Source organism: Chiloscyllium plagiosum, unplaced genomic scaffold (genome assembly GCF_037043375.1).
Source record: "Chiloscyllium plagiosum isolate Xiang-an unplaced genomic scaffold, Cpla_swu_hap1 HiC_scaffold_2, whole genome shotgun sequence".
In the NCBI taxonomy this organism is placed as follows: domain Eukaryota; kingdom Metazoa; phylum Chordata; class Chondrichthyes; order Orectolobiformes; family Hemiscylliidae; genus Chiloscyllium; species Chiloscyllium plagiosum.
In genome coordinates this window covers 129,159,089-129,303,267 of record NW_028270140.1, presented here as the reverse complement: position 1 = coordinate 129,303,267, position 144,179 = coordinate 129,159,089, and the positions used below count along the sequence as shown (strand labels likewise).

Sequence of the window (144,179 nt, the reverse complement as noted above, 5' to 3'; positions counted from 1 at the left end):
ACCAAAGTCGATCTATTGTCATCTGCAGTTTCATAAATGAACCTCACGGTACCAAATTGAAATATTTGTATTCTTGGAGATTTTCTTGCAAGTTCCTTCTCATTCAGGATAGAATCTAAAAAAATTTGTGATCTGGTTTGATTACCACCTTCAGCGCAAGGATGCAGAGTCATACAGTTAGTAGGCAGGGAAACAGACTCTTCAGTCCAACTCGTCTGCGCTGACCAGATATCCCAATCTGACCTTGTTCCATTTTCCAGCATTTGACCCATAAGTCTCTAAACCCTTCTTATTCATATATCCATCCAGATGCTTTTTAACAGTTGTAATTGTACCTCCTCCATCACTTCCTCTGGCAACTTGTACCATACAGGCACCACCATCTGTGAAAAAGTAACTCCTCCAGTCCTTTTTAAATCTTACCCCTCTCACCTTAAACCTATGCCCTCTGTTTTGCACACCCCCATCCCAAGAAAATGACCATTCACCATACCCACACCCCGGATGATTTATAAACCTCTATAAGGTCACCCCTTAGCCTCTGATGTTCCAGAGAAAAAGCCCCAGTCTATTCAGCTCTCCGTATAACGCAAACTGTCCAGTCCCAACAATATCATTGTAAATCTTTTTGGTACCCTTTCAGGTTTAATAATGTCCTTCCTTTAGAAGAGCAACCAGAATTGCACTCAGTATTCTGAAAATGGCCTCACTAATGTTCTGTTCAGCTGACCAGATATCCCAACCCAATCTAGTCCTACCTGCCAGCATCTGGCCCATGTCCCTCCAAATTCTTCCTATTCATATACTCATCCAGATACCTTTTAAGTGTTGCAATTGTACTAGCTTCCTCTGGCAGCGCATTCCATACTTGTACCACCCTCTGCGTGAAAATATTGCCCCTTAGGTATCTTTTATATCTTTTCCCTCTCACTCTAAACCTATGCCCTCTAGTTCTGGACTCCCCCATCTAAGGGAAGAGACTTTGTCTATTTATCCTATGCATGCCCCTCATGATTTTGTAAACCTGTATAAGGTCAGCCCTCAGCCTCCGACACTCCAGGGAAAACAGCCCCAATCTATTCAACCTCTCCCTATAGCTCAAATTCTTCAACCCTGGCAAAATCCTTATAAATCTTTTCTGAACTCTTTCAAGTTTCACAATATCTTCCTCTGGAAGGAAACCAGAATAGCACACAATTTTCCAAAAGTGGCCTAACTAATATCCTGTACAGCCACAACATGACCGCCCAACTCTTGTACTCAATACTTCTGGGAATACAGGGCTTTTGTTAAGTGAGAAGATTGAGTAGATTGGGCTAGTACTCATTAAAGTATAGAAGAATAAATTTAGAACCACCTTACTGAAACATGTAAGATTCTCAGAGGATTTAACAAGGTAGATGTAGGAAGGTTGTTTGAGTCTTGGACAAAAGGGGGATAATCTCAGAGTAAAGGGTTGCCCATTTAAATCAGAGTTGAAGAGGAATTTCTTCTCTCAGAAGGTAGTGAATCTGTGAAGTTCTTTACCACAGAGGGCTGTCAAGCTGGGGTCATTAAATATATTTGAAGCTGAGATAGACAGAGTTTTACTCAGTAAAGAAATTGAAGGTTATGGGGATAAGGCAGGTTTGGGAGTTGACAATTATCAGATTAGCCATGATCTCATTGAATGGTATTAAGTTTGACAGACACAATATGTTGAATAGTCTACATCTGCTGTTGTGTCTTATGGTCTTATGATAGAAAGCTAAGAGGTCTGTAGTTTCCCACTTCCCTCTTCTTAAATCATGACTTCTTATCTTCCATTGTGCAATGACTATTCCAGAATCTATACAATTTTGGAAGTTTATCATCAATGTATTCATTATCTTGACAGCGCAGGAACTGCAGCAGTTCAAGAAGGCAGTTCACCACCAACTTCTCAAAGGCAACTACGGAAGGGCAACAAATGCTGGCCCACTTCCCAGGAGTGAATAAAACGAAAATAACACGACATCTTATTGCACTCTGAGACGTGGACTAGAGTGCTTTAGTAACTTGTCAACTTTCATTCTAATGAATTTCATCGACACAACCATCTTACTAATATTAATCTGCTTCAATTCCTCATATTTATTGTTCCTTGGTTCTCTCGTTCTTGAAGATTTCTTGTGTCTTCCACAGCGAGACAGACACAAAATAGGAGTTTAGTTTCTCTGCCATTTTCTCATTTCACAAAATAAAATCTCTGACTGTCTGAGTCAAACATTAATTCTTTACATAACTATAGAAGCTGTAACGATCTTTTTGGTTTTTTTTTCTTGTTTATGTTCATATTGTATTCTCCCTTTCTTTAACAGTTTCCTGGTCTTCCTTTGCTATATTATATAATTGTCCCAACAGAATCTTTAACTTGCTTTGTTAGCCATGGTTGACCACCTTTTTTTGCATTTTTACACTTTGAAGGAACAGTAGTTATAAACTACGTATAAAATCTTTAAGACTGTCCTTTGTTCATTTACCTTTGTACCTTTTAATGTGTTTTCCCAATCTATCTCTACCACCTTGTCCTTCATATTTTCATAATTTCCTTTATTTTGTCAGGAACCACTCTAATGTAGACTCTGATTTCCTCCTCTCTCCACAAGCCTCTCTGACCTATCACCTTCACCTCCACCCCATCCACCTATTGCTACCTTCTCCCCAGCCCCACCCCCTCCCATTTATCTCTTCACCCTGGAGGCTCCCTGCCTTCAGTTCTGATGAAGGGCTTTTGCACGAAATGTCGATTTTCCTGCTCCTCTGATGCTACCTGGCTATGCTTTTCCAGCACCACTCTAATGTAGACTCTGAATGGGTGGCACGATGGCTCAGTGGTTCACACTACTGCTGCACAGCGCCAGAGACCTGGGTTCAATTCCCGCCTCAGGCAACTGTCTGTGTGGAGCTTGCACATTCTCCCCATGTGTCTGCGTGGGTTTTCTCTGGTTTCCTCCCACAGTCCAAAAATGTGCAGGTTAGGTGAATTGGCCATGCTAAATTGCCCATAGTGTTAGGTGAAGGGGTAAATGTAGGGGAATGGGTCTGGGTGGGTTACTCTTCGGAGGGTTGGTGTGGACTTTTTGGGCCGAAGGGCCTGTTTCCACACTGTAAGTAATCTAATCTAATCTGATTTCCAGCATCTGCAGTCCTCACTTTTGCCTACATGGGCATCAGTGGCTGGTCAGCATTTGTCTTGCGCATGTTACCAAATTTTTATTTATTTTTTCATTTGTGGGATGTGGGTGTCTTTGGCTGGTCAGCATTTATTACTTATCCCTAGTTGCCATTGAGGAGCTGGTGGTGAGCTGCCTTGTTGAATCGCTGCAGTCCACCTGCTGTGGGTTGACCTACAATACTCTTAAGGAGGGAATTCTAGGATTTTGCCCCAGAGGCAGTCAAGGAACAGTGATATATTTCCAAGACAGGATGGTGAATAGCTAGGAGGGGGACTTACAGGTGGTGTTCTTCCCAAATAGCTGGCTTCCACATCTAGGTGGAAGTGGATGTGAGATTGGAAGATGCTGACTAAGGATCTTCAGTGAAATTCTGCAGTGCATCTTCTAGACAATACACAGTGCTGCTACTGAGCACAGGAGGTGAGGGGAGTGAATGTTTGTGGGTATGGTACCAATCAAGCGGGCTGTTTTGTCCTGGATGGTGTCAAGCTTCTTGGTATTCTTGCAGTTGCATTCATTCAAGCAAATGGGATGTATCCCTCACCTGTGCCTTGTAGATGGTGGACAGGCTTTGAGGAGTCAGGAGATGAGTTACTTGCGCAGTTTTCCTAGCCTCTGACCTGCTGTTGTAGCCAATTGAATTTGTATGGCAGGTCCAGTTGAGTTTCTGGTAAAAGCAACCATCAGGATGTTGATTGTAGAGATTGTAGGATTCAATGATGGGAACATCATTGATTACCAAGGATGGTGGTCATTGCCTGACATATGTGTAGCATGAATGTTACTTGCCACTTCTCAGACTAAGCCTAGATATTGTTGAGGTCTTATTGCATTTGAACATGAACAACTTCAGTATTTGAGGAGTTGCAAGTAGTGCTAAAAATTGTGCAATAATCAGCAGACATCCCCACTTCTGACCTTATGATGGAGTGACAGTCATTGATGAAGCAGCTAAAGATGTTTGGGCTTAGGACACTATCCCGAGGAACTTCTGCAGAGATGTTCTGGAGCTGAGCTGACTAACCTCCGATAACCACAACCATCTTCCTATGTGCCAGGTATGACTCCAATAAGTTTGCCTCCTGATACTCATTGACTCCAGTTTTGCTAGGGTTCCTTAATGCTGCACCTGTCAAATGTGGCCTCGATGTCAAGGGCTGTCACTCTCTCACCTCACCTTTGTTTTTCTACTATTGACAAAGAGAATCAGACCACTGGAAGTTCTGATTAATTTATCTTAAATAGGGAAATATTTCCATATACTTCAAACCAAGGAAGTAAACCACCAGCTGCCTGTTATTAAACCCTGAGATGAAGTCCATCTGGACTTGTCAGACTGAAGCTCCATCAGATTACTTATGATTCGGAGATGCCGGTGTTGGACTGGGGTGTACAAAGTTAAAAATCACACAACACCAGGTTATAGTCCAACAGGTTTAATTGGAAGCACACTAGCTTTCGGAGCGACGCTCCATCATCAGGTGATTGTCACTATCTGATGAAGGAGCGTCGCTCCGAAAACTAGTGTGCTTCCAATTAAACCTGTTGGACTATAACCTGGTGTTGTGTGATTTTTAACTCAGATTACTTAGTACTGCTACTCTGGTGACTGTAATTTCACTGTGTTCCTCTCTGTGTCATAGAAACAGATTAAATTGTCACTTTCAAAATAAATCTTTCCAAAGGTTATGTGCCCAACGATAAAGAAATTTCAGATAAAGAGAGAAGACTATCGGAGTCTCTATTACAGACAGGTCGAACGGTCTCCTACTGTTTGCTCTCCTACCTCTTGAGCATGTTCCACCATTCAATTAGATCATGACTGATCTGAATCTCAATTGCATTCTCCTGCCTTTGATCCATCTTCCTTTATAACGCTACCTACAAAAAATTATCAAACTCAATCGTGAACATTTCAATTGACTCAGCCTTTTGGGTTAGAGTCTTACTGTCAGTTTTTTAAATCGAGAACCTCTTCCATTCTTCTTTGCTCTAAGTTGTTTCATGGCCAGCTGAACCTGGATATCAAAAGGAAATGAAGGAACGTTTAAAATTTCAGAAATTGGAAAAAAGTTGCAGAAGAATAAAATTCTGCTATTTGTCTGAAATATGAAATGTTGAATTGTGGTTAACTCAGTTTAAGGTAAAGTATAATGAATATAACTGAACGCAACACCTGCTAGAACCTGTCAGAATCAAAGGGCTAAATTTGACGAGAAATTGGCTAAGTGTTGGTTTTGTCAAGTTTGATGCAAGGTTTCTATCCATGTGCCCTCGAGGGTTTTCTGATGCTATCTTCCTAAACTCACCTTATTACCCATGTACCTTATTCCCCATGTATCATACTCCTCTGGCTCTGTATTCATCATATTCTCTCACTCACCACAGGTGGCAATATTGGCCATTGCTTGAACCTCCTGGATTTCTGGCATTGGTTCCATCCTTAAAGGCCAGCCGTGCACCTGGCCAAGCATTGGAAGTCCACAGCTTCCCTGCACAGTTCCTATAAATTGCACCAGATGTACCAGGAAAAGTGGCATTGATTTTGACAGCAGGCACCTGGAAGTCCTTTTGCTGCCCATGCATAACCTGAAATTTTGCTGGTCGATGAAGAACTGGAGAAGCAAGCAATGAGTTGGAATTGCCAGGTTACTGAGCTGACTGTGGTGTTAGGGACAGGTGTTGTCTCATTTCCACCTGATGGGTAGGAGAATGGGAAATTTAATGAAGGGGGGTGTTGTAAAAATGAAGATGGTGATACTTCAAAATAGGCTCCCTACCACTCACTAGGGGTCGGGTGGACAGTTTCAATGGAGAGTGCAGGAGGCATGCCAAGCATACTTGAAGATGAGGTGTTAACCTGGTGAAGCCATCAAACAGGACTATTTACATGTCAAACAGCATCAGCAGTAAGTGATGGACAGAGCTAAGTGATCACACAACCCATGGATCAGATCTAAGCTCTGCAGTCTTGCCACATCCAGTCATGAATGTTGGTGGATGATTAAACAACTCACTGGAGGAGTAGACTCCACAAATATCCCCATCCTCAAAGATGGAAGAGCTGAGCACATCAGTGCAAAATATAAGACTGAAGCTTTCACAGCAATCTTCAGCCAGACGTGCCAAGTGGATGATCCATCTTGGCCTTCCCAGTGGTTCCCAGCATTACAGATAGCAGTCTTCAGCCAATTTGATTCACTCCATATGATATCAAGAAATGATTGGAGACACTGGAATAAAGACTATGGGCCCTAACAACATTCTGGCAATAGTACTGTTATGAAGGTGTAGGCATGTACTGTACATTTAGGAGAGACTGGAAGCTGGCACAGACCTAGAGAGGCACACAGTGTGCTGAAAGAATTTAAAATGTAACATTTGACTGTGAAACCAATAATGCAGATGAGTTGCCATGATACAAAAACAAATTCAAATTCGGCCAATCTGTTTCATTTATTTCCCAGAGTACCAAAGTCCAATTGAATTTGAATTTAGTGTTATGATCACGTCAATGCAATGAAATAATCTGATGTTTTGGGACATTTTGAACAGTTAGGGGAGAACTGCCAAGAAAACCAACATATATAGACTGCTAGCAGAATAGCTCTCTGAAAGGTACCTGTTCATGTGAAAGACTTGTGAAGCAGAATACTGAAGAAAAGACAACAGAGGAAAAGCTATAGAGGAAGATACAAAGAGAAAATTCAACAGCTGGCTAGATTAGATTAGATTAGATTACTTACAGTGTGGAAACAGGCCCTTCGGCCCAACAAGTCCACACCGACCCGCCGAAGCGTATACCACCCAGACCCATACTCCTACGTTTACCCCTTCACCTAACACTACGGGCAATTTAGCATGGCCAATTCACCTAACCTGCACATTTTTGGATTGTGGGAGGAAACCGGAGCACCCGGAAGAAACCTACGCAGCCACGGGGAGAATGTGCAAACTCCACACAGAAAGTCGCCTGAGGCGGGAGTTGAACCCGGGTCTCTGGCACTGTGAGGCAGCAGTGCTAACCACTGTGCCACCGTGCCGCCGTGCCGCTGGTTTTGAAATTTGAATTTTTTTGTAAATCTTAATCAAGGTTTTTTTATCAGACCAGTTTTGTAGAGTGGGACGTAAAAGATAGGTTTTGGAGAAAGGAGTTGTAAATAGTTGTTGGTTTTAATATTCTCTGTTAGACTTAAAGAATGAAATTGTAAATGTTTACTTTAAATAGTGACCTCTGGGATAGTTCTTTGCCTCTCGAAATTTAACAGATCACAGCACGGGGTGAGCTTCTCTGTCTGTCGGGTTTAACTTAGCAGAGGAGTTTACCGTGTGTCAGAACAGGACTGAAGAGTTGTCCTCCAGAACTTGCCACTCCCCTAGGCAAGCTCTTCCAGTACAGTTACAACACTGGCACCTACCTGATAACGTGGAACATTGCCCAAGTATATCCTGTTCATAAAAAAGCAGGACAAATCCAACCCAGCAAATTACTGCCCCATCAGTCTACTCTTGATCATCAGTAAAGTGATAGAAGCTATCATCAACAGTGCTATCAAGCAGCACCTGCTCAGCAATAACCTGCTCAGTGACACCCAGTTTGGGTTCCACCAGGGCCACTCAGCTCCTGACCTCATTATGGCCATGGTTCAAATATGGAAAAGAAAGCTGAATTCCAGAGGTGGAGTAAGAGTGCACAGCTGTTGACATTAAGGCTGCACTCGACCAAGTGTGGCATCGAGGATCCCTAGTAAAACTGGAATCAATGGGAATCCGGGGGGCAAACCTTCTGGTAGTTATAGTCATACCTGACACGTAGGAAAGCGGTTGTGTTTGTTGGAGGTTAGTCATCTCAGCTCCAGGACATTTCTGCAGGAGTTCTTTATGGTAGAGTCCTAGGCCCAACCATCTCCAACTGCTTCATCAATGTCCTTCCCTCCATCATGAGGACAGAAGTGGGGTTGTTTGCCCAAGATTATGCAATGTTTAGCACCATTCGTGACTTCTCCAGATACTGAAGCAATCCATGTCCAAATGCAACAAGATCTGGCCAATATCCAGGCTTGGGCTGACAAGTGGTCAGCATTTGCACCACACAAATGCCAGGCAATGACCGTCACCAATAAGAGACAATCTAACTACTATCCCTTGACATTCATTATTGTTACCATCACTGAATCCCCCACTGTCTACATCCTAGGAGTTATCATTGAGCAGAAACTCAACTGGACACATCACTTAAACACAGTGGCTACAAGAAAAGAAGGTTGAGAGATGACTTAATTGAGGCGTGTAAGATAATCAGAATCTAGGAATACTGCGACAAGTAACACACCTCTCGACTCCCCAAAGCCTGTCCACCATCTACAAGGCACAAGTCAGGAGTGTGATGGAATACTCCCCACTTGCCTGGATGGGTGCAGCTCCAACAACACTCAAGAGGCTTGACACCATCCAGGACAAAGCAGTCTGTTTGATTGGCACCACACACACTAGCATGCATGCCCACCATCACTGTCAGTCAGTACCAGCAGTGTGTACTATCTACAAGATGCACAGCAGAAATTCACCAAAGATCCTCAGACAGCACCTTCCAAACCCACAACCACTTCCATCTATAAAGATAAGACATATATGGCAACATCACCACCTGCAAGTTCCCCTCCAAGCCACACACCATTCTGACTGGGAAATATATTGCCAATCCTTCACTGTCGCTGGGTCAAAATCCTGGAATACCCTCCCTAATGGCATTGTGGATCAACCTACAGCAGGTGAACTGCAGTGGTTCAAGAAGGCAGCTCACCACCGCCTTCTCAGGGGTAACTAGGGATGGGTAATAAATGCTGGCCAGCCAGTAACGCCCACATCCCATAAATGAAAATTAAAAACAAAAAATTAGGAAACATGATTTCATCGTATTCAGGCAAATGGTATGGGGACGGTGGTGGGTAGCAGCCTTTGTGAGAGGAGGTGGCGTTGGTAACCATGCCTCTCTGGCTGATGCTGTCAGATAGTGGCTATCACATAGGCTTTAGAGATAGCTTTGGTGGCATCTCGAGCCTGCTCAATGGGATATCATTGTGCAGACCTCGGGCAGCAGCTTGGCATGAGAAGAGACTGTGAGTCTGTAAGGGGAAGGGATGGGGTCAGATGCCATTATTAACACAGTTAAAATTGATCTCGAGATGTTCTTTGAGATTACCCACCTGAACTACTGAACAGTATTAAGGAAAACAATGTTAAACGTTAAATGTGCATTCCCTATAGTGAGGCTTCCAGTTTTATGATACCTCAAATTAGGAAATTGTGACCTTTACAACCACACTAATATACATAAAGAAAATCTTTGTACATAACACCGGGGTCATGGATGTAAGATGTTTTGAAAAAGAGGCAACCGTGACACAAGAAAGATTTTTTAACAGCAAATGTTTAGGATCTGGAGTGCTCTGGCCGAGAGTCTGGTGGAAATAGTTTGAAACAAAGCTTCAATAGCTTAGCATAGGCTATGGCAAAAAGACAGAGGTAGTTGGAGGAGGTGAGCGCTATTGCAGAGAATTGGCATAAACACAAAAGGCCGAATGGCTTCCTTTTATAATGCATCCACTTAACTGAGTCTACGTAAAGCGTAACTCTCCCTTTTGCCATCCCCAAAGTTACAGCTAAGTGAGTGAGTCAGGGAGAAGAATTCAAATCAAAATAATGACACTAGTTCAGAGTTTCAGAGAGTAGACCCCACTTCCCTTGCTTTTATTATAAATTCCATCTGTATGATTTTGAGACTGGGTGCGACAAAAGGAACATGTTTGTCTGAAATTGCAGCCTCCATCCCAAATGCATGTGCATATCTGTACATTGTGCGATCTCCTCCTGAAAGCAGCATTTTACTGATCCTGGCGGCTGCTGTACCATCATAGCCTTTTCCAGCATTGGGTGAATGTCTGCCAAACAAAAATAAACAACCCTTTTATCAAGTCACTGAAGGCCCATTCATCACTGCAGCAGGGTTAGGATTTCCACCCCGCATTGAGCAGGGTCAGGCCTGGAGCTTACCGAAAATACATTATTAGAGATATTCTTGGAAGATCCACTGGATTGGTTATTCATTGTTCGTATATAAGGCAAAACCTGTTGGGCATGATCCCTTCGCAAAGACCATTGGAAATGGAAATCCTGATCAGCACTGAGACAAGCAAATACTTAAGATGGTCATAAAATTTAGCAATCAAGAAAAGAAGCATTCAAACAAAATTGCCATAATTAATTACACATTCCTAATTGCCCAGAGGGGAGTTAAAAGTCAATTAAAAACAAAATGCTACACAAAACTCAGCATCTGTAGAGAGAGAGACACATAGTTAACATTTCCAGTCTGATATGGCTCTTCTCCAGAACTGAAAGGGGCTGGAAAATGCTGTTAAAAAACACTGCATACAGAGGGGGGAAGACGAGGAGCAGATGGTGAGGGTGCATAAAGCAAAAGATAAAGGGAGTGCTAATTGTGGTAAAGGAGAGCTAGAGATGTAAAAATGGGTTAATGGTCAGTGGTGAAAAGGGAAAATGGGTTCACTCCGCAGACAGCAAAGTCAACAAGGTGAGGGCAGGGGTGGGGTGAGGTGGGATGTGTTCTCTGAAAGACAAGAAGGAGGATATACCAGAAGCAGTCTATAGGCAATGGCATCATCAGAACAAATGCAATGGAGTCAGAGAAACAAGGAGAATGGAGTGGAATCCTTGTAGGAAGTTGGATGTGAGGAAGTTGGATGTGAGGAAGTGTAGGAAGGTAACTATGGGAGTTGGTGAGCCTATAATAGACATTGGTGGGCAGCCTATCTTGAGAAATGGCAACAGTGAAGTTGAGGAAAGGAAGAATCATAGGTGGGCCAGGAGAAGGTGAGAGAAGGATGAAAATGGAAAGCAAAACTAATAAAGTAGTCCAGAGTAGGAAGCAGCATCGATGACATCATTAAAGTATTAGAGAGACAGAGTTGTGGGGGGGTGTGGGAGGGGCCTAATCAAAATGGAACATACAAACAAACAAACAAATAATCCTTAAAGGTACAGGCATAACTAGGAGCCATTGCGTACCCATAGCCACATAATTGGCTTTGAGAAAGTGAGACAAGTTAACGAAGAAGTTGTTCAAAATGAGAATGGTATTGACTTGACAAAGGAGGTCAGTAGTGAATGGATACTGCTTAGACAGCTTTTCAAGGAAGAACTGGAAAGCCTTCAGACCAACCTGATGGGATGGACGTTTAGAGGAATTTCATATGCATTGGGAAGAGGTGATGGCTAGGGCTGGGAAACCCAAGTTGTAGAATCAATGTCTAGAACATCAAACATAGAATGTTACAGCAGAGTACAGGCCCTTCAGCCCTCGCTGTTGCACTGACCTGTGAAAATAATCTGATGCCCATCTTATCTACACCATTCCATTATTATCCATATGTATGTCCAATGCCTATTTAAATGCCTTTAACATCGGCGAGTCTACTATTGTTTCAGACAGGCCGTTCGATGCCCCTACTACTCTCTGAGTGAAGAAACTAGCCCTAATATCCATCCTAAATCTACCACCCCTCAATTTAAAGTTAAGTCCCCTCCTGTTAGCCTTCACCATCCGAAGAAAAAGGCTCTTACTGTCCACCCTATCTAGCCCTCTGATTATCTTAAATGTCTCGATTAAGTCACCTCTCAACCTTCTCTTCAACGAAAACAGCCTCAGATCCATCAGCATTTCTTCGTAAGACCTTCCTTCCGTACCAGACAACATCCTAGTAAATCCCCTCTGAACCCTTTCCAAAGTTTCCACATTCTTCCTATAATGCGGTGACCAGAACCGCATGCAATACTCCAGGTGCGGCCTTACCAGTGTCTTGTACAGCTGAAGCATGATGTTGTGGCTCTGAAATTCAATCCCCCACCAATAAACACCAACACACCATATGCATTCTTAACAACCTTATCAACCTGAATGGCAACTTTCAGGGATTTGTGCGCCAGGACACTGAGATCTCTCTGTTCATCTACACTGCCAAGACTTTTACCATTAGCTGAGTGCTCTGCATTCCTTTTACTTCTTCTGAAGTGAACTGCCTCACAATTTTCCACATTAAACTCTATTTGTCACTTCTCAGTCCAGCTCTGCATCTTATCTATGTCCCCTACAACATCTTCGAGACTATCTACAACTCTGCCTGTCTGAGTGTCATCCGCAAATTTACTAACCCATTCTTTTACGCCCACATCCAGATCATTTATAAAATGACAAACAGCAGTGGCCCCAAAACAGATCCTTGCAGCACACCCCTGGTAACTGAGCTCCAGGACGAACATTTCTCATCAACCACCACCCTCTGTCTTCTTTCAGCTAGCCAATTTCTGATCCAAGCTGTTAAATCAACTTCAAATCTGAAACTCCATACTTTCTGCAATAGCCGACTGTGTGGAACCTTATCAGACACCTTACTGAAGTCCATATTCACCACATCAACCGCTTTATCCTGATCCACCTGTTTTGTCACCTTCTTGAAGAGCTCAATAAGGTTAGTGAAGCTTGCTCTACCCTTCACAAAACCATATTGACTATCCATAATCAAATTATTCCTTTTCAGATGATTATAAATCCTATCTCTTATAACCTTTTCCAACACGTTACCCATAACCGAAGTAAAGTGAACTGGTCTGTGTTTACCAGGGCTGTCCCAACTCCCCTTCTTAAACAAGGGAACATTTGCTATCCTCTATTCTTCTGGCACTACTCTTGTCAACAATGTGACATAAAGATCGAAGCCAAAGGCTCTGCAATCTCCTCCCTGGCTTCCCAGATAATCCGAGGATAAATCCCATCTGGCCCACGGGTCTTATCTATTTTCAGATCATCCAAAGTTGCTAAAACTTCCTCTTTGTCAACCGCAATCCCATCTAATCTAGTAGCCTGTATCTCCGTATTCTCACTAACATTGCCCTTTTCCAATGTGAATACTGACAAAAACTATTCATTAAGCGCTTCCCCTATGTCCTCAGATTGGCCATAATCTTACTCTAGTTATTCTTTTATTCCTGATATACCCAAAGAAGGATCAAGGGTTTTCCTTGATCCTATCTGCCAACAACTTCTCATATCCCCTCCTGGCTCTTCTTAGCCCTCTCTTTAGATCTTTTCTGGCTAACTTATATTTCTCAAGCCTCTCCTCCCCCCCCCCCCCCCCCCCCCCCCAACTGAGCCTTCACACCTCATCCTCACACAAGCCTTCCTGTTCCTCTTGACAAGAGCTTCAACTTCTTTAGTAAACCATGGCTCCCTCTCTCAACAACTCCCTCTCTGCCTGATAGGTATATACTTATAGGTATATACTTATCAAGGACCCGCAGTAGCTGTTCCTTGAATTAGCTCCACATTTCAACTGTGTCCTTCCCCATCCTCTGCATCCTAAATCTTGCCTATTTGCAACATAATTGCCTTTCTCCCAGTTGTACCGCTTTCCCTGCAGTATATATCTATCCTTGCCCATTGCTATTGTTAGCATAGCTGAATTATGGTCACTATCGCCAAAGTGCTCACCTACCTCCAAATCTAACACCTGACCAGTTCATTCCCAGAACCAAATCCAATATGGCATATCCCCTTGTTGGTCTGTCTACATACTGTGTCAGAAAACCCTCCTGCACACATTGAACAAAAACTGACCCATCTCAACTTCTTGAACTATTGTATTCCTAGTCAATATTGGGGAAATTAAAGTGCCCCATAACGACTACCCTGTTACTCTCACTTCTATCAAGAATCATCTTTGCTATCCTTTCCTCTGCATCCTTGGAACAATTCAGAGGCCAATAGAAAACTCCTCTCCTTTCCTGTTTATAACGTCAGCCCAAATTATCTCAGTAGAAGAGTCCTCAGATGGTCTCTCAGCTGCCGCAGTACTACCCTTGATTAACAATGCCACACCCCTCCCCTTCCACTCCCCCCCCCCCCCCCCCACTTTTTACCATCATCTCTGTTCTTGCTGAAACATCTAAATCTGCAACAACTATTCCTGTCCCTCCTCTCGTCATGTCTCTGAAATGGCCACAACATTGAAATCCCAGGTACCAACCCATGCTGCAAGTTCGCCCACCTTATTCCGGATGCACCTGGCATTGAAGTACACACATTTCAAACCAATATCCTAATTGCTGGTGCCCTCTCGCGACCTGGTAAACCTATCACTGACCTCACTACCCTCAACCTCCTGTACACTGGAGCTGCAATTCAGGTTCCCACCCCCCTGCTGCATTAGCTTAAACAACCCCTGAAGAGCATTAGCAAATTCCTCCCCCCAGGATATTGGTACCCCTTTGGTTGAGGTGAAGATCATCTTCCCACCTTCCCCAGAAATAGCTCCAATTATCCAAGAATCTCAACCATGTTTTAAATTAGATTAGATTAGATTACTTACAGTGTGGAAACAGGCCTTTTGGCCCAACAAGTCCACACCAACCCGCCAAAGCGCACCCAACCAGACCCATTCCCCTACATTTACCCCTTCACCTAACACTACGAGCAATTTAGCATGGCCAATTCACCTAACCTGAACATTTTTTGGATTGTGGGAGGAAACCGGAGCACCTGGAGGAAACCCACGCAGACACGGGGAGACTGTGCAAACTCCACACAGAGAGTCGCCTGAGGCGGGAATTGAACCCGGGTCTCTGGCGCTGCGAGGCAGCAGTGCTAACCACTGTGCCACCGTGCCGCCCATGTGTTCAGCTCCGCTCTCACCCTGTTCCTCGTTTCACTAACACGTGGCCTGGGCAACAACTAGAGATAAGAATTCTATTTGTTCTAGCTCCAAGCTTTCACTCGCGCTGAATTTCTTCCTTAGATCCCCACCTTTATTCCTACCTATGTCATTGGTGCCTACGTGGACCACAACTTGGGGCTGTTCCCCTTCCCCCACAAGGATCCCGAAAACATAAGTGTCAATGTGTCAAAGAATCATGAATATAAGAGGAAAGAGACTGAACTGAAGTCCCACCTGCTCCAGACTGTAATAATATCTCTGAGAAGGCTGATTACAAAATATCTATAATGAGGTCAGGAATTGAGTGACCTTGACAGAGCCTAAACTAAGTTTCAGTGAGCAGGTTATTGAGAACTCTAAATGATATATTCTAGCATTTTACTGAAGATCAATAGTATACTGATTCGATGGTAATTGGCTGAGTTGGATTTGTTCAATGGATAAGGACTGGATCAAGACAACAAAGTTCTGAGGAAGAAATTACTGTGCTTTTATAAAGCAATTACTGAAACTCATTGTATGTGGTATTTATACTACTTTTTTTCCAATTTTGGAAGTTCGTCCAAGGAAGGTCTTTCTGCCTTTGGCAAGGAGACCCTCAGCATATGTGGATCATCCAAATACAAACGGTCTGACAATCATATGACCAAACCTCCAAGGCCAAACTCCTGTTACCCCAGTTATGGACTCTGGCACTGCACTGACGTGTAATGAGAAATAGAGAAGAAACATAATATTTTGAGGGTACCTTGGTGAAACAGATATCAGTGCACTATATATTGATGCTTACATTTCCACAAATGTCAATTGTTTTGCATTATGTCTGTTTGTTTGAGTCTCTATGTGCAACTTGCATTTACGTGGTATCCTTAAAATAGTAAACCAACCCACAACACTTTACAGGAATAAATAAAGTAATACTGAGACACATAAGGAGTCACTACCTGTAGTGACTTAAATAGCTGTGAAGTAGAGACAGGTAGAGAGGATGAGAGATTTAGGGACAGACATCCAGAACTTAGGGCATAGGCAGTTGAAATCATGGTAACCAACCATGGAATGCAGATATTGGAATTACATGACAGGCCAGAATTGGAGGAATTCAGAGATTTCAGATGGTTGAAAGGTTGAAAGTGTTAATACAGGTTGGCAAGAGCTTGACTGTGGAAGGATTAGAAAACACAGATGGCAATTTTCGAATCAGGATGTTGCTGGACCTGGTGCCAATTTGCATAGAGTTAATGATAAGTGGGACTTGGTGCAGCAGAATTTTAGTTAAGCTCAAGTCTACAAAATTCTGGAAGGTTTTGGAATAACTAGGTTTGGGAGAAATGGATGAATATTTTAGCAGCAAATGAGCTGAGGCAGGGGCAGAGAGATATGTGACAGTACAAAGGAGTAAGGTGGTCTTGGTGACAGAGTGGACATCCAGTCTGAAGATAGGTTCAAGGGCAAATAGAATAGAAAGGTCACAAATAGTTCAGCACTATCTCAGACCATGGTTATGCTGAAGGATGGAGTCAGTGGCAAGGAATGAAATTTGTGCTGTAAACCCAAAAATGACGGCTTTGGTTTTTCCAAAATTTAATTGGAGCAATTTCTAGTCATCAAATACTAATCTTCAATCCAGCAGTGTGGCATGTCAAAGACAAAGGAAAGATCGAGAGAAATGGCTGTAAAGGAGAACTGGGTGTTTTTTCAGATGTTGCTCAGGGACAGCATGTAGATAAGAATCAGGAGAGGCCAGCCAAAGGTGGGAATGGGAAGTGAGGTCATTGCACTAAAGTTTCTGCATACGACTGAAATGATTATTAAACAGATGGCCTCATACATTACAGTTTTGTCTCCTTAATTACCTCTCTGAGAAGGGAAATAGGTCCTTTCTGTTCATTGTATCTAGCGTAACACTCTTGCCTCAGAGTCAAAAGGGTGTGAGACTTGAGCATTCAGTTGAGACTGACATTTGATGTGGTACTGAGAGAGTGCTGCACTGTCAGAAGTAAGCCTTCTTTAATGAAATGTTTAAATGAAGTCCTATCCTCCTCCCAGCCAGTCATAAAGGATCCCACCAAACATTTGAAGGAGACAAGTAGACGTTTCTGCCACTAAAGTGATCATTAATATTATTGCTGCTTGTAGGATCCTGCTATCTACAAATTAGTTGTCATGTTTCTTATATTTACATTTGTGCCTAGAGGTATATAAAATTATTAGGGGTCAACTAATGTGAATAGAAATTCCATTAGCAGTGATGTCAAAAATAATGTCTTCCAGATTTAAAATAATTTGGTAGAAGGATTAGAGAAAAGTTGAAGTTAAATCTTTCTATCTGATGTATGGTGCTGGCATAGTACTCAATGCTTAAAAGGATAGTAAAGGTGGAAACAATTAGCATATTTAAAAATATGTGTTCATGAAATGCCATAAACTACAGGAATACAGGTCAAAAGCCACATAGTGGGATCAGGCTGGAAAGATGTTTTTACAAATGAAATTACAAATTAGATTAGATTAGATTATTTGCAGTGTGGAAACAGGCCCTTCTGCCCAACAAGTCCACACCGATTAGTAGCAAGAATAAGCCACTTGGCCCCTTGAATCTGCTCTACTAGTTAATCAAATCATAGCTGATCTGACCACTCTGCATTCCTACTGGATAACCTTTCAGTTATAACAGACTGAATGGGCCAAATGGTCTTCTACCATGTTGTCAATTTGCTATTTCAGTATTTCTATTATGATACCTCAAAGGCAGCACTGGGTTAAAAGGAAAGCTCCTTGAAAAGTCCCAAGGTCTTGAAACGTGCTATATAATTACAAATCTTTCTTTCCTTTCCTACTGGATATAATGGAGTGGTGGTTATGTCACTGGAGTAATAATCCAGAGACCAAGGTTAACACTCCAGGGAAATGGATTCAAATCCTACCATGGCAGCTGGTGGAATTTAAATTGAGCTAATTATAAAAGAATTGAATTAAAATCTAGTTCCAGTGTCTGTGACCATAAAATGCAGGTGCAGAATTATGCCAACTGGTCCAATGAGTGTGCTTTACCATTCAATGAGATCATAGTTGATCTGATAAACCTCGATTCCACTTTCCTGCCTTTCCTCCATATCCTTGACTTCCTTACTGATTAAAACTCTCTCCATCCTAGCCTCAAGTATACTTAATGATCCAGTCTCAACAGGCCTCTGTGGTAAAGAATTCCACAAATTCACTACTACTTGAGAGAAGAAAATCTTCCCCATCTCTGTCTTAAATTGGTTACCCCTTTCTCGGTGATTATCCTCTCTGGTCCTCACAAGGGGAAATAACCTTGCCACTCAATCAAATCCCTTAATCAAACCCTTCAATTAAGTATCCTTTCATTCTCCTAAACACTAATGAGTACAATCCCAAACTACACATACCTGGAATTAATCTAACGAATCTTCTCTGGACTGCCTCCAGTGCCAGTATATCTTTCTTTAGATCAGGAGTCCAAAACTGTTTAAGTAATCCAGGTGTAATTTAATAAGTGCCTTGTATACTTTTCACAAGACTATTCTCATTTTATACTCTATTTCCTTTTATATAAAGGCCAACAGTTCATTTGCCTTCATTTGCCACCTGAACCTGCAGAGGTTCATGAAGAAGGACTTCAAATCCTTGTAAGCTGCAGCTTTCTGCAGTCTTTCCCCATTTAAACCATATTTAGCTCATCTATTCTTGCTGCTGAATGCATAACCTCAGATTTTCCCATATATCCCATCTGTGAATCTTTTGCCCATTCACTTAACCTATCTTTATCTCACTGTAGATCCTGCATCATCTTCACCACTTGCCCTCCCATCTATTTTTGAGTCAGCTACACGCTTGTTGATAGTACAATCACTTTTGTCATTCAAATCATTAAATAGATTGTAAATAATTGTAGCCCTGGCACTGATTCCCTCTGGTGGTCTTCTAGTTACATTAGGTTGCCATCCTGAAAATGTCCCCTTGATCTCAAATCTCTGTCTTCTTTTAGTTAATCAATCCTCAGTCTGTGCTAATTTGGTACTCCCAACATCATGGGTTTTTGTCTTACTAATTAGCCTAATTATTTGATATTTTATTGATCATCTTTTGTAAATCCAAATGTATATCTGTTGCTTCCCATTCATCTACACTGCTTGTTGCCTCCTCAAACAACTGTAGTAAAGTTATCAGACATGACTTTCCCTTTTTGCTTGTTCATTCTGCTTGATCATATTATGCATCTCTAAATACCCTGCTATTATATCCTTAATGATAGGCTGTAACATCTTCCCAATGACAGATGTTGGACTAAATGAACTAAACCTGTCTTAAAGTCTCCTTTTTTTGAATAACGATTGCCAGTTTTACAAACCACTGGGACGCTACACAAGTTTAAGAGTTATTGGAATGTCACTACCAGCGGCGCCATTTTTATAGTAACTGCTTCTTCTAAAATCCTAGGACGCAATCGATTAGGTCCAGGGGTCTTAACAGTCTTTCATCCCATTAACTTACCTCGTACTTTTTTTCTCAAGTGATGGCTATTGCATTTATTTCCTACCCCCTTGTCTAATTAATATTTTTGAATGTTATTAATGCCATCTACATGAAGCTTGATGTCAAGTTACATCACTAATGTGACACTTCCTCCTCTCATTTGGTCTTATCAATTTGCTCACACCGACATTGAGAAAACGAAACTGCAGCTGTGACTCTTCTTCCTCTCTGGGCTCTCTTGAAGGGTTCAATGCCTTCCCTAAAACAAAACATTTTGGTCGGTTACAAGCCAGGAACTCCAGAGCATCATTGGGAGTGTCTGAACTCTTCAGGGATGGCTTCGAGATGCCCCTAAAAGCGTTTCTGCATTTCTTTTAGGACTCCACTGTCACGACCGAATTCCGAGTACAACATTGTTTTGGGGGTCTTTCGATGGTCACGCATCCAAACTGCATGTCCCACTCTGTGGAGCTGGCTTTGGGTGAATAGGGCCTGGATACTGACTGTTGTGGGACTATGTTTCTGGTCACTGTATTTGAATGATTTGTAAAGGTACTGTTAGGAATAACTCCGTTGTTTTGAGGTGCTTGCTCTAGGTTGAAGCGTACGGTGAGATTGCTGTTCAGTAATACATGATCTTGTTCTCTGATTTGAGACCTTGGTCCCCATGTATGTTTTTTTGTCAGGGCTGAGCTCTCACATTGATGGCAGTAAATGCACTCCCGTTCGCTGTCTCGAAAACAGATATGTGTTTTTCCTCCTACAGTATCCTCCAGTCTTAACATGGAGAGAGCCACTTCCTTACACGTTTTCTTCAACGTGCTAAAGCAAAGTGCTAAATCCTCACAACAAGTGAGTGGAAGAGTTTCAGGAACACTAGAGAACTAAAACAAAATGTCAGCAGCGTTATACTTCTTGGCTTCAGAAGTAATATGTATGGAGCAGGATTCACCGCTCATCTAATTTAACACCGTCACTCGAAAATTATATCCAGCTGGACTTTGAGAAGGTCCCACTTTCATGCCGCACCCTGATTACGTGAGAAAAATAAAAGAAAAATCATTGGGAACTTCACAGCAGCTTATTTATTCACAAATAATCATGGGCTCCCTTCGATACAATATAATGCAATCCAGCTAAAAGTCCTTCCTGTTAATATAGCTGCATGCGCAATGCTAACACAAAGTCGTCTCCAAATACTATCTTGTAATGTTGGCCGGAGTAACTAAAATCAAAAAGTGACTTTTTCTCTCGCAAAATAAAGAGCTATGAGTAAGGGTAAAACAAAGATTTGACTCAGAAACAAACAGATTTTGTTTTTACCAAAATGGGATAACGATTAAGGGGCCCCGCGTTTCTCTCCTGCTCGCTTCTGAGTTAGAAAACTGTATTCTTAAAAAAAAGGGAACACATATCTTGGTAGAATTTCTGCATTAAATATGCTTTCCATATAATTGTAAAGACGGAGTTGCTTGAGTGACATTGCGTCTTTTTCACTTGAAGATTAATTCAAACAGAACAATTTCCCATTGAAAGCTCATCGCCAAGGCCACAGCGCCCAGCTAAACCGATTTGTCTGACAAACTGATGCTAGCCACATTGTGGCAAGTCAAAAGGTCGTGGGCATCACTCTCTGCAAATAACAACTTACATTGTACAGAATTTTTCCGCAGGGGTATTTTGATTTATGTGACACTACTGTAGATCTTAATTTTAAACTTTGGGAGAAGGACTCAAAAACATTGATGAAAGGCTTTCCACTATTTCAGTATCTGGTCTCTGTCTCTCTCTCTCTCACACACACACACATTTATATCAAGTGTACAGTATTTGGAGATAATTTTTTTGCGTGTGTTTTCCTACCCGCTGCAATCTTGCGCTTTTTATATTTATATTTTAATTGTTTGATGCTTGTTTTGCTAATTCTAAACTAAACGAAACCCATTGTCTATTAAATGATCTCCAAAAGTGACTTGATAAACAGAAGGCTATAACTATTCAACTCCTCTCACTTAAAAAAGAAATCTGTCCTTAATCTGGGATGCTAGCCTGTGTTAAAAAACAATGCTCCTTTCACAGCTTAGAAAATATATGTTTACTATTGACAAAATGTGAATTCATATTTTTATTATTTAATTTTAAAAACCCCTGCGCAATGATGTGCTGTCGTGGGGAGGGGAATCTGTTAAACTAACGCCACCAGACTAAACAATTGCCAAGTAAACTTTGCTTAAAAAGCCGCTGTACAAAAAAAATAAAGCAGCTTTGTTCCCATTTAACGTAGTCGCATGTTAAAATATTTTTGTTATGATAATATTGCAAAAGCCGGGTGCAAAGTAACCTATCATATCAAAGCGCTGTCTTTAGAATATTAGCGCCGTCGTTCTCCACTTGGCGCATTTAAAGGGACCGTTTTAAAGGCGATTGTCTCTTTCTCTCTAATGACATTTACCGGATCAGAACATGCTGCTAATTCGATCATCAAGCTTTGCCCTCTTGAACAATGCCAGAGTAATTTTTCCCAAAGTTTGTTAAATTGATCAAAATTAGGCAAATGAATAGGGATCGCCAGCTCTCCCTCTTGCAGGTGACAGTGAATAATACACTTTTAGACCAGCTGCATTTTCCCTTTGATTTTTTTTTTCTTTCTTTCTCTCTCTTCCCCCCACAATGCTTAAAGATCTCCCATTATTAAAATTTAGGCCAACGAAACTATTCATTCGTTTCAATAGACATTTTCTTATAGGATAATAGGCTACAAATTGAACCCACCAAATCGAATCCAGTGGTGGGTAGTCTCGTGTGCCAAACTCTGCTGGGGCTGGTTTTGAAGCAGGCAAAGTTCGTGTGCCAGTCTCGGTCCCACACCTGCCGAGGTCTCCAATAAATAATGAGTGGAAACAAAAGCTTGCCATCTCCCATAAAATGGATGTGTCACCAAGTCGTGTGAGAACAAACGCGAGCCTTCCCTTTCCCTTGAACTCGCGGAACAGCCTATTAAAGGCTTACTTAATTACTTTAATGACTCCGGACATGCTTGAGGGCTGGGATCGCTCGCTGGAGTTTTGTAAACAGGCGAAATCGAAAGGGAGGAGGGAGGGGGTGGGACAGGGAGAAAGAGAAGGTTTTGTGTGTGTGTGCCTGTTTCCCCTTTCTTCTTTTCTTGTGCGCACTGCGTCCTGATGGATCAGGACAGACACCAGCCTTAGTTCACATTTCCCGCCGTTTTATTACTATGCAAAATTATTCGGGAAGCGATCACGTGTCTTTTGAAGAGCCACGTGGATGAACAAAGCCGGCCTGCCCCCTGCTAACCCCGGTCTATAGGACTTCACCCCAGATTCTGCCACCTCTTTAACCATCTAGTCCCCAGTGCCCCCGGCTCTCTAATCCTGGCGATGAATGCACTGGTCCCCTTAATGATCGCTTTATAAAGAGCCACTTACAGCCTTGGAAGCAGCACAGTCGCGTTTTATGTGGCTGCAGAAAGCATACCCGCTCTAAGTTTGCCTGCTAATTGCTCACTTTCCCTCTTTTGTCTGAAGATGTCCTCCAAAGCGAAAGAGCGCAAGGTAAGAGAACCGTCAGCTTTTTAAGTCTGTGCACTCTACTCTCTCCTGCATTATCTGCTGATACTGCAAATTACAATACAGCCCCGCGTTTGTCTTCTCTCCTGAAACTCCTTTACAAAATGTTTTTTTTTAATTGTTTCCAGTAAAGTGCACTGAAATCAGTGCATCTTCCAACAGGAGTGGATCGCATCCAGGGGGGGTGTGCTGAATGTCCATTCCCATTTCCCCCGCCCTCTCTCCTTCTGTCTTATTTTCTGTTGTTGTTAACATTCCTCAGGCTGCTCCAGTGTCCCACAAAGTCATTGAGAAAAGACGCAGAGATCGGATCAATCGCTGTCTGAACGAACTTGGCAAAACCATTCCAATGGCGCTAGCGAAGCAGGTACTGGCTGACACTTTCCACACGTGAGCGCTTTGTTTGAAGAATAAACTAGTGTATTATCCCAACCAGGGACGTGGTCTTCATAGCGCACTGGGGACCAGCCTTTCTCTGGCTACCTGCAGCTACTGAATTGTGAATCTTCTCTTTTCAGGGCACGGGCAAACTGGAAAAGGCCGAGATTCTGGAGATGACTGTTCAGTATTTAAGGGCCCTGCACTCAGCTGACTTCGCCAGAGGGAGGGAGAAAGGTATGGACAGAAACCACAACCACCTCCTCTTTCTTAAAAAAAAACAAACATTGGGAAGTAAATTCATTTCAAAACTTGTCACACTTTAAGTTTAGGGAATATGAAAAGTGCTAGAGCGTAAACATTGATGAAAAGCTTACGAAGCATAAAAAGTCTCACTTGCCAACGCAGTTAGCTATAAAAGATAAACGCTGAATTTTCACTTCAAAATAAAACAGAAATAATGCATACCGCGCTTACTGTTTGCCTTTTTGGACAAAAGAAAGCCACATTGAAGAAATTTGAATTTTGCGTTTTTTTTTCTTAGTGAAGCTTCAGGACGACATTTGTTCGAAGTGGCGCCCTGGGCTGGTTACGCACACATGTACCAGAATTATTGGATTTATTAGAGGTTTTAAAATAAAACGTTTTAATGGGCAGTGAACTCTCGGGTCAGTTTCATAAAGATTTCCCACTGAAAAAGTGGAACTCGTCATCCCTGCCATTATATTAATCCCCAGCTCACTCTCAGTGACGACCACTGCACATCTCCAGTTTGGGTAAATGTACCTGCAACTGAGCGTTCCACTTCATTTCTGATATTTACAAATTGTGTATAAGAAGGCGGTTTCATCGAGCAGAAAATTCGAGTGGAAATATTAACCATAAAATGTGGCCCAGAAATGAATTGACTATATTTTTGCAACCACCCACAGGAAAATTGAGTTTCTTTTTACAAGAAAAAGTAGATTTTTTAAATAGACGTACACATTCCTAAAGCCATGTCTAATAACGTCATAGAGTCATAGAGATTACAGCATGGGAACAGACCCTTCAGTCCAACCCATCCATGCTGACTAGTTCCTGAAGAAGGGCTAATGCCCGAAACGTCGATTCTCCTGTTCCCTAGATGCTGCCTGACCTGCTGCGCTTTTCCAGCAACACATTTCCATGCTGACTAGTTATCCCAACCCAATCTAGTCCCACCTGCCAGCAACAGGCCCATATCCCTTCAAACCCTTCCTATTCATATACCCATCCAAATGCCTCTTAAATGTTGCAATTGTACCAGCCTCCACCACATCTCTGGCAGCTCATTCAATACACATAACACCCTCTGCGTGAAAAAGTTGCCCCTTTGGTCTGTTTTATATCTTTCCCCTCTCACTCTAAACCTATGCCCTCTAGTTCTGGACTCCCCGACCCCAGGGAAAAGACTTTGCCTATTTATCCTATCCATGCCCCTCATAATTTTGTAAACCTCTATAAGGTCACCCCCTCAGCCTCCGACGCTCCAGGGAAAACAGCCCCAGACTGTTCAGCCTCTCCCTGTAGCTCAGATCCTCCAACCCTGGCAACATCCTTGTAAATCTTTTCTGAACACTTTCAAGTTTCACAACATCTTTCCGATAGGAAGGAGAGCAGAATTGCAAGCAATATTCCAACAGTGGGCTAACCAATGTCCTGTACAGCCACAACATGACCTCCCAACTCCTGTACTCAATACTCTGACCAATAAAGGAAAGCATATCAAACGCCTTCTTCATTATTCTATCTACCTGCGACTCCACTTTCAAGGAACTATGAACCTGCACTCCAAGGTCTCTTTGTTCAGCAACACTCCCTAGGACCTTACCATTAAGTGTATAAGTCCTGCTAAGATTTGCTTTCCCAAAATGCAGCACCTCGCATTTAGCTGAATTAAACTCCATCTGCCACTTCTCAGCCCATTGGCCCATCTGGTCCAGATCCTGTTGTAACCTGAGGTAACCCTCTTCACTGTCCTCTACACCTCCAATTTTGGTGTCATCTGCAAGCTTACTAACTGTACCTCTTATGCTCGCATCCAAATCTTTTACGTAAATGACAAAAAGTAGAGGGCCCAGCACCGATCCTTGTGGCACTCCACTGGTCACAGACCTCCAGTCTGAAAAACAACCCTCCACCACCACCCTCTGTCTACTCCCTTTGAGCCAGTTCTGTATCCAAATGGCTAGTTCTCCCTGTATTCCATGAGATCTAACCTTGCTAATCAGTCTCCCATAGGGAACCTTGTCAAACGCCTTACTGAAGTCCCATATAGATCACATCTACTGCTCTGCCCTCATCAATCTTCTTTGTTACTTCATCAAAAAACTCAATCAAGTTTGTGAGACATGATTTCCCACGCACAAAGCCATGATGACTATCCCGAATCAGTCCTTGCCTTTCCAAATCCATCTCCATCCTGTCCCTCAGGATTCCCTCCAACAACTTGCCCACCACCGAGGTCAGGCTCGCTGGTCTATAGTTCCCTGGCTTGTCCTTACCACCCTTCTTAAACAGTGATGGTGTGTTTCTCTGACTGCACTGAGGGTGTTCAAAATTGCCTGATGTTTTCAACAAATAGTAAAGAAATTAACACGCAGCGTGAACAAAATTGTTTTTTCTTTAATTTCTTTCTCAGGCGAGTTATTAACAGAGTTCGCGAATTATTTCCACGCTGGCTATCACGAGTGTATGAAGAATCTCGTTCACTATTTAACGACGGTGGAGCGCTTGGAGACCAAAGACACCACATACGCCCGAATCCTTGCCTTCCTACAGTCCAAGGCTCGCCAATGCGCCGACCCCATCTTCGGGCCCGTCTCCACTCATGAGCCAGAATACTCCTACCAGTTCCACCCCATCTCAGAGTTTACTAACTCGCGTTTAAACGAATCGTTATTGCAACAGGGGGCCGGGGTGGCAAGAACACAGCCATTGCACTGGCACAGCTCGGCACGGAGTCCCGGGCTCCCGTTTATCCCGAGCTCGCGGGCGGTGCCCATTGCAAACGCAACAGGGCAGCAACACAACTTCCTGCACTCTGTGCAAAGCCTTGATCGCCATTACATTAACTTGATAGGACATTCTCACACCAATACTTTCAGCTTGCACAACTCCCAGCACACAAACTTATAAAGGACTTTGGGAAGGCGCTGCGGATCTCTGTAAAGCTGTAAATCTCAGTTAGAACCCGTTAGACCTACTCCGTGGCAACCACGGAGCAATAAGCAACTGGGGCTAGCCCTTTAACTTCAGGGATTGGTTCTGTCGACTTGTGACACGCCATTGAAGTCAACTGGGTTTTGACAGCTACGCTGTCTCCAATTTCTTGTCATGTAACAATCCTATATCCATTCAGAATATACTGTATATTCGGTGTGTCATGTCTCTATCATTTAGAGTTTGTTGGTAAAAATGTATTTCTTGCTTCATTTGAAATTAGGATTGCGTCACCCTTTAAACAGGACCTATAACCTGAAATATATTTTTAATTCCGTTGCTTTAAATTTGAGGATGAGAAACCCTCGCCCTAAATATACACCTATATTAAAACAGGGTTCACAAAAGGCATGCCAAAACAATAACAATGTCGTTTTATTCTTCCAGTTGTCTTGTCTGATTGATTTATTTTGGCGCGGTGACTATTTTATTGTCAAAACAAGTGTCCAGAAATAACAATGATACAGCACTGTCGCCATCTGCATGATATTTTAAGGGACTTGTTGCCAATCACCAGGTCCTTGCTCTCCTCCATCTCCTGCAGCTCTCCACATGGAAGAAGCGTTGGGCTGCTGCACGAATTGAACATACGCTGATAATAGAGCGTTCTCCTCCAGCTGGAAAAAAACCGACGATCACACCGAAAGTAATTTGCTCAAGTATTCTGAATTTAAATGGTTTACACCAAAGCAAACTATGCAAACAATAGCTTCTGTGCGTATGAAGAAATGGCTAAACTCCAGTGCGTATTTAATGGGGAGGGCGCTCTGTTCACATCCTTTGATAGAAAACATGAATAGAACCAACTCCATAATAAAGGAGAACTAACAGCATCGGCTGCGGAAAGAGTTATGACGCAGAAATAAAACATCTTCCATCACATTTGGCGCACGGTAGCTCAGTGGTTAGCACTGCTGCCTCACGGTCCCAGGTTCGATTCCAGCCTCGGGCGATTGTCTGTGTGGAGCTTGCACATTCAGTCTGCCTGCGTGGGGTCCCTCCGGGTGCTTCGGTTTCCTCCCACAGTCTAAAGATGTGCAGGTCAGGTGAAGTGGCCATGCTAAATTGCCCACAGTGTTGGGTGCATTAGTCAGAGGGGATATGGGTCTGGGTGGGTTACTCTTCAGAGGGTCGGTGTGGACTGGTTGGAGCTAAGGGCCTGTTTCCACGCTGTAGGGAATCTAATCTAATTTAGGGCAACTAACCATTCATCAGTGGTACCCATACCCAAAACGCACTTCATAATTGAAATCAATATTGGCAGGGGAATGTCAGTATATTCATTCTGATCCTTACTTTGACTTGCCTGTAGCATTGTCTTCCTTGAAGTGACACTAACTGATGTTCCATCACTAACGCCTCGCCCTTTCAGTAACCAAAACAAGTGTTTCACTCTGCTGTGCCTCAAATATCTAGTTCACATCATATGGGGCGGGCGGGGGGTATCTCCTGGATATTGCACGTACTAATATCTATCTTGATAACAAATAACTTAGAGTATTTAGGTGAGAATTTCAATGTCAATTGTATCAAAGGAGGATTTCATATTCTTTGCACGTGTTCGTTGATTTTTGAGAGCTTGTTTGGACAAAGTATTGTTTAAAAAAACTTAAGCTTTCTTTGCAAATTTTGTTCAGCCACTGCGGTAAAGTTTGATTTCTTCTTGCACCGAGTTCTTATTCAACATCTGAACTGCAACTTTGAGAAGTGGCCTGAAATCCGTTTATTACTGTCTGTTCCTGAAAAGTGCATCTATCCTAACGCTTAACAATGCCGGGATTTAAACAGCCTGGCGCTGCGCTCTCACTCTCACTCAGCACTAGTGGACAGCATTGCACATGAACCAGTGATGGGGGATACGCCGAACCCCTAATCGTATTTACAATATCAGGCACAGCACAATTGGATTCATAACGTATACTGCAGTCTAACTTTGCGATATTAAGGTAGCGCTCTCGGCACTCATCTCCCGCTGGTGAATGATGCGAGCCCAGAATCCCGGTGCCAGTATGAGCTCGACCATTCATGGGAAAAGTCACGCAAAAGAGATGTTTGTTCAGTACTGTACTTAGCGATCTCGTTATCCGGAACACCACCACCTGCAATCTCCTTTCCAAGCCGCACACCATCCTAACTTGAGAAACCTGGAATTTCCTTCCCGACAGCAGAGTGTGCCTACACCAATATGGACTGGAGCAGTTCAAAAACGCAGCTCACTGGCTTACCCACATCAGTGAAGAAATGTTTACAAATCTTTAAATAGTCCCCACCAAAGATGTTTTTTAACGGTTTTATCTTGGCTTTATAAAGTTCTTTGCTTTGAAGGTGGGAAGCATTGAAGCCTTTATTAAATAAATTTGAATGTGGTTAAAATGGTCATGTTAGGGCACGACATTGCGAATTTCACAAGTGCGAGTGAGTCTAATACTCGATCGAAATATAACAACACTTCCATTCCAGTTTGCGGTCGTGAATTTAGTAAAGCCAGCTCAATGGCTAAAGCCAGATTTATGGTTTCTGATGGCTAACTTTCATTGTTTAAGCTCTGAAATCAGTTTCATCTGCAAAGCACAAAACCTGACATTTACACTAAGTACATTAGCACGAAAGTAATTTTTCAAAAAACAAGCCCCGCTAATCCATTGTGAAATCATGATTTCATATTTAACTGGGCTTAACCATTTTTAGAATGCAGCTAGTGGTTTAGTGCATTCTAAAAAGCGAAATAGCACAACAGAAATGAATGACAACAGTTCTCTTGACAAATGTTGGAATATTTTAAAATTATATGAAAAGTCAGGCTTTTGCAACGTTAATTTCTTATAGCACATCTGATAGATTAACATTTATTGAAGAAAAATAATTCAGTCTTGATTCTATACAGGAACAATAAGAATAACATTTGGTCTAACACTAGAGTATATATAAAAAAGCTTGGAGTAGAGAGACAAAGGCTAAAAAGAGAATAAAGTAAAGTCTCAGCCAAATGTGCAAACTATATATATAAAGCAAATAGAAGCCAAGGTAGTTTTACAGCATAAGAATAAGATAATGCTCCTTTTGACCTCAGACATTCTCAGGACGAAACAATGCAATGCAGGCAGAAACACCGAGATTCAATCCAATTGAGGACACCCGATGTAATTCATCTTTTATCTCCTACAAGTTGCTATGATATCATCGTCCTTCTTGAAATGAAAACTATGAGTAGCACCAATCTTCTCATTGACAAAGGTTGACAAAATCCACTAAGAAAATGTTTTGCACACACTGGCTGTCTGGGAAACAGTGGCTCTTATTAACGCAGCTGATGGTAACCTATTCTCCAACTGGACTGAATCATGGGACGTATGCTCTAAAATGAAATAATGCTGACTGCAATAAGCCTAGCAGAGTTTGTGATTTCACTGGAAGGCAATGGACAGGGTTCAACAGAGCCTGTACAGGACACGGACAATGCTCCACAAGTGGAATTGGAAGGTAAGGGATGACTGTGACTCTGACCATGAGTCTCAAACCATGGCACACAACATATCAACCTGCCTGCTAGGATCAGTTCTGAGAGGCACTTCACTTCTCTACTTGGCATCCAACGAAACCATTGAATGGACAGTCAAACTGGCCACTAAGTAAAAGCATAGTCAGTAGCTGCATTGAGGCACTGGAGGTAGTCATCTGCTTGTTCTTTGGCATCAGCGAATGTTCCCAGAGGTGGTCAGAGCCTGCAGACCATTAATATAAATGCTTGACCAGATCAATCATTGGAATGAAGCTTGTTATTATAAAGACCAATCATGTGTGAATCATAACCAGAGTTACTCATCAGATTAATGATTCTTTTTTGAGATAGTAACTAGTTAAACATTGTTAGCAACTAATCATTCATATGACTATGACATTTCATGACTAATATAGAGGGAGGTTGTGACATAGTGGTAATCTCATTGGACAAGTATTTCAGAATTTCAGGCTATGATTCTGGGGAAATGGGTTCATAATCCCACCATGGAAGATGGTGAAGTCCAAATTCAGTTATAAAATCTGGAATTAAAAACCAGTCTAATGTGACCACTGGTGATTGCAATAAATACTCATCTGGTTTGCTAAACTCCTTTGGGGAAGGAAATCTGCCATCCTTATGTCACTCCAGACCCAATACATGGTTGATTCTTAACTACACTCTGAAAGAACCTAGCAAGCTGTTCATTTCAAAGGGCAATAAATGCCTGCCCAGCCAGCAATATTCACATTCTATGAACAAATTAGAAGATGTGGAAATCAGCAGGTCAAGTTTTAAACTTGTAAATTGCATTGCACAGATATTACTGGTTCTCAGAAGTATTTGAATCAATGATATATTTGCAGTTCTAATAATTAAATGACTTAGCTTTTGGCTTAAATATAAGCATGTATTGAGCATGGGTGTGACCTCATAAAATCTCCATTACATTTTCATTGTAATATTCATTCATAAGAAATATCAAGAAAAATAGTTTATGGATTAAATGGTCTGTTTAATAATCTTTTCTTTCTAAGTTGAGCCCTTCCTATACTGAAAAGATTGATTTGTAAACATTCTTTATTCTACACTTTGTGTTTTACAGTCACAATCCAATAAGCCAGTTGACCCCAATATAGCCAAATCCATCAGAAATATGTGATTTCCTCGCACTTAAGTAAATAATGCAGAAATAAATATGTTTCACAAGTTAAGTATAAATTTAATTTGTAAGATAAGTAACTTAGGTTTGTTTGATATACTCTACGTAGAATGCTAACAATGGGCATTACAAAAGTTCCTGTTTTCTCGTAATTTATTTCCTTTCTCCTTTTATTTCTGAAGGTGGTTTCTTGTGCTGTTTCCTTTGTTACTTACTTTCAAATACCTGTAACACAGCATTTTGTACTTTACACGTAATTGACCATTCTGAATATTTGGGTCTGAGAATTGGCAACTTCAGCACAAGAGTGGCAATGGAGATAATATGTATAGGGTTACTGTTGAGGAGAAAGTGAGGACTGCAGATGCTGGAGATCAGAGTCGAGAGTGTGATGCTGGAAAAGCACAACAGGTCAGTAACATCTGCAGAGCAGGAGGATCAATGTTTTGGCATAAATCCTTCATCAGGAATTCCTGAAACTCCTGCTCCACGGATGCTGCCTGACCTGCTGTACTTTTCCAGCACCACACTCTTGACTAGGGTTACTATTGATACTGACCTGACACCAGCACCATATTAAAATAATGGGTGAACATCTGATTATTCAGCAGCAAACATTGTTTCAGTGGATATAACTGCCAGAATTCTATGTGGAAACATATGAGTAGGTGTAGGTCATTCATCCCCTCAACTCTATTCTGGCATTCTAAATCATAGTTGATCCTCCACCTCCATTCTATTTTCCTAAAAAAAAACTCCCACATCCCTTGACGTAATTACTGTCTAGAAATTCATCAGTCTTGAGCATCAGTCTAGGGTGGCATGGTGACTCAGTGGTTAGCACTGCCGCTTCACAGCACCAGGGCGACTGTCTGCGTGGGTTTCCTCAGAGAGCTCCGGTTTCCTCCCACAATCCAAAAATGTGCAGATCAGGTGAATTGGTCATGCTAAATAGCCCATAGTGTTAGGTGCATTAGTCAGAGGGAAATGGGTCTGGGTGGGTTACTCCTCAGAGGGTCGGTGTGGACTTGTTGGGATGAAGGGCCTGTTTCCACCCTATAGGGAATCTAATCTAATCTAAATATACTCAATGACCAAGGCTCCACAATCCACTGGGGTAGAAAACTTCAAGGATTCACAGCCATTTGAATGAATGAATTCCTCAACATTTCAATCCTAAATGGCTTTCCTCTTAATCTAAGTGTTCAGTACCTTCCTTAAAAATAGTTTACTCCATTTTGGTTAGTTACAAGCCAGGAAGTCCAAAACATCACTGGGAATATTCAGGGATGCTTTCGAGGCTATCCCTAAAGCATTTTCATCTTCCCCTTTGGACTCTTCTGCCATCACTGAATTCCGAGTAGAATGTTGCTGTGGGAGTCTGGTGGTCAAGAATCCAGGGGTTTAGGGATTGAATATCTTTACTTTTCTGTGGTACAATGTTAGGGAGAAAGGTACGTACCAAGGAAAAAGGAATCCCACAGAGCAACCATCAGAAACATATATATACATAAAGTCAGTATGTGCATAAGAGCTAATTGTTACAGTCCTCATCTACCCCCTTCCAAATAGCTTTCCTAAAATTATGAATGCAACGGGCACTAATAGCTCTCAGCTACTTTGTCCAAACTACAATTCTTATAAATGTTCTGCATAATACTGTTAATGAAGTATTCATCATCAAAAAATGGTCAGCCAGCAAATTTTTATTGGGCAACTGGTGTCCTTTAATCCCAAAATAATCAACTTGCTCATGGAAGAAAACTGAGAAGGTCTAAGCAATGATGGGCCATCATCATACATATTTGATTCAAGAGTGCCCTTATCCAACAATCTAGGTGCGCACTTCCCAGAAAAAGAATTAAAAATTAATTAAAAATGGATGCCTTAGCTAAACTTTTATGGATCAGTGGTGCTGGAAGAGCACAGCAATTCAGGCAGCATCCGAAAAGCTTCGAAATCGACGTTTCGGGCAAAAGCCCTTCATCAGGAATAAAGGCAGAGAGCCTGAAGCGTGGAGAGATAAGCTAGAGGAGGGTGGGGGTGGGGATAGAGTAGCATAGAGTACAATAGATCAGTGGGGGAGGAGATGAAGGTGATAGGTCAGGAAGGAGAGGGTGGAGTGGATAGGTGGAAAAGGAGCTGGGCAGGTCGGACAAGTCCGGACAAGTCAAGGGGATCATGTGGCTGGAGGTTAGAAACTAGGATGAGGTGGGGGAAGGGGAAATGAGGAAGCTGTTGAAGTCCACATTGATGCCCTGGGGTTGAAGTGTTCCGAGGCAGAAGATGAGGCGTTCTTCTTCCATGCGTCTGGTGGTGAGGGAGCGGCGGTGAAGGAGGCCCAGCACCTCCATATCCTCAGCAGAGTGGGAGGGGGAGTTGAAATGTTGAGCCACGGGGCGGTTTGGTTGATTGGTGCGGGTGTCTCGGAGATGTTCCCTAAAGTGCTCTGCTAGGAGGCGTCCAGTCTCCCCAATGTAGAGGAGACCGCATCGGGAGCAACGGATACAATAAATGATATGAGTGGATGTGCAGGTAAAACTTTGATGGATGTGGAAGGCTCCTTTAGGGCCTTGGATGGAGGTGAGGGCACAGGTTTTACAGTTCCTGCGGTGGCAGGGGAAAGTGCCAGGATGGGAGGGTGGGTCGTAGGGGGGCGTGGACCTGACCAGGTAGTCACGGAGGGAACGGTCTTTGCGGAAGGCGGAGAGGGGTGGGGAGGGAAATATATCCCTGGTGGTGGGGTCTGTTTGGAGGTGGCGGAAATGTCGGCGGATGATTTGGTTTATGCGAAGGTTGGTAGGGTGGAAGGTGAGCACCAGGGGCGTTCTGTCCTTGTTGCGGTTGGAGGGGTTGGGTCTGAGGGCGGAGGGGCGGGATGTGGATGAGATGCGTTGGAGGGCATCTTTAACCACGTGGGAAGGGAAATTGCGGTCTCTAAAGAAGGAGGCCATCTGGTGTGTTCTGTGGTGGAGCTGCTCCTCCTGGGAGCAGATACGGCGGAGGCGGAGGAATTGGGAATACGGGATGGCATTTTTGCAAATGGTAGGGTGGGAAGAGGTGTAATCCAGGTAGCTGTGGGAGTCGGTGGGTTTGTAGAAAATGTCAGTGTCAAGTCGGTCGTCACTGATGGAGATGGAGAGGTCCAGGAAGGGGAGGGAGGTGTCAGAGATGGTCCAGGTAAATTTAAGGTCAGGGTGGAATGTGTTGGTGAAGCTAAACTTTTCCCTTCTTAACTTTGCTATAAACACAAATTGTTAAATTGATAATTGATAAACACAGAATCCTTTTTGTCTGGTCTTTGTTCAGTCAGCTAACTCCAACCAGGAATCAAATATAAGACCCTTCTGAATAGTCTGGCTCAAAATCATACCTAGCAGTTTACTTACATATGTTATCAATGCCTTTATAAGATTTTGATGAGGTGTTTAGGGACTATTTATTTAACTTAAAGCAAAGTGAGATCATGAAGAGAATTACCTGGTCTGTTCTAAATTCTCTCCAACAAAATGATTACACGTAAAACAAAGGCAAAAACAGCTGAGGCTGATTGTGCACTGACTTTCGTCTCCACAATTTCAGACAGAGAGATCGAGGGAGAAGGAGATAGTGTCATAAAGTCATAGTGTTGTACAGCACAGAAACAGATGCTTTGGTCCAACTTGTCCATGCCGACCAGATATTCTAGTCCCATTTGCCAGCACATGACCCACATCCCTCTAAACCCTTCCTATTCATTTACCTATCTAGATGACTTTTAAATTTTGTAATTGGACCTGCGTCCACTACTTCCTCTGGCAGCTCATTCCATGCACGCACCACCATCTGTGGAAAACATTTGTCCATTAAGTCCCTTTTAAATCTTTCCCTTCTCATCTTAAACTTATGCCCTCTAGGTCTGGGCTCCCCTAAACTGGGAAAATGACCTTGACTACTCACACCATCCATTCCCCTCATGATTGTGTAAAACTCTATAAGGTTGAACCTCAGCATCCACCACTCCAAGGAAAATAGCTTCAATCTAATCAGCCTCTTCCTATAGGTCAAACCCTCCAAACCTGGCAACATCCTTGTAAATCCATTCTGAACCAATACAGGTTTCACAACATCCTTCCTATAGCTGGGACTCCAGAATTCCAAAAGTGGCCTAATCAAAGTCCTGTACAGCCGCAACTGATCTCCCAACTCCTGTACTCAATGCACTGACCAATAAAGGAAAGCAGACCAAACACCTTTTTCACTATCCTATCTACTTGCAAGTCCACTTTCAAGAACTATGAACCTACATTTCAAGATCTCTTTGTTCAGCAACGCTCTCCAGGACATTACCATTGAGTGTATAAGTCCTGCCCTGATTTGCCTTTTCAAAATGCTGCACCTCACATTTATCTAAATTAAACTCCATCTGCCAATTCTCAGCACATTGGCTCATCTGATCAAAATCGAATTGCACTCTGAGGTAACTTTCTTCGCTTCAACTACACATTCAATTTTGGTGGTATCTACAAACTTACTAACCATCTCTCCTATGTTCACATCCAAATCATTAATATAAATGATGAAAAGCAGTGGGCCCAGCTTTGATCCTTGTGGCACATCCTGGTCACAGGCCTCCTGAAAAGCAACCCTCCACCACCACCCTCTGTCTTCTACCTACAAGTCAGTTCATATCCAAACAGCTAGCTCTCCCTCTATTTCATGTGATCTAACCTTGTTGAACACCTTACGGAAGTCCATATAGATCAATAATGAATTAGTTCCACAGTAAACTGGAGTATGTTGCCTAAGCCACATCAAGGGGTGACTGTGACAAACTGGGATATCTCAGAAGGAAGTGACTCTATTCTCCTGTGACCTAAGGCTCTAGGTGTGTAGAGAGAAGCTAGGGAGATGGTCTGTTCTCATGACTGTGAACATGTTCCAATATGGTAAGAATTCTTTGCAGCCATTTGAAAATTACATAAAGCAACAACATAATTCTATAAGGTTCCGTAAAACTGCAATTCTACAGGATCTTATTTCAGTCTTAAGAAGTATCTTATCGGTCAATTATAACCCTGGTATTGGAATTCTCCATGATTGGGAACAGGCTTGCTGCATCTAACCTGTCTAGTCTTGTTAGAATTTCATAGATTTCATTCTCCAAAACCCGACTGAATACAATCCTAACTGCTTCAATATCTCCTCATATGTTAGTCCTGCTATCCCACCAATCAATGTGGCAATCTTTCACTTGTACTTTCTCTACAGCAAAAATATCTTCAACAGATAAGAAGACCAAACTGCACACAATATTCCAGTGCTCTGTATAATTTCAGCAAGACACTTTCATTTCTGTACATGAACCCTCTATATGTGAAGGTGAATATACAGTTTGCCTTCTTTACTGCCTGCTGCATCTGCATGCTTTCTTTCAATGACTGGTGAATACTAAGTCTTAGCGAATACTCCCTTCTCTCAACTTACAGCTAGTCAAATAATAATATGCCTTCTTCTTTTTGCGAGCAAAGTGTGTAACTGCATATTTGTCCATGTTATACTGCATCTGCCTTGCATTTGCTCACTCACTCAGCTTGTCCAAATCACAATGCAACATCTCTGCATCCTTTTCACACCTCATCCTTCCATCCAGCTTTGTGTCATTTGTAAATTTTGCAATATTCCATTTAGTTCACTCATTAAATCATTAACAGGTATTGTGAATAGTTTTGATTCCTATGGACCCTCACTAGTCACTGCCTGCCATTCAGATAAAGACCCATTTATCCGTACTCTTTGTTTCCTGCCCGCTAACCCTTTTATGTTAACATATTAATCTCTTATGCTGGACTTTGTCAAAAACCAAAAGTCCAAATAAACCACATCTGCTGGCTCCAAACCAAAGACAAAAATTGCTGGAAAAGCTTCAGCAGGTTTTTTAAAAAGTTTACTCATCTGTGGGATGTGGGCGTCACAACATCTATGGCGAAGGATCACTGGACTCAAAATATTAACTCTGATTTCTCTCCACAGATGCTGTCAGACCTGCTGAGTTTTTTCAGCAATTTCTGTATTTGTTTTTTTTTCTGATTTCCAGCATCTGCAGTTCTTTCAGTTTTGTGTTTAGTGTCACATCTACTGGCTCCTCTGATCAACTCCACCAGTTACCTTCTCAAATAATTCTGGTAGATTTGTCAAGTGCAATTCCCCTTTTGTAAATCCATGCTGACTGTGTCTGATTCTATCACTGTTTTCTAAGTGCTCTACTATTAAATCCTTGACAATGCTATCTTCCCCACTACCGATATCAGACTCACTGATCTACAATTCCTTGTTTTCTCTCTACCTCCCTTTTTAAATAGTGGGGTTACGTTAGCTACCCTACAATCTGTAGAACAATTCCAGGTGCAAAGAATCTTATGACATTTCAAGTGTGCATCCAAGAACTTTTTAAAAGTTTCCCATCTCAACTATCCTCCCAGGCAGGGCATTCTTGATTCCTAGCAGCTTTTGGGTGCAAAACTATTTCCTCAAATTCCCACTAAACAGCCTCCCTGTCAACTTTCAATTATGTTTTAAATTACTGATTTGTTACTCTTTGTTATTGAACCTTCAACTAAGGTGATGAGCTGCTTTCTATTCATCCTGTCCATGCCCTTCGCAATATTGTACACCTCAATCTGGTCCCCTCTCAGCCTTTTCTGCTCCAAAGAAAACAACACAAGCTTATTCAGTCTCCCTTCATGGCTAAACTACTCCATCTCAGGCATCATTAAGAGTGAATCTCCTTTACACCCCTTCTATTGCAATCACATTCTATAGTGTGGTGACCAGAACTGTGCACAGTACTCCAGCTGTGGGTTAAGTTACTGTAGAGCTTCATCATGACACCCTTGCTGTTACAGTCTATGCTATGACTGATAAAGGCGTGTCCCACATGCCTTCTTAACTACGCTATTAATCTGTCCTGCTGCCTTTAAGGATCTGTGGACAAGATATTCTCATTTTCTCCATTAGTACATTGTAGTAGTCACCATAGTCCCAGAGGACAAGAGTGTATTAAAGAGAGATATAAATAGACATTTGGTTGTGAGTATAACCTGAGGGTCACCATACATCAGACAAGGGGTAGGGCCTTCATTGTGACCTCAGCCAGTGTAAGAAATTAACCTTCACTGATGGTGTCCCTTTGCATCGCAAACCAGAGGTCCAATCAATTGAAGTAACTGGTTCCCCCTTCCCATCAAAAAGACCACAAGCACACAGTGATATAACATCACTGGGCTCTGTTCTTGCACTACTTCCACCACTGCTAAAACACATAACGACGGCATCAGCTTGTTCATTTTGCATGAACAAGCCCTGACGAATCAGAGTCAATGTGCCTGGTTTAATATTTAAACAAAGTTTGGTTGTTAACTAACAATGAGAATGAAATTGTGGATTTGTTTGCCTAGCTGGTATTCACGACTTCATCATCCACAACCCGAGCAATAAATCTTCTCAAGAACTCTATCAATGAAAATTAATGAGTGCATGCTCCATGGCAACATGCCTATCAAAGAGTCCAACCAATGTGCACAGCCCTAGTTTCAACAAAATATGTCCTTTTTCAGCAATACTCATTCTGTATTATCAAATAACTGGATCCTGATCACTTCCTGCACTGACCAAATTTACCTCCACACACCCAGAATGTCAATTTTGACTTACACCTTTTATTGCATATCATGTTAAAATCTAAACATATCCAACTTCTGTACTTCTGTAAATCAGCTGCACCAACTACGTAGAAAAATAGAAACATAGGAAATAGGAGCAGGAGTAGGCCATTCAGCCCTTTGCTCCTGTCTGCCATTCAATATGATCATGGCTGATCACTGAACTCAGTACTCTATTCCTGCTTTCTTTCCATACCCTTGGATCCCTTTAGCCTTAAGAGCTATATCTAACTCCTCTTTGATGCTACAATTTACTATGTTTTCCTTTCCCTACATTTCATCAAAACTGAAATAAGTTCTGATATTTTGTACTTATGATGCCTGTATTATTCTCTTCCAAACCTCTTCCTTATACAATTCAATTTTGTTCAATGTCCCCAGGATACGTCTCTTCAACACTTTCATTACTTCTTCTCACATATCTCCCAACTCCTGCCTGATGTCTATTTATCACTCCCACTTTGTGAAACCATTTCAAATATGTTGGTACAAAATAAGCATGCTATGCAGATGTGAGATGGTATGGTGTTGTGGAATTACAGAGACATATTCACAGATGGTATTTTCAAAGGATTAATGCATCATAATGTAAAAGTAGAAAATGTAATTTATTTTCCAGACTATATTCTGGAAGTACTATTGTGAAATGCAATGTCATAGTTGCCCTTTTTTTGCAAGCTTCAGTCATTTTAGTAATAGGTGGTACCTTGGTCTACTCAGTGCTAGGTCACAGAATGCATTAACCTGTTGTATCACAGGAACAATATTTAAACAGATTGATTTCATATTTTTATATTAGACTTATAGAAATGTCTTCAATGAATGGGTTAAGAAAATATAATCATTTAAGTATTGAATCATCGACTGATTCAGCACAGGACAAACTTAGCCACCTTCTACAAGGCACAAGTCAGACATGAAATAGAATACTCCCAACTTGCCTGGATGAGTGCAGCTCCAATAACACCCAAGCTTAACACAATCCAGGATAAAACAGTCTGCTTGATTGGCATACCATTCACAAATGTTTAGTCCCTCCTCCACCAATACTCATTAGCAGCATTGAATACCATCTACAAGATGCAAGGCAGAAATTCACCAATGCTCCTTGGACAGTATCTTCTAAGTCTATGACACTCACTATCAAGGGAACACCACTACCTGCAAAATCTCCTCCAAGCCACTCATCATCATGACTTGAAAATATATCTCCCTTCCTTCAGTGTCATGCAGTAAATATCCTGGAACTCCCTCCTCAGCGGTATTGTTGGACTACCTCAGCCAAATGGGTGCAGTGGGCCAAGAGGCAGCTCACCATCACCTTCTCAACAGCATCTAGAGATAGACAATAAATGCCAGCCAGAAATGCCCAAAATTCCACGAATAAAAAATGTGGGCCATTCTGCCCTTCATGTCTGCACTAGTTTTCTGTGGATAACTGTGCAAGTAACTCAGCTCGGCACATTTGCACATGCTTCCCTGTGACTCTGCAAAATGCTTTAATTACACAATTATTCAATTCCCTTTTGAAAATCATGATTGAATCTACCTCCACTACACCCTCAGGCAGTGCATGCAACTTCCTAACCACATGAGGATAAAAACACAATGCCATAATTATGAGGATTTTGTTAGAGGCAAAAGGTTTCAATTTTAGGAGACTGCATTGAGGTGACTCACATTACAATAATTGGCAAAAAGAACATTGGGATGAGAGATTAAGAGATTTGTGTTGACACAAGTAGTTCTTATGATCTGGAATGTGCTTTTTGGAAGAATAATGAAATCAAATTTTAAAAATACCTTCTAAAAATTATTTTGCTTATCATCTTCCTTCTGATGTGCTACAGGATGGGAAGGTAAGTGATATCAGTACTGTAATCACTATTGCATACATCATAGAAGGGTTTCACTTTGCCCATCTTTCTTCTGCTAACTCTTTCAAATTGCTATTCCATTCCTTTGCATTTTCCTCAAAGCCAAATAGAATATTCCTTTCTTTTATGATATTGTGAGTGTACCCACACCACGCGAACTGCAGCAGTTCAAGATGACAGTTCACTATCACCTTCGCAATGGCAACTAGGGATGAGCAATAAATGCTGGCCCATGACTGAATCAAAAGATAATGCACTGAGGAAACAAAGAATGTAAAGATTTGCATTTATAGAATATCTCCTAATCACTGGACACATTGCAACCAATGAAGTTCTTCTGTAATATTCTTAATTGTTTATGTCCAATTTGTAAATAAATTCAAAGGTCACACCTTTTTCACACGTTATTTGAGCAATTTGCTTATAGTGGAGGAGATAGCCCACTCACTGCTTTCACATGATCTTAGTGGCAAGGAGGAGCCCAGACCTCTGGACAAATTTTAAGCCACAGTGAATTGCCATTGATGGTTGTTTCTTCTACTTTTTTTCATTTTGTTACCATTTACCAAAGGTTGCTAACCATGGCTTCGGCCGTGATATCATAATGGCACAAGGTGAGAAAGCCAGGAGCCACCTCATTCAGTAGGAGGGGTGAACCTTAACTCTTGGTGCTGATTCTGCTTCACATTAGATGAGGTTTCCTCATTTGGCTCAACAAGTCCACACCTACGCTCCGAAGAGTAACCCACTCAGACCCATTTCCCTCTGACTAACGCAACTAACACTATGGGCAATTTAGCTTGGCCAATTCACCTGACCTGCACATCTTTTGGACGGTGGGAGGACGGGCAAACAGTTGCCCGAGGCGGGAACTGAACGCGGGTCTCTGGCACTGTGAGGCAGCAGTGCTAAACCACTGTGCCACTGTGCCGCCTTCTGTTACCAAGAATTTTCCAAGGCAAGTCCTTTCTCTACGTGACTGTTAAACAGTAAGAACTGGATCTTTGTTGTCTTTCTGATTCCAAGTTTTTTCCTCCACGACCAGACTATACCCCATTGCAACCAAAGACCAAAAGCCCAGTCTGACGGCAATTAATAAAGGGTTATTTTCAAAGATCGCCACTATTATCACGTAGACAGGGTTACGTCACGCCATGGTTAATGTTGCTTTAATGAAAGTTGATTCCAAACTCCCCTCTTGACGGGAGGGTACCACACAGTGTCTGCTCTCCTATCAGAAGCGCTGCAATTAATAAAAACACAACCAGGATTTTAAAAGAGGCTGGTTAATAGCCTGACCCAAAGCACCAATGTGCCAAAGTCGAGGTGGTGGTTAAATTTGTGCTTTGCCCAAAAGAATGAGCTTGCTCTACCCAGGAGGGGACAGGCCAGATTCTGACTAAACGGGTTTCTCTCCTCTCACACAAAGTACGAATTCATTTCTGCTTCCTCTCTACACTTTCTTAAAAAAAAACTAAGTTGTATAGCTCCGGTGTCCAAGAGAGCCGCACCAGAACACAGAACGTTTCTGCTGTTTTCATTCTCTCTCTCCGATCTCTCTCTATCTCTTTTATTTTGACTGGGAGGTGCTCCATTGTGAAATCTGTGAAAAGGGACATTCCCCGCTTCCTTGCGCTTTACCCTTGAGTGGGCGAGAATAAATATAATCGTCTCCATTAAATCAAAGGCTCCCTCTGTGTCCTGGAGAAACAAAAGGAAAGAGACATTGAGCTGGGTTCGGCCGCTTCAGCTCTGCGTCCCGCATGCACGCTGGCCGGGAGGATGAGCTCTCAATCCTCGGCTCCCTTCCTTAATACAGAGCTCACTTGTGCGTCCAGGCGTACACTGAGCAAACAGGTCGGCGTGTTCCAGCCACACACACACAAATATTGTTTAAAAATAAACACCCACAGACATAAACAGGCATTCTAGCAGCTATTGCAGACGACCATGCAGGTGTCAGCTGCAAACTAATGGACGGACACGTTAATCTGCTGAGCAGCTCCAGTGCACCACATAAGGAGCAGAGTTGGTGCAGACTGCAGCTATCTAGAGGTTTACGTGTCCTGCAAACAATGCTTTCAGAAAAAGACAGTCTCCTTCTTTATTTGGCTTCTCTCTTTTTTGTGCAGCCACAAAGAGCCAGTGACCTCTTTGTCATTCAGTATATGTCGGATTTACAGACAAATGTCATTCTCCCGGATTGACTCAAGGTTCCCGTTCACTTGGCTTGGGCTTGGTTTAAGGTCCGCGTTCTCTATAGAGATGCTATCAGATCGGTTCCGCGATTGAGGTGAGTGCGCGGGGAGGGGAGGGGAGGGCAGGAATCACAAGGAAACTTCCCCACTGCTTCAAAAACAATCCAATCGGGCTTCACTCCCCTTCTTGTCGCGGGCATGCAGTATGTAAGGGATGTATGATTTGCGCGCCTGTGTGTTTGAGGGGATAATGCAACAACTGACGAGGCGCTCGCCCCTTTCATTTGCAATAAACACTGAACGTTCCCTCACTTGCTGCAAAGTTCATTTAACCTTCAGCCCGAATTTCAAGCCTCCTCCCCCACGTCAAAAAAGAAAATCAACGGTTGGCTTTAAAAAGCAACCGGGTTGCTGCGGGAATCTAAACCCAGACACTGCTTGTGAGAGTTGACGAGGCAGAAGGAGGTGACTCTGCTTATGGTATTGGGCCTTGGGACGGTCCCATTTCCAAAGGTCGCCTCTCCCGTACTCAGCTGGGTTCTCTTATGATGCGAGGAGCCAAAATTTTAATCGTGGGTTCCGCTGATGGTCTTCCTTTGAACATCGCACATCGCTGAATAAACTCTTCCAAATGATTCCACAACCACCTGATGAAGGAGCGGCGCTCCGAAAGCTAGTGCTTCCAATTAAACCTGTTGGACTATAACCTGGTGTTGTGTGATTTTTAACTTTGTACACCCCAGTCCAACCCCGGCACCTCCAAATCATGACTTCCAAATGATGTATCGCTGGATATCTGTCCTATATCCTGTTGCGCAGAGAGATCAGTGTCCCTCTGAGGGCTACCTGCAACCAACTCACCCTTTTTAAAAGGCGCTACATAAATGCAAGCTATTGTTTCACTCCCTTGCTGTTTCAAGATTTCTGTTCAGCAGATTTCCCTAAAATTGGTTAAGATCGGGATGAAACGAAGAGCAAATGTACCCTCAGAGGAGACCCAACAGCCCCTTTGTTCCCCAGGTGACAACACACGATAGCGCAAACTCATGGGAAATCCTGGGAAAGATAACTTTCTCCCATTGAGGTCAGCAGCTACAGAAAAGAAAGATTGTGCGATCAAGGCGCTCTGAACGCTGTGGCTGCCATTCTGATATTAAACAAGGTCTGACTTTCACGGGCTTACTAAACTTTGCGACAAGTCCCGTGAAATGGGAATAAAAGGCAATAGAGATGTGCAGGAGCAAGGGCTATTGGACCAAACAAAACCGGCCTACACGTACCCAGAGGAAATTCAAATTTCACCCAATGAACAGATGCTCACACTTAGAATATGTAAAAGCAAAAGGAACACACTGATTTGATTACAGGTTTCAGATTCACTCCTACAGTTAACGAAAAGGTGATTGGAAACAAAATGTAGAACAGCCATCATTTGACAGTGCCATTTTTCCTGGGTGGGGAAGTATTGGGTGCAGGTGTAATGAAAAGACTGCAATATCAAGAGAATTCCTCCGGGGGAAATGAGTAAGGGGATGATTCTACGTCCAAGTCTATTTAATTATTCCTGCAAAGGCCACTTATACTGAAATGGAGACAAAACCAGTTTCTTTCCTTTCGGGTTTGGCAAAGGTTGAGAATGTTTTTGCTGCCACAAATTGGGAATTCTTGTTTACAGTAATCAGCAGTTTGCCCCAATTTCATGTAAAACTGAATATAACTGATGGAAATTAGATTTCGCATTAAAAAAACAAGTTCAATATTATCGCGCTGGATATTCAATGGTGAATGTCACAGTGTAGGGTATTGCAGCGTTAGATTGTTCGATATCATTGAGCAAGGTATCAGATTGTTGAACATTCCAGTGGGGGATATCACAATACAAGACACTGCAGTATTCAATATTAACGTACTGGAGATATAATGCTGGACGCTGCAACGCGGAATATTTGTGCTAAATTTTACACTGCTGGATATTAATGTTGGATTTTTACAGCGTTAGACATCAGTGTTGATATCACAGTACAGGGTAGTAAAGTGGTTCAAATTGTAGTGTTGGGTAATAGATTGCCCAACATGAAAGTGTGAGATGTTACAGTGTCAAAAGTTACGCTGCTGGATATCATCCGCAGATATCAACAATGCTGGAAATTGTAGTGTTGCTATGATAATGCTGGATAGCATAGTACCATATGAATTTTGGATGTTGCAGCATTGCAGATTATTCTGTTGGATATCATGTTGTGGAATATTTGTGTTCTGGATTCAATTTCTGGTTATTATTATGCCCCAGTCCTGGATATTACAAAGGCGGCTACAACGGTGTTAACTGCGTTGGATGTCAGAATACGTGATATTACAACATTGAATACTATAAGGTGAAATATTATGACATTGAATAAAGTGATATCGATATTACAGTGCTGGATATCAGAATATTGAATATTGCAGGATGTTGCAATATTCGCAGTGCTGGATATTCCACTGCGAACATTACAGCACTGCATATTACAATCTGCACCCACACTGCAGTTTCTGGTCTCACATGATTTTCCTCAGTGAGATTAATGATTGACCCCTATAGTTTGTATCTTATGGCTTTATAATTGGTAGTTTTAGAGATAATGGATGTGTAGTTTTGATCTTTCAGAATTCCCTAGACTCTAGAACAGACCCCATCGTGAGCAAAACTATTATATTCAAGAAAGGAGAAAGAAACAAAAACATTGAACTACAGGTCAGATCGTCTGACATGAGTGGCAAGCAAAGTGTTAGAACCTATTATTAGGGTTATGGTAACAGGACACTTAGAAAATCATAATACGATTTGGCAAAGTCAACATGAATTTATTTTAAAGAAAAATTGTATTTATCCTTTTTTGACTAGCAGCGTAGAAAATAGTCAATAAGCGGATATGCGTAGTTTGTTTTCAAGCAGCATTCAATAAGGTGCAATGCAAGTGGTTGTTACACAACATTAGGGTTCCCTGGGTTATTAGGGATTTAGGATCAGTAAACAAACAGAAAACAGAGTAGGACAAATGTGGCATTTTTTGGTTGTCAGGCTGTAAAGCTGGGTTATCTTAAGAATCAGTGTCTGAGCTTCAGCTATTAATGCTATACATCAATTACTTCGAGAAGGGGATCGAGTGTAAGATATCTAAGTTTGTTAGCAATACAAAGTTACATAGAAAAGTAAGCAGTTTGGAGAAAGTGGAGGCCACAAAGGTATACAGATAGGTTAAATAAGTGAGCCAGAACATTGCTTGTTGTAGATGTAATACAATGTGGAGAAGCATGAAGTTATTATTTTGTAAGGAAAAATAGAAAGGAAGAATATTTTTTAATTGGTGAGAGCCTGGGAAGTGTTGACTTTCAAAGGGATTTGTGTGCCCTTGTACATGATCAGCAAATGATGTGTTAGCTTTTGTTACAAAGGGATCAGAGTATAAAAGTCAACATTTTAACTACAATTACAAAGAAACCTTGGTAAGACTACATCTGGAGAACGGTGTACAGTTTTAGACTACTTACCTAAGTATGGATGTATTTGTCCTAGAGTGTTTTCTGGGATGAGAGGTTAACCCACATTTGAGAAGTCCCACATTTGAGAATGTAGAAGAATAAACACAATTTCATTGAAACACAAAGTTCTTATGGGTACTGATGGAATTGATATTGGATGATGTTTTATGTGGCTAGGGAATCTAAAACTAGGGGTCACATTTTCAAAAAAGGGTTAGCTGTTGAGGACTGAGACAAGAAGGAATTTCTTCACTCATGGATTGAATCTTTGATTTTTTTTGATGTTCAGAACTGTATATATTCAGTACACAGAGGAGCAAGGAATATAGGCCTATTGCAGGAAGAAATCATTGAGGCAAAAGATCAACACATTGATTATTGCAGGGGAGGCACTATTGCTAGACTATTAATGATCTAGAGACCCAGCTTTGAACTCCACCATGGCAGGTGGTGGTATCTGGATTCAATTAAAAGTTTGGAATTAAGAGTCTAATGATGACCATGAAACCATTGTTAATTTTTGAAAAAACACACCTGGTTCACTAATGTCCTTCAAGGAAGGAGGTCTGCTGCCCTTACCTGGGCTGGCCGACATGTGACTCCCGAGCAATGTGGTTGACGTTTACCTGCACTCTGGACAATTAGTGAGGGGCAATAAGTACTGGTCCAGTCAGTACACCCACATCCTTTAATGAATAAGAAACCCTGAAACGATTAGATTGGCTTCTAAAGAGGAATGCCCTACTTTTATTTCCAAAATTCTTACATTTTTACTTATCTACACAACCAAAATGCTTCTCATTAAAAAAAAACTTGGAAAATGTGGAAGGAACAGACAAAAGCCATCAGTGGAAAAAGGCACTGCAAAGATATTGTGTGTAATGCTCCCAGTCAGTGGCAATTTCAAACCTGTGCTTTGTCATTTGAAGAATCTATTGATAAGGAACTTCTCTTCAAACTAAAACTCCATGCCTTTTTTTGTGTGAGTGATCAAACGAATGAACAGAACCAAGGGTTGCTGCCCCTAAATATTGTGTGATGAAAATAACCTGGGATTATCATCAATGATACTTCTGTAATGAACATAACTTGCAGTTGCTATTGCTCTGTACTGAAAATTATTTGCACCTTAAGACTGATGTTATTGCTGTTACAGAAGTAAATGCAAACACTTATATAAATGCTACTTTATTTAAAATCTAAAATATTGCATAATCAATTAGCAAAGATATTGATATGGAATTCCTATAACAGTAACATACATCAATGGATCTTCTGACCATTTTTTGTTTCCTATATATGATTTATGAACCATCACCTTGGACCTGGAGTGGATGTATCGTTGATATAGTTTGAACCCTCTGTCCTATATTAAAATGCAAATATAAATAGTCCTAGTGATGTAAACCAATTTGCTTGTCATTAAATACTCACACTGTATCTCTAAAGATGTATTTTATGATAATCCAGATGGGAATGTTAACTTTCTTCATTCCAGAAAAATCAAAGCAATATTTTATAAAATTGCATTTGTGATTTGAGGAGATCACAACAAAGTTAATTTAGATTATCTGTTTGTATGCAAATTTTGGATCTTACTGTGTGCAAATCAGATGGGTGTTCCTAGATTCCAACTGTGATTAAATTTCTAAAGTACTTCATTAGCTGTGAGACATCTTGAGGTTGCGAAAGATGCAAGTTCTTTCTTGCCTTTTATCATCTTAGTCACTGAGATTAGTGATCTGAACATACTCTTTCCCACATCAATGTCTCACCCCAAAGCAAAATTATTACAATTGGATTACGAAAAAAATAGGCTTAGGAAATTTCAGATACTTTGAGCTATTTATCATTGTAAGGTTTTGAGCAATTATGAAGATGAAATCAGTGGCACTTCATAGACTGATAGAACATGGAGCAAAAACAGAGGCTGCTCTATGGAGGCATTCATTCAATACAGAATGAGCCAAGACTTATTGTTCTTGTCATCTCTCAGCTAAGTCTTCACATTTACTCATTGCTGTTGGAATCTTTGTTTCCTGCACAGATTTTCTCTTTTTTGTAGGTCTCCTCCAGGAACTTTTTGTAGTTGATTTTGCCTTCCAGATTTTCATCAAATTTTGACATGATGTGATATACTTCATCCTCATTCAGGAGCAGGTCACAGAGTTTGAGCACAGCACGAAACTCTGGCAGAGATAAGTAACCACTGCTGGTGTTGTCCAACTTCTTAAACGCTCTGCGTAAGGATTTCCACTCTCCTTTTAACTGTGGAGTTTAGGTGAAGATAAATATTTAAATTTCATTACTCACAAAGATGTCTATGTTGCTGTATTACAATAATAGTTTCTAACAGACATGACCACATCCCTGGTATAGGGGGTCCAATTCTCAAGAGCACTTAGCAATGGACAATTAATGCTGAGCAGGCCAACAGTGCTCACATCCCTGAGCCACCATGCCGCCCTATGTTGAAAGCTCTTCAGTGCACTCCTGACTTGTGTTTTATAGACCATGGGATGGGCTTTGGGGAGTTACTCACAACAGAATTCCTAGCTTCTCACCTTTTCCTGTAGCCACAGTATTTATATGATTGTTCCAGTTCAGTTTTTAGTCAATTATACCCCAGGCTATTGATAGAGGGAGATTCAGCAATGGTAATGCATTGAATAACAATGGGAGATGGTTAGATTCTCTCTTGCTTTTTTATATTCATTCGCAGGATGTGGGCATTGCTGACTAAGCCAGCATTTATTGCTCATCCCTTTTTGTCCTCTCGAAGGTTGGAATGAGCTGAAACCATTTATTGGAGATAATTCTTGGCTTCTGCTTGTGTGGCACAAATGTTAATGCCACTTTTCAGCTCAAGTCTGGATATTGTCCAGCTCCAGATCCATATGGACACATTACTACAGTATCTGAGGAGTCACACAGGGTGCTGAACATTGTGCAATCATCAACAAACATCCTTACTTCTGACCTTACTTTGGAATGAAGCAGCTGAAGATGCTTGAGAAACCAGAATAAGATAAATTCAAATCTCTCGAAGGGTTATCGGGCAGGAGAGGACTACAGAAGTGATGATGACATGGAAGGATCTGAAAGCAAGGATGAGACTGTAACTTTCTGTAACTTGTGTCATTACCTTTTTTCGGAGCCTGGTTGTGATGTTCTCCAGCCCTGTCCCTTGATGATCAGTAAGGTGAGTATTAGGATGCTGCAGGACTGCCAGCATGTTGCTTCCCTCCCGCCATTGTTGCCTGCGCATTGCAAATGGCTTCAAGAAGTCCAGGTAATAAACCCTGGTGGCCAAGTTAAGAAATGAATCAGCAGTTGAGAGACATTTTACATTTACAGCAAAGCTAATCTTACATTTTAAAATCCCAAATAAATTATTTTACTTCCTTTAGTTGATTTAAAAATGATGGAAGCAACAACCCAGCTGTGACTGGATAAAAATGCACTGAAAACCTGTACTATTCACTAATGGTACATCTGAACCTAAAGGTGTTTCTTTGCCTCCCATAATAGTTGTCCCTAAAGATGGGGGATTTTAGTTCAATCACTTCAGTCAGTGATTGGATTTGAAAGTACTGAAGTGAGTAAAATAAGGATTTGGAAAATTGTGTCATAATGATGCAGATACCCTGAAGTACCCTGATCTGTGTGTACCAGAAGACGATGCAACACTGTGCTGAGTTGCTCCTGTGTGCCAGTAGATTCAGGTGATCATATTAGCTACCCTGGGTTGAGTGCTAATGTGCTGTGAATGTCGAGGTCGAAGAGCCACCCTCTAGTCTTCCCTGTATTTCAGGTAAAGGACTCTCTTGCTCTGAACATTAGAAATCAGCTAGCCCCAATTACAAACAGGTCAGAAGAAGAATACTCCTGCTCTAAGTGCTGACAGCCAACCACTGTCAAAGCAAAACAGGACAAAAGGATTTCACTGGTTGCCAAACAAGGAATCCCAAAATTGACTGCAACTACCAGCACTCCAATCTCTACTCACAAAGCACCCAGAAAGACTATCCATATATCTTTTAACTTTTCTTTTGTGCTCACTGTTCATTTCTAATCTGTGAGTATGACAGTAATTGCTTGTTTTTGCATTTAGTAACTAAAACTCACTCTGTTGTTAACTCAAGAAAGCCTGGTTAAACTGCTGCCTTTTAAAACAAAAGAATCATTTGGCCAGGGACAAAGATATCCCTGGGGAGATGATCTTTTCTCAATCAAACTTGTTGGGACTAACCGAGTGAACTGAAAAAAACCCTGAAAAACCTGTTCATTCCTCCTTGCCTGGGATCTGGTTATAATAGCAGTAAGAACATCAATGGCACTGTTAGGGAGAAAGGTCTAGGATTTTAATCCAATTATAGTGAAGGATAGTTCCAAGGACATGTAGCTTGGAGGAAAACTAACTGGTAGTGGTGATCCTATGTCCTCTTAGGTGGCAGAGCTCATGGGTTTGGAAGGTGCTGTTGAAGAAGGTGAGGTGAGTTGCTGCAATGATACACACTGCTGTTCTTTTTTAATGTGATAAGTAATTTGGCATTTCTCTACTATGGAGTTCAGTTCTGGACATATGCAGTGACTACTCCTTTTCCATACTAAAGAATTAAGGACAGCCAATGGTTTAACTTGGATTTGCCTATCTCACTGTGTATTTGTTTCAGACTGATATTTTTACATAATAGTGCCATTATGCCAATCAGATACAGTTCACCACTGATTCCCATTTCAACCCAACAACAATAAGACCAGAAGATATGGGAGCAGAATTAAGACATTCAGCCCATCGAGTCTACTCCACCATGGCTAGCTTGTTTCTAAACCCCAGCTTCCTGCCTTCTCCCCATAATCCTGGATCCCCTTACTAATCAAGAAGCTATCTTCTCTGTCTTAATGACTTGGCCTCTTACTGCTGCAATTCATCACGCTCTGGCTGAAGTCTTTCTCATCTCAGTTCCAAAGGGTTGTCCCTTCACTCCGAGGCTGTGCCTCCAGCTTCTAGTCTCTCCTACTAGTGAAAACACCTACTTCATGCCCATTGCCTCCAGGCCTCTCAATATTGTCAGTTTCAATGAGATCTCCCCGCATTCTTCGAAACTCCAATGAGCACAGACCCACAGTCCTCAACCACTCCTTCATTCCCAGGATCATTCTTGTGAACCTCCTCTGGATCCCCTCCAATGCCAGCACATCCTTCCTTCCTTAGACATGGACCTAAAACTGCTCAGAATATTCCAAACACAGTCTGACCAGAGCCTTATACACCCTCAGCAGTACATCTTTGCTCTTGTACTCTAGCCCTCTTGAAATGAATGCTAACATTTCATTTGCCTTCCTAATTGCCAACCGAACCTGCATGTTAACCACAAAAGAATCCTGAACTAAGACTCCCAAGTCCTTTTGTGTTTCACATTTCCAAAACCTTTCACATTTAGAAAATAATCTATGCCTCTGACACTGGCATTCAACATGTGTCAACCTCTAAGACATCTCTGATCCATGTACAGCATGATTCTGCACTTCAATACTGTGGCAGAAACTATCGTTGTAATGCCACAGCAAGCACACTTTGTGTTCAGGGCCACAGACCACGCTGAACCTTGGGGCTGCTCACTTTGCTCTCTTGGCACTCAGTCACTCACATTGGGCTTAGCTGGATGCCCACAGAACCCCTGCCTTGTTATCATCTTGCCTCTCAGCCAAGATATCAGGCTCACAATATTGCAGCACGACTTGGCCATTTAGCTCAGTCACAAAGCCAGGAAGCTTGACATGGTTGTCAGCATTTCTCTGTCAAGTCAAAGGGGGTAGAAGAATTTTGTTAAAGGGGGTGTCCCAGCGCAATAAGTCAAGGGCAGCCTCCAGGAGTTTGGAAATGGTTAGTAAGCCTCTCAGGGCAATTAGTGTCAGGATTCTTTTCTCATAAAGAGTGAGGAGCCAATTAACAGGCAGTTCACTATACATCCTGACTCTTGGTGCACTATTGCAAGCTATTTTCCTCCTGAAGAGTGTGTGTGTGTGTGTGTGTGTGTGTGTGTGTGTGTGTGTGTGTGTGTGTGTGTGTGTGAGAAAGAGACATGCATTAAGGGAGATGAAAGTGGATGGCACAGCTGTATTGTGCGGTTGGGGTGATTAGCCAAGGTGGTTAGCACAGAGGGTATGTTAGTCGTGTCGAGAGTGGGCTCGGTGACAGCAAATGAAGCAAGGCATTAGTGAGATTGGTAGAGTTTGAGCCTTGGTGAGAGGTGAGTGCAGTCACAATGACATAGTGAGTATGAGAAGATGTGTTTCTTAAACTGGCAGAGTTGAGAAGCTTATTGACCTTCTCCCTACATTGCTGGGTGTTCCTCCAGAGACAGCTGCGACTGCATTGACCCAGGAGACAATCTTAGACCAGGGCAGCATGGTCTGGTGTCATGGACTCCACTGCCAGTCCTGGTGAGAACATTTCCCACCTCTGCACCACCCCATCCAGCAGGATCTTTGTATAAACATCTGCAAAACAGTTTATGGACCAGGCCAGACATCCTCAAAACATTTCAAGAAATTAGCCCAGACCCTAACTTTGCTAGTTGTTTTAAGCAGGTGTAAAGCAGATATTCTAGGAGAGATGCCACTGGTCAAACCACTTAGTTTTAAACAAAACTGAATTTATTTACAAGATTACCAAATGAAACACAAACAAAAGAGAACGGAATTCAAAATAACTTAACCAATCTGAAAACCCAACAGAGCAGCCTAACTTAATGATGCTGTTCCAAATACCTGCAACATTCCCCATAAACACCCCTTGGTGCAAAAGGTACAATCAAACACAGAGTCTTACAGGAGATTTTCAGAGAGAGGTTCAGCATGGTTCTGCTTCTTTCATGTAGCCGTTTCTTAGATCAGCAGCCTCAAAACACCTGACTGCTTTCAGTGAATAGCCAGACCACTAAAACCAAACCAAACCAGAGAAAAGCTGAGCTTTCCCCTTTCATTGCACAAGTTTTTTTAAAAACTTGAAAGCCTTGTGACTGAGGCAGTATCTGTTAGCTATAGTCAAACTGGCCTAAAACCCTTCAAGCCCAGACATCTTGGCCTCTGTGCTTTTATGACCTCTCTGAAAAATGATAAGGACAACATAACCTTGTTAAAGCATCATCATGACAGGGTGCCAATTTTTCCTTCTTTCCCATGTCATTGAGCCATTGAGTGTACTTAAGACAGAGATCATTAGGTTCTTGATTAGCAAAGTTACCAAGGGTTATGGGGAGAAGGCTGGAGAATGTGGTTGAGAAACATAAAGCCAAAATCAAATGGTGGAAGACATGATGGGCCAAATGGCCTACTTCTGCTCCTAAAGCTTATTGTCTATATCTTATATCATGTGCATGTGTCAGGAGCATGCCTAGCAGCTCTGCATTGACAGTGTTTATTTGGTGCACAGTGACCTTTCATAGGTGGCACCAGTTCTAGGAATACTGGTGAGGTATCCCAGCAGTACCAAGTTGCTCTGGGTACAGCAAGAGGTAAAATGGAGCTAGAATCAGACAAGAGGGTGGCATGGGGATGGAGTAGATAGTTAATGAGTCATGTTCAGTAAGGTGCATTGAAATAATTTGCTCACAGAGAGAACCACCACAAAACTCAATGAAACCGACACTTGGCCAAAAATAAAAATTCAGTCCTACGTTTCCTTTTGTCCTTCCTTTCTACACCCCAGAGCTTTCATCATGTAGACACGTATTCCTGATCATCCTGACATTTACCTCAATTAGAAGGAAGGAAGATATTAGAGGAATCAGGGATGTGGTGATTGTAACTACAGTCAAAAAAGGAAACAGTAACTACTGAGGACTCATCCTGCTCCCTGCCATAGGGAAGCTCATTCCCCTCAACTACTTCCTCCCAGGAGGTGAGGAACCCCTTTGAGACTCAATGCAATTTCCACCCATCAAGAGGCAGACTTTCACCGCATGGCAAATTGTAGGTAATGGCATAAATTACTGCACATAGACTTTGTGACCACTCAAAAGGCCTTGGCTCCGGTCTAAGGTGTATTCTCCTCAGATTTGGTCTGCCTCAGAAATGTGTGTGACCATCTTCACTGTGAATGGCACGGTGGCTCAGTGATTAGCACTGCTGCCTCACAGCATCAGGGACCCAGGTTCAAGTCCAGCCTTCAGGCGGCTGTCCATGTGGAGTTTGCACATTCACCCCATGCTGCATGGGTTTCCTTCAGATGCTCTGGTTTTGTCCAAAGATAAAACATAGTCCAAAGATGTGTGGGTTAGGTGGATTGACCATGCTAAATTGGTCCAGCTGGTGGCCAGGGATTAACAAACTAGGTGGGTTAGACATGGGAAATGCATATAGGCATAAGGTTGGGGGAGAGGTTTGGATGGGATGCTCTTTGGAGGGCAGCGTAGACTTGATGGGCCAAATGACCTACTTCCACACTGTTGGGATTCTATGCCTCTACATACTTTACAATGGCATTCAAACTGTGATTCTCACCAAAGTAACCACCACTCAGTGAAAACTGGAATTAATCTTCATGGCATCATTGCACTAAATCTCTTCTCCATTTCCCTTGCTGCAATCCTGGACCTCATCTCCAATTAATTATCCGCAAGTATGGAGGTAATTTACAGTGCAGGCGGAACCTAGTTAACCCATGGTGCCTTTAATCCAAAACCAAACACACTCCAACTTCAGCCATTGAGTTGAAGTTGTCAGATGACATGCATGTATTCTCACTCAGAGACTGAACTCCAGGACATGATTGATGGTTTCTCTAAAGTATGTCCGAAAATGTGCCATACAGAAACATCCCAGAAAACTAAAGCCCTTTTGTAAGCAGTTCCAAAATCTCCCTGCTGACTAAGGTTAACAATTTTTATCCTGGGAAATGTGGACCAATTACTATACCTTGGGAGTCCCTCTCAACTAAAGCATACATGGTTTACAAAATTTATCATTGCCTCAAATGTGCCAGCTCAGCCTTCAACCAACTGAGGAAAAGAGTATTTGAGGACCAGCATATCAAACCTAAGACTAAGGTCATGGTTTACCAGGCAGCAGGGATCCTCATGCTCCTCTATGCTGCAGCGACCTAAGCAATCTGCAGCAAGCACCTCAAAACAATAAAGAACCATCACCAGTTCCTTATAAGATCCTCAGAATCAACATATCCAGCATCAAGGTGCTAATTACTCAAAACCAGCTCTGCTGAGTCAGACATGTTATTTGTATTCCTGACACCAGACTCCTGTAGTAATTGCACTACTTGGAACTCAATTGTGATGGGAGATACCATGAAGACAACAAGGATGCTTTAGAAACATCCTTAAAGAATCCCTGAAGTAGACAAATACTCTGCTGATTCATGGGAGATCCTGGCTTTTGACCAACTCAAATGCAGAAGGCTCATTCAAGATGGCAGCATCAAAAGATATTGTTGAGAATATGCAGAGGCAAAGTCAAGGCAACAGAAGGAATGCACAAACCTCCAAAGAACCCATCCATCCAACCCTTCAAGCACACAACCCACATGTGACAGAATGTGCAGATCGCAATTGGATTTTTCAACCACCTTGGAACTCAAACTCGAGAAGGAGCATGTCATGCACGATTTCAAAGAACTTCCCAAGGAAAGGGTGTTGGCTGAAACATTTGAAGAGGTGGTTTGACATAATACCATAAGACCATAAAAACAGGAACCTGAATAGGCCATTTGGCCCCTCAAGCCTGTTCTGCCATTCAACAGGATCATGGCTACTCCTCACGTCCATTTTCCAGCCTTATCCACAATCTTGGGAATCTCACAATCTTAGACATTCAATAAAGAATCCAACATATTGGAAACATACATCGAAAGTCAGCACCTTAAAGGATTTACATATAGACCTTAAGGGGCTACTAAAACTATAAACCTAATTTGTGACAGACTTTTATTGACCTCTTGTGTGCATCCATTTTGGGTTCTGAGCTGAAAGCCAATCCCAAACAAAGAGTCACAATAATGCAGAAAAGCTGCATACAATGGCTACAGCCATTTCAGGAATGCCTATTAGATTGTGAATCAATTTTCATTATTTTTAATATAGCATTTAAGCATTTAATTGGTGAATTTCTTTATAAATACATAAAATAAGATAGTGTGGGCCATTTGGGCTTTCAAAATTCCTTCACTGATCTTTGACCTCAGTTTCCTATCTGGATCATATCCCTTGAAAGTCCAATTATCCATTTTAGCCTTTAATACACTCAATGACAAAGGATCTGCGGAACTTTGAGGTAGAGAATTCCAAAAATTCAAAACCTTCTCCTCATTATCTTGGTCCTAAATTATCAAGTTCTTATCCTGCCATCATGCCCCTAGTTGTAGATTCTACAGTCAGTGGGGAAAAAAAAACTCTTAGCATCTACCCTGTCAATGTTTTCATGTACATTTATGTTTTCATTGTTTGTGGGGACAAAGGACTGTACAGCCCCTTTCCCAAAGCATTCTTGAGCCTCCAATGTTTCAATTCAAATATTTCAAAAACATTAACTTTTTACTTTTTATGTCCTGCATTTATTGTTTTCTTCTGTTGTGCATTTAAAATTCCACTGGGTTTGCTCATTAAACATATCCTTTTCAAATAAGATCACAAGATGACTTAAAATAATTTGCATTCATCAATGGTAAGATACAGACAAGGCCACAAGGATTATAAAAAATAGCAATTCAGTAGATGCTGGAAATCCGAAACACAGCAGAGGATATTTGAAGCACTCAGCAAGTCAGCCAACATCTGTGGAAATAAAAGAAGTTAATATCTCAAGTGGTTCGTCCTTCGATAGTTGTTGTGTCTGTGACCTAAACTTCAGTCACTCCACAGATGTAAAGATGCAATGAATATTGCTCCGAAAACCTTAAACTGAAGCTTGAAGTGTGAATGATAATAAATGAAGGTAAGTAATCAGAGATGGATTAGGGAATTCTGTTCCTCCTCGCTGCGCTACAATTCCACACAAATAATGGCTGATCCAAACTTTCTTGTCTGCTCCCATATCCCTTGATTCCCTGAGAGATCAAAACTATTCCTTGGTCTCAGTCTTTGACATACTCAACAATGTAGCATCTACAATCATTGTGATAGACAATCCCAAAGAATTTGAATGGGATTGACAAACAATTGAAATTGACAGAAATTGACTTGCAAACCCAGGAACATCTTAGCTTCTCGGCAACCTCTGCCTAACTAGTGGCACATCTTCACTCACAAAGACACAAGCACGGACACATGTATTATGTCCATAAATCATCAACACATTGGTAAGATCAATTAAATAAGCATTGCCCCTTGGAATATTAGCTGTGGCTCGGTTAATAGTTGGAGCATCAAGTTGAGCTCATACAGGATGATGGTGTGACCTCTTCTGCTTACTGTGTGCAGTTCAGGTCACCCTGTTACAGAAAAGATATTAATAAACTGGATAGGGTTCAGAAAATATTTACCAGAATGTTGGCGGAAATAGAGGGCTTGAGTTATAAAAATAGGTTGGATAGGTTAGGACTTTCTTCACTTGAGCAGAGGAGGTTGAGGGGTGACCTTACAGAAGCTTATAAAATCATAAGGGGCATAGATAAGGTGATTGGCAACTATCTTTTCCCTAAGGTGGGGTGTGGAAGTGGGTTTCAAAACTAGGGGTATATTTTTAAAGTGAGGGGAGAAAGATTTAATGGCAGCAAGTTTTTTGCCCAGGGACTGGTTAATATGTGGAATGAACTGCCAGAGGAAGTGAGTGATGCAGGTACAGTTGCAACGTTTAAAGAGCATTTGGATAAGTACATGAATAGGAAATTTGGGCAAATGTAGGCAAGTGGGACTAGTTTAGTGGGAACATAGTTCACATGGACTTATTGGACCGAAGGGTCTGTTTCCATGCTATATGACTCTATGACTCTAGTATCACACTTGCCTTTGGAATAATAAGGTTCCAGTTCCCATTCCTGGGTTTGAGAACAGAAACCAAAGCTGACACTCTATGTTGAGGAAGCATTGTGCTGTGGCTTGGGTGACATTACACTAAGGCCCATACTCACCTTTTCTTAAGGAGAGATGTAAATGCATTGGAGGCAGTTCAAAGGATGTTTCCTAGGTTGATACTGAGCTAAGTAGGTTGCCTTATTAGGAAAAGTTGAACAGAACAAATTTATTTTCACTAGAGTTTAGAAGATTGAGGGATGACTTGACTGAAGTGGCTAAGATCCTGAATGGTCTTAACAAGGTGGACATGGAAATTATGTTCCCTCTTGGGGGTGAGTCCAGAATTAAAAGGCAATGTTGAAAAATAATGAGTTGCTTTTTAAAGACAGAGATGGAAATTCTTTTTGCTCAGAAGGCTGTGCAATTTTGGAACTTGCTGTCTCAGAAGGCAGTGGAGATGAGGTCTTTATATGTTTTTAACGAGAAGGTAGATGGATTTTTGTTAGGAAATGGAATCAATAGCTGTCAAGAGTAGATGAAATTATGGAATTTGGAACACAAACAGGTCAGCCATGTTCATACTGAATGATAGAGCAGAATTGAAGGATTGTACAACCTATTTATGCTCTTTACTTGTACATTTGTCTGAATCTGTACAAGATCCAATTACACTAGTTCACCTAAGGATGGGGAAGTTATCCCCAGTGTTCACCAATATTTAGTCCTCAACCTACATCTTAGAAGGAACAAATTATTTAGTTATTGTCACAGTGCTACTTGTGAGAGTTTAAAGTGCAAACGAGCTGCCATGTCTTCTACATTACAACATTTACTACACTTTATTGGCAGCAAAGCAGTTTAAAATACTACACAAATGCACAGATATGAATAAAATATGCACACTTTAATCTGGAAAGCATTCATGCAATTAAGTCCTGTCGTTGAATTCCCATCTACTATAGTTCAGCGGTGTGGTACTAACTGAACACTGAGTACTTGAAGTGGATATCACAGATGGACTTAAGGAGAAGCTAGATTAAGGAGAAAGGAGTAGAAAATTACATCAAGAGGAACAGATAAAGTAAACTGAATGCTAGGAGGTTGCTGTAGACCATCTACACATTAGGCCAAAAGGCCTGTTTTTATGCTGTTAAATTTTATGCAGTCCAATTATTTTGGACTTATTATTTTGGATTTATTTGTCTGGTCCTTTTTCACTCTTGGGAACTGGGCTGCACTGTTCGCATCACTGCCAGTCTGCAGGGCTCTTATAAGGCCAACTTTGCTTAACCTTGTCAGCTGTTTCAATGTAATGTTTAACTTTCTGGGCAATTAACAATCCATTCTCAAACCCGGGTGTCTCAGCTCTGAAATATGTTAAAGGAGATTTTAATGTGTCTCTATGCATCCCCCTCTCTCTGAGTCTCAATTCAGAGAGTGAACACAGTTGACCTTACCGGCCATCTCCATTGATTTCGAATTTCTTTGCCAGCATCTCACACTCGTATTCATTCAAATTCATACACAATTCAGTCAAGATATCTTTAAACTCTTCTTTGCTGACAAAGCCAGTGCTGTAAGGGTCAAGCTCCTGAAATTCTTTTCTAAGATCATCCCACAAGTAGTCCACCTGCAAGTTGCAAAAGTTAAATCAACAATGTCAACTCGGCTTAGCAACATTGCATTATGTACCAGTATTTATAAATCCTTGTGCAAATTTAACCTTTGGATGTTCACATGTTAGAAACAAACTGTAAGCAGCATGCGAAAGCAAGATAAGTTTTGATGTAATACAGCCCAAATTTCAAGATTTCAACATGGAGTCATAGAGTCATACAGCACAAAATCAGACCCTTCAGTGCAATCAGTCCATGCTGAACGTAAACTAGCCCCACCTGCCTGCTGTTGGCCCATATCCCTCCAAACCTTTCCTATTCATATTCTTATCTAAGTGCATTTTAAACATTGTAATTATATCTACATCCATCACTTCCTCAGGAGGTTCATTCCACATGCAAACCACCCTCTGTGTAAAATATTTGCCCCTCATGTCTTTTTCAAATCTCTCTCCTCTCACCTTAAGAATGTGCCCTCTAGTCTTGAAATACCCCATCCTAGGGAAAAGACAACTGCTTTTTACTCTCTCGATACTCCTCATTATTTCATAAACTTCTGTAAGGTCACCTCTCAACCTCCTACGCTCCATTGAAAACAATCGCAGCTTATCCAGCCTTTCTTTATAAGTCAAACCTGCGACATCCTGGTAAATCTCTTCTGAACCCTTTCCAGCTTAATAATATCCTTCCTATCACTGGGCAAACAGGATGGACACAGTATTTCAGAAGAGGCCTCACCAATGCCCTGTAACACCTCAACATGACTTCCACCTCATGAATTCAAAGGACTGAGCAATGAAGGCAAGCAATGAGTTCTATCTTTGGAACAGCAATTCTACCAGTTCACCTTTGCTCCCAGTCTTATAAGTTTCAATCAGTTAAACATCATAGCACCAACATTCAAAGTCCTTAGTGAATTATGCTGTCATATGTCATTTACAGATTAGATGTGCAGATGACAGTAAGTTAGTCATAGAGTCATAGACTCATAGCGATGTACAGCATGGAAACAGACCCTTCGGTCCAACCTGTCCATGCCGACCAGATATCCCAACCCCATTAATCCAACCTGCCAGCACCCGGCCCATATCCCTCCAAACCCTTACTATTCATACACCCATCCAAATGCCTCTTAAATGTTGCAATTGTACCAGCTTCCACCACATCCTCGGGCAGCTCATTCCTTACACGTACCACCCTCTGCGTGAAAAAGTTGCCCCTTAGGTCTGTTTTATATCTTTCCCCTCTCACCCTAAACCTATGCACTCTAGTTCTGGACTCCCCCACCCTAGGGAAAAGACTTTGTCTATTTATCCTATCCATGCCTCTCATAATTTTGTAAACCTCTATAAGGTCACCCCTCAGCCTCTGACGCTCCAGGGAAAACAGCCCCAGACTGTTCAGCCTCTCCCTATAGCTCAAATCCTCCAACCCTGGCAAGATCCTTGTAAATGTTTTCTGAACCCTTTCAAGGTTCACAACATCTTTCCGATAGGAAGGAGACCAGAATTGCACGCAATACTCCAACAGCAATAACCAATGTCCTGTACAGCCACAACATGACCTCCCAACTCCTGTACTCAATACTCTGACCAATAAAGGAAAGCATATCAAACGCCTTCTTCATTGTCCTATCTACCTGCGACTCCACTTTCAAGGAGCTATGAACCTGCACTCCAACATCTCTTTGTTCAGCAACACTCCCTAGGACCTTACCATGAAGTGTATAAGTCCTGCTAAGATTTGCTTTCCCAAAATACAACATCTCGCATTTATCTGAATTAAACTCCATCTGCCACTTCTCAGCCCATTGGCCCATCTGGTCCAGATCCTGTTGAAATCTGAGGTAACCCTCTTCGCTGTCCACTACACCTCCAATCTGCAAACTTACTAACTGTACCTCTTATGCTCACATCCAAATCATTTATGTAAATGACGAAAAGTAGAGGTAGATGCACAGGGGCTTTAAGCATCCTATTGATCTAGATTTTAAAAAGGGGAGGATGCCCATCTGAATTAAAAACAGATTCTCACTTTGGCACGAACACTGTCCACCAGGATATCAGATGCACAGTTGAGGTTTTTTGAACGCATTCGAAAGTCGCAGTCTCCTTTTCTTGGAGGGCTGATTTTGGCATTGGGAAAACAAGCAGATTTAGGAGAGTGACCAAAATGCCTCACAAACTCCAGGAAGTCCAACGTCTTATCCTGGTTGGTGATCAGCGTTTGCCAAAGCTTCCGAATCTCACCACGAGTTACTTCTGGGCAAATATCAAACCTGGTAGGGAATAGGAATGAAAATAAACTGAGGCAGGTTGACACCTTTAGAAATAAAGCAGCAATGCTATTTTAAACAATGCAGATATGTGGCCAGCAAAGATCTCTAAAATGCACTGCATGCCTTTTGAATATCACCCTAATAATATTGTGAGGAGTAATATCTCCATTTCACCAGCTCTAATCCCAATTCACATGGCACACCAAGTTACCGTTTCAGAAGTCGGTACATAGTTTCATGGTTCAATCGCCTTGAATTAATTTCATCCAACTCTTCAAATTCTCTCTCAACCTCTTGGTACTGATTACATAACAGTGTTTTAATAATCTGGAAGAGCTGTGGAAAGCAAAGAGAAAAATAAGAGAGCTAAGTCATCAGGTTAACAGCAAACTTGTAAAAGTTCCTGGGTAAATGTGGTCCAGTCCTGCATTTGTAAACAGGATACACAAAGTTTAGTTACTATATTTGGGGTTTTATTCTCAAATAATTCTTAAACCTGTCAATATTTATCACTTTAGTAGCTGTCAAGTAATAACCTAATAATAATTTGAGGCCACATAATGCATTCTAGTTACCTAATTGATATTTGAACAGGGATAGTGATCGCAGTTAATTAGTTAGCACTCAAAGCATTCATATGCTATCACTTCTAAAACAGGTGAGAAAATCTTAACGACGATTGATTTACAAATAATAGTCCAACCTTTTGAGCAGGATCTTATCTTCAGAGGTCTGGGACCATTTCCCAATCCCAATGCCATGGTGAGGTGCCATCTGCTCTTGGAACTGGCCAATGGACAGTTGACCATCCTTAATTTGAATGGGACTGCGGGAAGCAATGGAAGCATTCAGGGGAGACTGCCTGTACAACAGGAGAGGTGGGCTTGCTGCTGTAGGTGAATGACTGCAAGAACACCTCAAGGTGTCCTCTGAACATGACTGTGGATAGCTACAAGACCATCATGAAGGAGGATGGACATTTTCACTGGATGTCCAGCAGCCACCACTGCAGTCATCAGTGTAATGTCTCTGGTATAAAGAAATTTAAAGGTGGGGATGGTCTTCTAGTCCTCTGACCATCTGCCAAGGCTGCCTTCAGCCATCTACCAGGCTGTGGTCTCAATGCGCAATCTGTTTGCCCCAGCACTGTGATCAAATTGCCCTCCGTACATTGCATTTCTAATAATCAACAAGCTCCACTGCTAGACACATCTAGCGCCAATGCCATCCCAGTACTACTAAGGATGCCCAGAGGCAACATAGTGGTTTTGAGATGATCTAGCAGCATCTTTCTGAAACTGCTCCCACAACCCTGTCTCTAAAGCTGCATGGATGTGGCTGCCAAGATTCCACCTTTTAAATTCATCCCCCATATGAAATGATATTAAAAATATACCTGATCTGGAGTTCTACCATTTCTTCGGTCTTCATCCAGCTGGTTGGATAACTCATTCTCGTGAAACCCTTTAGGCCTTGATATCTTCTCATCAAAAATGCTAGAAACACCTTTCCTGTCCAAAGTGGATATATTAACTATTATTGACAACTGCAACAAAATACAACAGCAGAATCTTCCATCGTCTCTGGCTAGTGGTATTCAGGGACCTGGATTGGGAACTTCCCTAATCATAAATGTAACATGTATTACTTAGTATAGAACACAAATAGTTTTCACATGATATTAGGAAAGGTTAAAAATGAGTAGACTTCATAGATAGAACAAGGTCAGAGAGATGAAGGGACATAATCAGCTCAGTTGGGTGTACAACTAGTTTGCAATGTAGAGTTACACAGACGCTGCAGGTTCAATTCCCATACTAGCTGAGGTTGCCATGAAGGCCTTTCCTTCGCAACATCTTCCCTTACCTGAGGTGACCCTGTTGTTAAACCTGCCATCACCCATCTTTCTGTCTAATAACAGAGCAGCCATACAGTGTGATAGGATCATGGTGATTTTGCCTTCAGATAGATGAGGATACTTGGACTTATGCTGAGGGTACAAGGCTTACAGAGTGAAGCTAGAGTGTGCAGAGGGATGGGGCAAGGTGGAAGATAAGAAATACAGGAAGTAGGCACACTTAAAGGGGGACAGCAGAGAAAGTTTGGTGCATGGGTGCTGAAGTTAGAGCTGGATTAGAAGTTAAGGTGCAGAAGGAACGACAAAGTAGCAGTGGATGAGGGAGAGGTTCAGGAAGGTTTAAGGGAGATCACATCTTGGTAGACTGGGGTGGGATTAGCCATTGTACATGGTTAGCAGTCAGTTTTCCCATTCCTGTTCAAAGCAACTCCACTACTGCAACTAGCCAGAACCAGAAGGGAATGTCCTCAGACCTGGGGAGAAAGAAGGGGCAGGTGAGTTGAGGCGGATGGAGCAAGCAATAAGAGGAAGCAGAGAGGTGAACAAGGGTAGGATTAATGGGACGAGAAAGATGAGAGAATTGGAGGAAACTGTGAAGAAGGCAGCGGAGGAGCAGAAGTCAGTTAAGGAAAGAAAGGAATAGGAGCATGTAATCAGTACTGGGAATGGGATGCATGGGCTATGGAGAAGCAACGTGGAGAGAGGAGATGGAGCCTGGTATTGTCAATTTTGATTGTATGACATCCGATACATCTATTCATGCAGCTTGCCGTTCGACAGCACCAACTGGAAATTAGTTACTGTTACTCAACTAGTCGATTCTTGACTGTAAAACAAATGTTGTATTTTACCATATACAAGAAGTAATTTCAACCAGCTATGATTGCCTTCTTTTTTCTTCAAGTTGCTCACAACAGTGACTAGTTCCTTGAATTTCCAAGAAAATCTAAGAGTTGCCAACTGTACTGAACAGAAAAGTCAAGTGGAGAGAGGGAAAACAGCAGCAAGCCCAGAAAATCATATTAAATAAAAATATGGCCTCCAAAATTAAATGGACTGCAAACAACTATCACGGGCTTTTTATGAGAACATATCAGTTTGGTGAAATAGTCTATTTCCATTTTCATACTGTAATTTTGATATAGTTCTGTTTAATAGTAAAAGAACTAAGTAAGAAGAATATTGACCCTTCAGGATTTAGAAAGAACTTAAATAGTGATGAAGTGGATGGTTAAATAACAAAAGTGAACAGATTTGTTTTCTTCTTATTGGTTCATAGGAAATGAGTGTCACTCACTGGGCCGCATTTATTGCCTGTCTCTAATTACCCAGAAGGCAGTTAAGAGTTAACCACATTGGTTACCAGGTTGCTACTGATCCAGCTTTTTAATTCCATATTTTGCTGAATTCAAATGACATCATCTGCCACTGTGGGATTATTTCAACCTATTCCCTCAAGAACATCAGCCGGGCGTTCTGGATTGGTAACCGAGTGACACTATCACTATAGCATAGTCGCCCCTGAAATGATTGATTAGATAATGTGTCACTCACAAAAGAGGCAAATGTAATGATTGAACACCACCTCATGGACATCCACAAAAGTTGTCAAGGACTCTAAAGCAATAAATTGTCATAGAGGGAAATTACATAACTGAGATGTTGAATGAGCGAGCTGTAAGCATTTATGTTTTTAAATATAATTTGTTTAGCGATCTTGGACTGAATTACAGTATCAAGCTCACATTTGCTGACTACTTCTAATTTCCTTAAAAGGTGTTGCGTCTTTCATTGAATCATTGTAGCCCCATTCTTACAGCCCTCCAATGTTGGTGATGGACTTCACCCAACAATAATAAAGGAATGGTGATACATGTGAAGTCAGAATGTACATTATTTCAAGAACAGTTATGTGTGATGAAGTTCCCTCAATAATGCTGATTTTTGCCTCCTCAAAAATCATAACCCTCCAGAAACATGTGCCCACACAAAACGCTGTTACCCCTGTCCTAACTTTTCCAAGTCCTGTTAACTCACCAACCCTGCACTTACTGACCTCCAATGCCTCAATTCTCAACTTTATTTTTGAATTCCTCCACAGCTTCACCATTTCCTAACATTGTCACCTCCTTCAGCAGTGCAACCCTCCAAGGTATCAGCAATTTATTAATTCTGGACTCTTCTTGGCCTCTGATTTCAGTTACTCCATGATCAGTAGCAGTGCATTTATCTATCAAAGTCATAAGTTCTGGAACTCCCTCCTTAAACTGCTCCCACTTCTCTACTTCTCTTTCATCTTTATGACCTCCCCTTTACTTGCTTTAATATCCCCTAGTGACTTAGTATTAATTTTTGTTCAATAACAAAAGCAACAGTTTTGGGATGTTGTACTATATTAAAGGCTCTACATAAATGCAGTCGTTGCTGTCACAGGGCTATGTCATGTTACCGAAGCAAGCTAATATATCTGAGCAGAACTTTGTTCTCAACCGTAATTTCTAAAAATTTGGGGAGCCATTGGAGAATTATCAGCTCTTTCAACATTAAAATACCTTGGTGTAAGTTTGCAAGTATGTCAAGCGATCTTGTCCCACTGATCATATTTAAACAAGGTTGGGCTTGGATTGATACTAAAATTAGCATCAAGCTAAAATGATATGAAACAATCTGCTGTGAAAATTCTTGGACCATTGATGTTGGAGAGGGTGAAAGTCTGACTCTGAATTGCATTATCAGTTGGCAGCAACAGAACAATAGCAGGGACACCATTAATATGGTATACTTACCTATAAATAGCAAAAGCAATTGGTAACATGTCATCCTGCCACTCAGAGATACACAACTAATGGCCATTTCTTATTTGGTTTTAGTTTGATGAACTTATTTCATCTCAAAACAGATGTGAATTTACAGAGAAATTGTTGCATCTGTTATGGATGAGAAATGGTTAAAACAAAAACTAATTAACAGGAGCCCTAAATAAAAAGAACAGAGGATGGAGCGAATTAATTTGAAGTGCATTTCATCCTCCATTTTTCAACCTGAACCAAACTTTTGACCATCACTGAATTTCTACTCATCAAGTTCAGCCTTTCTTAATTAATTGTCATGTGATTTAATAAAAGAAGCCTTTCTCAACAACACAGCACTGTTCTACCATCATTGTCTGCCATTGAGAACCGTCCATTTAATGGGAATGGGCAGCACCTACAATACAAACAGCCCCTGATCCGTTCATCTCTCAGGTTCAGCTAAGGACAATGTTGATGCTCAGAGGAAAGTGACCTCAGTAAGCATGTGCATTAAAAGTAGTCTGGTCCATAGTAACAGGGGAATCTACTCATTAACATGGCATTGAAAGGGTCTGCACATAAAGGTTATCAGAAAGGCGAGGCATAAGGCAATGGAAGCCTGGTTGCTGATAGAGTCGCCATATCATGGTGTTTGAAAAGGACTGGCAGTTCAACACACCCAACACCTGACAAACTTGACACCAGTCAACCCTACAAGTTCTTATGAATGGAAAAAACAAAAGACTTCACTAAATGAGTTTTTCTTGCGCTTGGGTGAACGGTGTGGCTGCTTTTAGGAGGCTGTTAGCTGTTAACGTGGAGGCTTTTGTCCACAAGTAATGACAGACACTTTCCATCTATTTGAACAGGAGGACCACTCGGAGTCTCCACGAGAGACACGGTTACTGGGCGACCCGGGGTCAGGCGGAATTAACCAAGCGAAAACAATATGAAAATTAGCCTGACACTTAGCAAGTAACTGAAGACTTTATCGAAATAATTACCAATTGCAAAATTGCTTCAGAATACCAAATCACAATTGCAAGGGCACAGGGTGGTCACGATTAAATGATTCGTTCATTGTTAATTTATTAATATATGTTTTTTTCCGCGATTGGCAACTCGGTCTCCATGCAAAGATGCAGGTGTTGCGGGGGAGAAAAAGGACACATTTTCGGAGGGAAAAACTGAACTGTTGAGTCCATTTGCTTCATGCTTTGTGAATCAAGCTTAGATCCTGCTCGAGAGAGGAAAAACCGAAGTAAAAGAAATGCATGCTTTACTGTTAACCAACCACAGAAACCTGGCAAGAATACCCCGGCAAGTCGCGTTTTAGCATTGAGGGAGGACTATAAGGAGAGACTACTTGAGATGTGACAAGTTAGCAAATGAACGCTAATAGTAAAATGTGGTCAATCCGGAATAAATTGGAATAAAGTTCTGTTTGGAACAGCAGCGTAGAGCGAAGAGTTGTTGCTGTAACAACAGTCCATTTTTAAGCGCTTTGCCCTTTCTTGTTTAGAGTTGCCGAAGCTAAACAAAGCTGGTGTGGACTCTATGTTTATAGAGTTTTCTGCAGGGCTTGTTTCGAGACAAAACTACATGTGTTGTTTGTGAAATCAGGCAGCCTAACGATGTACATTGTTCACATAGAGCCATTAGCATTCATTTCAGACCATTTCTGTCTCCTACTGCAGTGTAAAGGGGATCATTTGACATGATTCACATGTGGTGTGCAAATGACCAGGGAGGGGGAAACCGATTAAGCCGGTCCAGAACCGGAGGACCCCGGTCGGTACTGAAGAAATAATAAGTGGTGGAAAATCTCAGTCTATGATTCCCTCTGAAGGATTGCTGACCCGAAACTCCCAGCCACAGTGGGGACTCCGTGTAATACACGACCCTCAGGGAGTGAGGGAAACAGTAAAACATAGACCAGTGTGGCTCAGAGAGACCAATAGCTGAAAAAACAAATGTAACAGAGTTGAAGGGAGACAGAGAGATGGAAAGCGAGTGTGTGTGTGTGTGTGTGGAAAGGGTGAGATTTTAAAAATCTTTATGCAGAGATAAGCCGGCCACCGTCCGAGTAGTGATGGGGATGTTGGAGAAGGGAATGAATGGAAAACATTGGCAGGGGAGGGGGAAGGGGCTGTGTGTATGGATGAATGTGGAAGTGTAGAATTTATGTTTCTTTTTACTCTGTTTGAGTTGATTGTTGTTTCTGTCTGTTTTTTTTTCTTGAATCGATCTAGGGGGACAGGGAAGTCAGTGTGGGCGGCTCTGAAGAAGCCTCTCTCTACAGCTGTGGCTCAGAGGATTAAGCAGATTCATCCACAAGGCAACATCACACAAGTAGCCTTTGAACAAAAGTCATGGATACTATTAATGATATGGTAATCCTTAATCGAGCTACCTCCCAGTAGTGGTTATACTGACATGGGAAGAATATCTAAGTCCTGGAAGCAGCCCGCGACAACACTGTGCTATTGTTTACGCCCAGCCTGACCAGTACTAACTTTTTTTTTCTAGCGTTTTTAACAGTCACTTTTCCCCTCTTTTAATAAAAAAATGGAAAACCAGTGCACTGAATCTAAATCAGGTTGGATTTTGTGGTCGCAGTTCCCACACACGTTTAATATCTACTTAGTGTGCAGTTCACCAGCTGTTTACTGGATACTTTTACATGTTAAAAATAAGACCACACAAAGGCAACGTTTCAGACCTCTGGGAAGATAACTTAACGGTGGAAGACGATTTGAGCATTTCTGTATCTCTCTTGTTTTATAGCAGTCATTGCCAATTGACTTTGAATTAAATCCTCTGCTCAATATGAATTAACAAGCAGACTATTTATAAGGAGGCTTGACATGGTGATTTTTTTAATCATGAAAGTTATTTCTGAAGGGTTGCATATATTTCACGAATAAAATAATGCATTTTACATTTAATAGCAATTATGTAAAGTAAACTCAATTCGATTTTAATTCATTGATGGGGATGTAGATTCTAAGTATTCAGAATCCTGACAGGAGTGAGTCTATTTGTTTTAAAGTTCTATCAAAGGCAAGGGACGTTGACATTTTATTTGGAGGAGCTGTTCTTTAACTACTGCTATCTGGCACACTTTTTTTCCTGATATACCTGTTACGTTAACAGCAGATATTGTATTCTTTACTCTGGACTAATGTGGTTACAGCAGATTTATTCAATTGGGGCCATCCACACTGAGTAAAGTGAAATAATTAGCCAAGGACTTGTGAATATAAATGTTATGCCTGAAAGAAATTTTCAAATGAATATAAACAAGCACATTCTCACTGCTTTAAAAGTCAGTGTGGAGAAACAGAAAAGAATTTGATGCACTTTGGACAGTATTGTAACACTCAAGACAAAGATTCACTGATTCTTCGCAAAAAAAGTTGAACAGATTTCAGATATGTAAAGCTGTCAAAGCAGCATTTGAGATAAACATGTTGTGTTAATTAAAAGGTTATTTTGATGCTGACTTAGAGTTTAAAATGCTTTCAGAATCTTCCCTGAAAGAGTAAAAAATAAAGCCATACCTAGAGTCAAACATGGCCATGAATTGGGGGTACCAGACATTTCCATCTTCATCAAGAGGGATTCTATCAATGAGCAGCTCAAACTCTTCATCAGTAATCTCCACACCAAACCTGCAAAAAAAAAGAAAACAGCAGTCAAAGAGCAAGTTCACTTTCAGGTCAGCACTACCCACAAAACAGTCGGCATATGGCAGCCGTTAACTTTTTGTTACAGAATCTGTCTTCAAGATCAAGAGCACCACATGAATATCAGAGGTTAATCAGGGTTTTGATGGCTCCAGATCTCAAAAAGAAAGAAATTCTACTAGGCAATCCATCCGTAAGTATAGCACATTTGATGGCTGGAGATCCATTTTATGCAGCCGAACAAATCAGATGGGTTTGTAGCTTATGAGGTTATTCATCGCAGTTAACCACTCATACTAACTTAAACAAGTGAACTATGAAAAGGCTTCCAAAAGGATTTTGTCAGCATGTTAAAACTTAGGAAAAGTAACAGAAACAGTTTGAATACATAAGACATTTACCTGTGGGGATAACTTCAACAGAGTTTTACCACAATAAAATATTCTTATTAAAGTAGAAAATTAGTTGCAGCCTTCCTATTCTACAATTGTTGAACAAGAACAGAACATCATAACCTAGACTAACAAACCTATATTAAGACAAAGCAATACAGCCAGAATATCTTATTGTTGCATTCCATGGAAAGACCAGATACAAAAACCCAGCAAATCACATTATTTTAAAATATGTTCTCAAAATTTTGATAAAACACCAGACATTTCATTATCAGACATAAATAGCTCAAATAAGCATTGTTCCTTTAATACTGAAACAAAATTACTACATAGTGACATCACTTAAGTGTATACTATGCAAACCATTAACAGCATGTTTTTACAAAAGGCCTTTTCCCTCCCAAAGTTCCAATGGAATCTTATTCCCAAAGGTACTAAGACCATTTCATTTAGTAACATAACACTGAGGAACTATAGCTCCAGCCTTGTGTGACTGCATTTTAAAAGTATCCAGCAGTACACAAAGACATCTCCTAAAAACTCAATAAGCTTGACTTTCAATTTTTCTCTAAAGTGTGTGAAAATGAATTAAACCAACTACACGGAAATTGGACTAATAGGACTGAGAGATTTGTCTTATTTTTACCCTCTTATTTAAGTATTATTCACCCTACTCATCCCAAAAGAAACAATATTAACATTTTGGAGAGAATAAAATAAGACAAGCTAACTGAAAATAAACTGTACATAGTATAGTCAAATGTTAAACTTACCCAAATTAGGTATATTGCTGTTAGTTCCCCAATTCAGCTATTTAGGCTAGACTATTATTCCATTTTGATATTTTTCTACTTCATATGGTTAACTGTGTCCTAATATTGTGATTGAAGCAAGTATTGTACTATTAATTTCATATTTTTCTAATATTCATCTAAATTTTCTAGGATTTCTGATGTCTGTCTGAATCATTAATGGAAATAATATTTACCCTCTCAATTCTTTCATTATCTTAAGTCAGTGCTTCTCAGTTCTTTTCCCACTATTTCACAATCCCTCAGTACCAAGATTGAGAGCTATTGCGGGGAGTGAGGGTACGATCTGTGGGACAGAAGACCTGTGAAACCAGGAAAGGTAAGACCTGTGCCACTAAAAGGGAGGCAGATAGAGTTCCAAGACAGCACTGATTGCCATTGCTATCTTTGAGCTCACAATCCCAAAATCTTAGCCCATGTCTCTGCTTGGGTTGCAGACAGTATTTGAGAAGCTCTATCTTACATTCTTCTATTAGCTTCTTGCTTAACTTTATCAGCTTCTCTGAAAATTAAGTTTTTCAATTTATCGTCCCAACTCATATTCCTAGTGAAATAATGTCATATATTTTCTGTGATTCCAATGCTCTTTTAGAATGGTTGAGAAATAGTATTCCACATGCCTGAGTCAATGCGATCTGTAAATTCAACACCATTTCCTTACTTTTATTCAATGGTTTAATTACAAAAACAGAATCGCATTTGGCCTTTTCATAGCTTGACTCACTGAACTTTACTTGAAAATCCATATATCCGCAGATCTGTATTTCTCCATTCTATTGTCTTTTTTCTCCATATCGATTATAATTCTATTCTCTGGTCATTTCTTCATAAAGTAAGCCTATGGATCCTTATTAAATTGCACTTACTGCATATCTGTTTACTTCTCTGGTCTCCTGTGGTCTTTGTAATAGTACATCATGTCTATAAAACTCAAAACCCACAAAGCAATGGTGTGCCACTGATTACACCTTAGTAAGGAATTGATAGGAGTTGAAACTGGTGCCTGGAAGAATACATTGAACACTCGCTTTCTCTGGGAGGGAGAACTTTACTCTGCATTTAACTTTGCTACATCTGACTTGGGAATGTGTAATGGTGACATAGGATTCCTATGGTTTCAGAATTCTTTTGGCACTCATTTGAAAAGAGGCCTCCTGTAAAGTAATAGGTTAATCACGACTGTCAAAACTTTGGCAAGGCTAATGGCAATTTCCATTATTTAAGAATACATGGTCCATCTTATGGCAGATATGGCATTTACAGATTTCAATTTCATTTCTCATCTAAATGGTGTTGAAGATGACATTCAAAAACCTGTGTAGTTGCATATATCTTCAAAAGTTAGACAAATGTGTCAGTATTTGTGGCTTAAGTGTACATAGATTAAGGAAATTAATGTGACTTTGGAACAATGTGCTATGATTGGCACACAAGAAACTCATGCTGGATCAATTTCGAAAATGGTAATGTGACAAAATATTGGCCCCTAAATCCTGCAGAAGTACAATTCTTAGCAACTGTGCAAAGATTACATGCGATGCCAGCACCAATGTAATTGGCCCCATCCACCAGTTTAAACTTTCACTCCCTCCATTGCCGGCACATACAGATGGCTGTGTGTATAATGTACAAAATACACTGCAAAAATTCACCAAGTGTCCTTCAACAGCAACATATGACTTCTACTACCTAGAAGGTCAGAAGCAGGAGGTGCATTGGAAAATGACCACGCACAAGTTCCCCTCCAAGCCACACACCACCGTGATTTAGAACCACATCGCCCTTCTTTCCTGGCAATTACTGGATCAATATTCTGGAACTCCTTTCCTAACAGCACTCTGGGTGTTTTTGAACCACATGGACTTTAGCAGTTCAGGCAGGGCTGGTGAAAGAGTATTAGAAAACTGGACAAACCTTAAGACTTACACCACCACCCTTCCCCCACAATTAACGTTCCAAAATCAACATTGTGCATTGATATGAAGAGAAATTCTGCATTTGTAATCACAGAGTTACGTTACATGAGAAAGGAGATATTTTTTATACTGAATATACATTCCCATTGTTCTACACTTTTTGCAGAATATGGCTAAACGAAATGTACATTATAATGTATAATATGATTCACATAATGTAATACCATTTGTTTCTACAAGAATTACTGAATGATTTATGCATAATTACTAATCATTAAAATAAAGGAGATTATATTATGTTATTTGATGTTATTTACTGATTCACAGTTTTGAAATAGCCATGTAAATGTGCAAACTTTTAAAACTGCTGCATAAACTAAGGAATAGAGTATGAAATTTTCAGCCAGACTTCAAAGTAAATACATGGAAATCTATATGTCTGTCAGATTATGTGCCTGCATATCAGTGGATCTGGACCACTGAAGCCGGTTTGTTTACTTATTCAGTTTCACGAATAATTCATTTGGATTTTTTTGCTGCCCATAAAACTGCCTAGTTTACCTCGTGGTTATATCACGCTGGCTCCAAGAAGGAAGCTCAAGCACTACTACCTGTCCAAAGGCAATTAGTGATTGGCCAGTGATCCTGTTAGTTCCTGCTAGTGACATTCCCACAAAAGTATCTTAAAAATACAGAACTTAATTATAGAGTCAATTGAAGAAGATTCCAGCAAGGGGACCCTGATAGGGGAATCACAAATGGTGTATTCCACCCTGCTGAAGCTCTGGATATAGGAGAAGGCTTGTTCAGGGGAGTGCCAAAGTCGCCTTCTACCCAGCAACAAGTGTTGCCCTTCATTTGTAACCTCAACCCAGAGCATATTCCTCCCCAGTCAAGGCCATTGGGAAGCTCGGTGCTCAGCTGGAACCTGCCTTAGCTAGATGCTTGGTCCACCCAGTATCCTGCACAAACTCCATCCCATTCTCCCAGTTCATCCGGCTCAGCCGTATCTCCTCGGATGGAGACATTCCACTTGCGAGCATCCCAGATGTCCACCTATTGGGAACAATGTGCTTTTCCTCTGTCATCCAGACAGCCCTCTGCTGCACCACCTCCATTCCCAGTTCCACTGCTCTACCCCCCCCCTTGTCCTCACCTACCACCCCACCAGTCTCCGTATCCAATGCATTATCTTTAAACACTTTCACCAACTCCAACTAGACCCACCATCAAGAACATCTTCCCCTCCCCACCCCTCTCTGCCTTCAACAAGGACCATTCCCTTCAACAGCGCTTGACTTGCATCACTCTCCCCGCCGAACACCCAAACCCCCAGGTACCTTCCCCTGCAACTGGAAAAGATGCAAAACCTGCTGGTACACCACCCCCTTCACCTCCATCCAGGGCCCCAAACAGTCCTTTCAGGTGAGTCAGAGATTCACCTCCCTCTCTTCCAATCCAGTTTACTGCATCAGGTGCTCCCGATGTGGTCTTCTCTACATCGAAGAGACCAAACCTAAACTTAGGGAATGGTTCACCGAGCATCGCAGCTGGGCCCGCAGGGACCAACTAGACCTCCCAGTCATTGTCCATTTCAATTCCCCTAACCACTCCCTTTCCAACATGACCATCTTTGGCCTCCTCCATTGTCACAACAAACCAAACCCCAAGTTGGAGGAACAACATCTTATCTTCCGCCTGGGCAGCCTACAGCCTGGAGGACTGAACATTGAGTTGTCCAATTTCAAAAACCTTACTTCCCATCCCTTAATTTCCTTTCCAGCCCCTCCCCGTCCCTTCCACTCCTGCCTGCGACCAACCAGATTCGTTTCTCCCGTTGACCAATCAGGTTGTACCCTCTGCTTTCCTCAACTATCCCCACTTCACCACCCTGCCCCCGCCATCCCCTTTATCTGCAGCTCCCCCTACACCCACCCCCAGTCCTGAAGAAGGGTTACACCTGAAACGTCGACTTCTCCACCTCCTGATGCTGCCGGCTTGCAGTGTTCTTCCAGCCTCTTGCCTGTCTATTTTAGCTAGATGCCGGCAGACTTTGTGGCTATTCCCCAGCATTCACTACAACAAAAAAAAAGATCGAATCATAGAATTCTTACAGTGCAGTAAGAGGCCACTCAGCCCATTGAGTCTGCACTGACCCTCTAAACAGCATCCCATGTAAATCCATCCCTTCACTCTGTCCCCACAATACCACATGGGGTTTTTACCATAGCTATCTTCCTGAGCTGCAGGACATTACTGGGTATTTTTTTAGTATGGCCAATCCATATAACCTGCACATCTTTGGACTTGCAATTTTGTAACACTATTTCAGAAATCAGACATTACCACATTTAAAAAACATTCTAATTAAACACAGAAGCAGAGGAACAGATATAAACATAGAAGATAGGAGCAGGAGTAGGCCTTTCGACCCCTCGAGCCTGCTCTGCCATTCAATATGGTCATGGCTGATCAGGGAGTTCAATACCCTAAACCTGGCCCTCCCCCTATATTCCTTAATCCCTTTTGCCACAGGAACTGGATCTACCTCATTGAAAACACAATATTTTGATCTCTTTCTGTGGTAGTGAGTTCCTTAGGACTCAATCTCTGGGTGAAAAAACTCTCAACTCAGTCCTGAGGGTTCACCTCTTATACTTAGAATATTACCATGAGGACTCTCCTTCCTGAATCTAACCTTTCCTATCGTTTAGAATCTAAGATATCCTCTAATTCTGGTTTCTTGTATAATTTCAATTTTAATTTCTGGTGGCCATACCTTCAGTTGCCTGGGTCACCAGATCCAAATCAAATAAAAAGTTACTCACTTACCTTTCCAGGCATTTTCTGGTCGAACTTTTGATGTGGGCTTTTGTACATATACGCAGTCCACCAAACTGCACAAGCAGCATCAGATGGATGCAAAATCCGGGTCATTGGAAAAACTATGTCCACTTCTTGTGGCTCATGCACAAGGACCCCTAAATCCCTCTGTGCTGCAGGTCAGGGGTCAATGGGCTTGATCGAGGGCAGTCCAGTGATGAAGCAGTGAATCAGTTTTATAGTTAGCCAGAATTACACTGGGAATGATTGTAAATATTGTAATTACAATCAATATAAAATGTGAGATGACTGCAAATTGTTCTGACACGGTGGTGAACCCGTCTGCTAACTAAACCAAACACCCAAACTTGCCTCATAACCTATTAAAGTGTGAGTGACGGAGAACTACCCAAATTTCACTATTTAAATAAAAAATATCAATTTATTCTTTAAGGTAAACATTAAACAAGAACTATTTACAACTCTAAGCCTCCTTTCTCTCAAATGTTTGTTATCTGCCTCTAACTCTATAACAATATACTGTTCCAATTAAAAACCCATATTAAAATTACATCAACTTAATTTAAAAACCACACAGCAGCTATGTCCTCTTTCTTTCAGCTGAGGATCTCCCTGGGTCGTCTTCTGTCTTTTACTGCAAAGATGTTTCATATGAAAAAGGTACCTTTGATGGAGAGTTTTTTTTAAAATGGCAGTTACTCTCTGCCTAACTTTTAAACTGCCTCCCTCTTTTATCCCTCCAACATCAGATAGTCTCATTGGTTCAATATTGGCAAAACAATAAATGCAAAATGATTGGGTTTTAGTATCCTGGGGCATAATTTAAAACTGATTAGTTAAATTCAAATTGTTGTCAAATCGCAACCAACTCAGGTATCTGCTTCACTGCCAAATGTTACATATTTTCAATTTTCCAGTACACTCAGACAGCCATCTAGTCATATACACAGGTGCTTGTAATCTCTCAATTCAGAACAACATTCACTCTCTCTTAAGGGTACAGTCCATGCCTTCAACTTCATAACAAAATTAATTAATTTCTCACATCCTGACATAGATTAATATTTCCACGTTAATAGTAGGCAACATTGTGATATTTTGGTTATCTGGGAATTGTAGTTCCAATTGAAATTGTCAGTCACAGCATTCAACAATTAGTGACATTGTTTTCAGACACAACAGCCAATGGCTCTGTACAGTCTCCTATTAAAATGTCAGCCTGAAATTAGTTCTATAGCCAGACAACAATGTGTTCTCAAATCTGTTTATGGTGGTTGGTTTTCAACCTCACAAAGGATTATAAATATCTGTACAGATAAAATGGTTTAACATGCCCCTCATAGATACCACTCACTCTGAAAAAAGATCCCAACAGACAATACAGAATTTAGTTCCCTGCCAACATCCAGTCCCTCTGCTAAATGGATTGAAGTCCTTTTTATCCTCAAAAGTGGTCACAGGAGTAGATTTTAGATTTAGACTTTATTGTCACGTGTACTCAAGTAACAAAGTAAAGGAGTACGGTGAAAAGTTTTCAATGTCACCACACACGGCGCCATGTTAGGTACAAGTACCTAGGTACAAAACTTAAGAGCAAAGTAGAAAAGAAGGAACAAAGTTAAACTTTACAAGTCGAAAAAGTATCAAGTTGAAAAAGTAAACAAATAGAGCTGAAAATTTCTTAAGGGCCTTAGTCATGCTGGGACCAAACTTCCTAGAGTAAGTTCAGCAATCTTTTACCATGAACATAAAGCCAACCTCCTTTTGTCAGCATTTTCTACCCTCATGTCAAGTCATCTAAGATTTTTTTCTTCCAACTAAAATTACTTGACCCCATGTTTTCTCACATGTACTATGCTGTCTGAAACCCTGCTTCTAAACTGAGCCACATAAACTTGAAAGAAATACACTGACCTGTTCTAAATAGCATGAGGTCCATGAAATCTTTCCACCCCCCTGCTGGAATAGTGTTAGGAATCCCACAGATGCAGCCCATCCCCTTTCATTGCAATATTGCCCATCTCCAGATAGAGTGCCTCAGTTCAAGGACAAATTCCTTGTCAGTGGCATGTACATATTATAAAAACTTTAAAAAAACAAGGACAGAATGTATACTCCTTTTCATGTAAATCAAAGCTTTATCTTTGCAGATTTTTCAATTGTGTTAAGTGGGCAATTTGTACATATTAGTCATCTGAAAGCTGGCATGTTTATTAAGAGTTTTCAGATACCTTCTGAAGCCGTACAGGTGGATCAGAAATGGATATTTTATAGGAGATGAGGTTGCAGTGAACATAATAGGCGAGATTTCAAACTATCATCAAAGGTGGATAAGCATAGGTCCAGGTGTACCCAAGAATGCTGGGCAGCTTAGAGGCAGGTTCTAAATGTGAGAGAAGAATGGGAATGTGGCTATTGGTAAATGCTTGTAGAAAGTTAGCCAATAAAATTAAAGCACATGAGATTGAGTGGAATGTATTTGTATGGATTGAAAATTGGTTAATCAAAAGAAAGCTGGGAGTTGGAATAATCACAGAATCAATCTCAGAATCACAGAATTGTTACAGCATAGAAGGAGGCTATTCAGCCCATCGTGCCTGCATTGGTTCAATTACCTAATGCTAATCTCCTGCCTCTCCCATTATCAATGCACAGTACCTCTATCCAAATAATCACCAAATACCATCTTGAATGCCTCAGTTGAACCTGCCTCTACCACATATCCAGGCAGTGCATTTCATACACTAGCTAAAGGTAAAACTACCATAGTCTCACTCTCTCATTAGAATGATTTGTCTAATCTCAGGTAAGGAGTGAGGTTGAGAAGGCAGGTCCTTCATGATAAACTCAGCACTGAGGGAATTACACCCATACTGATGGCATCATTCTATATTACAAACCAGCCATCCAGCCAACTGAGCTAACTAACCCCCTAACTACTTGCTCATCACAAGGTTATTACTGGTGGGGTATCACAAGGTCCACGCCTGTTGATAATCTTTGTATCAATCTTACAATGAATGATTTGGATGTGGGGACCAATTGCAATATTGCCAAATCTGCTGGTGACACCAAACTGGATGGGAATATAAGTTATGAAGGTGATGCAAGGAGGCTTCAAGACTGCATGTACAGACTAAGTGAGCAGGCTTGAACATGCCAGATGGAATACAATATGAATAAGTGTGAAGTTTCTCACTTTGATATGGAATAACCAAAGGGGCAGGATATTTCTTAAATGTCAGTGTGCAAAGGGATCATTATCCATGAGTAACTAGATGCATGACTGCAGGGATAACAAGCAAATAGAAAGGCAAACAGGATGCTGACATTCATTTCAAGGGAATTTGTAACAAAGGCGCAGTTGCTGCAGTTTAGAACCTTTGTGAGACCTCACCTGGAATAATGTGTATAGTTTTGGTCTCCCTACCGAAGGAAGAATATTCTTTACATTCAAAGGAATGCAATGGAGATTCACCATACTAATCCCTGGAATGATGAGATATTGAGGAAGTAGGTCTATATTCTCTTGAGTCTCAAAAGAATGAGAGATGATGTCATTGAAACTTATTAGAGCTGGCATGCTGGATATAGACAGGATGTTCTCCCTGGATGGTGACTCCAGAACCTGGGGACATAATCTCAGCAGGTCATTTAAGTCTGGGAAGAGTAGGAATTTCTTTACTCAGGGGGTGGTGAATCTCTGGAATTCCCTGCCCCATATGGCTCAATTATTGAGCAGATTCAAGGCTAAAATTGCTAGGTTTCTGGAGCCAATCAACCATTGAGGCTTATGGAAACAGTGCAAAACAAATTACACTGAGAAGACAATCAGCCATGATCTACAATAGTGGGGCCGACTCAATTGGTGGAAAAGTTTACTCTTGTTCTTAATTTCCAATTTTCTTACTCTAAGTCCAAAGAGGATAGATAGAGCATGACAGGAGCCCAGCACAAAGGGATAAACCAGAGTATTGTATGTAGTTCAGAATTCTCATTATAGGAGGGGTGTGATAGCACTGGCAAGAATGCAGAGGAGATTTACCAGGACGTTGCTTGGGCTCAAGAGTTTTAGGTATGAAAAGAGATTGGACAGACTGGGATTGTTTTCCTGAGAGCAGAGGAAATTGAGAGGGAGCATGATTGAGGTGTATAAAATTATGTGGGGCATAGATAGGGAGACGATCTTTTTCCCCTTGATGGAGGGATCAGTGATCAGGGGGCATAGAGTAAGGGGCAGAAGATTTAGAGGAGATTTGAGGAAAACCATTTTCACCCGAAGTGTGGTGGGAGTCTGGAAATCACTGCCTATAAGGATGATAGAGGGAGAAACCCTCACAATATTAAGAAGTTTTCAGATGTACACTTGCGATGCCAAGGCAGTTGAGGCTACATGTGTAGCTACAATGAGGTTACAATAGTTAGGGGATTGTTTTTGACTAGCATGGACACAATGGGTTGAAGGGCATTTTTCTGTGCTGAAGATTGCTGTGACTCTATGGCAATGGGCAAGTCTCTCTATATTTCTCTCGTCAAATCCATTGTACCCATTCAGGCACTGGTATATAGAGCATGAGAAATTCACCATCATGGATCCCAAATCTTAGCAATGAGCCTACTCTTCTATGTTACATTAATGATGTAGGTTAACTGTTCAATGTCCTGGAATACTATTTACTTTTCTTATCAAATTACAGTCTGCATCTGTTTTTACCTTCCATCATCATGTGTGACATGCTGCAACAATGCCAATCTAAAGAGACCATGTTTACTTTACCTTTCCTCCCTCCCATGTGAAATATCTGGTCATCACATAGCTGACAATCATGGCCAAGAGAGCCTTCATTTGGTGGGCAATTGATACTCAGAAAGTGTCATGAACTGGATGGTAAGCAGCACAGTGCACTGTAGATTGTCACTGTTCATCTGTTCCCCTTATAGAGTGTCTAGAATTAGGGGGGACACAGTTCAAAATGAAGCATTTCCCATTTAAATGAGGAAGAATTTCTTCTCCTGGTGGTCAGCATGAATAAAACATATCCAATGAAATTTGATGATACAATAACAGGTAGAAATATTGAAAAGAGTAAGAGGAGGCCATTTGGCCCCTTGAGACTGCTCCATTATTCAATATGACCATGGTTGATATCCAAATGAGTACCCACTTCCTCCTCATACCCTTAGATCTCTCAGTCCTAAGAACAATACCAAACTCATTTTTGAAAACATTCAATGTTTTGATCTCAACCACTTTCTGCGGCAGAGAATTCCATGGCTTGCCACACTCTGGGTGAAGAAACATCTCCTCATTTCAGTTGTAAGTTGTCTACCCCCTGTCTTTAAACTGTGATCCCTGGTTGTGGACTCCCTGTTCATTGGGAACATCAAGTTACAATGTAATTTGTGAAGAGGATACAAAGGCTTGTAGATTAATAAAGAGTGGACAAAACATTGGAAGATGAAATATAAAATGGGAAAAGGTGAGGCTTGTCTATTTTATCAAGAATAATAGAAAAGCAAAATAATATATAAATAGAGCAAGACTACAGATTGCTGCACTGATGAGGGCTGTGAGTGTCTAAGTGCATTAAATACAAAAACATTAGCTTCCAGGGACAGCAAGTAATTAAAAAGGCAAATGGAATGTTTATTGCAACATTGGGGTGGGAGGCGTGGAGTCTAACAATAGAAAAGTCTTACCATAAATGTAAAGGACATCACTGAGGTTGCATCTGAAGTCCTACGTACAGTTTTACCTTCTTAAGGGGAAATACGCCTGTACTTCAGAGAAGGTTCACCTGGCTGATTCCTGGGAAGACAGGGCTGTCTTCTGAGCAAAGGTTAAGTATTTGGGAACACACTGTTTTGAAGTTAAAGGAATGAGAAGTGACTTTAGGAAGCTTGAAAACTGAGATGCTGAGAGGCGTTTTTCCCTTATAGAGTGTCTAGAGGTAGGGGGACACAGTTCAAAAGGAATCATTTCCCATTTAAATGAGGAGGAATTTCTTCACTCGGTGGACAGTAGTCTATAGAATTTTCTTCCACAGAGAGTTGCAGAACCTAGGTCATTGAATATATTCAAAGTTGCATTAAGTAAATTTTTGATCTATAACGGAGTCAAATTTATTGGTGAGTGGAGGCAGCAAAGTTCAGTTAAAGAGGCAATCATACCAGCCATGCTCTTACTGACTGGCAGAACAGGTTTGATGGGCTGAATGGCCTACTCCTTAACCTCTCCCTGAAGATCACCTTATGAACAGTTGTAGTAATGAGAAGCTTTAACAGCAGTTGACAACAGTCTTAAAACCAAACAGGGAAAGCACATATTTAACCTGGGCACTACAAAAGTGGGCGGCACGGTGGCACAGCACCAGAAACCCGGGTTCAATTCCCGCCTCAGGCGACTGACTGTGTGGAGTTTGCACGTTCTCCCCGTGTATGCGTGGGTTTCCTCCGGGTGCTCCGGTTTCCTCCCATAGTCCAAAGATGTGCAATTGGCCATGCTAAATTGCCCGTAGTGTTAGGTAAGGGGTAAATGTAGGGGTATGGGTGGGTTGTGCTTCGGCGGGTCGGTGTGGACTTGTTGGGCCGAAGGGCCTGTTTCCACACTGTACTGTAATCTAATCTAATCTAATCTAATAATTTTAGATGTCCATTGGAAACATTGAAGGCCATTGATTGTGATCTGCTGGGAGTTAATATGCAGACATTTCATTCTGATGCATATGAACTTAGTTACATGCCACAGAGAAGCTTTTCTCATTATGTGCAGACCTGTAGCAAATATAAGAATCTGGTACAGTCAAATAATCTCCAAGCTCAAAGCTGCTTATTGTCATAGAACAGTTTCAGATTAACCTATGAAGGTGAAGGAAAAGTGATCAATCTTCTCAGTTAATAATGAAACTGGAGTTGGAATCTAATACATATGACTTTGGTGAGGTCCTTAAAGAAGTAGCAGCTTGATGCAAATATATTCAATGAAGAGCAGAGGGGTTCTGCACTGAGCCCTGGCCAACACCTACCTCTCAAACATTATCTTTCAAACAGGGGATCTGGTCACAACCTTAGTACTAAGTCTGGGACCTTGCTGTGGGCAGAAATGCTGAAACAATTCCTATATTACAACAGTTTAATTGGCTGTAATGTTTTGAATGTCTTAAGCATATGAAAGAAGCAAACTAAATTCAAAATAATTATTTATTTTTCTTATTAGTCTCTGTAGTAAGTTAGCTTAATAATATAAGGAACTTGCAGGAGCACTATGATTATAATTTTTATCTTAGCACTCCATAGTAACAGTGTTGAATTTCAATTGAACTTTTCCACTAATTAACATAGACAGGAATGGATTTAAACAAATACAGAACTCTTTAAAAGATGGATCTGGGTCCTGTTCTATTCAGATTGATTAATTCAACTTCTTATCATTTAAAATCAACAACTGAGTGCAACAATCCCTCAAATCAAGGATGATACTTATTCACAGCAAATTCCTGCATATTGTTGTCTTTTAACATAGGGACACTGCTACAACGCAGCTAACACATGGTTCTGAATGACCAGGAAACTCTCCCAGTCTTACAACATATCATAAGGTTATCAGAAGATTGCCATATCAATAGTCAACTTATCCATATTCTGACTTGCCTGCCATGGCCCTCAGGTCTTAAGGTAAATTTTGAATCCAGAGTCATAGAGTCATAATTATACAGCGCAGAAATAGTCTATTCTGACCATAGTCCCAACCTAAACTAATCCCACCTGTCTGCACTTGGCCAAATCACTCCAAAAATTTCTTATTCATGTGCTTATCGAAATGTCTTTTAAACATTGTAATGACACCCCATCCACCATTTCCTCTGGAAATTCATTCCACACACAAACCTCTCTGTAAAAACATTGTCCTTCATGTCCTTTTTAAAACACTCTCTTGTTAAAGATATGTCCCCTAGTTTTGAATTTTGTCACTCTAGGGAAGAGACCCTTGTCATTCACATTATCTATGGCTTCTGAGCTCAAAGTAGGAATGTTACCATTGCCTTCTATCAGATAATGTGATGCATTCCTGCTTCTCCTAGTTCCACACAAGAACTGTGTGCAGCTGCCAGCAATGTCCATAACAACCAAGTTGCTTTCTGTCCTATTTTGGATTCACCGATGTCTGATTTCTATCATTCCAAGAGCTAGTACCACAGCCTGTCATTTCTGTAATTTTTCATTAAGAGCAATGAGTAAATCATGCCACTGGAAATCTGCCCAATTTTTAAAAATTTGCCCCGAAACATTTGTTATGTTTAGATCTCAGGTGAGTTTGCAGACAGGATAACCTCAAATCTTCAAGCTTGGGGTGAGAAGGGATGAACTAGCTTCCCTTCTTTAGTCAACCTCTCCCTCGGTTAGTTGTGAAATGGTTAAAGACCTGAAAGAGGTGTTAGAGAGATAGTGGATGTATTGGTAGTCAAAAGTTATATATTCTGGAATGGTGCCTGCAGAATGGAAGGTTGCAAATATAATATTTCTATTTAAGACAAGAGAGAAAGAAAATGATAAACCAGAGATCTGCTTGATGTCAGTAGTAGGGAAAATACTAGAATTGTATAAAGGATGAAATGACTTGACACTTAGAAAACAATTATTTGATTGGGTAGAGTACATGAATTTATGAAATGGGCTTTGATAATGTCTCTCAAATTTAGTGTTTGAGGGATTGAGACAATATGCATGGATCAATATTGGTTAATAGAAAGAAACCAATAAGTAGGAATCAATAAATTCTCAGGGTGGCAGGCTGTGACTAGTGGGGTACCATAAAGATCAGTGGTGGGACCCTAGCTGTTTACAATTTCTTACAATGACTGGGATGTGGGGACTAAATGCAATATTTTCAAGTTTGCAAATGGCACAAAATCAGGCAGAAATATTAGCCAAGAGGAAGATGCAATGATGCTTCACAGGGATTTGGACAGGCTGAGTGAGTGAGCAAAAACACGGCGGATTGATCATAATGTAGGAGGAATAGAGTATTTTTTCAATGGTGAAACATCTGGAAAGTACTGGTGTCCAAACAGCAGCTCCTGGAGGCTGCTTTCACAGTTAGTGCGCAGGGAATTGAAATGTTTTTCAGTTCCCTCTGCCTTTCCTCGTGGTCAGTTTTGGAAGCTCTAAGTTGAGGCTTTCTCCTCAGCTGCACATTGACTGCCTTCACAGCACCTGAATTGTCAATCAGTGGATTGACCCTCTGACCAATTTAACCTGCCCACCCTCCCTAACTGGATGGGGAAACTGGAGATGACCTGCTTATTGATCACCTTCTGGAAGTCAGCGACTGTGATGGACCAGTAAATGGTTCTAATGGTGGAAAATATTCCTTAAGGTCCTTTAATTCTTGATCCTTCAAATCCTCAGCACAGTACCAATGAAATGGTATGATTGAATAGATATATATGGTTTACTTTGAAGAAATGTCAAACCAGTCAATAGATATGCTCAAAAGATGTTGACTGAAAGGTGGTTTGAAGACGCAATTTTGGACCTGTTTGTTTACCACACTGTGGACTAGTGGCAATTCAAGTGGCAATTAGATACAATATTTTTCATGCTGTGTATGTGGACTCATCACATCCACCTCCATTATAGCTGAGGGGGGTAATGGCTGATGGACCAGTTTCAGGATGGTTCAGCGAATGAGTAAGACGACCCACAGATCCTGAAAGAGAAACCCCAGTGGAGTAGGATGTCCTTATCCTCAAGGTAAAAGGAGTCAAACTCATCCTACTGTTTCTCTCTCATGGAGCAGCTGGTGCTATTCTGCCTGGCCTCATCCTCTCCTTCCATTCTTTCTGAAAATTATAATGGTGAACAAAGGGATGGCAGACCAATTAAATACATATTTTGGTTCTTTCTTCATGAAGGAGAACATATTACATCCCAAAAAGGTTGAGGACCACATGGTCTAGAGAAAAGGAAGAAGTGAAGGAAATCAGTATTTTTAGGAAAATGACTGTGTTGGGGAAATTGATAGGATTATCAGCTGAAAACTCTCCAGGCCTGATAATCTACATCCCAGAGTACTTGAGGAAGTGACCCTAGAAATAATGGATGCATTGATTGTTATTTTTCGCGGTTCTATAATCTCTGGAACAGTTTATATGGATTAGAGAGTAGCTAATGTAATCCCACTATCTAAAACAGCAGGTAGAGTGAAAACTGGGAATTAGACTAGTTAAGCTGACATTGGTAGTAGGGAAGGTGCTGGAGTCCATTATAAAGTATTGTCCTGTTTAACTGACACCAAGTTTTCTTACTTTGATATTTCATTCTTCCCTCAGAAAATAGTAGAAATAGGCAGTTCAGGCCTGCTCCGCCATTCAATACAACCATGGCTGATCATCCAACTCACGACCTTGTTTCTGCTTACTCTCCACACCCTTTGATCCCTTTAGCCCTAAGAACCTTTCTAAGTCCTCCACGAAAACACTCAATGTTTTGCCTTCGATCTTTTTTTGTGGTGGAGAATTCCACAGGCTGGGTGAAGAACTTTCTCTACTTCTTACTGTAAAGAGCCTATATTAGTCTTTAATTAATTTCTTCACGCACATATAGAAGCTTTTTACAATCAGCTTGTATGTTCCCGTAAGCTTACTCTGGCTCTTTATTTTCCTTTTCTTAATCAATCCCTCCTTCGCGGAAATCTAAACTGCAGCCAATCCCCAGGTCTGCTGCTTTTTTATGGTCAATTTAATGCTGCTTCCTTGGAAATAACAATGCCCCCAATTTTCCTTGTTAGTCTAATTTATTTTAGTGCCAAACAGAAAGGTACAATTGCTGCAGTTCCTCCATTCACTCTTTAAATGCTTACCACCATCATCGCTTTAACATACCCTAATTTATCACAGCCAATTTGCAACCATACCATTGCAGTTTCCTTTATTTAAATTCAGGACCCTAGCATCAGACTCAACAATGTCTTCGTGAAGAATTCTATCATATTATGGTCACTTTTCCCCAAGGGGCCTTGCACAACTAGACTGCCAATTATCCCTTCCTTATGGGTTGTCAGTTTGCTCATTGAGCTGGCAGGTTTGTTTTCAGACGTTTTGTCGCCATGCTAGGTAACATCATCAGTGAGCCTCCGGTGAAGTGTTAGCATTCTGTCCCACTTTCTGTTTGTGTGTCTTGGTCTCTTACGATGGGTGATATCATTTCTAATTCTTTTTCTCAGAGATTGGTAAATGGGTCCAAATCGATGGGCTTATTGATGGAGTTCCAGTTTGAATGTCAGGCCTCTAGGAATTCCCGCGCATGTCTCTGTTTAGCCTCTCCTAGAATGGATGTGTTGCCCCAGTCAAAGTGGTGTCTTTCTTCATCTGTATGTAAGGATACTAGTGATACTGGGTCATGTCTTTTTGTAGAAAGTGAGGACTGCAGATGCCGGAGATCAGAGCTGAAAATGTGTTGCTGGAAAAGTGCAGCAGGTCAGGCAGCATCCAAGGAGAAGGAGAATCGACGTTTCGGGCATGAGCCCTTCTTCAGGAATCCTGAAAAAGGGCTCATGCCCGAAACGTCAATTCTCCTGCTCCTTGGATGCTGCCTGACCTGCTGCGCTTTTCCAGCAACACATTATCAGCTCATGTCTTTTGGTGACTAGTTGATGTTCGTGTATCCTGGTGGCTAGTTTTCTGCCTATCTATCCGATGTAGTGTTTGTTACGGTCCTTGCATGGTATATTGTAAATGACATTCATTTTGCTGGTTGTTGGTCCTTTAGGTTCATCAGGAGCTGTTTCAGTGTGTTAGTAGATTTGTGAGCTACCATGATGCAAAGAGGTCGGAGTAGTCTGGTAGGCATCTCCACGATGTCTTTGATGCATAGTAGTGTGACCAGAGTCTCTGGGCATGTTGCATCTACTTGTTTGGGTTTGTTAAGAATCAGTGGACTGTGTTTATCAGTTATCTGTTCTTCTTGAATATGTTGTATAGGTATTTTTCTTCTGCTGCTTGTAGTTCCTGGGTGCTGCAGTGTGTTGTAGCCCATGTAAACAATGTCCTAATGCAGCTCTGTTTGTGGGTGTTGGGATGATTGTTGTTGTAGTTAAGTATCTGGTCTGTGTGTGTTGCTTTCCTGTAGATTCTGGTCTGCAGTTCTCCATTAACTGTTTGTTCCACTGTGACATCATGGAAGGGAAGTCTGTTGTTGTGCTCCTCCTCTTTTGTGAAAATTATGCCAGTAAGGATGTTGTTGATGATATTGTAGGTTTCCTCTAATTTGTTCCGTTTTGTGATGACAAAGGTAATGATAGGAATCATGAACATCAACTAGCCACCGAAAAACATGACCCTTTATCACTAGTATCCCTACATACAGATGAAGAAAGACACCACTTTACCTAGCATGGTGATGAAACGTCTGAACACAAACCTGCCAGCTCAGCGAGCAAATGTACAACCTGAACCTCGACCTGATCTACAAATCTTCTCAAAATCCCTTCCTCATCACACAATATCCAATCTCAGATGGATCTCTAATTGTTTCTTACCATATTAATCCAGAAAACCATCTCGTACGCATTCTATGAATCCCTCCTCAATGGCATTATATCTCTAAAGAGAAAACCACTAGGAACTGTATTATCCAATGAGAGACAACTGCCATCGGATTGCCACTCCATCCCTACTTACTTACCTAAAGGTGAAGCTCCATTTTTCAGACCAGGACTTTAGAATCTAGCCTCTTCAGAAATGGAGAATGACCTTCTTTTGGAGTCCTTGCTCTTGCTGCGGAATCTTCAGAGGAAGACAAATCACACTCACCTTTCTTCGACACCAGCTGTCCTAGTCTTTATTTACTCACACATGGAAAAGCTTTGGGTAGGGTGAGTAGGGTGGTAGAGTGGCAGGGTACCGGAGGTGTGTAGAGTGCCAGCTGGGTAAGATGGCATGGCGGTAACGAGACAGATTTCTGGAGTCATGAGGTTGGGTCAGCGGTTCAGAAGAGTTGGAGGATGAGGGGATGATGTCGGTCAGAGGATGTCTGAGGGGAAAGGCGTCAGAAGGTCAGGGCGGTCGCAGGGGTTGGAGGATCCAGGGTGGTGAAGTGGTCAGGGGTGTCAGAGGGAAAGAGCTGAGGGTTGAGGAAGGGCGTGTTGCCAGAGGTTGGGGATGGGGAAATCAGATGGTCAGTGAAGGTCAGGTAATTGGGGGAGATCAGACAATCTCAGATTGTGTTGAATTGTTAGTGGTGGGAAGCACAGGGTTAGTAAGGAGTGGGGAGGGTGAGTGGGTGAGGATAAAAGTTTGTGGTGAGTAAAGGGTGGGGTGAAAGGTCAATTGCATAGTTACCCAGGAGTTATACATGACTTTAAATTGTCTAACATTTCCTGGGGAACTATCCACATTCTCACCCCGAATTGGAAATATTCAGGCAAAGTACTGGGGAGATGGGGATTTCCCATTGAAACTGAAAATTCAGAGGCAGCTCTGTAAAGTCAGTGCTTCAGACCCTTAAGGGGGTATATGCAGTCTCTGACTATCTGGGCCTCATTTTGAGAACCACCCATTCTATGAGAAAGTACTAACCTGCCACCTAGTGGTTGCCTTGAAATAAAGAAAATCATTAGACAACTGAAAGTGTCTAATGTGAATGATGTAAACTGCACAGTATAACAGAGTAGAGCACAGAATCAGAGTTTTCCAGTGCAGGAGGAGGCCACTCAGTCCATCACTGTCTTCACCAGCTCTCTGAGCATTTTAACATTGACAATCTTTCACCTCTTCCCCATACCCTCCACATAGTTTCTCCTGAAATAATCATCCAATTTTTTCTTGAATGCCCCAGTTGAACTTTTCTCCTCCACAATTTCAGGCAGACCCCTCACTGTGTGAAAAGATTTAATTCTCATACTTCTTCTGCAAAGCACTTTAAAAGTGTGTCTTCTGGTTAAGACCACAACATGTGGGAGGAGAGGCAGGCCATTCAGCCCCATTGAGTCTGCTTTGCCATTCAATGAAGTCATGGCTGCTCTAACAATCCTCAACTCCATTTTCCTGTATAAAGGCAGGTTGATTCCACTTCATATTATGTATTTCTAAATGCTCTGCTATTATATCACTTATAATAAACTCTAACATCTTCCCAATGACAGATATTAAGCTAATTAGCATATAGCTACTTGTTTTTTATCTCCCCTTTTTAAATAAGGGTGTTACAATTGCCACTTCCAATCCTCTAGGAATTTTCCAGAATCTAAGGGTTCCTGGAAGATTACTACTGTGGCATCCATTATATCTGTAGCAGTTTTCTTTAAAATCTTAGGCTGTAATCCATCAAGGCCATAGTTTCCTTTGTATCTTTTCTCTAGTGATATTTATTGTCCCTCTTTAGCTCATTGATTAATAGCATTCCAACAATATTAAACAATGGCCTCCACCACAAAGACTGATGCAATGGATTTATTCAGTTCCTCTGCCATTCTCTGGTTCCTCATTATTACTTTTCCAGCCTCATTTTCTAAGGAGCCTGTGTTCACTTTGAACTCTCTTTTTAAAATTATATATCAAGAAGCTCTTACGTTACTTGCTAGTTTACTCACCTCATTTATTTTGGTCATCTTTTACTGGTTTTTAAAACTTTCTCAATGCTTCATCAATGACCTTTCATCGATCATAAGGTCAAGTGGGAATGTTTGCTGATGACTGCACAATGTTCAACACCAATTGCAACTCCTCAGATACTGAAGCAGTCCATGTTCAACTGTGACAAGATCTGGACAATATCAAGGTTTGGGCTGACAAGTGCCAAGTAACACTCACATCACACAAGTGCCAGGCTACGACCATCATCAATAAGAGACAATCTAAGCAATGCCCCTTGACATGCAATGGCGTTACATCACTGAATTCCATACTATTAACATCCTGAGCTCACCACATAAACACAGTGGCTATAGGAACAGGTCAGAATACTATGGCTCCTGACTCCGTAAAGCCTATCCATCATCCACAAGATACAAGTCAGGAGTGGGATGGAATATTCCTAACTGCCTGGATGAGTGCAGCCTCAACAACATTCAAGAAGCATGACACCATCCAGGGCAAATTGGTACCACGTCCACAGGCATCCACTCCTTCCACCACCAACACCAAGTAGCAGCAGAAATTCATCAAAGATCCTCAGACAGCACTGTGACCATGACCACTTCCATCTGGAAGTACAAGGGCAGCACATACATGGGAACACCACCACCTTCAAGTTTCCCTCCAAGTCACTCACCATTCTGACTTGGAAATATACCACCTTTCCTTCACTGTCGCTGGTCAAAATTCTCTCTCAAAGGGTATTGTGGGACAACCCAAAGCAGGTGGACACAGCAGTTCGAGAAAGCAGCTCACCATCACCGAAACAAGGGCCTCTAGGGATACGCAATAAATTCTGGCCAGCCAGTGATGCCCAAATCCCACAAATGAATTAAAATAAAATCTGGCTTTTTGGCAGTCTTTGCCACGTTGTATCTTTTTTTCCATCCAACTGGATGCTCCCTTTATTTTACTTGGTTCTCACTTTGTTTGCAAGTGTGAATAGTTTCTGCCTATCTACTCTGTCTAAACCCCTCGTAATTTTGAAAGCTTCTATCAAATCTCTTCCTAACTTCATTCCAAGGGAAATAGTTCCAATTTCTTCAATCTTTCCTCATCATAGAAGTTCTCATCTTTGGAACCATTCTTGGAAACAGCTTCTGAATTCTCTCCAATGTGTTCATATCCATTGTATGGTGCCCAGACTGTACATAGTACTCCAGTTGAGATCGAACCTGTGCCTTATATAAGTGGATCGTAACTTGTCCGCTCTTGCATTCTATGCCTCCATTAATGAAGCTAGATTGCTCTGTACCTGACACCTTTTATAAGAGAATAAACCCTTTATGTTATGTCACCTCTCTATGCTCTTTGTATGTAAGTGTATCACCTCACTGCATTGAACATCATCTGCCACTTACCTCCCCAGTCCACTCATGTGGCAATGTCCTTTTGAAGTTGTACACTGTCCTCCTCACAATATATAATTCTCCCAGTTTCATGTCATCCGCAAAGTTTGAAATTGTTCACTGCACACTAAGATCTTGATCATTTATAAGTATAAGAAAAAGCAAGGGTCTCAATATCGATCCCAGGGGAACTCCATCACAAAACTTCCTTGCAGCCTGAAAATACCTACTGAACATTATTCACTGCTTCTTATTCCTCGGACAATTTTATACCCATGTTGCTCCTGTCCCTTTTAATCCTCAATCTATAGCTTTTCTCACATATCTGTTGTGCATGCTGCATTGAATTTTTTTAATGGATGTAAATATAAAATGGTAATGAATCTATTAGCTCATGGAAATTAATTCCTCAAAACCATACAATACAAAATTCTCAAAGCATTTTTCTGACTCTGCTATTTACACCCCTCTAATGAACAGTATAATGTGAAATATGAAATACACACATTTAATAATATTTTGAAATGTTCCAGAGAAGTTGGAGGATTGTAACACTGCAGTTTGCATTCTGAAGGAAAGCAGATAAGGATTAGCATTAAAGATACTCATAAATGACTCCTATGACAATGAATTCATCCAGAGATTTGAACATGTAATCTAGCTGACATTCTAGTGCGGCACTGAAGGACTGCTGCACCCTTGGATGAGACACTGAAACAAGGCCCTGTCTGTTCTCTCAGGCAGATAGCCAAGATCACATGGCATTCTTTGAAGCAGTGTGGTGGTCTTATCCCTGAGGTGCTGACCAGTATTTATCACTCAACAATGACATCAAAACAGATTATTTGGTCATTATCATATCGCTGTTCGTGGGTGCTTCCAGTGTGCAAATTGGATGGTACGTTTCCTAGATTGTAACAGAGGTGACAGTTCAAATGACTTCAATGGCTGTCAGTTGCTTTGAGAGACTCCGATATTGTAAAAGATATGGTATAAATACAAGGTTTCCTCTCCTTTTTCAATTGTCACAGCTCCTTGCCTCCATATCACTGATCATTTTCTTTACAGGTAGCTGCCAGAAGACTGCAACTTTAGAGGTTTATGGGCATCGTACATGAGTAGACTTCTCCCTGTTCACATTTCAGCAGATCCATGTAAGTGTCACAGTGGGAAAAATATTACTGTCACTCACTGAAATTGTATAATTCTTTCCATCTCTTTTCAAAAATATTGAATATGCTTCAGTTTTTGTTAAACATGATCATCAAAGTGTACCTGCTCTCAATGGCAGCTCGGAATTCCTGTTGACTGATGATATTCCTTCCTAGTTTGTCAATTTTGCTGTAATTTAGAAAGAGCAAATTAAGTGAGATTGCAAAGGTATATTTTTAAATTACCTTTTGAAACTGTACAATGTTAAAACTCTTGAATGTATCAAAATAAAGCTGCATGAATGGTGCTGAGGAGGAAGTAGGGAGAGCGTGAAGTTCCCGGGAATAATGATCACCAACAATCTGTCCTGGTCCACCTACACTACGGTCAAGAAAGCACAGCCATGCCTCTACTTCCTTAGAGTGCTAAGGAGATTTGGCGTGCCCATAAAGACTGACAATTCTTTATAGATGCACCATAGAAAGCATCCCATCTGGATACATCACAGTGTGGTATGGCAACTGCTGTTCCCAAGAATGATAGAAACCACAGAGATGTGAACACAGCCCAGTCCATCACACAGGCTAGTCTCCCATCCATTGACTTCATCTACATTTCCTGCTGCATTGGGAAAGCAACCAACATACTCAAAGATACCTGCCACCCCAGTTATACTCTCTTCCACCCTCTTCTTTCAGGCAGAAGATATAAAAGTTTGTATACATGTACAAACAGATTCAAGTACAGCTTCTTCCCTGCTGTTATCAGACTTTTGAATGGACCTCTCTCTGCACCTTCTCGGCAGCTGTAACATTATATCCTGCACTCTGTTCTGTTACCCTGATGCGCTTGAATAATATGATCTGCCTGTAAAGCATGTAAGACAACACTTCTCACTGAACCTCCGTACACATGAAAACAATATATCAAATCAAAATAATTTTTCTAAAAAGAAACAGATTGCCCATAGTGTTAGGTGTATTAGTCAGGGGTAAGTGTAGGGGAATGGGTCTGGGTGGGTCGGTGTGGACTTGCTGGGCCGAAGGGCCTGTTTCCATGTTGTAGGTAATCTAATCTAGTCTGATCAGATGCTATATTGCACTGATTGATAGAAGATTTTCTGTTTGGCAATATGTAAATGAATTTGAACAGAAATTTGTACTATTTTACATTTTATAAAACTAGCACAATCTTAAATTTAACCTGTATTAAGATTTCCAAATTGTGCCCAGATGCCAACTCAATCCCAATGTATATTTCAAGTAATGAAAGGTTACACAGCTGTGTAAAGTCTGGTTCACTGGGGCATAACATTCAAGACCTTGTTGAAATATGATTCTAATGTGAGTTGTTGATGGGATGGATGCGGAAGGGATATTTCCCATTGTAGAAGAGACTAGAATGAGGGGACACAGTTTCTAAATCTAGTTTTTCCCATGAGAGAAAATGAGGAGAAATTCTCTGTCTCAGAGGGCCATGAGGTTTTGGAACTTTATTCCCCAAAGAGCCACTGTGGCAGGGTTTTGAATATTTTAAAGGTACAAGTAGGTTACTTCTTGAAGAAAACCAAAACAGCTGAATCTGGCCCCCTGTTTCCCATTCCAAGGGCAGAGAGAGGAATCAGTAATGCAAGTTAAAAATGAGGGATAAGGAAACAATTTCAGGTTAAAAGAAATGATGTGAAAGATTTTTGTTTCTAATCACAATTAGAAGTCAATAATAAAAATAAACTAAAAGAAAATAAAATTAAAATCCACATCAGTCTCAAATTAGCAAAGCTATTTGAATTTATTTCAGTAGAAACACATCATGAATTAGAGCTATAAATGGATCCAAATGTCATCTGGATACACTTTACCAACTTGGTCTCTAGCTTGGATTTTACTTTGCTGTAATTTCAATGTGGCTGAGTACTCTAGTGTAAGACAAGCAAATTTCTAAAATAATTTCCAAGTTATGGTACTTTACAGATATGAATATCAGATGAAACTTTGGGAAGGCTGCAAAATATTACTCCAACTGCTGAAGTGTGAAGCTTAGACAGCATATACTATATTAGCTGTTTTGTTAAATCCTCGGACAGGAAGGGAAATAGCATACAAACATTTTTTTAAAAAACAGCAAATAGGGTCAAAAGGGAAAAATGACAATAAATGCAAAATCAATAGTGCTTTATTTAAATGCACATATATTCAGAATAGAATAAGTGAATTACCAGCACAAATAAAGGTTAATGTGTATGAACTTATAGTATTATGGAAACATGGTTTAAAGGAGATTAAAGCTGGAATGAAATATTCAGGGTATGTAACTTTTCAAAAGGACAGGCAGGGAGGAAAAGGTGGTGGGGTGGCTTGTGGGTTTGAAGTGAAATAAGTAAGATAGCAAGGAATTATTTTAGATCAGAAGATGTAGAATCCATAGGGGAACGAGATAAGAAATAAGGGGTGTTAATAACAAATAACAGACACTGGTGAGAGTAGTCGATAGGCCCATAACAGTAACTGTATTGTTGCACAGAGAATAAATCAGGAGATGATAAGGGCATATAAATAAGCAATATATTAATCATGGTGACTTTAATATTCATGTAAACTGAGATAACCAAATTGGCAAAGATACTACAAAGAAGAATTCATAGAGTGTATTCAGGACAGTTTCCTCAAATACGATGTTGTCCCTCCAATCAGAGATCGGGTTACTTTACATTCAATAATGTGTAATGAAGCAAGCTTAATAAATGACGTCAGAATAAAAGATCCCCCACAACACAGTGATGAAAGTGTGGTGCAATTTAGCATTCACTTTGAGAATGAGAAATTTGGGTTTTAAAAAATTGTGCAAAGTTTAAATAAAGGTGATTGCAAGGGTCTGAGGGCAGAGTTAGCTGGAACAGACTAGAAAATGTGTTTGACAGAAAATACAATTGATAAACAATGGCCTACCTTTATGAAAATGGGTAATGTCTCACAACAATGACATATTCCAGGATATAGGAAGAAGGATACTCAAAACCAACCAGGGTTAACAAAGGAAGTTAATGATAATATGAAGTTGAAACAAAAAACATACTGTGGCAAAGATTTGTGATAAGCAAGAGGATTGAGAAAGTTAAAAAAGCACCAAAAGATGACAAAAATAACAAAGATGGAAAAAAGTAAACTTGATGTTAAACTAGCGAGTAATGTAAAAATAGACTCTAAGAGCTTCTTAAATATATAAAAAAGAGAGGTCTAAATGAATATTCTCCCTTAGAGAATGAGCTGGGGAAATAATAAGTAAAATTCTGCTGCTGTTGATTTCCCATAGCATCTCATGGATGCCCAGTCTTGAGTAGCAAGATGTGTCCAACATAATGCAACACTGTGGAGGTTATTCTCAATGTGAAGGTGGGTTTTTTTTCTCCTCTAGTTGATCACAAATCTTCGCCACAGTTACTGATACTATCATGGATAGATGTATCTACAGCAGACAGATTAGTAAGGATGAGGTCAAGTATGTTTTTCCCTCTTGCTGGTTCCCTCACCACTTGCTTCAGACCCAGTCTAGTATTATGTCCTTTGGGACCTGACCAGCTAGCCCTAACCTGGGAGAACCAGGAAATGGCAAAGGAGTTGAATAAATATTTGCATCAGTTGTTGTGGTAGAAGACACTAATATCATTTCAAAAATTTTTTAAAAATTAGTTCAGGTGAGTAAGAAGCAAATACAGCAAGTATCACTAGAGAAAAAGTACCAGAAAAATGAATGGGGCTAAAGGTCAATTAGCCTCTGGTCCTGCTAGGCTGCATCCTAGGATATTAAAGGAAAGTAGTTACAGCGATAGTGGATACACTGGTAGTAATCTTTTGAGAATCGCTAGATTTGTAAAGTCCCAGAGAATTGGAAAAGTACTAAAGTAACACCGTTGTTGAAACAGGAAGAAAGGTAAGAAACTTATAGGCCAATTAGCTTAGCATGTTATTTGGAAATTTTCTAGAGTCAATTATAAAGGATATAACAGCACAGCACTTAATAATATATTATACAATCAAGTGGACTCAGTAGGGCTTCATTACTGCCAAAGTTGATATGCATTTTTTGAGGTGGTAACAAGCAGGATAAAAAAATGGCAACTAGTAAAAGCAATATATTTAGATTTCTAAAAGACATTCGATATGATACCATATGTAAGGCTACTTAATAAGAACAGAGCCCATTGTTTTAGAGATAGTATATTAGCATGGATAGAAGATTGGCAAACTAATAACAGATAGAGAATTGGGATAGGCCACAAGTAGGAACAGAAGTAGGCCATTCAACCCATCTAGTCTTCTGTGCCATTCAATGAGACCATGCTGATCTGATAATCCTCAACTCTACTTACCTGCCTTTTCCCCACTATCTTTGATTCCCTTACTGGTTAAATAATCTGTCTATCTCAGCCTTCAAATGCTAAACAACCAGCCTCAACTGTCCTTTATGGTATAGAATTCCATAGATTCACTATCCTCTGAAAGAAGACATTCTTGGTCACTTCTGTCATAAATATGGAACACCTTACTCAGAGATTAGTCTCTCTGGTCCTAGACTCACCCACAAGGAAAAACAACCTTCCCCCATCTACACTGTCAATCCACCCAGAGAATCTTATACTTTTCAACAAAGTAGTCTCTCAAACCTACTCAAACCCTCCTCATAAGATGGTACCACATACCTGAAATCAGCCTCGACTATAGGAAATAGGAACAGGAGTAAGCTGTTCAGCCTCTCAACCATGCTCTGCCTTTCAATAGGATCCCACATTCCTCACGTCTATTTTCCTGCATTTCACCTTTTCCTTGTAATCCTTGATTCCCTTATTGATCAAGAATCCGTCTGTCTCAACCTTAAACAGACACAAGGACTCTTCCCCCATAGCTCTCCGTGACAAGGCGTTCCAAAGAGTCACAACTCTTTGAGAGAACAATTTCCTCCTCATCTCTGTCTTAAATTGGAACCCCTTTATTCTGAGACTATGCCCCCTGGTCCAGACCCTCCCATGAGGGAAACATTCTCTCAGCATTTACCCTGTCAAACATCTTAAGAATCCTATATGTTTCAATGAAATCACCTCTTAATTGTAAGTAAGTACCTGTTTAGCCTTTCCTCATAAGACAATCTCTCCATACCAGGGATCATCCTGGTGAAGCTTTTCCAAACTACTTCCAATTAATAGATATCTTTCTTAAAATAAGGCTTCAGGTTAAACATGGACAAGGAAACCTCCTGCTAATTATCATATACTGTCCTCCCATGGCTGATGAATCGGTACTCCTCCAAGTTTAACAACACTTGGATGAAGCACGGAGGGTGGCAAGGGTGCAAAATACACTCTGGGTGGGGACTTTCAATGTCCAGCAAGAATATGCTCGGTGGCAGCACTACTTATTGAGCTGACCGGGTCCAAAAAGACATAACTGCTAGACTGGGTCTGTGGCAGGTGGTGAGGGAACCAATAAGAGGGAAACATATACTGCAGATGCATCTGTCCATGACAGTATCAGTAAGAATCTTCATGGAGATGAAATCCTGCCTTCACATTGAGAATAACCTCCATGGTGTAGATTGAAGTGGGATACAGCTACCAACTCAAGACTGGGCAACCATAAGGCACTGTGGGCAATCAACAGCAGCAGAATTGTACTCCAGCACAATGTGTTGAGACAGTTATGAGATGTGTTTTATGAAGCAAGATTGGTACAGAGGCACCAAGCAATCTACTCAAAGCCAATAAAGTAAAGATGGAACAATAGAAGCAGCCTGAATGGGTAGGGTCACGCCCACACGGAACCAGGAATTTTAGGTTTTAGCTTTCTGCAGTTGCTGGAATGTTGAAGCTGGATGTGCAAACTCTTATTCCTCTCTGTTACAGCTAAAAGCTGGGATTCTCTTCCTCTAGAATTGCATGCGAGACAATCTATTTTGCTGAATTTACCTTTGCCAAGGATGTGTTTTGGGGTGTTACTATATTGGAACAGTTAATTAGTTTTAGTTAATGTATTTATATCATTTTGTTAAGCAATTTGATAGCTATAATTAAGCCAAATTTTTTCTTTTATTTTTATTTTGTCTATAATACCAAGGTGGGCCCAGTGGTGAAGAAATAGTGCCTAAAGAGTGACACCTCCTACATTGGTGAGTCCGCTGCAGCAGCAAGGTGGTGGAGGAGGGGTAAAGGCACACGTGTCATTGGTGAGCTGGAATAAAGACAGAGTATGGAATAAAGACAGAGTCTCTTTCAGCTATATCTTTTTATTCTTAAACTGTTTAAAATAGTGCCAAATTGTGGCGACAGTTGAAGTTTTTCCATTGTATTTTATTGTATTATTCATTTTAAAATGCAAGTGACAATAAATCATTCAATTCAATTCACTTGCTGTTCTTGCCATTAGCCAATTCTCTATCCATGCCAAGACCATGGGTTCTCATCTTATGACTTAACCATTTGTAATATAATTTGTTGAATGTCTTCTGAAAGTTCAAATACAACACAACTACTGGTTCCCCTCTAAGTACTGTGGTTGAGACTTCCTCAAAAAATTCTAATAAATTACTCAGACACAATTTCCCTCTCGTGAAGCCATGCTGACTCTGCTTGATTAGAACATTTGGAAAATCATATTCCAATCAAGTGTGCTTTCTCAATAATTGATTCCAACATTTTTCCAACAATTGATATCAGGCTAATCCGCCTAGTTATGCACCTTTTGCCTCCCTGCCTTTTTGAATAGGGCTGCCACATTTGCAGTTTTCCAATCTCTGGTACTTTTCCAGAATCCACGGATTTTGGAAAATTACATCTAGTGCATGTAGCTACTTCTTTGAGAACCCTAGGATGTAAGCCATCAGGGCCAGGGGAGTTATTTGCCTTTCGTCCCATTGGTTTAATACTAATTGTCTAATACAACCTCTCTAGTAATGGTGATGGTACTTAATTCCTTCACCATATTCAACTGAACCTTTCCTGGATGCCACTAATGCCAGTGTCTGTTTCCTTAGCTAAGGGGGCCCAAAACTATTTACAGCATTCCATCTGTGGTCTGATTAGTGCCCTGTACAGTTTCAGGAAAGCTTCCCTACTTTTATATTCCATTCCTTTTGAAATAAAATCCAACATTGCATTTGCCTTCCCTATTACCAATTGAACTTGGATGCTAGTTTTCTTTTTGTGATGCGTGGACATCAACTCTCAAATCCCTCTTCTGTTGCTTTCTGCCATCATTCTCAATTTAAATAATATCTAAATTAGTAGCTCCTCTACTGTTCCTGCCAAAGTGCATGACCTCATATTTTTCCATCTGCCAAGTTTTCTCCTAGTTGCTTACCTTGTCTATATCATTCTGCAGTCTCTGTGTCATCCTCACCATTTGCCTTCCCACTTGTTTTTGTCATTTGTCAAATTCTTTGCAGTACATTCACTTTCCTTGTCCGTGTTAATAATACATTTCATGAATAATTGTGGCCCCAGCACGATTCCTGCGGCACACCATTGGTCCCAGGTTACCATCCTGAGAATGCCCACCTCATCTTAACTCTCCATCTTCTTAACCAATTCTTTAACCATGGACAAGAGAGGCATTTTCAGGATGGCAACCTGTAACAATTGGATTGCCATTTGGGCTCACTGCTGGGGCCACAATTATTTGCAATATTTAATGACTTAGATGATACAAGTGGTTGTACTACTGTCAAATTTGCAGATGACAAAAATTAGATAGGAAGTAATGATGGATGACACACAGTTTATAGAGAGATCCAGACAGGTTAAATGAGTTGGCAAAACTGAAACGTGAGATATTACACTTTGGCAGGAAGAATAGAGGAGCTGAGTATTATTTAAATGGAGAAAAATTGCAAAAAGCTGCCGCACTGAGGGATTTAAGGTTCTCATGCATCAATCAAAGCCTGCAACAAGTTCAGCAGGTAATAGTGGATTGTTGGCCTTAATCTCAAAGGGAATAGAGTACCAAAATAGGGAACTTGCTCAAAATCCATAGTTAGACCACACTTGGAATACTGAGAACAATTTTGGCCCCCTTACTTAAGGAAAGATATACTGCCTTTGCAGATAGTCCAGAGAAGGTTCGCTATATTGATCCTGGGATTTTGTTATGAGGAGAGGTTTGGCCTATCCTCATTGGAATTTAGAAGAATGAACCTTTAGATGAAAGGTAATCTCATTGAAATATATCAGATTCTTCAGCTTAACAGAATACATGCCGAGAGCTTGTTTTCTCTTGTGGGAGAATTTAGGACCAGAGGGCATAATCTCAAAATAAGGAGTCACCCACTTAAGACAAAGATGATGAGGAGGATAAAAGCAAAATAGTGGATGCTGGAAATCTGAATTAAGGGATGAAGAAGAATTTATTTTCTCAGAGGGTTGTGAATCTATGGAATTATTAACTGCAGAGGGCTGGAGAAGCTGGGTCATTAAGTATATTCAAGGCTGAGATAGACAGATTTGTAATCATAACGAGAATCGATGATTATGGGGACAAGGCAGGAAAGTGCAGTAGAGAATTAACAGATCAAAACAGACTCAATGGGCTGAAGCCTTAACTCAGCTCCTATACCTTATAACGTTAAGCTAGTGCTGTGAAAATTCTGAGAATTTGTGAAATTGCTTCCTGGAAATTATAAAAAATGCATTACCTTCAGCCTCATTTTATAAAACACTTAATGCATTTACCTAATATGTGGATGCACTGAGCTACATATTCTTTAACATGTGCAGATACACTTGAACTGGCAAAAGGGTTAAATGAGTTTTCAAAGCAATGAAGAGAAATTATGCACTTACTGAAAGGTGGCTAATAGGGCCAGGAAGTCTGACTGAAAGAGCCTTGTCAGTTTTGCTTCAATTGCAGTTACTGTGGAGCACAGACTGACACTCCCTTCACAGTTGAACCTAGAAATAAAGTATATATTTTATAAATCAAACAAAATCAGTAAAGTAGTAAAACTGTTCATTTATTCCATTAAAATATTGAGCAGATGTGCAGCTTCTTGAAAAGTAGAAATTCATCTTTCACCATATTCCTAGTATGGATGGAATTCCTGGATGGAATTCCTCATATGGATTGACAACCAATCATAACTGCAATTCTGATCCACATATCAAGTGTACAGATATTTTCACAGTTTCTAGAAATATGATTTTTTGCACAAATGTAAGAAAGACAAATGTAGGAAATGCTTCAATTTTTCACTGGGGCCACTATCTGAAAATATTCCTGCAGAATTAATGTTGGAATACTACAGTACTATTTCAGAAGATGTGATGGTGTAGAGGTAATATCACTGGGCTAGTAATCCAGAACCCTGACTAATATTCTGGGGATATAGGCTTGAATTTCACATTGGCAGATGGTGAAATCTGAATTCAATAAAAGTCTAAATTAAAGTGAAACAGCCGAATGGTGAATGTGCAACCACTGTCCATTGTTGTAAAAAAAATCTGTTGACTCCAGACCCACAGCAATATGGTTGTCTCTTAACTGGGTAATTAGGGATGGATAATAAATGCTGGTCTAGTCAGTGGTCCCGACATCCCATAAATGAATAAGGAAAATATTGGGAGGCATCGCTTGCTCTTAGGTTTAGAACAGTTGTTAGTCATTGATATCAATTTACTTAATGAGTGATCCACTCCATACCCAGTCTGACTATTGATAATATCCTGGAGTTGGTCTGTTGTTCTGATACTAAATTATGATTGAAGTAATGATATAAGAGTCGTTAATTCAAAAAGATATGTTGAATGATTGTGAAGTGTTTTGGGATGACCTTTCTGCCTGAAGAAAAAAAAATGCATTTAAACAACCTTAGGACATCTCAAAGCACTTTACAATCAATGACATGCAGTTTAAATGTAAGCACCATTGTAATGTACAAAATGGGGCAGTCAAATTAGGTACAACTGGGGCAGATAGTGGCACAGTGGTAATCTCACTAGGGTAGTAGAAGCCCTTGTTAATACTCTGGGTTCAAATCACACCACAAGTAAATATAGAGGCAAATTCCTGTAATAATTGTAATGAATAAATCTGAAATTAAGTGCTAGCCTCAGTAATGATGAATACAAAGCTGCCATCAATTGTCACAAACCCAATCCCATTCAGCAAAGCCCTTTAGGGAAGGCGATCTCCGTCTTTACCACCCTGGCTGAAATGTAACTCCAGACCCATTGTGGTTCACTTGTAACTAAAGTGGCTGAGCAAGCCCCTCTTTCTCAAATGCAATTAACAATCCATATCCTATGAAATGTTTTCTTAAGTGAAGTTGATATGGGAACAAGTATTGACTAAACTCTGGGAAGAACTCTCTATTTTTCCTCAAATGGGTGCCATGGTATCTTTTACATGTACCTGAGGTTGAAAGCGGAACATCAATTTTATATCTCATTAAAAGGTGGCATCACAGAATGTGCAGCTGCCTCAGTCCTGAAGTGTCAGTCTACAGTATGTTCTAAAGCTTCTGAAGCGAGACTTGAAACTTCTGATTCAAAGGCAAGAGTGTGATAACTGAGAGAAAGTTACTTGCATGTGCTGTGGGGTTGGTTAACCCAGTTATCTGGGTGGCTAGCAAGTGATGCTAACAGCAGCAGATCCAGTTCCTGTAATGGCTGAAATCACCACAAAGGTCCTGCCTTCTCAATGTCACCCCTTGCCTGAGGAGACGTGACCTGCAGGTTAAACTCAGTACCAGCCATCTCTTGCTAATGACAGAGCCTCCCTCACTGCGGCAATTTCACTGTTACCTGTAAGAATCAATATGAAATGCATTTGGATGCCAAACAATGCTCTGAGGATCTATATGTTGCAGTGGGAACTGAAAAGGAGGCTGTTACCTCCATTGTGAGATGGCTATTTTCATGTTGTGAGTTCAAATCCCACTTGAGTCTGAATCTAAATGGGCATTATCTAAATGGACAAGAATGTATTACTAAAAGGCATTATAATAAAAGATGTCAGAGATACTAAACAAAAACTCAATTTAACAGCTAAACTGTCTGAACAGCTCCCGTGGCACTATTTAAGCAATCCCCCCTCTCAAGCAAAAATGCAAGCCACAAATGAACTAGACAGGGAGAGGTGTGCAAGGTTAAAGATAATGGCCTGGATTTCCATCTTCAAAGATTGCAGCAGGAGTTAGGAAATGTCCTGGTTCAATGCAACTGCCCACAGTCCAGGAGGGTAGGTGTTAACAGGAATTGAACACATTGACCCCATAAAGAATTTGGAGGCTGTCACAGATGCTGCCAGCCTTGAGGGGAAGCAGCCTAATGGTCCAGCTCGGTGCTCTGAAAATTCATCCCAGCTCTCTAGCTCTCACCCACTCCCCACCCAAACCATAAAGCCTCTCATTGTCTCTGTACTAATGTATGCTGCTCTACTCATTTCCATGGGCTCTCATGCCCTCCATAAAAAGGTATGGCACTTCCATGCTAATTCACCCATTATACATTCTGCATATAATTAATAAATGCTATCGTTGACAGTAGATTGTGTCAAAAACTGCTAAAAAGTCAATCTTTCATAACTTGTAATTTTTTTGAAAAAAAATGCTACTTCCATTCAGGTCAATAATGGTGTCAATCAGCCAGGTCTTTTAAAGTGTCAATAGCAATAACTGCAAGTACTTGAAATCCCATTATCATAGAATCCCTACAGTGTGGAAACAGGCCATTTGGTCCAACAAGTCCACAATGACCCTCCGAAGAGTATCCCACCCAGACCCATTCCCCTACCCTACTACACAACATTTCCCCAGACTAATGCACCTAACCTATACATCCCTGAACACTATGGGCAATTTAACATGGCCAATTCAACTAAGCTGCACATCTCTGGACTGTGAGAGGAACCCGGAGCACCCGGAGGAAACCCAGGCAGACACAGGGAGGGTGTGCAAATTCCAAACAGACAGTTGCCTGAGGCTAGAATTGAACCTGGGTCCTCAGTACCGTGAGGCAGCAGTGCTACCCACTGAGCCACTGTTCCACCCCTTAAGATCCTCCTCATCAGGGAATTGAACCCGGTCTCCCGCGTGACAGACAGGGATACTAACCACTATATGAACGAGTAAATCGCAAACGAGGGCGCGTGTGGGATCTTATGTAAATAAATATCGTACTATTGATAGATTAGAAATCCAAAGTTGTCAATCAAGAAATGTTTTCTCTGAGGCACAGCTATTTCAACACTCTAATGGATGTCTGAACTCTCAGCCAAGAATGCATCATTGTTAATGCAGAGGTGCCTCCCAGAGGTTCATTGTCGGAGATGATTTTTCTTAACTGTGACTGAGTTCTTGTCTACCTGTTTGTGCAGATATTAAAGACCCAGGTATATGCCTCAAAGAAGAATAGGGACTCCCCGCATATTCTGACCAATAACATAATTTTAAAAACGTGATTATATGGTCATTCATTTTTCTGTTTGGGACATCTTGCTTTGTGGAAAATGCTAACTGCCAGTTCCTGGACAACATCAGTGATGAATTCAAATGGAATCCATTTCTTAATACTCATTTTTAAATGTTCTGGGAAGTCTTTAGTATTTGAAAAGATGTTACATAAATACAAATGTAACTAATTGATGCTATGGTACCCATCAGTAGTCAGCAGGTTAGTATCTTTTGATAAAATTCAACACAGAACCTGGGTCACAGGTTTGATTCCAGCCTTGGGCGACCATGTGGAGTTTGCACATTTTCCCTGTGTCTGCGTGGGTTTCCTCTGGGTGCTTCAGTTTCCTCCCACAGTCCAAAGATGTGGAGGTCAGGTGAATTGGCCAGGCTAAATTGTCCATAGTGTTAGTTGCATTAGTCAGAGGGAAATGGGTCTGAGCGGGTTACTCTTTGGAGGGTAGGTGTGGATGGTTGGACCGAAGGGCCTGTTTCCACACTGTAGGGAATCTAATCTACAGACCAGACCCTTCTCTCCATTTTTACTGACATGATAAAACTGCATTGCAATATAGGAGACAGTGAGGTCTGCAGATGCTGGAGATCAGAGTTGAGAGTGTGTTGTTGGAAAAGCTCAGCAAGTCAGGCAGCATCCGAGGAGCAGGGAAATCGACGTTTCGGGCCAGAGCCCTTCATCAAGATATTGCATTGCATTGCATTAATCATATATTGCATTGCAATATATGTTCACTATCTGTCTCAAAATAGGCAAAGCCATGGTTTGTACAGCCACAGCTTACGTCTCAGGATTGTTCTCACAATTCTGTTGTCGAGTTGACAGTAATTTTGAGGATGAGTCAGCTTCTTTCAAAGTTGACTTTCTTTGGTTCTCTAGCTTTAGAAATATGGAGGTGCATCAGAATGGTAGTGCAATAGAGTAAAGCACATTGTCAGGAGAGAGGAACCACTAACTTGTGCTTTGGGTTGTTCAAGATTTTATGTGGAATTCCCTTTTCACTTCGATCTTGAAAGTTTCTGAGGAAGTCAATGTACTTGATCCCAGATTTGCTGTTTTCAAGATTGCATCTTGCCAAAAACAGGTTAAAATGTTCATCTTTCAGGTGGAGGCCAAAGATTGCCAGGACTGCCAGAAAGTCTCTGTGTAATACCTGGTATTGCAGATGGAGAAAAGCATACTGTAAATTTATATAGAAAAAAACCTGGCTTAAAATAGATGTTAACATTTGGTACAAAGTGCTTTACGTATATAAACTGGTTGGACGGTACTTACTAGTTGGTGATAGTACTCAGTTTTAATATGATGGTACCCTGCTTTTAAGAAAAGTTCTGCCTATGGATACCTATAGTTTGTAGTCCTGTAATAATTGCAGTGCTGGCAGAGAGTTCATTTATAACACAATTGCCAGCTTGAGACAAATAACTTCAGTCAGACATATGCATCCCAACTGCAAGAAAATTACCCAACATGTCTGTTACATAGAAGAAATTCTGTGCAAGTTTGCTGATACAAAAACGTAACTCTTCATCCAGCAGATATGATTTTACTGTTGGATAGCGCAAAGGACAAGATCTGCCTTGCAATTGAGTGCAACAAAATATTGGGATGATAGAAACCAATATCTTCATTCCCTTCGACAAACTCTGTTCCCTTGCCCTTGAGTCTATCTTTCTTCCTAGCAACTGCTTAACCAAATGATTCACAACCTTCATGTAATATCTGACCCTGATTTCTATCGCATAGTCAGACAATTACTAAGACTGCATAGTTCCAGCCCAGTATCATCATTCTGCCCTTGGGCTAAATATGCCTATGTCTACAAAAATAAGGACAGAAGTGTTGGACACCCAATTTCCCATCACCAGCCGGGGTGCTGGTCACCTGCCATGGATACAACATCCAAGTGATTTTCATGGAAGAATGATCAATTCAGGTAGCTAAAAAAATCAACTGAAGAGTTTTCTGAGACCACTCTGCACTTCTGGAATTTTCCAGGCTAGGGGGCATGGGGTACAGGGAGGTGACAGGGGAAGATTTAAAGGTGCACGGTGGAGAAAGTGTTCTATCCCCTATCCACACTCCCACATAGAGCCACATCTTCAGCCACTGACTGTCCATGGGAAGAGCTTCCCCTTCACATTGAGGACCTTGGCAGCCGTGGCCAATTTTGGTTTCAAAATTTTGTAGTAACTACTCACATGTGACTTTGAGTGACTTTTTGGTGACTTTTCTTTCTCCTACCGACAATGGAAGTTTCCACCTTAGATGGTTGGTCATTGATCTCTCAGGGCTGAAGGTCTCCTCATGGACCTCTAGAGTTGGCAGCCAACCCTGCATTTGTTGGACAGGGGTCCCTGAATTGGCCAATCAGCAGCACCCTTAACAATCACCTTCTGGGTTCTGGCATCAGCTTGTATTTTTCCCCGATTCATATTTCCATACCAACAATGGTATTGAGACCTACAAATACATATCCAGCTTCTTCTCTCGACATATCTGCTCCAGAAAAGCTCTTTTCAATGTCTTGACTACAACAATGCAATCTTGGCCAGCCTTTCACATCCTACCACCTGCAAACCTGAGTTCATTCAAACCACCATTCCTTCTACCCTAACTCTACACCAAGGTCCACTTCTACATCTACTAGGAGAAAATGAGGACTGCAGATGCTGGAGATCAGAGTTGAAAAGTGTGGCGCTGAAAAAGCATAGCAGGTTAGGCAGCATCCGAGAAATAGGAGAATCGATGTTTCGGGCACAAGCCCTTCCTTTTCCAGCGCCACACTTTTTGATTCCACTCAATGTTTCCACTGTGCCCGCAGCTTTTGTGGGTTAGCAATGCGCTGATTTTAAAAGTTTCATCCTTGTTTATAACTCTTTTCCTTTCTATGCGATCACCTCCACCCTGCAACACCACCCATCCCTGAGATCTCTGTGCTCAACAAACTCTATCCTTGTGAGAATTCCAGATTTTAACTATTCCGCCATTGACAGCTGTGCTTTCAATTGTCAAAACCCTGAGCTACGCAATATCCTCCTTTTTTCGCCTCTCCTCCTCTGGGTCACCCCTTAAAACCAACTTTTGGCTTAATGTCTTCTAATGTTATTGTCAAACAAAATTTGACAGTGATATGTGTAAAGTGCTTTGGGGTGTTCCATTCCATTAAAGGTACAATGTAAACTCACAAGTTGTTGCTGTTATAAACAGATGTGAAAAGTAGCCAGAAGATTCAAATGACACAATAGTAATGTCCAAGCCTGATTTGACTCTATGCTAAATTTCGACACAATTCAATATCCAGCTCACTTTAAATTACAATTACTCCACCCTTGCCTCTGATCCTCCTTATCCTTCTCTCCCTTTGACCCTCCATCCCAGAACTCCCCCCCCCCCCCTCTCTGAAAAGACACATATCTTATTATTGCTCCTAGTCTGCAGTGTTGCTGTGTTGTGAGCAGTTTCACCATCTGGTGCGGTACTGTTGCTACTGGCCACTGTTGTAGGAAGAAACCATTTACTTGCCTGAAAGGACATGGTCTGGTGGTGTGGGTGGAGGGGTGGGGGCTGAGGAGAGGTATCATACACACATTATCCTACCAGCCAGCAAACCTTGAAGAAATATCTGAAAATCCTGTCTTACCTTGCCGGTTCCCTCTGGGTCATATTTTTCAAATTCTTCTTTCATAAGGTTATAACCTTCCCTGAACTTGTCTCTTAGCCATTTTTCAATATGAAGAGAAGCGTTCCGTTCATGCTCTACTTTAGTCAGGGTCCTGGTCAGTCCTGGAAAGAACAGTAATGTACACTTTGGGATAGTGGCATAATCTAATTGTGGCTTCTCCCCAAAAAGGCTTCATGAAGAAATTCAATTGATTTTCTGGGTTTTGTATTACTCACACTTTATAATCACAGCTTTATTTCAGCAAAGGCCTTGAGGAATCTTTTAGAAATGTTAGCAAAAAAAAAAAAAAATCAGGTTCTGGGCTTTCTGATTGTTACCATTTGAATTTTTTTTTTACCATTCATGTGAATCTATCGTTGGCAAAAATAATGCCAGAAATATACATTAGACCTTTTCAACAATTGCATTGATTTATTGAAATAATTTAAGATACCTTCTTATTTCGTGATTACCGGATCTCTAACACATCATAAAAATGGATGTGTTAGATCTTGGATGACAAACATTTATGATGACACATAACCTCATACATATCCCTTACTACCTCTCCTTTGCAAACTTTACAAAAGCAGCTTATCACTTTATTTGGCTGGAGAAAATACAGGCATTAGAACAGTTCAATGGAAGACTATGCTATTCCAAACAATTCTACACAGATCATCAATTTTACCCTAGAGTCGTATGTTTAGTCTTCCACTTTGTCTCGTCAATTAGACTAAATCAATAAAATATCATCCATCTCTAAGAATCAGTCATTGCAGTCATTGTGTGACAAAGACATTGAAGGATATCTTTTGGCCCATTAAGTCCATGCCAGCTTTTCATCGAGCATTGCAACAGCCATCCCAGGCCCTGCTGTATCCGAAGAGCCAGTAAGTTTATTTCCCACCAGTACCCATCCTATTTCCTTTTAAAAGCATTCATCATCTCTGTTTCACTATCTCAAAGGCAGTGAGCTTACTGCATAATAATAATTTGTTTTCACATTCCCGCAATGACAAAAATGTTAACTCTGTGTCCCCTAGTATGTGCACCATCAACTAAGGGAGGCAGCATTTTTCTGTCTACATTATCTAATGCCACCATAACCTTGGAGACTTCAATAAAATTTTCCCTCAATCTCCTTTGTTCCATGGACGACAACAACCCCGGCTTCTCCAGCCTAACCTTGGAGCTAAAATCCTTCATCCCTGGGATTATTCTGGTAAATCCCATTTGCATTCTCCCAAGGATTCTCACAGTCTTATGAAAGTGTGGTGACCAGAAGTGGATGCAATATTCTAGTTGTAGCCTAGCGAGAGATTTATGCAGATTCAGCATTACTGAGTCACAAGTCATATCATAATCAATAATGTACTATTGCATGTTGTGGTTTTGAATTCAACATATTATGTTGATAACATGATCCTTTCAATCTGCATTATATCCATCAAATCCAAAAAAAAAGGCAGAATAAAAAACTTTGTTCTTCTATATTGTGACACATTTTGGGGGTCATGCTAATGAAACTGACGGGCTCAGGTTGGATACTATTTTTAGCAGGTTTTTAATTCATTCACAGGATGTGCTATTGTTGGCTGGGCTAGCATTCATTTCCTATCCCTAGTTTCCCAAGAGAAGGTCATGGTGAACTATCTTTCTGAACCACTCTGGTCCATTTGGCATAGGTAGATACACAATGTTGTTAGGGATGGAGTTCCAGGATTTTGATCCAAGTATTGAAGGAGCCACAACATCTTTCTGACTCAGAATGGTGAGTGGCTTGCAGGGGAACTTACAGTAGATGGTGCTCCCAAGCATCTGCTGCCCTTGTCCTTCTAGACAGAAGTGGTGATGGGTTTGGAAGATGCTTTTTAAGGAGCCTCTGGAGTTCAGCTCATTTTTCCAAGTTGAATCAAAACTGTAATGTGGTCAGGAGCTGATTAGCCCTGCTCGAGTCCAAATTGAGTATTGTCAGCAGAGTGTAATTAAGCAAATCCTGTTTGATCACTTTGTTGATGGTCCTCTACCCCACTTTCCTGATGATTTTATGTAGTATTTTGCATGGTTATCTTTGTTCTCCTTTCATATGAAGAACACATCTGGGAATTTTCCACATTGCTGGGTATTTGCTGATGTTGTAGCTGTACTTGAACAGCTAGGCTGAGGAGTACAGCATGTTCTGGAGTGCAAGTCTTCAGTTCTATTGCCAGAATATTATCAGAGCCCAAAGCCTTTGCAGGATTCAGTGCCTCTAACCATTTCTTGATATCACACGGCGTGACTTGATTTGGTTGAAGACTGGCATCTGTGTTGCTGGGGATCTTTGGAGATTGTCAAGATGGATCACGTACTGGACACCTGGCTGAAGATTGTTGTAAATACTTAAACCTTATCATTTTTACTGATGTACAGGGCTCCCCTATCATTGAAAATTAGGGTATTCGTGCAGACTCCTCCTCCAGTGGGTTGTTTAATACCACTATTCACAACTGGGTGTGGCAGGGGTGCACAGATTAGATCTGATTTGTCCATCCATTGTAGGATTGCTCATCTCTGCTTATGCCATTTTCTAAGATGCTTGTACACCTGTGCTATACCTTTATCAGGTTGAGATCTGATTTTTAAGGTATTCTGGGTGTTGCTCTTGGCATGCTGCCTGCAAGACAGACCCAGCAAAGTGATGGTGGCATCTTGAACATTGCAAGCTATCAGTCCATGAGTGTAATCATGTCAGGCCTTTTTGGCACTAATAAGCAGAACTTTGTAGGGTCAACAAGGCTGTGTTTGCTTTGGTTTCAGTGCCCAGGTTAAGCCAAATGTTCCATCCAGTTCCATTCCTTTGACATTTTTGAGCTTTTTGATATGACTGAGTGGCTTGCTAGACCATCTCAGGGGGTTGTTAAGAGTCAATCATAATTACGTGGGTCTGGAGTTACATGTAGGTCAGATCAAAATAGGGCAGCAGATTTTGTTCCCTACAGGACATAGGTGAACCAGATGATTTGAAGTTGGGTGGGACTTAAACCAAGCATGCAATCCAACCCTGACAGTTCTGAAGAAGTCAAACAGATTCAAAATGCTATCTCTGTTTCTCTCTCTGCAAATGCTGCTAGACCTGATGTATTTCTGTATTTACTCCAATCCAATCCTGTCATTTCCGAATGGGCAGAAAATATTTCATAACTGCCTTGGAGCTACAATGTGCTAATTACTCGACACTCTGCCCCAACCCCTCACATGATAGATCCGGCACTTACTTGCTGAGCCTTCCAAACTCATTTGATCAGATAACTTTCCAGCAGAACCTTCATGGTTATGTGCTGTTCCATTCCTGAATTCAGCTCCAAGCTTTCTCATTAGTACATCTCCTTTAATAATACCAATACCGTCAGGATCATATCTGTTGGAATGGCAAGCGACATGGTAAAGGAATTAGAGAACAGTCTGGAATCAAATCATATACTTATTTCATAGAATTTTTAAAAATAGGTGCAACAGCAGGCCATTTGGCCCATTGTTCCTGCTCCTCCATCCAATAAAATTATGGCTGATCTGATTGTGGCTTGGAACTTCACTTTCCTGCCACTCCATTGACTTTCATATTAAATTTGGACTTGAATATATTCTCCACTGCTCTTAGTGGAAGAGAATTCCAAAGATCAATGACACTTTGAGAGAAGAGGTTGTTCCTCATCTTCAACTCAAACATAAGACCCTGTTGTAAAAGACTGAGTGGTGCAGGCCATCAGAACCAGAGGACTTGCCAGTCTTTAGTCCCATTACCTTTCCTAGGATGTTTTCTCTAGAATTCATGATTGTTTAAATTTCCTCCCACCCTCATTCCCTCTTGATTTTCTACTAATCTTGGGATGCTTCTAGTCTACTGTGAAGTCAGATGCAAAGTGTCTGGCACTTCCACATTACTCATTATCAAATCTCTGATCTCACCTTCCAAAGCAACTGATACTCACCTTAGCTACTCTTTTCCTTTTTATATGCTTGCAAAAGCTATGACTGTCAGATTTTATACTTCTGCTAGTTTTCTCTCTTCACTTTTTCCCTCTTTATTATCCTTTTAATCATCTTTTTTTCTGGTTAAGTGTTCTCAATCCCCAAGCTTACGAGTCTTTACAACATTGAACACTCCCTCTTTCAAATTGATATTGTCCTCAAAGTCCTTAGTTGGCCACAGATAGTGCGTCCTTGGAGAATCGTTAATTCTCAAAGGAATATATTTTTGTTGACAGTTATGGAATAACGCCTTTACCATCAGCCATCATTCTCTACCAAACTGGTTTCTGACTGCACTTTACCCAACTCTGTCTTCATGCTCTTATTATTGTTTTTGTTTAAGACTCTAGTTTCAGATCTGCATTTCTCACAATCAGATTGAATGTGAAATTCCATCATGCTATTATCAAGAAGATCATTTACAATGAAATCATTAAGTAACCCCTCCTGATTATACATTACTAGATCTAAAAAATCCTGCTCCCTCATTAGTTCCAGAACATATTGCTCTAAATAACTGCCCCAAACACATTTTATGAACTCATCCAGTAGACTACCTTTATCATCTTGCTTCATTCAATCAAGTTTAAGATAAAGATATAAGGCCATAGAGGGAATACTGTGTGCAGTTCTGGTCTCCACACTATCAAAAGGACATTACACTGAAGAGATACAGAGGAGAGTCACCAGGATGTTGCCGGGGATGAAAAATCTCAGTTATGACTGGATAGGCTGGGTTTGTTTTCTTTAGAGCAGAGGAGGCTGAGGAGGTGGATCTGATTGAAGTATACAAAATTATAAGTGTTACAGACAGATTAGATCATTTTCCCATGGCAGATGTGTCTCAGAGCACAGGGCATATGTTTAAGGTGAGCAGTAAGTGATTTACAGGAGGTCTGAGGAAATATATTTTCACCTAGACAGCGGTAGCAATATGGAATGTGCTGCCTGAGAGTATGGTGGAGGCAGGTACTTTCACAATTTTTAAGAAGCATCTAATTGAGCACTTCAAATGTTCAGGGCACAGTAGGCTATGGACCAATCAAAAGTAAATAGGATTAGTGTAGTTTGATGTTTGTAGGTTGGCACAAACCTGGGTGGGGTAAAGGATCTATTGCTATGCTGCACGTCTCTCGATTCTAAGACTAAAATCACTCATAATTATTGCAGTCCCTTTCTTACAGAGTCCCATTACTTTATGATGTATATTTTGTCCTACACTGTAACTACTGTCCAGGGGTGAGCGCTATAAACTATTGTCACTAATGCCTTTCCTTTGCTATTTCTTAGGACCATTTAAAATGATTCCACATCTTGATCCTCCAAATTAAGATCATTTTCCCTACTGTACCAACTTCCCCCTTCTTAACAAAGCTAGCCCAAACAATTGACCCCGCTCATTATAAATATTGTGCATGTTCAAATAAAGAGCTTTTAATTCTGTCTAATTAGCAGCTGTGGGAACAACAGCAGGGAGAAAACTGCAATCGAAAAGTAAACCTTCACCTCAGTGCTGGTAAGAGGTGCATAAAGGAACATAGGCTAGAAAGACAGTAAAGACACTGGGAAGCACTGAGTCCTGAGAGAACAAGGCTCTGTGGGAGTTAATGGGAGGTCTGGGAGTAAAGCTGGAGATCCCAGAGGGCAAATTTTACAATAACAGTAAAAAGGATGGATGGAAGGCAAACAGAGTACTTAGCTTTCAAATTGAGTGTCACCATCATCATGAGTAACCTCCATGAGGTACAGTAAATAGAGAAAGAGCAAGGAAGTTCATTTATATCAAGGTTACAACGTCAGAAAACTCAAAGTGGTCAAAATGGAAAATTTGAAAGATTTGAAGAAATAGTCCAACAGAAGAAGAATATTAAAAGAATCATAAGACTTTCAGAAGATCAGAACATATAATTCAAAACACAATTTCAGGGCGAGTTATTAAGGCTGCAGCCTCAGAAATAGGTCTGACAGCATAAGTAGGTCCGATAAGTCATCAAATTAGAATAGAAGGCAGATACTTTTGACAAATTTTTAAAAGCCTTCGATAATCACCAAGGTGAGAGCAACCACATTTCTTGACAGGGCAAGACTTAATATGAGGGTTCAGCATCCAGTGGAGTCCATAGATAACTAACAATGTACAGATTCCTTTACAAATGGAGCTTTGCAATCAGAATCCAAAAGAAACAAATATTGTTGGGATTATTGATGAGTCTTTGATGGATTTCTTACAGGCTAACTTTGGAAAAATCTCTTAATACTGTGATGGAAGCAGAAAGACTCACAAATATATCCTACCTCAGGACAGCAACAGAAGCTTTTTTGTTTTATAAGCCCTGCTTTATATAAAGAGGCATCTGACAAGCCAACACTGAGATTAAACCAAATAGTTAATATTAAAAGTCAATTTGGAACAAGCACAGTACAGACAATATCTAGTCATGTCAAAAGAATGCTACATCAGTAAAACTGTATGACATTTCAGGAAGACATGCAGAAGTAGGACACTGTTTCATTAGGAAGGGGTTTCTTTAGTTCCACAAGAACAACTGGTCCAGAAACAAAGTCTTGTTGACCAACTATTCAAGGGGTAACCAGTAGGGGCTTAATTAATATTCATAGCCCCAGGGTTAAAACCAAACTGAAGAGAGTTAATGTCAACTGAAAGGAAGCCACGTACTTATCACAACCAGAAGAAATGCATTCCATTCCTATGATCACCAAGACGCTTTCTCTCACACAGAATTGTCAGTGCCAATGTGACTCTGGGAGAGTAACATGTCTGAGGCAATGTTCTATCTAAGCTTCTACTGGGCAGCTATCTTCCATGATGAACATTCACCAGATTAAAGTCATCTTGATGAGATTATAGGATGACTACATCAATTAGCAGGTAAAAGGTCTTCTATAAAGGAAATCCAAGAGTTGAAATGCCCTTTAACATGGATGATGGATGATGAATGAGCTGCCAAGTTTATCAACACTAATATTCTCCATGAAGGACATGCAAGTGATTAAAGATCCTCCAGTGGACAAATGATTACAAAAAATATTAGAATCAAAGTCAACACTTCTCAAGCCAAAGACATATCAATCCTCCAAATTAGAAGGGACTGCATTTTGGAAGAATTGTGCAATCTTCAGATCACTCCATTTGTGAAATCAGAGTTTTAGGTGTGATGGGTAGTGGTAAATATAAATGTAGTTATATTCATTAATGCATGAATGGTAGCAATGTTATGGGAAAAAATGCCTTCGGTAGATATTTTAATCTTGTTAAAGTTGCATTGGGCTCCATCTATTCTTCTGGCATCACACAGGCTTTGGGATTAAAATCAGGCAAACATCCTTGTAAGAGATCCCAATGAGGTCAGAAGAGACAGTCCTGGCTCTTGATAGTCTTAAGTAATCATGTTTAACTAGTTGTATTTTTGTTATCATGCAATAAACTACTTTGCACTGTGTAAAGCAAGTGCCCTCTCTTGTTAAGACTCACCTGTGGTCTATCCTATGCCACTGATACTGAGAAAGGCCCAACTTAGAAAGAAGGATTAGTGGCAACACTATAACTCAATACCCATAGTTCAATTTCAGAATCAGTACACTCATTTATCTTGCAGTCTGTGTACTCATCTATACAGACCACCCCTTGCCATTCAATGGTGTTAACCATCATGGAATCCCCCACTATCAATATCCTTTGGATTACCAATGACAAGAAACACAAATGGACTCAACAAATAAACACAATGGCTGCAATAGGAGGTCAGAGGCTACGAATATTGCAGCAATTAGGGATGAGCAATAAATGCTGACCAGCCAGTAATGCCCACATCCCAAGAAACAATAAATAAAAAGAAAATTGAATCTATTAGATACTTGCAACATCCAACATTTTGGATCCTCTTACCTACCCTCCTCTGCATTTAAGTTTAAATCAACCATGAATCAGATCAGAGTAATTATAGTCATGAAAACAAAACATACAAGACAACTGGGCTAGTGCGCTGAGGAATTGTATGCTGTACTCCAAATGTGACCTTCCCAATATCTTAACAACTATAACACAACGTCCCACCTACTGTACTCAGTGCTCTGACCAATGAAGGCAAGTGTGCCAAATGCATTCTTCGCCACCCGGCCACAGATAATTGTGAGGTGTTGCATAACACCCACCAGGGCAGGATTTACGCAGTTAATGGTAGGGGTGGTTAAGATATTGGGAAGGCCACATTTGGAGTACAGCATACAACTCTGGTCATCGTGGTATAGGAAGGAAAGGTGCAAAAAAGAATTTACAGGGATGTTACTGAGACTGACAGGTTTGAGTTAGAAGGAGAGGCTGGATAGGCTGGGTCCTTTTTTCAATGGAGCATAAGAGGTTGAGGGATAATCTTATCGAGGTTTATAAGGGGCATAGGAAGGGTGAGTAACTAATGTCATTTTCCACAGGTAGGGAAATCCAAATCTAGAGGGCGTAGGTTTAAGGTGAGAGGGGAGAGAATTAAAACAGACCTAAGGAGCAACTTTTCACACATAGGGTGGAAGCACATATAGAACAAACTGCCACAGGAAGTGGTAGAGGCAAATTCAGTTATAGCATTTAAAAGAAATTTGGACAGGTACATGGATAGGAAAGGTTTAGAGGGATACGGCAAATGCAGGGAAATGGGATGAGTTCAGTTTAGGAAACCTGTTCGGCATGGATGGGTTGGGATGAAGGGCCTGTTTCAATGCTGTTATACCTCTGATACTCCGGCTATGAACTTGTGCTTTGCCAACATTGCACACAAGAGGGAAGACCTCACTTCGGGATAACACTTTAATGTTTGCTTTTTGGATTACCACATTCTTTAAGTATAGGCAAGATGCATTTGTGTTAGAAAGGATAAGGTTTCTAAGCAAAAACTACAATTTGTAGTTAATGTTTACATCAATTGAATCAATTGAATTTTGTTCCCTATAGTCATAGAAGCAATCAATATTTCAGAAAGAGTGCAAATCTAAGCTCATTTTTGAAATATTCATTCCAAATACTGAACATTAGCTTATCTAAAGGGTTCAACTCAATCTAAGCTTTGTAAATGCAGGGTTATGGGGAAAGGGTAGGAGGCTGGGTCTGGGTTTGACGCTCTCAAGGTTGGTGCTAACTCAATAGGCTTAAAGGCATCTTTCTGCACTGTAGTGGTTGGATGATTCTAGAATATTAATGCGAGAGACAGGAGACTCAAGACTTTGAAAATCCTTTTGGTGTACTGTATAATACAGTATTTTGGAACACAATGAGAGGACTGCAAATTTGAAAATGATCTAGATACACAGAATCTCACCATTGACTGGGATTTACAGGATGCCCGGTGGGGGTGGAGCCTCCACCCACTGCACACAAGACCCTGCACAAGCAGCAGCATTGGAAAGGTTTGGGAATCTCCCAAGGTTGGCAGATGTTGCTTTTTAGACACTTCGGTGATATGGTATAGAGTTGATGTTAAGATTCAGAATAGCAATCCTTTCAGCAATAGAAAGGGTGCTATCTCGGAGCCCAAGCTGACAGTGTGGATTTGGCTGATGAAGAGAAGCCAGTTTCTCACTTCAAATGGGCACCATGTGGAGCAGTTTGAGAATGTTTCCAATTGAGAGATGAAGGATCCAGCATTCCTTCACCCCACATCTGGGCTTCTTCTCTCCTTCAGGCATGGATTCTGCAAATGCACCTGAGATGCTGCCGGTGTTTGTCACTACCATACAAACTAAAGCATATCCCTGTGACCCTATGAACTCTGATAGAGTCAGTGCCAGAGGTCAATGCATTTCTGCCAGAGTGCAACTCATCTATGGGTTTTCAGAATTAAATTCATTATTTCCAAAACTCCACTGAACTTCTCATTCATCTTGCTCACATTTTGAATGGATTCGAGTCAAACTTTTGAGTGTCACTTAATGGAGCACATGTTAGAAATATTAATGCTTGCTGCATATCATTTTCTATCTATCAATTTTTGGAGACTGAAGATCTGAACTTTTGGTAGGTGATGGTGTGGGGGGGCAGTAATTTTATACAATTTGACCTAGCAGCTCTTCAAAGCCTTCACTAGTCAGAAGAAAAACACAAACATCAGCATTAAGTAATTCAAAAAACCACAGAAAATTTCTTTTAAAATTGTTTGCGGTAGACATTTTTGGTGACAAAACTATTTTCAAAATATTGATTCAATACTTGAAATTAAATATTGCAATACTGGTGAACAAACAAACACTTGATTTATGCAAAATGTCTTTGCTTATTATTTGCTCAGAATCTATAGTTTAATATTTTCACTGTACTAGTGGAATTCAAATTAATATAGTGCCCAATTAATTAAGCATTTATTTACAAACATGTACCTTCTATATTGAACATATATATATATTCTACCTTCTAAATGAACATTAAATGAGGAAAAAGAATCAGATGAATGATCCACACTTACTTTCTCCACAATTTTTCAAACTCGTCATCATCCATGTGGTACCCCAGTTGCTTCAGCATGTCCCTGAACTCAGGAAGCAGGATCCGAACAGGCCCTTCAATGTTCTTCTGAGGCAGAATTTCAGTCAGGTCCAAAAGCCTAATGTTGGAGAGAGAAATACAGATAGAATCAGGAGAAAATATCCAACAGAACAGAACAGAATTTCATATCATACCTACATCACATGGGCGGCACGGTGGCACAGTGGTTAGCACTGCTGCCTCACAGCGCCAGAGACCCGGGTTCAATTCCCGCCTCAGGCGACTGACTGTGTGGAGTTTGCACGTTCTCCCCGTGTCTGCGTGGGTTTCCTCCGGGTGCTCCGGTTTCCTCCCACCATCCAAAGATGTGCAGGGTCAGGTGAATTGGCCATACTAAATTGCCCGTAGTGTTAGGTAAGGGGTAAATGTAGGGGTATGGGTGGGTTTCGCTTCGGCGGGTCGGTGTGGACTTGTTGGGCCGAAGGGCCTGTTTCCACACTGTAATCTAATCTAATCTAATCAGTCTGGAAAAGAAATCTCAAATTAAGGCACAATAGTGCAGATGCTGGAAACAAACTCAAAGAATGCTGGAGAAACTCAAGCATCTGTGGTTCTGAAAAACAGTGGCACTGGATTCATTGCCAGACCTGCTGAGTTTCTCCAGCAATCTCTGTATTTGTTGCAAAATAAACCTTTCTGATAACTGCTTTTTAAGTTGCAAGATTCATGATGACAGACACTAGGTTTTCTTCATTCTTTGTTATACCATCTTAACTTTGGAGTACTCACACACGCACACATTCTCTGCATGGTTATGTTTTCTACTTTGTGTAAAGGCGGCATGGGAAAAGGTGTGAAAAACATTTACAAGGATGAAACCCAGAGCTAAATGGTTATATGCATTGTGAATAACTGAATATGACTATAGATTTGTAGGTCGAAAGTGTGGTGCTGGAAAAGCACAGCAGGTCAGGAAGCATCTGAGGAGCAGGTGAATCGATGTTTCGGACATAAGCCCTTCATCAGGAACCTGGAATTAGGAACATTGAAGGGCTTATGTCCGAAACATCGATTCTCCTGCTCCTCGGATGCTGCCTGTCCTGCTGTGCTTTTCCAGCACCACATTCTCAACCCTGATCTCCAATATCTGTAGTCCTCACTTTCTCCTATATATTTGTATGTGCAGCAAATATGGATTTGGAAATAAATGCACTTTGTAGTCAATTAAAACACATTCTTTGTTCAAAATAGAAGCTGGACACATTATCTGGTCTTAAAAAGATACACTGAAGAATTAAAAGTGATTCATCAGAAAGTGCCTTGAGTACAATCATGTTATAACAATGACTATATATACTAAGGCAATCAATTTTAATAATTATTAAGTGAGTAACACTGCAGCGTTTTTGCTTAATTCACAAAGGATTTTTCCTAGTGTTCTGCCAATATTTAATCACTGGCCAACATTACTAAAATACATGATGTGGCCAGTATCTCACTGCTTTTTGTGCAAGTTTACTGTGAACACATTGGCTCCAGTATTTCCTGAAATAAAGCAGTGATCATGTTGCAAAAGCACTTTTGGGATGTCCCACAAAGTTTGCAAAGGGTGCTAGAGAAATGTACTTTCCCTCTTTTTGATTTGTAAATAAATAAAACAGAGTTTAAATACTTGATGCCTTATTTTCTGAGCGCTGCTTATGAATCAGACAAGCATATGGATGAAAATAGATTTGGAAAGTGCTAGAGAAATTCAGTAGGTCTGGCAGCATCTGTGGAGAGAGAAAGAGAGTTAACACTTTGAAACTAAAATGACTCCTTCAATTCTGCAGTTAAGATTGTATCCATTCTTGAATGCTGCCAGACTTGCTGAGTTTCTCCAGCATTTTCTGTTTTTATCTCATATGACAAGCATTTGCAATATTTTGCTTTATTTAGGCAGATGAATGATCTCTGCCATGATTCCTACCTCTGCTTTACTTTATCCTTCAGCTGCGAGTGCACCTGGGAGGCAGTTGCCAGAACCTTGTCACTGTGTCGGGTCACAGGATCGAGCCAAGAGGCTGCTCTCATTGAGATAGGGTCTCGAGCAGCCGCATAAAAGTCTTCACATTTAATGAGTGTCTTTTCGTTTAGCTTGAACCTGAATAGAGTGATTGTTAAAAATACACATAACATTAGTATTTATTTGCATCTCTGGTATGATGTTTCATTTCAGCTTTTTGCTACATTGCAGCTGATGCTGTTACAATATTGCTGGTTTCAGATAGAGTCATAAAATGTTTACAGCACTGAAAGAAGTCCGTTGGCTCATCCTGACCATGCTGGTCATCAACAATCTATATCTATTCTCATCCCACTATCCAAGCCATTGCCTTTGGATGCTATGGTGTTTCAAGAGGTCATCTAAGAAGCTCTTAAATGTCAGAGTGTTCCTGCCTATACTAACCTTTCAGGCAGTGGGTTCCAGATACCCAATCCTCAGTGTGAAAAAATCTTTCCTTCGAAGCCTCCTGCACCCTATCTTAAAACTGTGCCCCCTAGTTAATAATCCCTCTACTAAGGGGAAAATATTCTCCCTATCGAGCCTGCTGATGTCCCTCAGAACTTTGTGCACCTCAATCAGATTCCCCCTCAGCTTTCTCTGCTCTAAGGAAAATAGCCCCAACCAACCTAGTGTCTCGTCATAGCTGAATGACTCCAGACCCAGGCAACGTCCTGGTGAATCTCTTCTACACCCTCTCAAGTGCAATCTCATCCTTCTTATAGTGTGATGACCAGAGCTGCAACACATGACTCCAGCTGTGGCCTAACTAGCACTACACATAGCTCCATCATAACCTCATTGATCTTGTTCAGGGTGCATGGCCTGAGGAAATATCATTTTTACCTTGTGAATTGTGATCTGGTTATGCGCTGCGTAAAAGAGTGGAAGAAGCAAAATCTTTCAAAGGGGAATTGGCTATAGACTTGAGGAGCAAACTTGTCTAGACTCTGGGAAAAGAGTAGGGGAGTAGGATTGATTGAAGAAATCTTTCAAAGAACTGGTCCTACCATGATGGGCATATTTTGTTGTATAGTGATACCACAAATGAGTTAAATGGGGTGAGCATCTCAGTTAAAGGATACAATAAGAATCAAGTCCCAAATGGAGAGGATATAGGCTGGTACAGAAAGTAACACATCAGATTGAACTCAGGCAGATTTTAGAAAGGTGAAGAATGAGCTAGCTGAGATGAGATACAAATTAGCAACAATGAGATGTTTAAAAATTGCTTAATTTTAACATGCCATTGATAAAAATAGACTATTTTGATTTTCAGGTGGAGATGATGGATAAATTGAGATTTAAAACAAAATTAGAATTCAAGAACAGGCCACATGAAGCCCTTACAGATCAGCACATCTATACTATATCAACACTGTACTGATGTTATCATGAATATTGCAATATATTGACTATCAATATTTAATTATATCAACTGATTCAATATTTAGGACTTTAATTTCACCTTTAAATGAGTGAGCACCTTTTGTTTTTAAGCTGCTGCAGAGACTACTTGACCTGCAGGTTGGCTAACCTCCAGAGGGAATAAAAAATGAATGCAAAAACAACATTTTTAAGCAACTGATTGGCATTAAGATAATTGAAACAACAACAAGTAACAGACATTTAAAAAAAGGAAACTTACCGAAACCCATTAGGCAACAGGAAAAGATGCTGAGGACCTTCCAGTCTGTTTCAATAGCAACTTGATAGTTTTGACAATGGGAGACCTAAATTCCTTCATCCCATTACGTACCATGATCAACAATTACATGATTGAAATTCCCTCTTGTGAAAAGCTTTGATTATAAGTTTGTTCGGTGGCTACAGAAGGCAGTAACATCAAGAAGACCTGCAGGTTTGAGTAAATCTGCAGCATCTCTCTCAACAATTATTTCAAAATTGGCTCTGACTCTGTTACAGTTTGTTAAATCACAGAGATGGAAAAGTTAAAAACATGATGCACTTCAAGCATCATAACACCCATCTTAGAAAAGCATTGAGTGTAATTTAACAGAGGCTGCTGGCAGAGGATAATCAGCTTACACTGGCCATAACCTCATGAGTTCCCAAAGAAACTGCAGAATATCATTCATTTTACTAATGGACATTAACCTTTTTCAATTCCACTTCCTCCCAATGTGCAACTTTTATGGTTTAATAATGTTTATACTTTCAACTGAATGATTTTTTTTAGAAAGTGAGATCTGGTTGATTTGTTTCTTTATAGTTTTACACATAGTCAAGCACACATTGAAGTGAAAAGAAATTGTTTTTAAAAATTCAAACTGTTATGATCATCCTTAGGAATGAAGAGAGAGGAATTTATTCAACTCTCCAGATTTGATTTAACAATATACAATCTCTGCACTCTACTGATTTACTCTGTATTTGGATATTGTAGTTATGCTGTATACCTTCCACACTGTACAAAATTGAAACCTGCAAAGTACTGATATAGAATACCTCTAAGATAAGACATCCACAGTGTACCACATTAGTACTATATGTACCACTGCACATATTTACAATATGATATCTGGATCAATGAAATCCATACTGTACTGGTGTGCAATATTGGTGTTTGATATCTGTAGAACACTAATATATGATTTCCTAGACAGCTTTTGTAGTTGTGCATGCAGGGAGCAGACTGTGTTAAAATAAGGCCTAGAGTAATGCTGTGGAGATGTTAATTTAAATCCTACCATGGCAGTTGGTGGAATTTGAATTCAATTATATATTATGGAATTCAAACCTAGTCTCAGAAACCTATCATGACAACTATCATCAATTACTGTGATACCCCAAATCTGTTATCCTTAACTTATAACATCGGAGCCACAACATTGTGGTTGACTCTTGACTACCTCGGTTTTGGCTTGGGATGGGCAACAATTGTTGTCAAGCCAAATCACATGAATGAGTGAAAACTATGGTCCATTCCATTCTGAATTCTATTATAATAGAATATTAGTATTGTTCATGACATTAATGCCTGCCTTGATTTCATGTATATTAAGTGTCTTAACTAACAGGGAAATCTGAAATCTTTACCAAGTCTTTTATTTACAGACATCAGCAAAATCAATGCACGGTACATTCTGTTGAGGGTTGTGAATAGCCGAGCTAAGATTATTGATCTGTGGGTTGAATTTCTGTGGGGTACTCTCGCAGAGCATCATTTACATTTTCATTTACAGTTTCTCCTGCCTCTCTAACAAAATTAGACAATTGGCTTTATTCCGAACTGTAATTCACTCTTTGGCTGGATCCAATTATAAGCTTAAGTTAAACAAATGATTATGGAAAAGCACATTACACCTCAAGGTGTACAAGTCTTATATTTCTTTCAAAGTGAATCCTTTCCACTTGAAACCGGGCACCCCAGACACAGCCCAGCTTTGGAAAGAATTGATTGGCTGAAAATATTATTTTGCTTAAAACTGAAGATCAAATATCACATTGCTACTTCTGCTCTGCAATAAAACCTGCTTCAAATTACCCACCTCAAAAGAAGTTGCTGGTATTGTCTTGGTGTGATAAATCGTCCCAAGAATTTTGTCAGAACCATAAGGAGAACATCCCTAGGAGAATGAATAATTTATTAATCAATCTCTTCACATCTTCTTGTTAATGGCTTTTTACCCTTCACAGCTTGTTTTCATTGTGATCATGACAATCAATTTAGACCATAAGACAATAAGATGTTGGTTCAGAAGTGGACCATTCAGCCCATTAAGTCCGCTCTACCATTCAATAAGACTATGGCTGATCTGAAAATTCTCAACTCCACTCTCCACTTTTTCCCCATAATCCTTGATTTCTTTACTGATTAAAAATCGGTCTGTCTCAGTCTTGAATAAACTTAACAACCTAACATCTGTGGTAAAGAATTCTTCACATTGTCTACCTTCTGAGGGAAAAAATTCTTCCTCACCCCTGTCTTAAATGGATGACCACTCATTCTGAAATAATGAGCTAAACTCTCCCACAAGAGGAAGCAAGTTTCCTGTCCAGCTGCCAAAGAATCATACATGCTTCAATAGGGTCTCCGCTCATTCTTCTAAACTCCAATGAGTACAGGCCCAACCTACTCAACCTCAACTTGTACGAATATCCCTCCATGGCCGAAATGAACCAAGTGAGTTACCTCTGGACTGCCTCCAATGTCAGTAAATCTTTCCTTCAATTTACCTGTTAAGCTGTCCTTTTCCTTCAGGATCATTTGCTTTAAAGAGCTGTTTTACTGCAAAGTAGCCGCTAGATATTATTTTCTCACGCAGTTGATGCTCCAGCTGTAAAACAGGAGAATTGAAGAACAGCTTTGAATAGCTTCCGTAGTTGGTGAATAATACAAATGACCTTTAATTAGAAAAGGGTATTTAAATAACTGCACATAGGCCAGTATCCCATCACCAACTCACCCCTTATCTACATGTGCACTGTACATGGGCTTTGACCAGCCAGCTCAGAGTCAGTCCCTAGACTGAGGAGACCTTCTGAATCTCCTGTTTATATCTTCCAGCCAGAGCTCAGCGATTGGCCTTAGTTAACAACCCCGAGCAAGGCCCTCATAGTCGATGGTCATGGTCCCAATCACTACAGGTACGAAGGGATAGGAGGTGAAAATGACATTAGAAAAGTCTGCCGTATCCTAACAAATACCTCATCGATCTCAATCCTGAGCTGGGTCCCAGGGCGGGATCTATTGCTTATCCTGCTGCTCTGGCTCATTCTGCTGTCTGTACGATTTTCCAGATCTGCTCGCTGACCTGTAATAGTAAGATGTAAGCAAATATATAGGCCCGTTTATATTATATGACATCAATCACTGAACACCATTTTTTAAAATAGAGAAAGACTCTATATGTCCTTTAGCTTTGTCTATCTCTTGATACACATGATATTATCTAATAATCCATCAATATGTAAAAATGTTATGTCGAGTGCAAGCATACATCATTTTGTTAGATATGTTGGGAGTTCCTCAGCTGCAAACTGACAAGTATATTCCAAACTGATTTGAACTTAGTGACTACATGTAAAAAAGGATTGATGCAAGAATAATTCAAGAAATTAAATTACATCTTGCAGCCATTAAGACATTTAGTAGGAGAGTCATTCAGCTGCTTTTATAAAATATCAAAACCCCTGACTCTGGAATGAGTAGTAGCATAGAGGGTTGTTCACAGCTGAAAATTAACATTTTACTACATCTCTTATTTCATTCTTCCAATATTACACATCCATTTTCATTTCTAAGTTTCAGTAAAACTGAGTTGAACAGAGAGACAATGCTTTGATTGAACCTGAGCAAAGCATGTCCATAAACTTGCAAATGAAAATCTACTGAAGCTACAGAGAAAGCAACCTGCTGCAAACTGTCTGGCAGAACAACAACAAAGGGTGAGGCAATGAAGGTACTGAGAATGGGTTTTGCTATTCTTCCAGATATTTGTTTTATAGAGGTCTACATGCAACTTGCTACACAGAAACAGGCCATTTGACCTAACTGTTTAATGCTGGGTTCCTATTCTCCATTCCATATTTCCTCAACTAAGTTCTATCATAGTTAGCCTCCATTGCCCTTTGTCTCAAATACATGCCTAGTTTCCCATTTAATGCAGTTAGGCCTTTGAGTTCAGCTACTGCCCACTTGCCTGAATCGATGCAGCTTCAACAACACTCAAGAAGCTTGACACCATCCAGGACAAAACACTTGATTGGCACCACATCCATAAACACCCACTCCCTCCACTTCCAATGCTCAGTAACAGCAATGTGTACTATCCAGAAGATTTTTATGAAGCTGTAGACGGGTACTGTACCTTTAAAAGAGTTGAAAAGCTGGCAAACCTGTGATGTGACTGACTGCAAGCTCAGCATGTGTTTAAAAATTTAAAAATGTAACATTTGGCTGCAAAACAAATAGCTAAGCTGAGTTGCTATGCCCCACCACAATTCAAATTTAGCCAATCAATTTAAATTATACCCAAGATACAAAAACCCAATCAATTTGAATTTTACTGTTTTGACAGCATCAAACTAATGAGACGATCCTATATTTTGGGGTATAAAAAGAAGGCATTTTGAACAGTTAACCAGAGAGGCAAAGAGCACCAATACAGACTGCCCGTAGACTTGCTTTCTGAATGGTACCTTTATCTATGAAAGACCTTTGCGGCAGAAGACCAAAGAAAAGAAGACCCAGGAAGATACAAAGGGAAGATCAGCAGCTGGCTGGTTTTGAAACTTGATTTTTTTTGTAAATCTTAATCAGGAGTTTTATCGGGGGTCCAGAACTAGAGGGCATAGGATTAGGGTGAGGGGGAAAGATATAAAAAAGATCTAAGGGACAACATTTTCATGCAGAGGGTGGTGTGTGTGGGGAATGGGCTGCCAGAGGAAGTAGTGGAGGCTGGTACAATTGCAACATTTAAAATGCATTTGGATGGGTACATGAATTGGAAGAGTTTGGAGGGAGATGGGCCGGGTGTTGACAGGTGGGACTAGATTGGTCGGCATGGATGAGTTGGACTGAAGGGTCTGTTTCCGTGCTGTACATCTCTATGACTGTATGAGTAGGAGATAGATAACTCGATCAGACAAAGGAAGCTTACAGTGTAGATAGTTGTTGTGTAATGTTCTCTTTTCTTAGAGTTAAAGAATTGTTAATTTTTTTCTTTAAATAGTGGCATTTGGGTAGTTCTTTGTCACTCATACTTTAATAGATTACAAGGTGAGGTGAGCTTTTCTGTATGTCAGGTTTAAATTAGCAGAAGAGTTTACCCCGTGTCATAACAAAATGCACTGCAGAAATTCACCAAAGATCCTCAGGCAGCACCTTCCAAAGCCATGACTACTTCTACCTAGAAGGCTAAGGGTAGCAGATACATGGGAAAACCATGTAAATTCCTGCAAATTCCACACCAAGCCATTCACCATCCTGACTTGGAAAGAGTTTACCATTCCATCATTGTTGCTGGGTCAAAATCTGAAATTTTCTCCCTAAGGACATTGTGGGTCTATCTACAGCACATGGACTGCAGCAGTTCAAGAAGGTAGTTCACCAACACCTTTTCAAAAGTAACTGGGGACAGGCAATAAATTTTGGCCTAGCCAGTGATGCCCATGTTCCATAAGTTAATGAATAAAAAAAGAAAGGATTTTAAATTTTCCAATGTGGCATTCAAAACTAACTAATTAAGTATAATAATTCTCTGAAATTAAAATAGTCCAAAAGTGTTACTTAAGGAGATTTAGAAACATCACCACCAATGTGTCAATGTCCTCTTGGGGTTCGATGACATTCTCCTTACTGTTTACAATGCATCCAAGTTTTATATCATCAAGCAGGATTTAGAACATCAGGATAAGCAAAGATCCAAATGTCAACCCCTGGGGAATTCCACCACAAACATTCCACCATCTGTATCCCTGTCTCACTGTGTGCAGTATCTCCCTGTCTCTGTATGTATGGTATCCTCCTGTCTCTCTGTCTACAGTATCCCCCATCTTTCTGTGAGCAGTATCTCTCTGTCTCTCTGCGTCAGTATGTTTGCCTGTCTGTGCAGTATCCCCTGGTCTCTCTGCATACAGCCTATTCACCAGTCTCTCTGCGTGCAGTATCCCCCATGTCCACGTCATTATCCACTTCTCTCTCTGTGTACAGTATCCTCCTGTCTCTCTGTGTGCAGTCTCTCTCTGTCAGGCTATCTGCCTGCGTGTTCAGTGTTCCCTCATCTTTCTATGTGCAGTCTCTCTTGGTGTCTTAATTAGAATTCCTACAGTGTGGAAATAGGCTCTTTGGCCCATCAGGTCCAGTCGACCCACTGAAGAGTCACCCACCCAGACCCATTCCCTTACCGTATATTTGTCCCTGACTAATGCATCTAACCTACACATCCTTGAACACTATGCGCAACTTAGCATGGCCAGTTCACCTAACCTGCACTGTGGGACGAAACCGGAGCACACGGAGGAAACCCATGCAGACACGGGGAGAATGTGCAAAATCCACACAGACAGTCACCCAAGGCTGGATTTGAACCTGGGTCATTGGTGCTGTGAAATAGCAGTGCTAACCACTGAGCCACCATGCTGCCTTTGAGACACTGTGCCATCCATCTCTCTTTCAGTATCTCTGCCTGTGTGTGCAGTACCTCCCTGTCTCTCTGTGTGCAGTATCGCCCTGTCCATCTGTGGGCAGTATCGCCCTATCTCTCTGTGTCACTCTAACTGTCTATGTGCAGTATCTCCACATATCTCTGTGTGCAGTATCTCCCTGTCTTTCTGTGTGCAGGTTCTGTCTCTCTGCGTGCAGCATACCCCCAGTCGCTCTTTGTGTAGCACCCCCTGTCTCTCTGTATGCAGTATCTCTCTATCTTTCTGTGTCAGTGTATGACCCTCTTTGTGCAGAATCCTCCATCTCTCTGCGTCCAGTATCTCCCTATCTCTCCGCGCGCGGCAAACCCCTGTCTCTCTGTGTGCAGTATCTCCCTCTCTCTCTGTGTGCAGCATCCCCCGTTCTTTTTGTGTGCAGTATCTCCCTATCTCTCTGTGTACAATATTTCCCTGTCTCTCTGTATGCAGTATGTCTCCACCTTTCTGTTTCAGTATATCACCCTCTTTGTGCAGAATCCACCATCTCTCTGCGTGCAGTATTTCTGTCTCTCTGTGTTAGGATACATGCCTGTGCATGCAGTATCTCGCAATCAGTCTGTGTGCATTATCTCCCTGTCTCTCAGTGTGCAGTCTCTTCTGTCTCTCAGTGTCAGTATATTTGCTTGCCTGTGCAGTATCTCCACGCCCGTGTGCAGTATCTCCCTGTCTCTCTGTGAGCAGTATTTCGATGTGCTGTCTCTCTCTGTTTCTCTGTGTCAGTATATCTCTCTCTGTGTGCAGTGTCCCACTGCCTCTCTGTGTGCAGTGTCCCACTGCCTCTCTGTGTGCAGTGTCCCACTGCCTCTCTGTGTGCAGTGTCCCACTGCCTCTCTGTGTGCAGTGTCCCACTGCCTCTCTGTGTGCAGTGTCCCACTGCCTCTCTGTGTGCAGTGTCCCCCTGTCTGTCTTTGTGCAGTGTCCCCCTGTCTCTCTGCGTGCAGTATCTCCATCTCTCTATGTGCAGTGTCCCCTGTCTGTCTTTGTGCAGTGTCCCCCTGTCTCTCCGTGTGCAGTGTCCCCCTGCCTCTCCGTGTGCAGTACCTCCCTGTCTCTCCGTGTGCAGTACCTCCCTGTCTCTCCGTGTGCAGTACCTCCCTGTCTCTCCGTGTGCAGTACCTCCCTGTCTCTCCGTGTGCAGTACCTCCCTGTCTCTCCGTGTGCAGTACCTCCCTGTCTCTCCGTGTGCAGTACCTCCCTGTCTCTCCGTGTGCAGTACCTCCCTGTCTCTCCGTGTGCAGTACCTCCCTGTCTCTCCGTGTGCAGTACCTCCCTGTCTCTCCGTGTGCAGTACCTCCCTGTCTCTCCGTGTGCAGTACCTCCCTGTCTCTCCGTGTGCAGTACCTCCCTGTCTCTCCGTGTGCAGTACCTCACTGTCTCTCCGTGTGCAGTAAGCCCTAGTCTTTCTGTGTGCAGTATCTCCATGTCTCTCTATGTGCAATATCTCCATGTCTCTCTGTGTGCAGTGTCCCCCTGTCTGTCTTTGTGCTGTATCTCCATGTCTCTCTGTGTGCAGTATCTCCATGTCTCTCTGTGTGCAGTTTCTCCCTGTCTCTCTGTGTGCAGTGTCCCCCTGTCTCTGTGTGCAGTACCTCACTGTCTCTCTGTATGTAGTATCGCCCTGTCTCTGTGTGCAGTAACCTGTCTCTCCGTGTGCAGCGTCCACCTGTCTCTCCGTGTGCAGCGTCCCCCTGTCTCTCCGTGTGCAGCGTCCCCCTGTCTCTCCGTGTGCAGCGTCCCCCTGTCTCTCCGTGTGCAGCGTCCCCCTGTCTCTCCGTGTGCAGCGTCCCCCTGTCTCTCCGTGTGCAGCGTCCCCCTGTCTCTCCGTGTGCAGCGTCCCCCTGTCTCTCCGTGTGCAGCGTCCCCCTGTCTCTCCGTGTGCAGCGTCCCCCTGTCTCTCCGTGTGCAGCGTCCCCCTGTCTCTCCGTGTGCAGCGTCCCCCTGTCTCTCCGTGTGCAGCGTCCCCCTGTCTCTCCGTGTGCAGCGTCCCCCTGTCTCTCCGTGTGCAGCGTCCCCCTGTCTCTCCGTGTGCAGCGTCCCCCTGTCTCTCCGTGTGCAGCGTCCCCCGTCTCTCCGTGTGCAGCCTTCCCCTGTCTCTCCGTGTGCAGCGTCCCCCTGTCTCTCTATGTCAGTATATCTTCCTGACTCTGCAGCGTCCCCCTGTCTCTCCATGTGCAGTATCCCCCTGTCTCTCCGTGTGCAGTATCCCCCTGTCTCTCCGTGTGCAGTATCCCCCTGTCTCTCCGTGTGCAGTATCCCCCTGTCTCTCCGTGTGCAGTATCCCCCTGTCTCTCCGTGTGCAGTATCCCCCTGTCTCTCCGTGTGCAGTATCCCCCTGTCTCTCCGTGTGCAGTATCCCCCTGTCTCTCCGTGTGCAGTATCCCCCTGTCTCTCCGTGTGCAGTATCCCCCTGTCTCTCCGTGTGCAGTATCCCCCTGTCTCTCCGTGTGCAGTATCCCCCTGTCTCTCCGTGTGCAGTATCCCCCTGTCTCTCCGTGTGCAGTATCCCCCTGTCTCTCTGTGTGCAGCATACCCCTGTCTCTCTGAGTGCAGTGTCTCTCTGTGTCTCTGTGTGGAGCGTACCCCTATCTCTCTGTGTGCAGGATCTCTGTCTCTCTGTGTACAATATCTCCCTGTCTCTCTGTGCGCAGTATCCCTTTCTCTCTGTGTGCAGTCTCTCTCTGTCCCTCTGTCAATATATTTGCCTGTGTGTGCAGTAGTTCCCTGTCCCTCTGTGTGCAGTATCTCCCTGTCCCTCTGTGTGCAGTATCTCACTGTCCCTCTGTGGGCCGTATCCCCCTATCTCTCTGTGGGCAGTATCTCACTGTCTCTCTGTGGGCAGTATCCCCCTGTCTCTCTGCGGGCAGTATCCCCCTGTCTCTCTGCGGGCAGTATCCCCCTGTCTCTCTGCGGGCAGTATCCCCCTGTCTCTCTGCGGGCAGTATCCCCCTGTCTCTCTGCGGGCAGTATCCCCCTGTCTCTCTGCGGGCAGTATCTCACTGTCTCTCTGCGGGCAGTATCTCACTGTCTCTCTGCGGGCAGTATCTCACTGTCTCTCTGCGTGCAGTATCTCACTGTCTCTCTGCGTGCAGTATCTCACTGTCTCTCTGTGTGCAGTATCTCACTGTCTCTCTGTGTGCAGTATCTCCCAGTCTTTCTGCATGTAGTATCCCCCAGTCTCTCAGTGTGCAGTCTCTCTATGTCAGTATATCTGCCTGACTGTGCAGTATCCCCCTGTCTCTCTGTGTGCAGTATCCCCCTGTCTCTCTGTGTGCAGTATCCCCCTATCTCTCTGTGTGCAGTATCCCCCGTCTCTCTGTGTGCAGTATTCCCAGTCTCTCAGTGTGCAGACTCTCTGTCTCTCTGTCAGCATATCTGCCTGACTCTGCAGTATCTCACTGTCTCTGTGTGTGCAGTATCCCCCTGTCTCTCTGTGTGCAGTATCCCCCTGTCTCTCTGTGTGCAGTCTCTCTGTCTCTCTGTCAGCATATCTGCCTGACTCTGCAGTATCTCACTGTCTGTGTGCAGTATCCCCCTGTCTCTCTGTGTGCAGTATCCCCCTGTCTCTCTGTGTGCAGTATCCCCCTGTCTCTCTGTGTGCAGTCTCTCTGTCTCTCTGTCAGCATATCTGCCTGACTCTGCAGTATCTCACTGTCTGTGTGCAGTATCCCCCTGTCTCTCTGTGTGCAGTATCCCCCTGTCTCTCTGTGTGCAGTATCCCCCTGTCTCTCTGTGTGCAGTATCCCCCGTCTCTCTGTGTGCAGTATCCCCTTGTCTCTCTGTGTGCAGTATCCCCTTGTCTCTCTGTGTGCAGTATCCCCTTGTCTCTCTGTGTGCAGTATCCCCCTGTCTCTCTGTGTGCAGTCTCTCTGTCTCTCTGTCAGCATATCTGCCTGACTCTGCAGTATCTCACTGTCTGTGTGCAGTATCCCCCTGTCTCTCTGTGTGCAGTATCCCCCTGTCTCTCTGTGTGCAGTATCCCCCTGTCTCTCTGTGTGCAGTCTCTCTGTCTCTCTGTCAGCATATCTGCCTGACTCTGCAGTATCTCACTGTCTGTGTGCAGTATCCCCCTGTCTCTCTGTGTGCAGTATCCCCCTGTCTCTCTGTGTGCAGTATCCCCCTGTCTCTCTGTGTGCAGTATCCCCTTGTCTCTCTGTGTGCAGTATCCCCTTGTCTCTCTGTGTGCAGTATCCCCTTGTCTCTCTGTGTGCAGTATCCCCCTGTCTCTCTGTGTGCAGTATCCCCCTGTCTCTCTGTGTGCAGTATCCCCCTGTCTCTCTGTGTGCAGTATCCCCCGTCTCTCTGTGTGCAGTATCCCCTTGTCTCTCTGTGTGCAGTATCCCCTTGTCTCTCTGTGTGCAGTATCCCCTTGTCTCTCTGTGTGCAGTATCCCCTTGTCTCTCTGTGTGCAGTATCCCCTTGTCTCTCTGTGTGCAGTATCCCCTTGTCTCTCTGTGTGCAGTATCCCCTTGTCTCTCTGTGTGCAGTATCCCCTTGTCTCTCTGTGTGCAGTATCCCCTTGTCTCTCTGTGTGCAGTATCCCCTTGTCTCTCTGTGTGCAGTATCCCCTTGTCTCTCTGTGTGCAGTATCCCCTTGTCTCTCTGTGTGCAGTATCCCCTTGTCTCTCTGTGTGCAGTATCCCCTTGTCTCTCTGTGTGCAGTATCCCCTTGTCTCTCTGTGTGCAGTATCCCCTTGTCTCTCTGTGTGCAGTATCCCCTTGTCTCTCTGTGTGCAGTATCCCCTTGTCTCTCTGTGTGCAGTATCCCCTTGTCTCTCTGTGTGCAGTATCCCCTTGTCTCTCTGTGTGCAGTATCCCCTTGTCTCTCTGTGTGCAGTATCCCCTTGTCTCTCTGTGTGCAGTATCCCCTTGTCTCTCTGTGTGCAGTATCCCCTTGTCTCTCTGTGTGCAGTATCCCCTTGTCTCTCTGTGTGCAGTATCCCCTTGTCTCTCTGTGTGCAGTATCCCCTTGTCTCTCTGTGTGCAGTATCCCCTTGTCTCTCTGTGTGCAGTATCCCCTTGTCTCTCTGTGTGCAGTATCCCCTTGTCTCTCTGTGTGCAGTATCCCCTTGTCTCTCTGTGTGCAGTATCCCCTTGTCTCTCTGTGTGCAGTATCCCCTTGTCTCTCTGTGTGCAGTATCCCCTTGTCTCTCTGTGTGCAGTATCCCCTTGTCTCTCTGTGTGCAGTATCCCCTTGTCTCTCTGTGTGCAGTATCCCCTTGTCTCTCTGTGTGCAGTATCCCCTTGTCTCTCTGTGTGCAGTATCCCCTTGTCTCTCTGTGTGCAGTATCCCCTTGTCTCTCTGTGTGCAGTATCCCCTTGTCTCTCTGTGTGCAGTATCCCCTTGTCTCTCTGTGTGCAGTATCCCCTTGTCTCTCTGTGTGCAGTATCTCCTTGTCTCTCTGTGTGCAGTATCTCCTTGTCTCTCTGTGTGCAGTATCTCCCAGTCTCTCTGTGTGCAGTATCCCCCTGTCTCTCTGTGTGCAGTATCCCCCTGTCTCTCTGTGTGCAGTATCCCCCTGTCTCTCTGTGTGCAGTATCCCCCTGTCTCTCTGTGTGCAGTATCCCCCTGTCTCTCTGTGTGCAGTATCCCCCTGTCTCTCTGTGTGCAGTATCCCCCTGTCTCTCTGTGTGCAGTATCCCCCTGTCTCTCTGTGTGCAGTATCCCCCTGTCTCTCTGTGTGCAGTATCCCCCTGTCTCTCTGTGTGCAGTATCCCCCTATCTCTCTGTGTGCAGTATCCCCCGTCTCTCTGTGTGCAGTATCCCCCGTCTCTCTGTGTGCAGTCTCTCTATGTCAGTATATCTGCCTGACTGTGCAGTATCCCCCTGTCTCTCTGTGTGCAGTATCCCCCTGTCTCTCTGTGTGCAGTATCCCCCTGTCTCTGTGTGCAGTATCCCCCTGTCTCTCTGTGTGCAGTATCCCCCTGTCTCTCTGTGTGCAGTATCCCCCTGTCTCTCTGTGTGCAGTATCCCCCTGTCTCTCTGTGTGCAGTATCCCCCCGTCTCTCTGTGTGCAGTTTCTCTCTGTCTTTCTGCGCGCAGGATCTCTCTGTATCTCTGTCAGTATGTCTGCCTATGTGTGCAATATCTCCCTGTCTCGCGGTGTGCAGTATGTGCTGTTACTCTGTGTCAGTATATCTGCCATTGTATACATTATCCCCTTGTCTCTCCGTGTGCAGTATCCCTCTGTCAGTATATCAGCCAGTGTACACATTATCCCCGTGTCTCTCGGTGTGCAGTATCCCCCTGTCTTTCTGTGTGCAGTTTTTCACTGTACTTCTGCGTGCTTCTCTGTCTCTCTGTGTCTGTCTATCCTTGTGTCAGTCTCTATCTCCCTGTGACTGTTGCTGTCTCTCAACCAGTTGTGCTCCCGACTCGACATTACTGTCCCGTCAATTGACTCACCGAAGATGGGGAGCCGGGGTTTGTCAGGGTCAGTCCCGAATGTCACCTGCACTCCCTCGGGAATGCAGGCCAGCGACACCCGCGGTCCTCCTCCCGGCTCCAGTTCCTTGCTGCGGCCGCAGTGAGGCGAGTCCACAGGCTCCCTGCGCCGGTTACGGTCATTGGGCGCCGGCCTGTCCGGTCCTGGGAACGGATCGGCCGATGTCTTGTCTCCGGAGCGGGAGAAGCCCCGGACACTGATGGTCTCTGGGTCCCCGAGGCGGGACAGCGGATGCTGGACATACTGAAGCCGGGGAGTAAGGTGGCTGGGAGGCCGGGACACTCCGCCTAAAGCTGCCATCCTTAGGAAAAGTGGGGGGGAAATAAATCCAATCGAAAATATTCCCTTTAAAACACAGAGAAATGTAACCGGCGTGGAGCAACTTCTCACGAGTTGGTGACTGCGTGTCCCTGAATCAACAAGCAGACGTTGCTATAGGCAACACAGTAAGCCCAAATCCTTTTCATTAAATTGCTTTTGCATTCACAAAGCAGAAGGAAGTAGGTTTCAGGCAGTTCCACACAAACAGAATCGTTGAAAATGAACTCTCAACAACTGCACTTGAACACAGGCAGCATTGTAACTTGCAGCAGCCCTTAACAGTTTGGGCCTTTTCATTGGAGAGTTGACAGGCTTGGTATGTCAACCAAACAAATAATCTATCTTCGGTTCAAAGTTGTGTAAACAAAATCTCTCAGCAGGTGGCTGATGCAAGCACCCCAGATGCAACTAGGGTAGGAGTATCTACCATAGTGTTATCGGCATATTAATAATACTGTCTCCAAAATCTGCAGATGGAAGAAACTGTTTCGCAGGTATAAACACTAGGAATTTGAAGGGAACTTGGGAGAAATTGAAGTTGTTCTTAAACCCATCCTCACGCAAATGACAGACCACCGTCCCTCGTACTGATTAGCTGCACACACTGTGGCATTTTCAGGGGATAATGGTGGCTGGTATCTCACGACTGTTGACTCTGATGCAAGAGAGGCAACACGAGCAGCCAACAGAACGAACACATGAGGCAGATATTTGATCTGTAACAGCTACAGGATCTGTGAACTCCCATACAGTTGGAGGGCAGACCAGATTTTATCAGTGTGAACCTCCAGGTGATATCCCCAAGCTGCATCCTACAGACCTCAGGGCCTTGAGTATAAACAAAGGATGCTGGAGAAACTCAGCAGGTCTGGCAGCATCTGTGGAGAGAGAAACAGTTAATAATTCAAACCCAATATGACTTCAGAACTGAAAGGGGCTGGAAAATGCTGTTTTTTTTTAATGCTGTTGACAGCAGGGGAGAAAGAGCAAATGGAACAGGCAGTGAAAGTGCCCACAGCAAAAGACATTCCCTTTCAGTTCGGAGTAAGAGTCATATTGGGCTCAAAACATCCATTCTCTTTGCAGAAGTTACCAGACCTGTTGAGCTTCTAAGCATTTCATATTTTTATTTAGCTTTAAGAATTTAATGTATTTTGATTTAATATATTTTATTTAGATTTAAGCATTTAATGTATTTTGCTTCTATTTAAGGTGAAGACCTTTGACTGGACAGAGGGCTGTAATGAGACTGATAATTCTGTGGCATAATGTACTCAAACTAGCACAATGCTGGGAAAAGGTTCATTAGAATGGTGAATGATATGAGGAAACAGAACTAAGAAGAATAGTGCTTATCATTGTGAACTTCGTGTTAGAGAATTGCAGGTTAGTGGTAATATAATAATTTTAGCTATGGAAGAATGGAACCATTTGGATAGAACCACTTGAGGTCAGCATGGACAAGATGGGTTGAATGGTTCCTTTCAGTGCTGTGCCATTTAAGTACCCTGTTCCTTATAATTAAGGGACCAAGAAAAAAAGACTCATGGGTACAAAATCAAATGTAACTGTTTTGAAATGGAAAGCATGAGAAACTTCCTCACACAGAGACTTTCATTGTCAGGAGACACAGGTAATACAGAATCTATATCAATATGCAAGGTTGAATTGGTTAGGAAGATCAGGAAATGGAGTGGAAGGGATATTAGAACAGGTTTGGTGAATGTAATGCAAGCTATTTGCTTCTGTGCAGGGTAAACACTGAGAGACTGGTTGAAGCTAATGGTCTGCTCCATGTAGTATCTCTATAGCATCTTCTCACGGATTGGCACTGTGGATGACCCATGCAATCTGTCCCAGATTCTCTACATCAATGTGAATGTAGTGATCATCCTGTATTCATTTTAAAAGCAGGACTCTGAAAATCAGTGTCCAAAAATCAGAAGGCTGACTCACAGTGTTTCTCAACAGAACATGATGTCTCAAAAAAATAAGAAGTGAAATAGATCCTTCTGACATGAGTTATTGCAAAGAATTAAGTCACTTCCAAAAGAGGAGGTATAACTAGAATGATAAGATCTGGAAGAGACTGGATTGGGAGAATAACAGCACAATGTTTCCTTTGGTAGAGGAGACTGTGGTTCACAGCTCAAACTCAATTTCTCTCCACAGATGTTGCCAGACTCGCTGAGTTTCTCCTGCAATTTCTGTTTTGGTTTCATCACTTCCTTGATGATTTTTAAATTATTTAGACAGATGAAAATGAGAAAACAATTTATTGACAGTTAAGGGTCTAATACTGTCACTCATTTAAAATAGCAATAAGAATCCTTTCTCTCTCAAATTGTCATTAGTCTGCAGAATTTTTCCCCAGAAATCAGTGAAAGCTGGGGCATGGAATTTATTCAAGGTGAAGATTTTTCACAAACAAGAGAGTCAAGAATTATATGGGGAGGAGAAAGTAGAGTTGAGACCAGACCAGCAATGATCTTACTGTATCGCAGTTTAGACTTAAAGAGGCTAATAAGTCATATGTATATTCTTATGTCATACCAGCTCACTCTGCAAAAATTAGAAGTACAATTGTTTACTTAACTTGCATATTCAGATATGATTGATAAAAATGCAACAGAGGTTACATGTCATTAAAGCGCTCCTACACAGTTGTGTTTGTTGTTTGGATATTGATTCCATGGCTCCAGATTTCCCTTGAATTCATCAGTAAACATGCCAGATACATGGGCACTAATTGTACCTAATCCTTGTATCACTTTACACCAAAACAATATCATTTTTCTATTCAGCAGCAGTGTTGGCAGGAACCTGTTTGATTTGATTATAACTTTAAGTCATGAAGAAATTTTTTTTTAGATTAGATTAGATTCCCTACAGTATAGAAACAGGCCCTTCGACCCAATCAGTCCACACCAACACTCCGAAGAGTAACCCACCCAGACCCATTTCCTTCTGACTAATGCACCTAACACTATGGGCAACTTAGCATGGCCAATTCACCTGACCTGCACATCTTTGGACTGTGGGAGGAAACCGGAGCACCCAGGGGAAACCCACACAGACACAGGGAGTTTTGACAATTAAAATTGTGCACTATGAGTAGCTTCTTGCTGTATACCATTGTTCTTCTCTCTCAAGCTGTTTTGTGCCTTGTTTTCTGTATAAATGGAAGTGTGAGCATAGGTGGGCAAAGCAAGGTAATTAATAAGACAAAGAAGCGCAGATGCTGGAAATCTGAAATTGCTGGAGAAGCTCCAGGGTAAACCCAACAGACCTGAGAAAGTGGGAATAAAAGCCTACAGGCTTAAGAGACTGATTCTATCTACAGTAGATGAAATACATTGACTATAGTGAAGTATAAATCCACGTTTTGGGAGTTCCCATTAGCCAGAAACTGAAGTGGACTCACCATACACAAGCACTGTGGCTGCAAGAAAGTGTCAGAGGCGAGGAATCCTACAGCAAGTAACTCACTTCTTGACTCCCTGAAGTCTATTTACCACCTTCAAGGCATAGGCTACAGGTTTGATGGACTATTTTACCTCAGAGTACAACGGGATCTTGAACAGATGGGCCAATGGACCAAGGAGTGGCAGATGGAGTTTAATTTAAATAAATGTGAGTTGCTGCATTTTGGAAACCCAAATCAGGTCAGGACTTATACATTGTAAGTACATACATTATACTTATAATTGTAAGGTCCTAGGGAGCGTTGTTGAATAAAGGAACCTTGGAGTGAGGTGCAGGAGGAATGTAGTTGGTAAGCTTGCTTTTATTGGTCAGAGGTCATGTTGCAGCTGTACAGGACATGGGTTAGGCCACTTTTCGAATATTGTGTTCACTTCTGGTCTCCCTGCTACAGAAAGGATGTTGTGAAACTTGAAAGGGTTCAGAAAAGATTTACAAGGATGTTGCCAGGGTTGGAGAGTTTGAGCTATAGGGAGAGACTGAACAGGATGGGACTGAGAGTGACCTTATAGAGGTTTATAAAATCATGAGGGGAATGGATAGGGTGAATAGGCAAGCTCTTTTCCCTGGGGTGGGGGAGTCCAAAACTATATGGCATAAATTTAAGGTGAGAGGAGAAAGATTTAAAAGGGACTTAGGGGTCAACTTTTTCACACAGAGCGTGGTGTTTGTATAGAAACAGCTGCCAGAGGAAGTGGTGCAGGCTGGTATAATTACAAAATTTAAAAGGCACCTGAATGGGTATATAAATAGGAAGGGTTTAGAGGGATATAGGCTGAATGCTGCCAAATGTGACTAGATTAATTTAAGATATGTGGTCGGCATGGATGAGTTGGACCGAAGAATCTAGTTCCATGCTGAATAGCTCTATGACTCGAGGAAGGATATTATTAAGCTGGAGAGGATTCAGAAGCGATTTACCAGGATGTTGCCGGGTATGAAATGTTTGAGTAATGAAGAAAGGCTGGATAAGCTGGGACATCTTTCGCTGGAGTGCAGGAGGTTTAGAGACGCCCTTATAGAAGTTTATAAAATAATAAGGGGTATAGATCGAGTTAATTAGTTGTATTTTCCCTAGGATGGGGGATTTCAAGAGTAGGGGACACATTTTCAAGGTGAGAGGAGAGAGATTTCAAAAATACATAAGAGGCAAATGTTTTACACAGAGGGTGGTTTGCTTGTGGAATGAATTTCCTGAGAAAGTGGTAGATGCAGGTACAATTACAATGTTTAAATGATATTTGAATAGATACATGAATAGGAAAGATTTGGAGGGATATGGGCCAGGAGCAGGAAGGTGGGACTAGTTAGTTTGGGATTATGGTGGGCATGGACTGGTTGGACCGAAGGGTCTGTTTCCATGCTGTATGATTCAATGACTCCATGACTTCACTCTGACTTGCCTGGTTGAGTTCAGCTCTAACAACACTAAAGAAGTTTGATACCACCCAGGACAAAGTAGGCTGTTTGATTGAGGTTACATTTACAAACATGTAGTAACTCCACCACCAATACTCTGGAGCAGTGTGTAAAATCCACAAGATCCAATGCAGAAATTCACCAAGGGTCCTGAGATAGCATATTCCAAACCCATGACCAATACCACCTCGAGGACAAAAGTGGGAGATTCATGGGAACACTACTTCTGAACTTACCTTCCCATATCAACCCTATATTACATTTCATTGGATTGGATGAATTTTCTGGTTTGAGAACTGCTGATGTTTTAAGTATAGCCTCTTTATTTTTATCCTGTCCAATACTGCTACTGCCTCTTCCTTTACTGCTACTATTGGTACCACTTCATGCTCAGGGAAAACAGATGCAAGATACTTTTAGCTTCTCAACCATGCCTTGGCCTCCAAAATGAAATACTTTGGATTCTATTATTTCAAGCCATCCTTTAACTACTCTTTCATTGTTTATGTGTTAATGAAAGACTCTTTTGTTCTCTTTTACGCTGGCCATTAATCTGTTCAATAATTTCTCTCCTACTTTTACTCATTTTTAAAAATATCTCTACTTTCAATATTTGCTTTGCTAAAGGTTTGGGCATGGATCTATGAATTAATGTTTCAAGTATTGGTCTTTCTTTGTTAGAAGTACACTAAAACATTAATTCATCTCATCTCTATAGAGATTTGCCTGACTTATTCAGTGTTACTGCCGTTTTTGTCTTTTTTTCCAAGTTTATAGCATCAACAGATTTTGCTTTTCAATTCCATCAAAAATACATTTTTCTTAAATTGCATTCGCTCCTTCATTAGCTGGAAATATGAAAGACTGACATATCTTGAGTTTGTTGCTGTCAGGACTGTTGAAGGTGTCACTCTTAACAGCCATTCCTCTCAAAGTATTGTTGCAAAAGATCCACACTTTGGTGGCACCTGAAGATGGTGGAGGCTGGTACAATTGCAACATTTAAGAGGCAGTTGGATGGGTATATGAATAGGAAGGGTTTGGAGGGATATGGGCCGGATGCTGGCAGATGGGACTAGATTGGGTTGGGATATCTGGTCGGCATGGATGGGTTGGACCGAAGGGTCTGTTTCCATGCTGTACATCTCTATTTCTCTATGACTCTATGACTCTATGACCACAACTAGCAATTTCCCCTCCAAGCCACTCACCATCCTGACTTGGAAACATATTGTTATTCCTTCAGTGGTGCTGGGTCAAAATCCTCAAACTCCCTCCTGACAGGCATTTTGGATGCACCTTTGGGAGACAGTAGCATTGCTGTAATGTCACTAGCAAATCAAAACCCACACTCATGCTCAGGACTTGGATTCAAATCCCACAAGATGGTAAATTTTAATTCATAAAAAATCTGGAATTAACAGCTGGTCAAATGACAACCATGCAATCTCTGTCGATTGTTGTAAAAGCCCATCTAGTTCACTAATGTCTTTACAAGTCTGGCCTATTTGTGACTCCAGCCAGCAATATGGTTGACCCTTAACTTCCCTCTGAATGGCCCCAAAAGCCACTCAGATCAAGTGGTATAAATGTTGGCCCAGCCAGTGACACCCAGATCCTTGATGAATAAAAAACTGAACATGGGGTTCTGGGTGAGCTTGCAAATTGGATACATTTTATTTCCCAATGGAAAGCATCTAACTGGTGTGTCATATAGCACACAAGAGGC

The 144,179-nt window shown here is 41.5% G+C and overlaps 2 protein-coding genes across 2 annotated transcripts; one reads left to right on the top strand and one right to left on the bottom strand.

The window, feature by feature from the left end:
• Window positions 1-23,031: 23,031 nt before the first annotated feature.
• Window positions 23,032-27,021, top strand: helt (helt bHLH transcription factor). Its single transcript, XM_043721212.2, has 4 exons — window positions 23,032-23,058; window positions 23,336-23,440; window positions 23,592-23,688; window positions 26,114-27,021. The coding sequence occupies exons 1-4, from the start codon at window positions 23,032-23,034 to the stop codon at window positions 26,608-26,610; spliced, it is 726 nt and encodes a 241-aa protein (XP_043577147.1). The 3' UTR covers window positions 26,611-27,021.
• A 20,803-nt stretch (window positions 27,022-47,824) lies between these two features.
• Window positions 47,825-137,804, bottom strand: LOC122557789 (EF-hand calcium-binding domain-containing protein 6). The gene is made up of 18 exons (XM_043705826.2): window positions 137,188-137,804; window positions 127,287-127,393; window positions 126,816-126,916; window positions 126,128-126,205; window positions 122,541-122,714; window positions 120,552-120,689; window positions 113,331-113,473; window positions 110,050-110,192; window positions 107,363-107,559; window positions 102,783-102,890; window positions 94,082-94,147; window positions 70,732-70,842; window positions 63,915-64,029; window positions 62,730-62,854; window positions 62,275-62,518; window positions 60,082-60,254; window positions 49,798-49,954; window positions 47,825-48,920 (listed from the first exon to the last, which is right to left on the bottom strand). Exons 1-18 carry the CDS (start codon window positions 137,525-137,527, stop codon window positions 48,663-48,665), a joined length of 2,778 nt encoding a protein of 925 aa, XP_043561761.2. The 5' UTR covers window positions 137,528-137,804; the 3' UTR covers window positions 47,825-48,662.
• Between the last annotated feature and the right edge of the window lie 6,375 nt (window positions 137,805-144,179).

What these genes read in the sequence shown, in the direction of transcription:
- helt (XM_043721212.2), top strand. Translation starts at nt 23,032, where the DNA reads ATGTCCTCCAAAGCGAAAGAGCGCAAG. An exon ending in CCAAAGCGAAAGAGCGCAAG is followed by an intron (nt 23,059 to 23,335) that starts GTAAGAGAACCG and finishes AACATTCCTCAG; the next exon opens with GCTGCTCCAGTGTCCCACAA. An exon ending in CAATGGCGCTAGCGAAGCAG is followed by an intron (nt 23,441 to 23,591) that starts GTACTGGCTGAC and finishes TTCTCTTTTCAG; the next exon opens with GGCACGGGCAAACTGGAAAA.
- LOC122557789 (XM_043705826.2), bottom strand. Translation starts at nt 137,527, where the DNA reads ATGGCAGCTTTAGGCGGAGTGTCCCGGCCTCCCAGCCACCTTACTCCC. An exon ending in GGAAAAGGACAGCTTAACAG is followed by an intron (nt 126,206 to 126,815) that starts GTAAATTGAAGG and finishes TCATTCTCCTAG; the next exon opens with GGATGTTCTCCTTATGGTTC. An exon ending in GAAATCAATGGAGATGGCCG is followed by an intron (nt 49,955 to 60,081) that starts GTAAGGTCAACT and finishes CTTGGCCACCAG; the next exon opens with GGTTTATTACCTGGACTTCT.